This window comes from Corvus cornix, chromosome 3 (genome assembly GCF_000738735.6).
Source record: "Corvus cornix cornix isolate S_Up_H32 chromosome 3, ASM73873v5, whole genome shotgun sequence".
NCBI classification, from domain to species: Eukaryota; Metazoa; Chordata; class Aves; order Passeriformes; family Corvidae; genus Corvus; species Corvus cornix.
The window spans coordinates 12,065,636-12,205,822 of NC_047056.1; the positions used below are offsets into that span (position 1 = coordinate 12,065,636).

Here is a 140,187-nt window from a genome sequence, read left to right on the forward strand (position 1 = left end):
GGGAGATGCGCTGAGGGTCCCCCAGCGCCCACCGTGCGCCCCCGGCCCCGGAGCCTTTTTCTTGCCTACCACCGCCTCCGGCCGTCCCGGCCGCCTTTGTCTCCTTCCCGGAGCCACCCACGGCTGATGGGACGGCGGGGCACGCGGACCCCGGCGCTGCGGGCCGCCAGGAGCGGCGCGGCCGGTGCGTCCCGGCTGCGAGGGCCACGGCGGCCGTGAGTTACCAAGGTCACAGAGGCCTCGGTGAGCCGTGAGACTGCTCCTCACCACTCACACCTGGCCCGCGGTCCCTAGCAAGAAGTTGATGCTGGCTCACGTGGGCCGATGTCCACCGCGTGAGAAACAGCAGCGCCCTTAGTGTGGTGCGGGCGAGCTCGATGAGCTGCAGACCTGCCTGGACAGCTGGCACTGTATCGCGTGCAGGTCTGCTTGCTGGCAAATGGTGGGGCTGCTCAGGTTCCTTCTTCAGGGCGAGGTTGCTGAAGATGGCTATAGGAGCCCATGCCTGTCTGCATAGAATCACAGAACCATCGAACAGCCCAGGCTGGAAGGGAACTGGAAAGATCATTGGTCCAACTTTTGTGGGAGGGAGCCTGGATGAGATTATCGAGCACCCAGTTCAGTGGCAGCTTGAAAACCTTCTGTGACAGGGACCCTACCACCACATCCCTGTGTTTCAGTCATTGGTTGTTCTCACCATAACAAAATCCCTGTTGTGCCTTGTCTTCTCCATGCTGTCCTTTTTGAGGAGAGCCTCCATCCTTTTTGTAGCACTCTGGCATATTGAGATTAGCCCTCTGTCTCCAAGCCTTCTCTCCTCCAGGCAGAGAAGATGTAACTCCTTCGGTCTTTCCTCACAGGGCAGGTTGTCCTCATCACCCATTTTAGTGGTATCAGCAACCTGGGTGAAGGTGCTTTCAAATCCATCATTCAAATCCTTGTGAAGATGGACAGTATGGAGCCCAGTGCCAGTCTCAGGGAGACCCCACTTGTGACAGGCTGCCACCCTGAGTCAAAACCATCGATCACGACTCTCTGAGCGCAGCCTGTTGGCCAGTTTTCTCCCCATCTTGCAAACCACCTAACCAAGTCTGTGTCTTGCCAGTTAGTCCAGGAGAAGGCTTCCTCATGGGTGGAAGCACAGTGAGAAGACTTCCAATGTTATAAGTGGCTTACAGGACTTTCTAGCTGAATTAGTTTCTGTGGCTGCCAAACCCAGAGGGATGTGGAGTGGAACCCTGCTGGAAGCAGATCAATGGGGAATGGGTATAGGATTGCTTTTTCAGTTGAGCAGCCAAATAAGAGGGAGGGAAATAATTCAGAAGACAGCCAAAATAAATATTATTTTCTTCTTCCTTTGCCCTGTGTGTGTGGGGGAAAACTCAACCCCCCACACTTGTATCTGATAAAACCTTGTTCAATCTGAAATGGTACTTGTAAGCTTTGTACACTAAAAAGGAAAGCAAATGGTGTGCTGTTTACTCATTTTCTGTTATCCTGAAGCACAGTAGTAAAGGCACTCCTCCAAGAAGTTGGAGGAGGTTCAGTTTCCCATTCTGCCTGGTATGATTTGAATTTGCATCTCTCAGATAGCTCATCTCATCATCTCGTCTGCAAGCACAGACATCTGATTTAACTTAACTTGCTGTGTTTCTCACCTTCTTGTTCTCTCTTTGCTCTTTGTTTCTTAGCTATGTTTTCCTTTCAGCATTTCTTGTACCTATTTTTATTTTTAACAAAAAAACCCTTGCAACTCTGAGAGTACACATCCCACAGGGCTGAAGCTGTGCATGCACCTCTTGTGGTTGAAACAGTCAATGAGGAACATGTCCTCTGTGAACATGAAGCTTTCTTTTCTTGGCACTTCTTTCCAAATACACCACCTAAATTTCTGCTGTGGACATAAATGTGGCTTACGTGCCAGATGACGTTTCTAGTAAATTTGTTTTGTGTGATAGGGCTGTGGGATTTTAGCAGACATTTCCACCATAGCACTGCAAAAAATAACAGCCTGAGAAATCACAGAACGTACCAGAGTCAGAAAATGGCATTGGAACACTGCAATAATCAGATTGTCTTTAATAATTAAATTTTCTTTCCTGCATGTTTTTAGAACGACTTTTCTGAAAATGAGGAAATGACTTACTGTTTGACCAAATTCTTATTTACTCAGTGTTCCCTGAAACAGAAGAGTTTCAGCCTGCTTCTGTGCAGCATATGGGCTCCAGTGTCACTGGGCTGCAGACCTTGCTTTGCTGACTTAGTGCAGTATTTAATTATCCTGCTGTGGAGATGTTAAGATATTTTATATATTTAAGTTGCAACATTGAGGCTTCCACACTCAGCTACTGTGAGCAGCCTTGGAACAGACATTCCCTCTGTCTGTGCCTCGTGCATAGGAAAGGAGGGAAGGAATATGGAAATACACCCCAATTATGTAAGTTTGAAACTGAGTGTCTGACTCAGCAGAAGGATTTCACTGTCATGTTGCATGTCAGACCTGCTTCTTTTGTATAAAAAGAGAGAGAGAAGAAAGATGCTAAAACTGCCTGAAATAGTTCTTTTCATACAATTTTTATTACCTGGAGCTGATAAAGAGAAGTCATGGTTTCAGTCCACTACCCTCCAATAAGAATTGGAATTAGTGTTATTTTCTTACCACCACACAGTCAAGTACAACCACTTAATTACATAAAGAGGAGAACAATGACATGAAAAAAATTCCCCAAATCTGGTAGAAATTTAAATCACATAATTATGCTCATAGTTTGGAAGAACATATTGTTACTAGGACAATTTTGTCTTGTCTCCTCTTCCTTTTGTGCCTTGTCTTTCTTACATCCTTTACTGTAATTTAAATTACATTATTAGTTCATTGTGGCAAGGGATGTGTTTTACAATGCTAAAGCATTACACTTGCAAGGTTTTTGTTCCTTGTTTGAAATTTAGTCTTTGTAGTTTAAGAAAGCAGTGCTCTGATCACCCTCCCGTTGGAAGGTAACACTACCTTGGTTGCAGAGGGATGGTGAAAACACCAGCATACCTGGACAAACTGAACTAGAAATTTCTTCTCAGTTTATTTTTTATTATTTTCTTTTCAATTTGTCGCTGTTCTCCTCTAGGCTGGAAGGCACTTACTGCTCCTTGTTCCTTGCTCCTTGCTACTCTGAATCAGACTCCAAATGATTCTATGTTTAGTTCTCTAAGTAAACTTGTCTAGTGAATACATCTGAAAAAAAATTAATTCCTCTGATTGCTACTGAAAAAGATTATTTTTAAATGCTCCCATGCCAGGGGAAACCCAACTGCAGTAGGTCCAAGTACACAATCCATAAAATCCCAAAACCAGAACTGAGTGCCAAATAAAATTGCATTATCTGTGAAATCAGGTCATAAGCATTCCAAATGGTCCCTAAAAAAGTGTACAGCCAGAACATATCTGGCCAAAAGCTGTCTACATATCGCTCTTCTGCCCCTGCAGCAGAGTACAGCAGCTGCTCACCTCACATGGCAGCGCCCCACTTCCCTGAGGCAGTGAAAAATACTCTGAAGAAAACAAGGCAGCTTTACCAGCGGAAGGGCTGAGGAGCCGCTCCGGGCACGGCCTGGGCTCCCTGGCTGAGTGGGAGGAAAGCAAAGCGTGAGCACCTCTTTGCAACCTGGGCACAGCCTGCTCAGTGCACCAAGTGAGGCTGAGGCCCCACGAGAAAATGAATCAAAGGCTGTAAAATAAAAGTCCTTATCACAACAAGTGAGGCACAAGGGGACAAAATCAGTCTGCATTTGCAGCGTTCATCTTGGCATTTTCCATTATGTATATTTTTGACGTTGCATGCTTTGTTCTTTTTCTTTGTTATATACAGGGTGTGTGATTACCCTCTGCTGAAAGGATAAAAAGGCAACCTGACGGGTTATCCTGTGGGATTTTTCAGATTTGAATACAGCAGAGATACAGCAGCAGACAAGAGCCACTACACTTGTTTGCACTACTGCAGCCACAGGAAAGATAAAAGTCCCAGTGTCAGAGCTCTTACCCAGGTATGGGGCCCCTCGGTGGGTGGTGGTTATTTTTTTGCCTTTATGGTTTGTTTGGTTACCAGCATTCCTGCTTGGATGGACGGTGTAACCAGACAGTCTAGTCACAACTTCCTCTCTAGTTCATACCTCTTTTCTCTGTATAAACACTAGACACCATTTGTTGCTCAAGACACTGTAACAGCACTTTCACATCCCCCTCCAGGGATGCCTTTGCTTCTTTGGAGCTGTAGAATCAAATTAATGCAGTTCCAAAATGTCTTCGTTTTGCTGGCAGGTTGCTCAATTGTTGGTGTATTCAGAAGAGATGGATGCCTCCAGTGACATATGAATGTGCTACACACATTGCCTGTGCCCTGTGCAAGGTCACGTGCTCTGAAAGAAGCCCAGACAGCTTCCTTGTCCTGCCTGGCTCAGGAAATGTGGACACAGAACCATGAGGAGTGAGCAGGACACTGGGGTGTGCAGGGAGAAAAGAGGACTGATCAACGTGGCGTGCCAAGGGTAAGAGGCCCTGGCTACCTGTCAGTGTAGGGCTCTCAGGACTGCTCACACAAAATAATCCTGGGGCAGCCTGTCTTGCTGAGGAAGCCAAAAGCTTTCCTGTCCCATCGACACAAACCATGCCCTTAGCCAGCTCTGACCTTTGCTTACACCTTGAACTGCCATCTGCGGGGACAGTTGTATCCAGATACCCAGACTGTTCTCCCAGTCATAAAATAGCTGCTCCATTTTAAAGAGATTTTGAAGCATTTTTATGTTCCTGAGTGTTGCATCCCCAAAGGAGGAAGGGGTCACACTTCTGTACTTATATTAGGCAACAGTTCCTAAAAATTATCAGTGCTCAATTAGTGAAGCAGGGGTTTCTTCTCAGAATCACCATTTGGTAAGAACCTGGGAAGAAGAGCTACCAGAGCTACCAGAAAGGATGTGATTGACTAAGATAGTGATTTAATTGATGTCTGGTGGTTTGCATTTTGCTCTTTGATGGTGAAAATTTAACTGAAGCATAAAGCTCAGTGTCAAAGCAAGAGAATTTCTGAGAGCCAGGTGCTTTCCTATGAGTTTTGTATTCTATTTCTAATCTTGATCTCCTTTGTCTCTTACCATTCAGGATGGAACAGCAGCACTGGACTACTTTGCTTGCTGTGGCAGGAATGCAAACTGGTGCTGGATTTTGATCTGACTGGTAAGCAAGGACGTCTACGAGGTGAGGCTGGGTGCAGTACAGAGGTTTCCTCACTTTTGTGCTGGCTGGAGACACACCACCCCAGAGAACCCCAATTCCCAGAGTGGTTTAATGCACATTACACAGCATGAATACTTTGTAAGACCAAAGCAGTTCTGCTTACTGATGTCATTGTGCTGGATGTGGTACATGAGGATTGGTTCTATTGATTAGTACTAAAATGTTGTCTCTGCTTATTTTTGCCTATTCCAAAGAAGGTTCTGCTGGCTAAAACCAAATAAAACATTTTGTACCATTCCACCCAGTTAGCTGCAACAGCTTCGATGTAAATCCCCCGTGATTTCCCTGTGGCATTACTTTTGCCACCTTCCTGGACTCCCCAAGCCTGACACTAAGCACAAGGATTTTGACTGTTAACAAATGGGATGAGTTCACCAAGTAGTGCTTCACAGGGAGCAAAAATAAAATAAAATAAAATAAAATAAAATAAAATAAAATAATTCCCACTTGTGCTTTGCCCTGACTGACAGCATCTAAACCTGTGATAATGACGTGGCTGTTGCTGGCAGCCACAGCTGACAGTGCTGTGGTGGGGGTGGAGGATCAGGCTCAGTGAATTCATGGTAGGTATCTCTGTGCACTCAGCTTTCTCTTGTGCAGTTGCAATACAATTCACTACCTGAGCTACTGCAGGACTACTCATTCAGCTGGCACAACCTCCCTGCCTGAGGAAGTGCTGCTTATACAAATAAGGTCTGCGGATCATCTTTGCTGCCCCTTCAGAGCTCCAGTGACTTGGCTAGGAAACTGCACTCGATGAAGCATGTCCCTAAGGTGCCATTGACACGCTGACTTGGGTGACACTTCAGCTTTTCACACTCCAGGAGCATTCATGCATTGTCCAGCTGTTGCCACACATTTAGACAGGCTACCTGCCATATGGTGATGTAAGATAAGTCGTTTTAATGACGTATTGGAGAGCAAAATTTGAGGGTTTTGTTTCATCTTATGATGTCTTTGCTGGAGAAGAGTTGCTGCTGAGAAGAAATCATTATTATGCCAGCAAGAATACTTGTCTAGCACAAACTGTTTCTGCAGTAGAGAAAGGTTTTTGTGGCCTCCCCAAATTTTTAACGTAGCTGCAGTTTTTGCTCTTAATATAACAAGGCTTCCTAAAGTACATGTTCTAAGTCACTAGCAGCTCACTGCAAATGTCAAATACCAAATAATTAATAACAAAGCTGACTCCCAAATTAACTCAAAGAAAAATCTAGTGGTCCAGAAATATTCTCATTAATTGTTCTGTAGACCAGTAGAAATCAAAAGTCATCAATTAGCCCTGTCCTCTTCCTCCCCTAAGCCATGGCTTAAAAATCAGGTGTCATATTTTTGTGGTTAAATCAGTCTGAATTATTTTGTTTGCCTTGTGGTAACTTGAGTCTGTATCTCATAGCTGGATCATGTTTTCAATTATGATTTAAAGTCCCCACAACAGCTGCAGATTTCCTGTTTAAGGAAAGCCAAGATTCTCCCACACCTGACCCATTGTGGGTAAAGAAATGAATTTTGTTACCCTGCTAAAAGTGCAGGTGCTGGCCACTGTGAATACAAGTCGTATGTTTCAAAGACAGACAATAATCTACAGAATCAAGTAATACATTGGACTGATTGTGAAATTTTATCTTCATGTGCCTTTGAGTTACTTTTTTGTTTCCTGAAGCATCCTGCCAGATAAAAAGTCTTTTTGCCCCCTTTGCGTTTAGGATTTTGCATCTTAAATATTGTTTCTCCTGGTGTGCTTCAGGGACTATTTTAAGTTCTTGGTATGCCACAATCCACCAGGACTAAAAACAAAGCTAAAATTTCTGATACAAAAGAAGAAAACAGCCTGAGAGGTTTATAAAGAGGCCATAGGAAACCCAGCTTTAGTTGCACCAGTATTGTTAAATTCAAGCCTCAAACAGAAGAAACAGGTGGGCAAGGGTCCTTTATCCAGCATTGCCTGGGGAGAATGAGGATGCTCATGCAACTCCCAGCTGCTTGAGCTCTGTTGGTACAGCACTGTACTTCAGCTGCAGAGCTGCGCAGGCACAAAACCTGTGTGTGTGCTATGCCTAAATTGGGGAGGGGGTGGGGGGGTAGATCAGCACATCTACACATGGGAAGTAAGTTCTTTTCACCTGCTGCCTGCAAGCCAAGCACATCCCCCTCACACATGAAGGCCCAGTTTTGCCCTGTGGTTTCCCCAAACACCTCCCTGCCTGCATCTCTGTGTAGCTGTTGCTCAAACAGGAACTGTTTTGCCTTCGCAGCCTTTAGCAGATGATGCTCTATCTCCCTTTGGCATCTCTCTGCCAGTTGCCAATGCAGCCATGTGCATATCTGAGAGCAAATTTTCTAGGACAGCACTGGGAGGTAAAATGCTTTCCCTATTTGTTTTCTCTCTGCTTTCATCCTAACTCCTCCTGCCCCCCTCTCTGATCCCTTTTTTATATTCTCCTCCCCTTTTGCTGTCCTCTGACTGCAAAACCAAGCTGGTACTTGTTGGTGATGCTGGGACCCTTATGTAGGTCAGCCCCTGTGAGTCAAGAGTCTGAGCTGCAGTCAACTTGCAGCTGTTTCATGATGCAGGAGGGTAGCGGGGCTTATCACTTCTTGTGCCACTTGCCCCTGCCTCTCTTGCTTCCTTGGGAGATCCAGAAGTGCTATGCTGTGCCAGCCCACCTGGCTGCAAGCTGGACAGAAATCCCTGTTTGTCAGTCCAGGAGCCCAAAGCAACTTAGAGACCTTCCCAGAGCCATGTGCACGGGGCTTGTCCTACTGCTGGGAAATGCTTCTGCACAGTGTCCTTTCAAGCAGAAGTCCAGAGCTGCAGTTTAAAATGTCACCCAGAAGTGTTCTGTGCCTGCAGATGGAAGGGGGGAGGTGGCATCTGCCAGCTGTTGGGTTGCTCTGAAAGGCTGCCTTGTCCACAGTGAGACCCCCTTGCCCTCTCCAGAGGTGCAGGTCCATACAGTAGTTACCTCACCAGGGAGAAAAATGTTGAACGATGCAGAGCTGCCCTCCTTGTCACATTCCTGCTTGGCTTGCTTAGGCATTTTTGAAACCCCTCTGAGCCCCCCAACAGTGTTTTGTAGCATCCTTTGCACTGAAAATCAGTCTCAGCATGAGCCCCAGTCCCTCTCCTACCAGCGTTCAGAAACGGTAAATGGAAAGCAAATCCGAATCTTTACCCCATCAGAAACCACAGCTGCAAAGCTGTCCTATTGTTTCATAAGCTACTTTTATTTTTGAGCCTTCAGACCTGTAGCACATCCTCTGCAAAGGTTAAATTCAAAATGAGCTGCACAAGCATAGGAAGGAAAGTCTGTCTCTCAGCATACTTCAGAGTCCCCAGCCCCCTCCAAAACAAAATGGAAGTGTCTCTGGCTCAAGGCAGCCTACACAGCAGCGAGCTGCAGGAGCTGTAAGCTATTATTTTAGTTCCCAAGAAAAGTAATTACTATAGCAACCAATACATCCGAATGGCTCTTTGGCTGCTGCCGAGACGCAAACAACTTGCACACAAAGGCACAGCAGAAACGTGCTGTGTAAAGTGTTCTCGGGCAGCTCTGTGTTTTCAAGAGCTCTATAAAATGTGCGTAACAGGCTTCTGAGAAATGACTGCCAGAATAACAGCAAGCAATTGTGCCGTGCCACGATCCCAAAATAACCTAATCAATAGCTCAGTATATTTGCCCCTGAAGAGATGAAGCAAAAAAAAGCAGAGGCTCCATTTTAAGCCTATGTGCCAGGAAGTTCCCAGCAGAGCTGAAGATATATTCAATAAACAGACAATAAAATGGTGGGGGAATGTCTCCTCTTTTGTTCTGCGCGCCGATTCCAGCTCCCTGCAGGCTTCACGTGCCAGCTCGTCCCCTCGGGCTTACACAGAGTGTGTTGGAAAAAGGGATTTAATTACAGCCTTGTAGTGCTGGAGGGTGTAAGAAGCGATGTCTGCGTTCTTTTCTGTGTCTGTGCAGCAACCAGCCCCACACACCACATCTCCAGCCGCAGTGCTGGGCACATCACTGCTGCTGTTACTGAACAAGGAAGCTTCTTGAGCAACAGCAAACTGTAATCATTGGCCATTGCTTAAGTATTACAGCGTTTGGAGTGCCTCTGTCACGTTCAAATCAAAATGCCACTGGTGTGATAACAGCTTAACAGCTCCTGGCCTCTGCCTGCAAAGCGGCACCACGAGGCAAACACCCTGGGTTCCCCAAAACAAGAGATCTGGTGCAAGCAACCTGGCCCCGGAGTATTGTCCAAAGTTTCCCCACAGGACACACAAAGACATGTCACCTGTCTCAAGGATGGTGAACAGCATTAACATCACTTTCCTGCTCCATTGCAGAAGGCAGCTCTGATGAAAGTGGAGGTTATGGATCTGGGTAACTCAGAACAGAGTTGGATCTTGTAAGTGAGCACAACGCATCCCTTCAGAAACCTGAACTGCACTTTAAAATTATTTTCTTAATCAGTTGAGTCCTCAAGTTTTGCTCTGTGTCCAGAATAAACTGAAAATCACAGCTGGATTTAACATAAAGACAAAATTAAGGAAGGAAATGTAATGATGTAATTTATTGCAGAAGTGCCTTATGACCAAATGAAAAAAGATCTCACAGAGACAGAGTTTTGGTCGACTGTAGCCTTTTAAGAAAAAATCCTTTATTTTGGATTAAAGAAAAACACCTGGAAAAAAAAAAGCAAAGTATTTTGAAAAATATATTGAAAAAACAAAGTATTCCTACAAAAATAGCAGAAGCATGTATAAAATCCAGTGTTTCACTTCTGTCTTGCAGAATGGTAGCTGCCCTGCAGGCATCTGGAATTTCCAAACTTCTGATCCCAGGGAAATAAATTCTCTGTAATTTTTCTCCTAAAATCTTTATTTTGTGATAGGAGTTGACTGTGTGTTAAGTGGCTCCCTCTCAAACAAAACAAAACAAAACAAAACAAAACAAAAAGACAAACCACAAAAAAACCCCCCAAATTAAAAAAACCAACCAACCAACAAAAACCAGTTCTTTTTCACAGTGTGCCTTTTTACCAGCTCTGTGGTGGGGGAAAGGCAAGACCACTCACAGGCTGACTTCCCAGTTTGTCTTTGCCAATAAACAGAAATGTCTTGCCTGGTGTAGAGGAGCTGGGACCAGTGGGAGCAGGCACACTTCTGTACCTTCAGGGTCACTGGCTGTGATAGGGCACATAAATCCTTGCTCGTCACAAACATTTTGCATTTTGGCTTGGAAAAGGCTGCTGCATTTTCAGTGAGAGAGGGGGCAGATAAGGAGTAGAGAGCTGGTGCACTGCCCAGCTGCTTGTGCAGAGCTGCAAGGCAGAGAAGTGAAACCAAAATCTCAGAGATGAATAGCGAGCTCTTCTGAGCACTCCCTGGCTGTGGAGGTGCCCTGCTGCCAATGCCAGGTGTGTTCAGGCCCAGTACTGCAGTTTTCTGCTGGAAAGAAGGAAGAGAAAATGAAAGGAGCTTGCACTTGACCATCAGTGTAAGCAAAACTCAGTGCCACAGTGAACAATGCCCCAAAACCCCACTTTCTTAAAAATAGGAATGACTAAAAAGAAAATCCAATGTGGTGAGATGTTGAACATAACTTGCTTGTATCTTGCCCCTCCCCCTTGTCCACCTTCCCCATTCACCAGAGGCAGAGGGGCAGGATGCATGCAAAGGTGAGCCATGAGAAATCCTCAAGGTCATGAAGCAGAACTCCTGGAATACCTTGCTCAGATCCTGAAGCTATCATTGCTCCTTTCCTGCAGGATCCAGGCTTGTGCAAGCTGCTTTCTTCTCTAGTTTATCTGCCAGCTTGAAAATCGTGTGGCTGGTTCATGAACAGATTTGTCTCTGGTATTGCTTTTGCAGCCACACAGCCTTAGATGGCCGCTGGGGTTTGAGTGGTCTTGCATCTGCGAAGGGAGGTGAGAAAATCAGTGTTCATGACTGTTACATCAGACAAAGAGTTGGATCTGGACCTTCTCTGGTGTGAATCAGAGAAATAAATCAAAATGGCAGCTCCTCTTGTGTTAAAAACCCCACAGCTTAATGAGATCTCTGCAGAACAAAAATGCTTCCTGTGTCTGGAGAAGCACGTTAAGAGAGAGGTGTTGAGGGAGCCGAGGTGCTAAGGATCGAACTTCTGGGAATGCTCCGCACATGAAAACACTCCATGAATCCATTATAAATGAGGCTGTTCTCTCATCCATCCATCAGGAGTGTTTCTGCTCCTAAGTTTGGGCTGCTCCCTATCCTATCTGACATGGAAGGTGATATTGATGAGCAGAAAAATGTATGTTTGCTTCAAATGTTGTTTTTGGATAGAGAGCATGGGTTGTGAAGGTGCAGAAGGAAACAGAGGAACAGCCATCACTAACAAAGAAGTGCAGGTTTCCAAACCATCTCTGCTAAGCCCCAGGTGGGAGGTTTCGTTTCTGTCTTGGCTTGGAATTTGTAGTTGGTCTTGTTAAAAGATGATGGCTATGTTGGAAATTAATATTTAGCAACTACTGGTTAACCGATGGAGGTTTTTTGGTGGGAGTTACTGGTTCTTTGAACAAATTTTGAGAATGGGCCCTCATAGAAATACAACCATATCCAATTGTAGTGAGGTGCTCTTGCCTTGCACTTGAGCCTTGCCAAGAGAGGTCAAAGCTGTGCACACACATTACTTGAATGTTGCCAGGGCATTTCCCTCAAATGCCTGCAAATACAGGCAGAACTCGGTATTTCAAAAGATGATGATTTTTAATGGAGTCTGGGTCAGAGCCACAGCTTTGATAATAACAACGCCCTGGCCAGCAAATGCCCAGAGCCTGATTTACAGCACCATCAGCAGGTGCTGCCTGGTGCCTCTTGTGGAGGGGCTAAGGGAGGGTACAGGGGGAGAAAGCAGCATTTTGTCACGACACGCTGTGCACGGGCCGTGAAAGTCGTGTCGGTGTGATGGAAGGCGGGGAGAGGAGCTGGGGGCGGCGATGCTTCGGCCCCCGAACTTGCGAGCTGGCGGCTGCGCTGCCCGGCCCAGCAGCGCCCGCAGCCTCGCTCCCTCCCCTCGGCATCCTTCCCACTGCCCGCGGCCACCTCCAGGAGGCTGCTGCCCCTCGGTGACAGCCCCGGGATGCCCCGAGCTCCGCTCCGCCGGGCACGGCGCGGCCCCGCCCCGCGCGGGAGGCGGCCGAAGGTTGTCCTGGCTGCCCTTTGGAGCTGGGAGTGCTCCGCTCCCGCCGCCATTGCTTCTTCCTGCTCAGCGTCCTTCCCGGGCCGGGCTGCGGCTCCCGCCGGAGGTGCCGGTGGCCGGGTTTTTGGGAGCGATGACAACGGTGCGGAGAGAGGCGTTCGGGCGGATGCCCCCGGAGGAGGGAGGCGGAGAGGTGGAGAAGTTCGTCTTACAGTCGGACAGCGCGAGAGTGGAGATCCTGTCTTTTGGGTGCATCATCACCACTCTGGAGACAAAAGACAGGGATGGGCAGTTTTCAGATGTTGTCCTAGGATTTGACACTTTAGAAGGTGGGTCTTAATATGTTTCTTTGAAAAAAAAATTTAAAAACCCACGATCAGGCATTTTAACCAGCACTTACTGGTTTATTGGCACACTGCGTGACCTACCTGTAAGGCCGCCCCATCCCCCTAAATCATGGGCTGAAGAGATACAGTTCCTGCTGCCTCTCCTGGGCTCTGTGGTGGGTGTGGAATAGGGATGCTGGTGGCAGTGCGCCGCTCTGCTGGGGCAGCTCTGAGTCCCTTCTTGCCTGGCAATGACAGAGGGCTTTTCTGCCAATCTGCAAAGAATACAAGATCCCATCAGGCTGTTTTAATCAAGGATGCGCATGACTAATGAGCTGTGTGTCCTGTGAAACCCTGGGACTGCAGTAACGTCCTGGAGGGAAGCAGAGAGAGACACCTCTGAGTCCCTAAGCACTCCTGGAGACCACCCATCCTGTTCCAATGGTTCTGTTTAAACGTGTGCTGTTTCTCCGCCCAGGTTACACGAGGAAGCACCCGTTCTTCGGTGCTGTCGTAGGCCGTGTTGCCAACAGGATTGCGAATGGGAGGTTCACCCTGGACGGGAAGGAGTATCAGCTGTTCCTCAACAACGGGCCCAACAGCCTGCATGGAGGAGCCAAGGGATTTGACAAGGTGAAAATCCCAGTGTCCTGCCAGCGTACAGCCTGTGGGGTTGTGGCAAGGAGGTGTGATATCTACACCCCTGAACTCTGTAGCATTTTCTGGTGGTTACTGAGTTGAATCAGCTCAGAAAGTGCTGTGAGTGCAGGAGTGGGGGGAAGTGAGACAGATCCTGCGAGCTGCTGGGTTGGCTTGTCTTTGTGTGAGCTTGCAGGGCTCATGTCATCCTTGGATGCCGAGCAGATGGTTGCTGTGCTTCCTCTGTGTGACTGCAGCCCTGAGCCTCATGAGCCCAGTTCTGACAGGGTTGTTCCTGGCAAGGTGCTGCTTCTGCAGAGCATGGCTTGGGACACGGCAGTGAGGACCCAGGAGCCTCAGGAGCAATGGAGGCTCCCTGGGCACCGGCTGCACCACCCTGGAGTGCACCATGGAGTTGTGCCAGTGCCCAAAGAAAGTTTCCTGGGGAACAGTAGTCTGTCCATGCAGATTCATTTCCACCTGCAGTTTCAAGGTTGTTGCCTGCCCATAGCTCCTCCCAGAGTCAGAAGGATGTGAGTTTGCAGAAACTTATCAGTGTTGCTTGCTTGTGACAGCACTCCCAAGTAAGGGGAGAGCAGGGTAGTGCTGCAGGTTCAGTCATTGCATTGCCCCCTTGGTGCCAGTTTCATCCTGTGACAGCATCCCTCAGGCTCTCAGTCTGACTCCCAGCAGTGGGGGATTAGATCAGGCCTGCAAAACACCCCAGGATCCAGGATCACTGTCTCTCCTTCCCAGCCTTCCCCTATGACCTCCTGAGATGAAACAACCTTTCCCTGGCCCCAGGGCACTCAACCTTTTCTATCTTCTCCCAAGAGCTGCTGCTCAAGTCAGATATTTGTGGTACAGGTGGTAAGAGCAGCGGAGGATCTCTTCTCTTGAAAGCCTTGCTGATAACCCTGCTCGACTGCAGAGCAGGCTCAGAAGTCTCTGCTTTCCTGAAGCCTTGGGCTTTGTCGGATCAAGTGCATTTGTAACCAGCAAGTAGCTGATCCACCATTTCCCCCCAAGAACACGAGTGTGCTGGTGCAGCTGCTGTCATGGGGTTAATGGGGGTTTTTTTGTGAAACGAATCCAGGCTGATGGGACAAAAGCCAGGGTGCCTGGAAAAAAAAGCACAGTGTGAACTGGCATCAGGTTGGGATGAAATGCTCCTCAGTAGCCTTAGAAAAAAAGGAGTACTGGGGATGGCTTGGCTGTTGTACCCCTAGAGAAGACAATTTGGTTGGTTTAAAGTTTCTTTATACACCCTGACCCCTGTGATCTGGAGCTGAAAACATGCATTTTTTTGCAGCCAGGGCTTCCAGGCTGTCTTCTGCAGGCAGGGGATGTGGTCTCTTCTTCTGCTTCTTCACCTTGCTTGCTGAAGGCTCACCAGCTTGCTTGGGGACGAGGCAGTGACATCTCCCAGCCAGAGCTTTGTGTCCTCTGGCCCACAGGGCACACTTGAACACCTGCCCAAGACCCCCTCCAGCCAGGAAACAGTCACTGTTCAGAGACAGTGAGCCCTAACTGGTCAGCCCTAACACAAAAAACACACACTGGCATTTGGCTGTGATTATCTTGGTCATCTTCTGAGTTCTTCCTGATCTTGCAGACATCAGTGCTGTGGTCAGCGTGTGGCCTGATGAGAGCAGGTTACAGCTGCACTTACAGGGCAGCAGTATGTGACCACACTGCTGGGGGACTTCAGAAAATAACTCTCTTATCTTAAAAAATATAGTGATACCTGTATGCTTCCTGGACTTTAATAGCTTTTTCTTCAAAGAACTTAAATAGAAACTCGTATTCAAAAACCGCAGCATCCTTACAGCCGTGGGAGCCGCAGTCAAACTGCACACTGTGCAGGAGAGCCTACTCTGCAGCCAGGTATATTTAGCACCCTCAGCTTCAGTGTTTGGTGAAAATGCTGGCTTTTGACCATGCCCCATGTTGGTGATCTCTGGGTAGGACGTGAGAGGGATCAACTCAACAGTGTTATCCAGCCCCTGTTCCTAAATCTGTCCACTTTGATTAGACCGTAACTATTCCTTAGGGAAATGTAAAACTCTAGAGAGCCTCTTGTTGCACATCAATCCTCTCAGCATGAGGCCCATGGCCAGGGCCAAACAGGCTGTCTGGGCAGCTGTGTACAGCGTGCTGCCTTGCTTCCCTTGCCAACATGTTTGGCTCCAAGCAGAGCACTGGTGCTGGTCTCTGGCAGGGAGAACAACCAGAGAGGTCCCAGCTCTCTGCATGTGTCTGACAACACATCTGGTACCATTTAACCCAACCCCAGCCCCTGGGCGGGAGCTCCCAGTGTGTTCTTACACTGTCTGAGAAGCCAGCGCCTGGTGAGCGGAGGGAAGGGTGGCAGCTTGTTGAAGTGGTGTTGCACATGAGAAGATCCATGGAAAGGGGGATAAGTCCATCTGCAGGGCAAAAATCAAACGTGTGGACTCTTCAGGCATGGAGTAACACAGGCTGGAACAGGCCCCCCATCAGACTGCCAAATTGTCTCATTTGTTTGGCTGCTCAGTGGAAAGCTTGTTCCCTGCTGGTGGCCCTGGCTGACCAAGAGCAGGCTGGTGCTTGTGTTTTCTTTGGAAATCTGATTGGAAAAGCCTTTGTTTCAGTGCAACATCCCTTCAGTGCCTTCTGTCCCTGTTTTTAGCCCAGCCTGGGGCAGGAGGGAAGGGCACCATGTTCCCATTCCTGTCCTACTAACGCCACACTCCTTGCAGGTTCTCTGGAGCCCCCAGGTGCTCCCAAATGGCGTCCGCTTCTTCCGGCTCAGCCCCGACGGTGAGGAGGGGTACCCTGGTGACCTGAAAGTCTGGGTGACCTACACCCTTAGTGGCAGGGAGCTGGCCATCAACTACCAGGCCCAGACCAGCAAGACAACCCCCATCAGCCTGACAAACCACTCATACTTCAACCTGGCAGGGCAGGTAAGTGTGGGGAGATGGACCCCATGGAGACACTGTGCGGGGGAGGAAAGCCTGGGGACCCATGGAATGATCACTGGCACCAGCATGCTGGTCTGGGGACACATCATGGTTTTGGGGGCACAGTGATGAAGGTTGTCTCTGTGCATCATGGGCTGCGTGCAGGAACAGGACTGAATCACATGGACCTCAGCTGAGGACATGTTGTCTCCGTGCTTCTTGAACAGAGACATCCAGCAGAGAATGTTGGCTCTCCTTTTGTGTGTAACTGCGGAGTTTTGGTTTCTCCAGGTCCCCTGGAAAGATTACAGAGGAGGTGCAGAGCTGGCACCAGGCTAGTGGTAGCCTGGCATTTCTTAGCTGTATTCTGTTGGCATTTCTGAGAGGGTGATGCAGTTGAGGTCAGGGCCTGGAGCGGCAGCACCAAAATACCCAGGTCAAAAATGGGCAGAAGAAACATCATGGAAAGGGAATGTGAGCTGGCCAGGATTGCGGAGTAGCAAGGTTGCAGCAGCAGGATGCAGAGGGCTCCCACACACCCATACAGGGTCCTGTCAACCACACAGACAGTGAATTGCAGCTGTGTTTTAGTCTCACACTGTTTATAAATGGGCTTGGAAGAAAAGGATCTGAGAAATAAAGTGTTGCTGGGCAGAGCAATAGGATAATACAGTGCAGTCACACTTGGATGTGAGAGAAAGGCCCTTAAAATGGTTAGTGAGAGACAACCCAGCCCCTCTGAACAGGAGCTGTGCCCAGGCTGCTGCCCTGATAATGGCTGTGCCGTTGTTGGTGTACCCTCTGCTGGTACTCCCAGAGGTGCAGTAATACCAACACCTGCAGCGTGCAACTCAGGCGTGTTCCAGAGGAACAGGAGACCTTTGGGCACGAAATTGCTGCTCAGATTAGATGGTGACCTGAAGGCTCAGCTTTGGGTCTGCTCCCCTTGCAGCCCAGCAGGTTCCCTGCCAGCGTTCCTGAGGCTGTGGAAAAGGAGGAGGTTCACACCCCCGCAGTGATGCAGATGAGACTGGAGGATGGGTTGTGTTTTCCCTCGCTTGCTTCCTTCCCCTTTTCCCTGCTGCTATGTGCTCAGCACCCAGCATGTTTTGGCTAGTTAGTGTGCAGGGTGGTAGTGCTTGGTGAGGAACAAGTACAGACTGATGGTCTCATCCCTGTGGGATTTACAGCTCCTAGGGCCTATGTGGGTTTTTATCTGTGCCAGTACCTTTGTCCTGTGCCCAAGGTCAAGGTGGAATGAGGGCCGGGAGGTGCTCCAGGCACTGCCAGATCAGCTGGGGCACCACTGTGGACAACCACTTCACAACTGTGCTTAGGGCTGCTTGAACAGTGCCTGCAACAGGAATCTCAGCATTTCCCATCCTCCTGCAGGGCTCCTGCGATATCTATGACCACGAGATCTCCATTGAAGCAGATTCCTACCTGCCTGTGGATGACACCAAAATCCCTACTGGTGGGTGGTGCAGTGCCTGTGGCACAAGGTGGAAGTGCTCTTTCTGAGCAATGTTTGTGGGTTTGGGGGGAGCAGCACTGCCCGGCAAGAGGGACACACCAGCACCCAGGGGACCCCAGGCACAGTGGGGCCCTCACCTTTGGGCACAGTCCTGCTGCACCTGAGCAGGGTGGGCAGAGCCAAGTGCTGGTAACCCAGTTCATCACCAGCCCCAGGGAGCAGTCAGGAGCAGCAGGAAATGGGACCAGAGGCATATGGGATATGAGGCTGCAATGTGGGTCCATCCAGGAGACAAGCTTCCTGTGGCCCCTGAAGGACTGGATTCCTTGGTCCAGGTGGCTTCTGCTCAGCTTGGTGTGCCATGCTTGTGCACAAGCAGGGAAAGAGCTCAAAGCCATACCCACCCCAGTGCCCTGCTTCTCCCTGCTCCTTTCACCATGGAGCTGTTTCACATCTCAGTTGTGGCCAGCTTGCTACCCCTGGCTTTTGCAGTTCCTTCTTGTGTGGGTAGTCTTAGTCCTGGGGTGAAGATAAGATGTGTGCAATTATTAAAGACCCCCTGTGTACAATGCCTGCTGTATTTTATGTAAGTGCTTGAACTGGAATGGTTTCATTTTTCTTTCAAGGTGTTTTTCTGCCCCCCTGCAAAACCCCTCACCTTTGGGTTGGGGTGACTGTGTTTTGCACTGTGCTTAGTATGTCCTAGGGTTGTTCTTGCTGCTTCATCACAGGACACTGTATTTCCACAGCAGGTCTTAACAAGGACAAGAGAGAAAAGGCTGGGTTTGTACATATACAAACTTCTTGCATTTTCTTGCTCCTTGTCTGTCCTTTGAAGAAGAGCAGTGTCCCCAGGGGCTGCCAGTTGTGCTGGGGGACAAGGTAGGGTTTGCTGGCATGTGGTGAGTGGCTGAGCCTGCTGTTCTTCTTGCTTAGGGGAGGTGGCTGCCGTGCAAGGCACTGGATTCGATCTCCGGCAGCCTGTGGAGCTGGGCAAGCACTTGCAGAAGTTTCATCTGGATGGCTTCGACCACAACTTCTGCCTCCATCAGGGGCAGGATCGCCGCCTTGTAGCCAGGTAGGCTGGGACCTTGGCAGGAGTCCCCAGCCCTGGAGCCATGGGGTGTCCATTCAGCCAGTCCCCTGTCATCCTTCCCTGGCATCTCCACAGGGTTTTCCACCCGCCCACCGGCAGGACCATGGAGGTTCACACCACCCAGCCTGGCATCCAGTTTTACACCGGGAACAACCTGGATGGCTCCCTGAAGGGCAAAGGTGCTGCCACGTACCCCAAGCACTCGGCTTTCTGCCTGGAAACCCAGAACTGGCCCGATGCCGTTAACAAGGTCAGCTGTCCATTCCCCTCCCAGGGGCTGCTTGGGTCCTGTGGCAGGGGACCGTACCCCCAGCACCTTCCATGTCTCTGGGGTATTAAATGTAGCAACAGAGTCTGCTTGTCAAGGGGACACTAGACACCAGAAGTGAGGCAGGCACAGGTCACAGTGGCTTTAGACAGGGGTCAGTCAGCTCCCCAAAGGTGTGGGGTCTAGAGCAGATGACCCCACTGGGGCCTTGCCACATCCTCTTAAGTTTGGATCATTCATCATGGCCTGAATTTAGCCAGTGGTAGGACTGACCCACTCAGCCCTCCGGCAAGTGGTGGGTGGTTACACACTGCTGCTGGAAATGGCTGGGGGGAGCTGCAGGAATATGCCTTGGGAAGACCAAATGGATGCAGCCATGCTTTCTGGTCCCACGGAATGTGCTCAGAGTCACTGATGTGCTGCTGCCTCTCCCAGCCTCACTTCCCCAATGTCCTGCTCCATCCGGGTGAGGAGTACAATCACACCACGTGGCTCGTGTTCAACACTGCTTGAGGAAAAGGCCTGCTGACTCCCACCACTGAGAGGGGTAAGTGCCTCCAGCAGCTGAGCCAGAAATCCTTCCAGGTGCCAAACAGAGCTTTCCAGCTACCCTGGGTGATGCATCTGATCTGGGAGCTTTTTTTCTGCTCTGTGGTTTTCACCTGTGGTTTCTGCTGGCTTTAACTCCTGTCACCATCTCTGCTGCTGTCTGGTCTGTTCAAAGCTCTCACGCTCTGTCCAGACTCTCACCCTGGGCATTGGGGTTTGTTTCCCCAGTAAAAATGCACTGAAAGCACCTTGTTTAGGGGCACGGCCTGTCACAGCTCCAACTACACCAGTGGAATATCTGGTGGAGCATGTGGGAAGGCTGCTGCAGTTGTGGTTGTTTGTTACGACATCTGTTATTTCCATCAAAGTGCTCTCTCTAAATGGTGTGCAGTGCTCATAGCTTTGTGGAGGACAGTGTGCTGGGATTATCCCACCTGGCTGCCCTGGATCCTCTGATTAAAATCCTATGCTCTGCCTTGGTTGCTGAAGTGAAGTGGGCACACCCATTTAGTCCTGAATATACAACTGCAGGAGAAAACCCATCATCCTAACACTGTATTTCCACATGAAATCTCCAAAACCCTGTACTGGGTACCAACTGTCTGATGAAAACCTCCATGTTTCTGAGGCTTCAGAAAAACTGGCACAAGCCAGGGGCAGACACCACCACCCTGTTAGGGAGCTGATAGCCCACTTCCCAGGGAAAGAGGTCGACAGTCCATGTGCCTGGCACTGCAGCCTGAGTCCCACCTTCTCCTGCCATGCTGCTGCTCCCAGGGCCTGCAGCACTCCACCATGCTTCCCCAGCTGCAGAGATGCAGGAGTGTCCTTGCCCCCAGTGGAAGTGCCTGGCCACTGGGCTTGCAAATGTGGCAGACCTGTCACAGTCAGTTCTCCCACCCTGACACCAAAAGAAGTGCCCTGCTACTCTCCTGCCATGCACAGTAGTGGTCATATGGTCTGTGAGGGCTGGATCTCTTGGAGAACAAAGCCCACCAACAGGCAACACCAGGTTGCAAACCAGGGGAACCCCATTTTCCCCATAAGAGTGGGGTTTGCCCACCACACTGGAGACCTCAGATACACCTCCCCTTGCCCCACCCCCAGCCAGCCCTGTGTGGGGTGTGCACACCCTTGCCCAGAGGCACAGGGTCACAGCAGCACCACTCACACAACACACCCCTGTGTCAGGGAATCTCCTCCAACTGCTCACAAACACTCTATGGAATTTGTGGTGAAATCCTCTCAAACTCAGGCGAGAGCTGCAGCTGCATAGTCTCCAAGGGCAATGACAAGCTGAGGGAGGTAGCACAGCCACCCTCAATTTTGGACAGCACAGCTGCACAGAATGCCAGCTTTGCCACTGCTCCCCCTCTGCACCTTACAAATGCTGGTTGTCCTTCAGAGTGGCTGTCCCCACCAGCACAGCCCTGCTCCTTGCTCAGGTTCTCACTGCTACCTCTGGGTTTAGAGGAACCCCAGCCCCCGCCTAGAGAAACTCTGGGGTCTTCTGCTCAGTCTTCCAGTGTCTCTGGGTACTGAAAAACAGGTACCAGTAGAGCTGTCGTGTCAGGCTGCAGGTTTATTGTGGAGCAGGTTTGCCTTGAGGGTACAGAAAAGAAAAGGTGATGAAATTCCAGAGCAGCGGCGTACATGTGCCTCTCACCAGGTACACAATGCACAACCAGTAAAATATTCCAAACACGTATCACAGGCTTCAGGCATTTGGGCTAAATCACTGCAGGGTAACGTTTGTGTCAGCCCTGCTCTCCCACTGTGGCAGCAGTGGGATTTGGTGAGTGTGGCCAGAATCCACCTGGAACACCAATGGCCATGGTGAGCCCCAGCGAGGATCCAGGAACAGCAAGGACCACAGCAGTGAGGACCAGGCATAAAGGCCAGAGGATGCTGCAGCAGAACGGCACCTTCAGGATCTGGACTGTTGACTCATTGACTGGAAAAGCTCCATGCAGTCATTGTTAACAGGAACCCTGTTCCTTGAAAACCATGGGTTACCCCAGGTGTAACCGAAGTTCATCTTGTAACTTTATTTAAGCTGTTCTGCTGTGGTTACACAGTGGAAGCAAACTGCCAGGGTAGATTTAATTTGAAGCCCAAACAGGCCTGGCTTTCCATTTCAGTGCTTATTTACTGCTGAAACTGGCCTTTATTTCTGCTAGATAGCCAATCCCAGCAAAAAGAAAATACACTTTTCTCCCCTCTGCCTACCAGTTTGCTTGTTCACAGTCCACCACTGTTGCCAGTCCCTTGCTGTGATCTGTGTCGAAGTGCCTCATCATGCAATTCTTTCACACAGAACGAGGACAAACAGAGTCTGACACACCTATACACAAATAATGAATCCTGCAGGTTGTATATTTGCTGTAAGAAATTGGCATCATTCAACAAAGCCATCTCCAGGATATGGGCTGCTTTACAACCATACCAGTTTCTGTGAAGCAGGTCAGAACTCCTGAGGTCAGCTGAGAATCTTTCACTTTAAGGATCTTCCCTCAAAAAAGGAAAACCCACCTTGAGATACTTTAAATAGAAAGTTTTCTTTGTATCAACAGCCTAAGGAACTAAAAAATGCAACAAGTGAAAGTAGCAACTGTCAAGTTAATAATGATTTCTATTACCTTTAGAAGTTTCTGCAGGTGTTACTTGCTTAAAAGATGTGTTTTGGAGGAAAGTTTATCCTTAGATTTTTGGGGCATCCGGTATCAACAGTCAATCACCAGAGAACGAGCTTTGCAGAATAAGCAGATCAGGCAGAAAAATGAATGCCCACTAAATATCAAGGATCGAAAAGGGCATATGCAAATTTTTATCCATCTGCAGGCAGAGATGGATTTTAAATTCCATTTCAAGGAAAGCAGGAACTGATCCTTTTCACCAAAGACCATTCAACAGTAAATGTGAAAAGTGACTACCTTGAGAAGACACCAGCTGGGATTAGTGATTCCCATTTTAGACATTTTTCATCCACGTTACATGGCACACAGCTAAAATTACCCAAACGTTAACAGAAGCAGCAGGGTTACTACGGAGAAGTTTTAGTTAAAAATACACATTTTATTTCAATGTGCCAATAAAAAAGTCCCACATTTTCATATCACAGGAAGTTAATTCATACAATAAAAAGAGACCTGTGCTAGTCTATTGGTGTGACTAACTCAGAAGACCCAGATCATGCCAAATTTTGGTTGATATACTCTTCTATCTACATTCTTACATTTACAAAGACACCACAAAATCCCTTATAATAATGTAAGCAAAATAATTTTCTTCCTAAAAGATTAACTTCATAACTTTAATCCATTCTTTCAGGACTTGCACTTCGTTGAGGGCTTCCTGATGGTGAGCGGCTGAAAGGGAAAGAATCCACAATTAACATTTCAGTAGTTGTTTGGGAATCACAAATACAGGACAAAGCAACAGGAGTATACCCAGACTCTGGTTCCCTTTAAGTACTGTTTTTTAATAAAATAACCAATCACTGTTGACAAAAGTTAACGGGTTGGTGATCTGGAGATTATACTTTTTTCTTTACTGTTATTTTTAAAATGAGATCACTGTAAGGCCATCTAAAGGGTATTACTTATAGTGACCTCCAAAAGGGCAAGATACTTCTTCACTGTTCTGATACAGCAGCTTGTCAAAACCTATCATGGTGATTGCTCAGCATTTATGAGCATTTATTCATGTCCTTGTGATTGTTTGACACTAAAGTTGTAAAAATGAACTATTAAAGAATTCTAATTAGGGAAAAATGCTGCTGATTCTGTCACTACACATATTCTACACATTACTCTTTGTGCAAACACATACACACAAAGAAAACTATTTACTGACTTATTGGGAAAGAAAAAAATCATCTAACGGCAGTGAACGTAACAGGTTTGATTTTCCACTCCTGACTGCTGTGCCAGCTTACTCCACTCTACCTTTCCCAGTGCCACTGTAGCTTCCTCATGAGGCTGAAAGCTGACTCCCTACATTTATTCTATGCTTTAAGCTCATCACTCTCCGTGCAATAAAACTGTCAGTGAACCAAAAGGAATAGGGGAGCAGAGAAAGACAAGACACTGCTACATAACCCTGAGGATTTATTGCCACATATAAGTATTACCATATAAAAAGCCACAACCACAACATTATTGCTGTTAAAGAGATCTCAGCAAAATACCTTTCCAGTATTTTCCTACAAGCAGCAGTCAAACTCCTCAGCAGAGATCAGTGCAGATACTAAAATGCCAGCTCTACGGAGTCTATGCTATTAGTAGGGAGACCAACGTACCTTCTCTTTGGAGATGGTGACCGGGACTTTGACCGGCTGTCAAAACAGAACATCATCAATGCAGCTTAAATGTCAAATGCAACTTCCATATTAAAAACAATAAAAGCCTATCAGAAAGCAATGGAATTGAGCCAGAAGCAGAAGGTCTTTCCAATGGTAAAGTTTTCAGATCAGCTTTTACTCTGACAGGGATTCTCCCTTCATCTAGTGTGGAGATGCATTTTAAGCAACTTTCTTCAGCAGACAAACAGAAAAATGAGGGGTGGTACTGAGGTGAGGCTTTGAGAAAAGCAACATCACCAAATTGCTGCTGTTTTATGAAAAGCATTAACAAAGCTCAAGCTCTTTATCTGATGGATAGAAAAATTTAACAGAACTCAGCACAAAGGCACAAAAGATTAGTACTATGTTGGAAACTACAAAGAGTTAATGAAAACAAAGAGACAGGTAAGGAACGCATTCCAAAGAGCTGCAGAGGAAATGTTACCATTTCTGTCATACCACAAAGAGATTAGCTGGAGACCCATGTTTGGGGCATATTTTTCTAAAGGACCAGGCTCTGTTAATCATGCAAACCTAAATTTGAGATACTACTGCAGGCTCTATCTGTGTGTGCTCACCTCTTAGCCGGCGAGCCAGACTTGGATCTGCCATGAGACCTAGACCTGCAACAAGAATAAACACAGCTGAGCAGGGAAACTGAGAGCATGTGGGTTCCCATGTTTGGGACAGCAGGATTCACACTCAGTGCATGAGAGCTGTCCTGCTGAATGCACAGAATCCTGCAAGTTTCCAGGGCTTTGCCTGTTAAGTTTTGGAAGAAATCTTTTACATGGATGCTGCACATGTTGTTTAGCCCCTGGCTGATGACCACTGTTCGCTGATGTGGGTGGCAGGAACACAAGAACAACCCAAATCCTAGCCAGTATTTTCACAGAGCTAATAAAAAGCCATGCTCTAAACTTGCAGGTTTTATTAGGCCTGAGCAACATCTGCCACTGCAGTTGGAGACAGCTCATTCCTACAGGTATCTTCTCTGTCAAGTTCATCTTACGTATCCCTTCCTTCAAGTTTTTTTTTTAATGTTTGAATTTAACCATGTGAAAAAAAATCTTTGAGACTGCTACACCATAAGAACACTAATACTGCCTCAAAGCCTCACTGAAATTTTTAGGTCCGCAAAGGAAGCGTTCTACATTCCACATCCAAGGTTTTCCACAACAACTTCCACATGTGTGTTGTAACACTGTCAAACCAGCAAATGTCATGTAGTACTCATTTAGTCTGTGTTCCTCATGATCCCAGAGCCTGTCTCTGAGTGCAGTGCATTCCTTGGACTCTTCTGTACAGAAATAATCTTTCAGTTGCTTAAACACAGTTATTTTGCCGCTTCTGTCTAGCTGTGTATCTGTAACTTCCTCTGCCTCAGTCACTTTAATCCCTACTTATAATGGAGAAGTGTCACTCAATAGTCTAGAAATGTCACTACAAGTATCCCTTACCTTGCACAAAACCAGCCTGGTACCAAAAAGAGAAAACAATGGTAAAATCAAGATGTTTTTCTCTTTGAGAGTCTGTTTCCTGCTCATCACTGGCAGTGAACAGTGATAAACCATGACTAAGTCATGTTGGAACAACCAGTACTAAGATTCAACATGGTTTAGCCACAGGTGTCCCCAGTCAGTGAAAGGCACTGCTCTACTGCCTTGGGGAACTTCCTCTCTTTACCAGCTTCTGGACTATTTGTGTGAGTTTCTGCTCTTAATTAAGCCATCCAGTCTTTCTCTCTCCTTTCCCTTAGCACTCCCATCATTGCTTGCTGTTCCATCCTCAGAAAGTGCCACCCCTCAGCTGTGGGCTTTTCCACTTGCTCCCTTTAGCTAAAGCTATCCTGTATTTTCTGTGTTTCTCCATGGTTGACTGTTAGCTGTTTCAAAGAGCAGCCATTAAAACAGCACAGCAGGCACAGGGACAGGCTAGGCCATAAGCAATTCCATATCCAGAGCAGAATTTCCATTTACTCTTGTTCTTGTTGAGGACATCAGTCAGCTCTGCTGCCAGGACAAGGCTCCATGAAGCACAGGCTGCATTTACTTACTATTAAATAAAATTTAAGAGAACAAATGGCATCCTGTGATCCCTTAAAATCTGCTTGTTACTCTTGTGACACATTTATTGTTACAAAATAATTCTGACAGGTGTTTATCTCAAATTAAAATCAGCTCCTGCAGATTGACACTGATATTCAAAAGAGCTGGAACTGCAGCTGTAACACTCAGGGCACCAGCAAGCCCTTCAAGACTTGCCTGGCTGCAGACAATAAAGCATTAACACACTACTGGAAGGGCACCCTGCTTTCTCTGAAAAATAATGGGAAGAATCCACTACACAAAGAAAGAGAAACTTTTGAGATTAATTCTACATTTGTCAGGTGTTAATGCAACCCGATCAAACCAGTATTTGTGATGGCTATGGGGACCTGGATGTTAGTGATGTGCAAAAGAACAAAGAGGAAGAACAAGCTTCTGCACTGCTTTTTGAAACTATAGACCCCTAAGTTACTGGAGGGAAAACACACCTTTTTCTGGGAAAAAACACTAACAGTTGTTAGAAAGTCTAAACAGACTTTTAAGCAACTTTTACCAGCTATTGAGAGTCACATACCTGCTTCGGGGCCATGTAACAGATCTGGATCTAGATCTGGATCTTGATCTAGACCTAAAATTAAAAAATAAATTAAAAGGAAGTCAACTCAAGCAGAAGTGATGACAATTACAGCACTATATAAATTAGTGTCTATATGTTGAACTTAAAACCTACATAATCATAGACCTACATGATCATTAGACATTTCAGACAAAAAAATTAATCGTGGCAGATGCCACTGTCTCAAAGTAAGGTCTCAAAACTCATTATCAGAAACTTTTTAAAGCATGCTGACTTCCAGAGGTCAGCACTTTTTGAAGTCTGCTATCCAATACCTTTTGGAATCTCCTAATTAAAACAAGAAAACTCCAACAAAAATAAAGCACACAACCATTTAAAAATTAGTACTAATCACCTTGATCTCTTCAAGGAACCCGACCGGGACCGGCGAGGAGACACGGACCTAGACCTACGAGGAGACACGGACCTGGACCTGCGGTAGGAAGCTGACCTGGACCTGCAAAGAAAGCAATTCAAGAGTTGTTCAAGTGTAGCTTTTTCTGAGCAACAGAAGGCAACAGGAATAAAAGACAAACTCAAAACACACCTCCTACCACGGCTGCGACTGCGTGACCGGGAATACCTTCTTCCTCGGGACCTCGAGCGGGATCTAGACCGGGACCTGGGTTTAGGTTAGAGAAAACAGGTATCAGCAGACAGCTGCAACAACCAGTGCATGTGAGGCCCTGCTGAAGTCAAAACTTCTTTAAGACAACTAAAGAACTAGCATCTGTCAGTTGGAAAAATGTCTGGGCCTACTTGTCTTGAGCATTTTTACTACCTAGAAAAATGTTAAAAGCTGAATTACATTGCAGAATTACATTAGAATAGAAAACACTGTAATGCGTATTTAAAATAAACCTTGCAAGTTTGCAGGTCGACCCTCTTTGGCCCAAGGTCTAGCAGATCTAGACGATCTAGAAGTATCTATAGGCGAGCGCTGCATCTAGGTAGGTGTTCTCTTCAATCTAACGACGATCAAACTGACAGCCCAATGAGCCAGGGTGAGGCTTGATTGACGCAAGAAGATTTTTCTAGGTGGGAATGTGGTCAATCTGGTGTTCCTCTTTCTAAACCGGAGGGGGGCCCCAATTGAAAGCCAAATTTACTGTTACGGCGGTCACCGTCTCAAATTTTCTGCCCTTAAAGAATAAGGTGAAGCTACGTGTAGATGGCTCGAGGGGATCTGGCCTCTTATGCTGATCACCTCAAGGTCTAGGAGGATCTTAAGTGTCGGATTTGCAAGGCGCCTCAGCATGAAATCTTAAGGCTCGTGACATTCTGAATCAAGGCGACTGACTCAAACGAAGAAACCTGAAAGGTTTTGACCAGGTTGATTATTAAGATATTAACATTTGATAGAAATAGCAACAAATTGTAATATATACCTATACATTTATTCTAGCGTTAAAGTTTAAAGAAAACTGGTGTAACATTCTGTTCTTTGCTAACAAGAACTACACAAAAGCGAGCTGGCGAAGCAACGCGGCCGCCCCGGCCCCGCACGTACCTGCTCCTCCTTCGCCGGCTATAGCGGTGACAGTCATAGGCATAGTGGCCTTTCTCACCACACTCGTAGCATCTGTCGTTGGGGTCGAAAGGGCGCCGGGCAGGGGGGCCGGTCGTAGCGGGAGCGGCGCGGCATCCCTGTGGATACTTCCACTCTGACTCTGGAGCCGCAGATCACCCTGCAGCGAGTCCATGAAAGCTCTGTGTTAAACCTTACAGTCTGTGACAGAACTACAGAAGCACAAGACCGAGAGAGAAAACCCCGATTCTTTCAGTAGCCTCGGTAAACGCGCCTAATGGACACGTACTTGCCGTCAAGTCCACGGACAGCATCTTCAGCATCCCGGGGGTCTTCGAACTCCACGAAGGCGAACCCCGGCGGGTTCCTGGCGATCCACACGGTTCTCAGCGGTCCATAGTAGCTGAAGGCTCTCTCCAGCTCGCCTTTGCCGGCGCCCGTGCCCAGATTCCCCACGTACACCTTGGTCTCTGCGGGAGCGGACGGGGTGTCAGCGCGGGACCGGGAGCGGGACCGGGCTCGGGCTCAGTCCCCGCCCCGCCCTCCCCCGGCCCGCCGCCATCTTGTCCGCGCGGCCCCTTCCCGCCTTCACCGCGAGCGCCGCGCGCCCGACCGCGCCCCCCCCCCCCCCACGGCCGCTGACGCAAAATGGCGGCGGCAACAACGGCGGCGGCGGCCACATCGCCTTCCCCCCTTCCCCACCGCTGCCCGCCGGCCGCCCAGCTCCCCACGGTAATCGCCTCTCTCCCAGACCCGCCTCGGCTCCCACCCCGCGCAGCCGCCCGCCGCCCGCGGCTCCCAGGAGCTCTCACCGCCTCCATAGCGGCCGTAACGCGACATCCCGACGGCTCCGCCGCCCGCGCGCACGCGCCGCCGCACGCGCCTGCCCCCTGCCCCGCTCCCCCGCCTCCCCCGCGCCGAGCGGAGGCGCGCATGCGCGCGGGCGGTGGCGCGCGCGGCGGGGGGGGGTGGCTCTTGAAAGGGAATTGGGGCCTGAACAGGAACTGGAGGTGTGAGTGGGAATTGGAGTACTTGTCCCTGAGAAGGCGAACTCCTAGGCCTGGTGCTGCAGGTGATTATCTGCTCAGTGGAAGTAAAGCCAGCAAGGCCTTTTTGTCCTGGCAGCTCCTGGGTGGGAGCTATCCTTGGACGCATCCAGTGTTGGAGGTGATATCCTCATCAGCTGATGCGAAGCCGCCTCTGGAGCGCAGGCCAGTGCTTGTTCTTAGGGTGAAAACAATTAGATTTGCTCTCCCTGCTTTCTGATAAACGAGCTGTGACTGAAAGGAAGCAGTAGCTGAAGAGAGTGGCACAACCCATTCGTACATAATTCCTGTAAGTACTGTAGAAGCTGAACTAAGACTCACAAAAAGAAAAAGCAAAAAGGAAATCGCCTCTTTAAGCCTGCAAAATATGACTATCTCATTTCATACCCTTTATATTTTTTCTGCTAACACGAAACCATTGCATGCTGGCTTTCGCAAATTACTGACAAATTACTGAATTAATGACTGGCAGCTTGTTTGGTTCATCCATAGGAAGCTTTCCATGAGCACTGCTGAGATAGAGCAGTTGGGGGGTGGGTGTTGGCGAGTTTCTCACCTTCACGGTGGCATAGGAAAGCTTGCTAAAAGCAACTCAAAAACCAGGGAGCAAAAATAACTTATTCCTATATAGCAGACGCGCATCTATCCCTACTAATGCACACGGACGAGGCACGGCTTGGCCTGTGGAAGCTGCAATGTCACTGCGCCAGCAGGAGCACCCAGGAGCAAATGCAGCTCCAGAGGGGCAGAAGGCAGCGGGATTGAAGTGCCACACGCCCCGACTCCTTGTTTTACAACCTGGCCTGATAGGTGCAAACCTCTGTGTCATTCATGTGCACCCCCGAAGCCGCAAAACTCCGTATCGGAGCATTTGGAGTGCAACCCGTGCCGGGGGAAGGCGCTCGGCGGCGGCGCCAGGAAGCGGCGGTGCCGCCCGGGGGCAGCTCCCAGGGGCCCTCGGCGGGAACGGGAACGGGAATCGGGCCTGGTGAGCGGGATAAGCGGGATGGGGCCCGGGGGGCCCGGGCTCCTGCCCCCGCCCAGCTTGGCTGTGCAGGCTCTCCCTCTGCCGGGAAGGCATTCCCGGGGAGCCTGCCGAGAACAAAGCGGCCTCCCGCCCTTCCTGCTCCCCCAGCCGCGCTGCACCCACCGCGCTGCGGCCCTGCTCGTGGAGCAATGCTGGAATGGGAATGCTGGGCCGGGGGAAAAGAGTGGAACAGCACTTGCTGGTGCTCCACCGTAGGGGGGAGGAGAGAGCCGGGAGCCGGGTGGACAACGCTTATCCAGAGGCAGTGGAAGGGCTCGGGCACCAGTGATGCGCCAGTGCACGGAAAAAAGGCAGTGAACTTTTACCTCCAAGGTTTTGTAAGAAGGCAGAGCAATAGATGGAGTGTTGAATGCAACGGGAAAGCGTAAGGTTACCAGAACAGTGGGGTTCGAGGCTTTGCTGTGTGCCTTTAAAAACAAGGGAACTGTCTGGGGAATTACAGAACTGCAGCTCTATGCAAACCACTTGTGCGAATGTCTGCTTTTAAAAGAAAAGGCAAATCTTGCTTAAGACAAATCTTTACCTGGAGGCAAATCCAGTTCTGGCATGAAGAGGAAAGCAAAAAGATTGACTGCATCTGCTGATTTGCTCTGGTTGTTTTTTAGGTCCTGGATGTAGGAAATATGAATGACTGGCAGAGGAAAAGCCCTCTAGACTGGGAAACGTATGTAAACAAATTGGTGAAAGTTGTTGCAGTTGAGAAACATGAATATGAAGGATGGGTTTTAACAGTTGACCCAGTTTCTGCCTGGTAAGTACTGAAGTTTTTATTTCTGTAAAACTAATAAAAAGCAAGATTTTTAGGAGGAGGAAAGACCCTAAGGCTGAAGCAAACTTATTTGGAGCAAAAATGGCATGTTATCTTGTCAAGTTGCAGCTTCTGCTGATGGCTGCAGCCTCCTTATCTTCTAGTTTGTACTTCCTGTGCACCTCATCACTGGCTGAGCATGGGAAACTAAAAAGTCCTTGATTTAGAATAAGCACTGCTGAGCAACAACCAAAATATCAGTGTGCTATGAACGTTATTCTCACAGTAAATTCAAAACTCAGCACTGTGCCAGCTTCTAGGAAAATTGCTAAGAAAATCGACTCTATACCAGCTGAATGCCTATGTTCAAGGTGAAAGTTCACAGCTTGTGGCTTAAGGCTTCAGCAAATCCAGCTGCTCATGCTAAGCAAGTACAGCTAAGGGAACAGCATATTAAATCACACAGTATTATAATTCCAAGTAAATTACTCTTATTTAAAACTTACATGTTAAACTATACTATTACCTCTTAACAATCCATGTGTTAAGGATTGCTTTTAACAATATACCAAACCCTGCTTTATGAAGAGCAGGAATGCAGGAGTGTTTTCCATGCTTTAGGTGTTGAAATCCTTACCCTCTGTCCAGAGTTCTTGCATGGATGCCTGGCTTTCCACTCCAGCCAGACACCCGTGAAGGTGTAGAGGCTTCTTTGGAGAGCAAGAAGGGAAAATCAGGGGTACTGGACAGAAAGTGGTACCACACACTCTGGTATCCCAAGGGAGTAACTTGAAAACACGGTTTGAAAGGCAAAATGCACCAGGGAATGGGCAGAAATTTGTCTCCTTGCTGCCAGAGCTCTTTGATACCTTATTTGTTGTGAGCTTGTCCCACATGAACACAGGTTGGAGGCTGGAAACTAAAACATTCAGCTTCTGATGTGCTTCAGAAGAAGTGGTTCTTGCTTCAGCTCTGGAGTAGCTCCAATAATCTCCTGAATTTTCTTATCATTTTGGTAAGAAAGGTGCATGCAACTGTGAGTGATTCTGGAGGGTCCAGGCTGAAATCAGGGCAGATCTCACTGGACACATCCCAAGAAGTCATTCCACTAATGCTGGCAATAATAGGCTCGTGAAGTGCTGGCATCAAGTTCTGGAATTTTGCTTCCCATGGAAGGAAGAAAATGGTTTCTGATGCTCTTTGTTGATACGTGAGGGAGACATCCTAGAAATAGAACAAGCTGCCTTCCTACCTGCATTTTAGAACTTCTGGGATGCAGGTGCCCTTGGGAAAAGACCAGGCTTCTACAGTGTAAGCCTGAGCCTTCTGTAGTGTGTTCCTGTTGTGTTTTCATTTCACAAACTGGCAACAGTCATTAAAAAACTTACTTTTTAGCAATGATGAATAAATATGAATATTTTTTCATTAAAAGTTTGTAGTGTTGTTAGCTGCCTTCAGCATTCAAAGTGCTGTATGTATGAAGGTATCACTGTTTCTGAATGTTGAAATGCTTTAGGTTCTTCAGCAGTGTTGGGAAAGCTGCACAAAAATATTTAGATTCCTAGACTTGACTTTATTGTTTTAAAGCAAAGTGTATGTTAATGTTCTGCTTGATAGTGTCTAGAGAAGTTTCAAGCTCAAGACCAGCAATTGCCTACAGAGCCCCACGTTTTTAGTACTTTAAGGGTATAGCAGCATGCTTTTCAAAGGAAAATACTGGGTACTGGATATTGCCTCAATACCTGGGTTAGGCTGATGCTAATGAGCTCTTACCTCGAAAACCTTGGAGGCTGCTTCTCAGTCTTCAGTTAAGAACAGGAACTTACACAGTCTCCCTTCCTTGACAGCATTGTCCTTGCAACATTCTCAGAGAATGAAAAGGTGTCCATATCATTCATCATGGGTCACGCTGTCCAAGAGGTCAAAATACTGCAGGAGGGGGACAGCGACATGGAGCAGCGCCTTGCTCGCATCTTGGAGCCTGAGGAAAGCCAAGCTTTCAGCCCTGAGGAGCTGGAGAAGAGGAAGAACGCCTTGAAGACTTGGCTGGAGAGCAACCACATCCCCGTGGGCGAGCAGGGGGAGCAGGGCAGGACGCTGAGCGTGGCGGGGGTGCTGACCATCGACCCCCCGTACGGCCCCGAGCAGTGCAGCAGCACCAACGAGATCATCCTGTCCCGCGTGCAGGGCTTGCTGCAGGGCTACCTCGACAAACAGCAGCGAGCTCCTGCTGATGAAAGCAGCCCTCTCTAGGAACTCTCCCGCTTCAGGGACTCCCCTGGGCGTCAGCATTCACTGTTGGCAGAAAGGCTGCGTTTGGGTACTTTTTGTCTTGATTTTTTTGTGTGTAAAGGAAGGGATAAAACAAGAAGTCTGAACTCAAAGCACAAGCAGTATTTTTATTATCATATGATATATGATAAATTTAAACTGTTTTGCTCTACCTTTAAAACTAGTTTAATTATCTAGTGCTGAAGGCATGTTTATTTGAACTGCTTACCAGATTATTTTTTCTTTTTTTTTTTAGAAGGAGAATTATGACACCTGGACTTCCCAAACCAAATTAAAAAAAAAAAATTCAGAAAGCTGTTTTGTTTTGTTGTTTTCATGGCTGGTTGGTTGTTGTTTGTTTTCTCTATAACTGTTCTCCTGGCTTAAAATATGAATCACAAGGTATGTCCAAGTTTGTAAAATTATTGGGGAAGGTTAGCAGGCAAATAGCAGGCTTTAAAACCATTCCCTGTCTATATTTGTTATTTTAGAGCAGCAGTGCTTGGGAAACCAGTGTTCTGTAAAAGGAAAATTTGTTGCAATTCAGCAAGTTTGTGTTTCTTAATGCTTTTTCTAGTTTATGCCAACAAAAGATGCAGGAATCATTATGTGACTATTCCCGAGATTATTAATGCAGTGAGGAACATTTAGAGCCCTCATTTATCTCAGTGTATTTGTTCTGCCTTATTACGAGATCCCCAGTGGTGTGCTCAAATGCAGCTGGAAAGTCTGCCTAACCCTTGTTCAGAAAAGGCTCCCCTCATTCCTGCTGGGACTTGCCTAAAATGACCTTGAATCTGTCAGGTTTGTGTTGTTTTTTTTCTTTAAAAATGTCTACTGCACATCCTTTCCTGTGTGTGTCTCCCTGGAAAGGCTGGGAGATGCCAACACACATCATATCCAGCTGCGTGTCAGATATGAAAGGATAGACCAGTGTCTGATGGCTGGTTGGGACGGGCCCGAGCTGTGATCCAGCGTACGAGATTTGGAGCAGTTTGGAAATGCCTTGTTCCAAGGAAGGCGCCACTCCAGGCCGTGGAATAAGCACCATGGTGTCAGCTCCTTCCCCCTCAGCACGGGGAGAAGCTGTGGTGGGTCACGCATGAGGGGTGCAAAGCGCAACGAGTGGCTCCCTACTCATCTGCTCCCTCAGACGCGGACAGGAGCTCTCACCGGGGGCCGCTGGGGGAAGCCTGTGCCCAGAAGGAGTCCGGGGCCGGCCCGTGGCTCCCGTAGCTCCCGTCCCCCCCCGGCCACCGCGGGGCCGCCATGGCCGCCGCCCGCCCCTTCGCCGCGCGGGAACCGCCTCTCGCGAGAGCCGCGCGCGCCCAGGCGCGGGCCCGCCCCGCCCCGCCCCCGCGCGGCGCGCAGGCGCAGCCGCCCTTCCTCTATATAAGGGTCGCGCCTGCCTGGGCTCGCGCTGTCGTCGGGAGAATGTCGCGATACGGGCGATACGGTGGGCACGGCGGGGAGCCCGGGGCGCCGACAGTGGCGTGGGGGCTTCCGCTGCGGGCAGCGGGGCGAGGGGAAGGTGGAGGGAACGGCGGCGTGGGTGCCGCTGTGGCGGTGCGAGAAGGCGGCCGTTCCGTCAGGGGGCCGCTGAGAGGGACGGGGGCGGCGGGGAGGGGGGCGCCGCGGGGCGGCCGCCGGGGCCGCGGCGTCTGTGGAGGGCGGGCGCGGCCCGGCGGGAGCGCCCTAAGATGGACGCGGTGTCAAAGATGGCGGCGGGGCGGGGGAGGGGTGGCCGCGTGCCCGGCGCCGCGCGCGGCACTGACATGGCGGCCGCGTGTCCCCGCAGAGACCAAGGTGTACGTGGGGAATCTGGGCACGGGCGCCGGCAAAGGCGAGCTGGAGAGAGCCTTCAGCTACTATGGACCGCTGAGAACCGTGTGGATCGCCAGGAACCCGCCGGGGTTCGCCTTCGTGGAGTTCGAAGACCCCCGGGATGCTGAAGATGCTGTGCTTGGCCTCGATGGGAAGTACGTGCATGCCTGGAGTTTCTTTGAGGGCCGCAGTCCCCGATCTCCCTACCCCACCCAGTCATGGATTTCTCATGTTCGTTGCTTGAGCGCATCAGAGAAAAATACTCCTTTGGCTAATACCTGCTGTGTCTCGCAGGATAATATGCGGCTCCAGAGTCAGAGTGGAAGTATCCACAGGGATGCCGCGCCGCTCCCGCTACGACCGGCCCCCTGCCCGGCGCCCTTTCGACCCCAACGACAGATGCTACGAGTGTGGTGAGAAAGGCCACTATGCCTATGACTGTCACCGCTATAGCCGGCGAAGGAGGAGCAGGTACGTGCGGGGCCGGGGCGGCCGCGTTGCTTCGCCAGCTCGCTTTTGTGTAGTTCTTGTTAGCAAAGAACAGAATGTTACACCAGTTTTAACTCTTAATGTCGTAAGTCAACAGGTGTATATCACAATTTTTTTTTTTTGCTAATACATATAAAATGTTAATATCTTAATAATCAACCTGGTCAAAACCTTTCAGGTTTCTTCGTTTGAGTCAGTCGCCTTGATTCAGAATGTCACGAGCCTTAAGATTTCATGCTGAGGCGCCTTGCAAATCCGACACTTAAGATCCTCCTAGACCTTGAGGTGATCAGCATAAGAGGCCAGATCCCCTCGAGCCATCTACACGTAGCTTCACCTTATTCTTTAAGGGCAGAAAATTTGAGACGGTGACCGCCGTAACAGTAAATTTGGCTTTCAATTGGGGCCCCCCTCCGGTTTAGAAAGAGGAACACCAGATTGACCACATTCCCACCTAGAAAAATCTTCTTGCGTCAATCAAGCCTCACCCTGGCTCATTGGGCTGTCAGTTTGATCGTCGTTAGATTGAAGAGAACACCTACCTAGATGCAGCGCTCGCCTATAGATACTTCTAGATCGTCTAGATCTGCTAGACCTTGGGCCAAAGAGGGTCGACCTGCAAACTTGCAAGGTTTATTTTAAATACGCATTACAGTGTTTTCTATTCTAATGTAATTCTGCAATGTAATTCAGCTTTTAACATTTTTCTAGGTAGTAAAAATGCTCAAGACAAGTAGGCCCAGACATTTTTCCAACTGACAGATGCTAGTGGTGTGTTTTTGTTGTTTTGATTTCGTTTTTGGTTTTTTCTTTTTTTTGTTTTATTAAATTCTCTTTTTAGTTGTCTTAAAGAAGTTTTGACTTCAGCAGGGCTTCACATGCACTGGTTGTTGCAGCTGTCTGCTGATACCTGTTTTCTCTAACCTAAACCCAGGTCCCGGTCTAGATCCCGCTCGAGGTCCCGAGGAAGAAGGTATTCCCGGTCACGCAGTCGCAGCCGTGGTAGGAGGTAGGGCTCTGCCTTCTGTGTTCCATTCTTATTCCTCCCTCTGGGGGCCTCTCCTTCGTTTTCTGTAGTTACTGTGAAAAGTACCTTGCCCTGATTGGGTTGGTTTTCCTTTGCCTTGTAGATCCAGGTCAGCTTCCTACCGCAGGTCCAGGTCGATCTCTCCTCGTCGATACAGGTCATTCTCACCCCGCAGGTCCCGCTCTGGTTCTCTAAGAAGGTCAAGGTATGTGGTTGCTGTTGAACCCACAGCATTGCTGAAGGGCACTTAACTTGGAGCTGAAATATCAAGTGTGGATATATAGCACCTATAATGTGAACAGTAAGCTTGTTTTGCAGTCCATATGCTGGTAGGAACCTTTGTGGTGTTACATGCCTAAGAGCTACTCTGAATACTTTGTTAAAAATTTAAGCATATAATTTTGGAACTGCTGTTTCTAAGATTTTATTTTTTCTTTCTAACACTGTGTCAAAGTTACTATGGTAAAGGTTTCCAAATTCGGTTTCAAGTGTACAGGGTTTAATTGCTTAATCAAGTAAGGCAGTGGGATTCATTTTATGTGGATGGCAGTACTGACCAAAGGTGCTCCAGCCTTCTAATAATAAGAGTTACTTCTGCAAAACTAACTGCCCAACAAAATTCCCAGTCTTCTGAGACATTTACAGTAACTGATCTCTATCTCACCTGTATGAAGAATGTGATAGTAGAGCTTTCATTGCTTTTTCCCAGATCTAGGTCCAGATCACGCTCTAGGTCCCGTTCTGTTGTATGGCCTCGAAGCAGGTGAGACATTAGTTTTAATTCAGACCAGTAATAGTTTTGGTGTGGTGTTTGGTTGTGGTGCTGTGTTGTTTCTTTTTTTTTTTTTTTTCTTCCCTGGGGGAATTTTATCTGGAAGGAGTTGGAAGACTGTCCAGCAGAGCAGTATTTGCCCTTAATAATTTATGCCTTTTCACAGACAAAAGTAGTGATGTGCAATTAAAGGTCTGTGGAGAGAATTTTTAAAAACAAGTTAATTCTTAGGTGTGTAGTAAATTGAGGATGGTCTTGAGTGCTGCCTTACTGTTACTTAAGCCGTGCTACTGAGTACCAGTTCTAGGTGGTTGTGAGCAACCCCATCCTCTGTAACTGTGATCCAATAAAGTTCCTAGTTACGGGGGGGGAATGGGACAGACAGTGGCTCAGGATAGTGACCAGGAAGGTTTCAAAGCAGTGGCACGTTAACATTTTGTTTAACGTGTGCCAGCAGTGTCCATGTAGTATTTCCACGAGTTACTAGGCCCAGTAAAGGTGAATCTTGATAACCGTTCAGAAACAGTTCTGAGCAGAAACAGAGTAAAAGTATATCTCACTTGTTTGGCCAAGGCTATTGAACTGAGCATTCTTATGTTGAGTGATAGCCTGAATTCTGACGCTCCAAGAAGACAAATATTTTTTAAGTAACAGCAAATATTTGAGCTGGTAAAGTAACATTAATGAATGTGGGAGAAAAGTCTCACTGTTTAAGTAGATTTTAATTCCTGAGATGAACTGGGAATAGTTAACTCATTAGTAGCCAGATACTGGTACAAAATCTGAATTATGCTTGAATAAAATTGCCACCAGCTCTTCAGCACACATGTGGCTGATTCCAGGCTCTTAATGTGCTGTTAAAGTCTTTTCTGAGATGACACTTAAACTATTCTTCCCTTTATAGAAGGGATACTTGCAGGTAGGAAGAAAGTGTGGGAGTGTGGTCTGGTGTCTTGTGGAACTGGCAGCTGAAGCTTTGCTGGGGAGCTTCCTGTGCTTGCACTCGTGTCTTCTGATGAGTGGGGTCTCTGCAATAAGAGCTAAAGGATTCCCTTGAAATGTCCCAGGGAAGGCCTGCAGCACCAGAGCCTTCCCTCTCTGGTTGGTGCTGCTGCGTGGGGTGAATTTGCTGTTGCTGGTGTAGCTAACTCGATGTGTTTGCATGCCCACTGGCTGCTTTGCTGAGCTTTATTTTTCTCCTGTTGTAGGTCTGAGTCTCATGGTAGATCTAAATCTGGCTTACCTGCTAAAAGGTGAGCGTTCAAATACAAGTACCACTCAGTTGGTTTTTGTTTTGGTTGGTGGGTTTTTTTCTGGGGTTCTTTGGTTTTTTTCCCTCATGATTCAAGGACCAGTTTGGACCAGTATTTCAGTTGCATGTGGAAGAAGGTTTTCTGTTGCAGGGTTGGTTTTTTTCTTTCCATAGCTGATTTCAAAAACACTTTTCATACATTATTTTATGGGTTTTTTTTAACAGCTGATGTTTTGTGGGACAGTAGGCAATTCTTCCAGGATTTTGCATACAGATGTTTTTCACTCATTATCACAAAAAAAAAATTTTGACAGGACTTGGGGCATATTTTCTCCTACCTTTCTTCTCAAATGTCTGTAGTTCTCCCTCTCCCTAACTCTGCTCGATTCACTGCTCCTGCTTTGCAGGGTTACTGTGATTTACAGCAGCTTTTAAGCTGTGTGTTGCTCTTTTCCTGAGGGCTCCAGCTTCCAGCATTTTTCCTTCTCACCTGCAGCTTCTTGCTTAAAGTAACTGGGTACACTTGCTACCAGCAGTGTCAATGAATTTAACACCATCAGACTGTTCTGGTTTTAAATGGTCAGAAGTGGTTTCTGAGAGTAGCCAAGTGTACCAACCCCACTGATTGTTTTGTTTGTTTGTTTTTAAACAGCCGCTCAAAGTCCAGATCACCATCTCCAAAGAGAAGGTAGGAATGTCTTAAAACTGGAGTCTGTCCTATGGTTAAACAGCACTAGAGCTGGAGCAGTTCCAAGAGAAGTTAACTTGGGCAAGGCTAAAAGCTCAGGTTTTTTACTTGCCTCAATCTGTGACCTGTGAGAAGATGAATTGTTTACGGGCATTTCCTGCTGCTGGTAGTCAGAATGTCATGATAATAACTCTTCAGGAAATGTACTTTAATGAAATGTTCCTGAGGAATTCAGAATGTAGGAACAAGTGAGTAATGTAAGGTGTGGAGCAAGCCATAAAAGTGTTGTAGGATTAAATTCCTGCTGGTGACTCCTGCAGGGTCAGGAGTTGCACAGCTGCCAAGCTGTGCTATGCTCCATGAAGTAAGTTTTCCTATGTTACCGGAGAAGTATGTGCTGGAATTGAGATTTCTGAGCAGGCTTGGTATCTCAGCTCTCTTAAGTAGTCTTCAGCTTTCAAGCTTAAAGCAGTTTTTAAGTTAAAGTGTTAAAATACAACACTTCTTTCATTATTTGAGAACTGTAAATGAAGATGGGGGTGGAACTCCAGAGGAAGCCTGGGAGAGCATACAGTTTCTGTTGGTTTTGCTGTAGGAGTTGTTCTTAACAGTTTGTTGTTTTTTTTTTTCCCTTCAGTCACTCACCATCAGGAAGCCCTTGAAGGAATGAAAGTTCTAAAAGAATGGGTTAAAATTTAAGAAGTTTAGTAAAAAAATTATTTTGTTTACATTATAAGGGATTTTGTGATGCAAGGGCTTAGTCCTAGAAGGCTGTTTCTATTGACTAGCAATTGGCATGAATTTCTATCTTCTAAAAGTCGTATTAGCAGACTAATACAAAACTCTTCTGTTGTGTTCATGTTCTGTGATCTGAAAATGTTGGGCTTTTTTTTTTTATTATTGGTGCGTTGAAATAAACTGCATTTCTAACTAAGAAATACATTGTGATAAGCGTGCTGTTCATATTTGGGATGGGGAAGCAGGCTGTGTCCCCCTGGGGTGAAAAGCAGCAGGCAGGCTGGGATAGGCACGTGTTTCTTCTTCTATCCCTACAGAGCACCAGTTAGAGGGCAAAGTTACCAGTGCCAGGTGTCATTCCTGCTGTTGAAGCTGGAATGTTGTGGTGATCCTTACCTTGTGCACCCCCCTCAAAGCTTGGGGAGGCAGAAAACCTCTCTGCGGGTACTCATCTGCCCAGTGACTTACAGAAATGTCTACAAACCATTAATAGATTGGAAAAAACAATGTGTGAATGCTGGCCTGTCATGACCATTAAAGGACCAGGGAACTTCTCACCTGAAGGTATTTTAAATACTTCTGGCATGTGAGCTATTGAAGTAAATATTTTTGGAAGTCTTGTTTTAGATGATGGTTGTCCAAGTACTTTGTGATACTCAGCTAGGGTCACAGTTGTGGTGCAAACGATAATATATTTGCATGCTCTTTCTAGGAAATTGTAGGGGTTTTGTGGAGATGACAGGTCCTCAGCATAACCTGCAGGTCATGGTCAAGTGGCAAGATCTGTGGGGAAGTGAGAGCTCAAGTTCCTCCTGTCTGACCCTGGCTGCCTGGTTCCATCCTGGCAGTGAAGTGTGCCCACGGAAGGGCCTTGCTGCTGTCCTGATTGGTGGTTGCTTTGGGAAACCAGAGTGCCCCCATCTCTCATGGATAGGTTACTGAGAGATTTAATAAAATTTGCCAATTTGATTTATCTTTGCAGCTGATAATGGCTGTTATCAGAGTAGCAAGGAAAGCGGAGTGCCAGGTACTTTTGACTTCAAAGCCTTCAGCCTTCTGCAGTTGTGCTGGTTTTGGCTGGGACACAGTTCTTTTTCTTCATGATAGCCAAGAGAAGGCTGGGTGCTGGAAATTTGGTAATTGGGGCTGTTTTCATTATTGCTGAGCAGTGCTCACAGAGTCAAGGCTTTCCTGCTGCTCACCCGATGCCCTGAGAGGGGACACAGCTGGGAGAGCTGATCCCAAGGGAGCAAAGGACATCATGGCAGCATCTACAGCTGGGGGAAGGGATGGGCAGTGAGAGGGCTTGTCTTCCCAAGTCAGTGTTAGGAAGGATAGCACCCTGCTTTCCTGGTGTGGCTTAACACCTGCCTGCCCACAGGAAGTGGGGAATGAATTCCTCACTTTGCTGTGCCTGTGTGTGTGGCTTTTGCTTTTGTTTTCTTAAACTGGCTCTATTTGAGCCTGTGAATTTTCTCACATCCCTCCCCCTCCCAGTGCCAGGTTCTGGAGGTGGAATGGAGGAGGGAGTGGCCCTGTGGTGCTTAGGAGCCAGCTGGGGCTAATCCATCCCAGCAGAGCTGCAGTGGCCTTTCTCTGCCTGGGGATGTTGGGTCTTGGTACTCCTGTCATCTTCCTCACAGGAGGGGGTGCTGATGTGAAACTACAACCATTCCTGTGTATTTTTTTAAAAAATCAAAGTGTTGCCCAAACAATGGCCCTCCCTCCACTCATCATTCCTCAGGCTGAAGGTTGTGCCGCAGACTGGTGCTGGAGGCAATGCTCACTCTGGTTTTACTACGAAAGGCGACAGCCCAGTCCTGTCACTTCAGGCACTGGGTATTTAAGCAGCTTGGCTGCAGCACTGCTCAGCGCTGCAATTAAGCAAGGCCAAAGGGAGGAAATAATAGTTCATTATTACTACAGCATTTTACCACACACTAGAGCAGCTCAGTCCCCAGAGCAGGAGTTTGGCTAAAAGCTTCCAAAAGTGGGACTTGGTTCCAGCTGTGCAGGGTGGCAGCAGGACTACCCCATACCACAACAGGTTAACAATTAGCAGTGGCACCTGCCCAAGAATTCATTCTAATGCACTACAGCAGTCCCATCTTAGCTGTTTTACTTCTTCCCAGTGCAGGAAGGGCTGGAACAGCGTCTCTTTGCAGGAAAATGTCCACATTGTCCTGCAGTTCTACCCTGTCACCAGAGCAACCTGCACTGATCCAACTGCACACTCTGATCCAGTACAGTCTCCTCAGCACAGGACCATGTCTGAATTTCAGAACCTCTTGACACAAATCAAAAGGTGCTCACCTGTATAAGGCCTTTGGGTTGAACTGTAAACAGAGGATCCCTGGTCAGCCAAAACTGCCTGCCTCAATAAAGCCTTGGTCAAAATGTAGAAGTGAGTTTAAACCAATTTGGGAGCAGCTCACTATGTCACATGCTGCCTCCAGACATGACTGTTACAAGAAACAGCTGGCTAGTAGGTGTCTTTGTGACTAGAAAACATGACTGCCAGGGTACAGTCCCATGAAAAAACACTCTTACTTGGAGGTTTCTATGCCTTCTGGAAGATTTGCCATTTTCCCAAAATCTACTGTAAGCCACCTTAATTTCAACAAGCAAGCAAACTAAAGAAAAAAACCCCCAGAACTGTCAACTGTACAGCTGCCAGCTTGTTCTTTCAGAGGTCAATGCCACCTTTTGGACCAATAAATACATTGAGACACTGCTGTTACTTGGTCTGTTCTCAGGCAGTGGTGATGGGTGATTCTCTGCAGAAAGCTGTTCTGATGTCACTGCGTGGTCACAAGCTTGACAATCATCCCGATGATCCGAGAGCCACGGGGGCACATGCACAAATCCATGCTGGGATTCTTGATTTTATCCTGCAGCAGCTGGTCCAGCTCACAGCGCAGCTCTTTCACCAGCTCGGCCACCTAACACACGTGGTCAAACACAAAGGGAAGGGTAAGGCTCAGCTCCAGCACAGCTCTGCAGCTCTCCCAGGCCAGCCCCTCCTTTTCCTCACCTGGTGAGAGGCAGCCACAAACCGTATCCAGCCGTCATCCAGGGAGATGACAAAGTCCCCCTTGAGCAGCTGCATGTGCACCTGGCCGCCCCCGAGCAGCACCAGCGGGTACACGGACACCATGCTGCAGTCCCGGATGAACACGCGGCTCGTCTTGATCTTCTCGTGGTACACCAGGTACGGGCTCTCAAAATGCCTGGTCTGGGACAGGGACACAACAGCCTCGTCAGAGAGACACAGCTCTTCCTGTCTCTGCCCCACAGGCCTCCTCTGCCTCTTCTACAGCTGCAAAGAGCAGCAAATGTGCCTAAAGTGCACCTGCATCACTAACAGACCCTCTGTGACCCATAAGAGCTGCCAACAACTTTGCCAGTTATCCCTTGCTCCTTCCTGCTTCACATGTGAGAAATCAGCTAATTCTCCAGTGCTGACTCAAGCAAGGAAACAAACCAGGGTATGTCCCTGAAGTATCTGTCAACAAATCATGAATACTGAGGAGAAACCAGGGGAGCATTGCAACTGAAACTTTACTTTGCAGGTGTAGCTTAAGAAAACACAAATACGGAGGTTATTGAAGCCACTAGTTCCACCCCAGAGGCTGGAGTTTGTGCCCAAGAGGACACTCCTAACTCAGGAATGCACCATTATTTACAATCCTATCACAGGACTGTTCAATCATTAAGACTTTTTATTTTAAACATCAATAGGGATCCTCACTGTAATTTTAAATACTCAAGCAAAGGTGATTTCTTTTATAAAAAAAGAGCATGCTTTGCAGAAAAAAAAAATCCTGACCTGATAATTTACAGACGAAGGATGAATATGAACATAACCATCATTTTTAGTAACAAACTTCAGCTCTTCTGCTTTTGGTTGCATTTTGACTGCTCCTGTACTGGTCTTCTGGTATTTACCCTCTGGCTTTTTCACCTGTATGGTAAGAAAAAAGGTTATAAAAATCTGCTGCACCAGAAAACCTTTTAACTTTATGTTTTAAATTTTTCACGAACAGAAATTCTGTAGTAACATGTCAAGTCACTGGAGACAGGTACTACACTCCAGGTGCTGTCTAAGCCTGACTTCCTTTGTAACCTCAGCCTTCTAAAAAGGTGTAATTTTAAGTGGCTTCCTAATATTTGCTGCTGGCTTGTGTGTGACACTGCCATCAGCCTGCAGGAACAGCAGCAGTCTCAAGCAATACAAACTGGAGCTCTGCTCATCTTTGACAGTATAAGCAGCAATCTTTGGCAACCTAAGCCAGGCTCAAGACTGCCACACTGAGCCCAAATGAAAGCAGCCTGTGTGGATATGCTAGACAGAAGAAGGAAAAATGAAAAAGCATTCTTTTACCTGGACAACATTGGGATACAGTGCAGCACACAACATAGCTGAGATCAGCTTGATGTTCTCTGCATTCGAATTTGCCTGTGAAATCAATAGGGCAGCATTAGGGATCCTACAGTTCAGTGTGTAAAGGTAAAGCCCTGCTCCAGGAATGACTGAATTCCTGAAACTGGTTCACTTTTATAGTTGCACTCCTGTACTTTATAGAGGAGGACAAGTCACTGCTCCTGAGGCCTCAGGCTGGACCTGGGCTGTGTTTCCCCCAGCTGTGAATGGAACAAACTGGCCACCATGTCCTGGTGCAGTTAGTGCCCAGCTGAATTGTTCTTTGACATCTGGCTACAAAGTGGCTTGCACCCGAGAGAAAGCAAGCACAAGTCGGCCAATGCACAGGAAAATCCTACAACTACCAAACCCTCATCACCCTGATCATCACACAACCCCAGGAGATCTCTGGCCCCAGTCTTTCTGAAGACATGAAAAACTGCAGCAGCATTTGGAAGCACTGATGAAATGCAGTGAATTACCTCCTCTCCTGTGGCATCCAACACACCATCGCCTCCTTGGGACCACTTCTTCTCAATATCCCTGGCTCTCAATCCCTCCTTCACAAAGCCAATGTCAGAAAGCAGCTCTGCAAACTGCCTCTTCAGACTGGCAATCTCCTACAAACAGACAGAGGGTGGTGATGGCTGCCACACCCAGTGGGACCAGTCTGCCCCAGTGGCTTATTTCCCTCACTGGGACTGCCAGACCCTGTGCCAGGCCACAAACACTGACTTACCTGAAGAACTCTTCCTGACAGAAAGTTCTCCCTGCAGTAGTTGTAGCTTGCTTGAGAGCCCTCTTTGATACTTAAACGCCATCCCTGATTGAGAGGATGGGAGGAAGCCTTTAATAAAACATTTCCACTTGAATTTCAAACACATCCCAAAACCCTGAGAGAGGCTACTGAGTTTTAACTCACCTTATAGGCCTGGAGAAGAGCCAGGTAGTCACTGTTTCCTACTGCAAACTCCAGCTTCTTTTTGTTTGCTTCTTCCCTTTTATCCCATGGTGACACCTAGACAGGCAGTAACAGGTTAGTGTGTTCTTCCCCTCACCACTTGGACAAGCCATTCTAGAGCCACATGGCACATTCTCTTTGGTATTTTCACAGCAGCTCACAGCTCAGAACGGGAGTTTTCCCTATGGACAACAGAAAATATGAGGTATTCAAAGAAGCACTTGATTTAAAAAGCCAAAGTGACAGTGGAGACACAAACTGAGATCCAAAGTGACCTCTGCATTCACAGCTCAGACGTGTCAGCTCCATCATTATCTCTGTTTCACAATTTATTTTACCACTAATTTTCACACCGAATTCAGACAAAATGTCTGCACTTCTTAGCTAAAAATTGAAAATAATATTCAGTTTCTACTGTACATAAACACCATTCTTGCTGCTGCCACATGGTTTTGAACTTCTGCTTGTAACTGGACTGTTTTAACAAGCTCTGCATTAACACATAAAAAATGTAGGCTAAAAAGAATTAAAATACTCAAGTGTAGCATGCTGCAAGTCTCAACAGCATTTTGCTGCTGCACAAAAACACAGCCCTTGGGTTAAGAATACTTACAAAAGGTGACTTAAAGGCCAGGCTGGCTGCTATGGTCAATGCAGGATCCAGGCAGCGGAAAATGGTGCCAAACAGCATGAGTTTGCCAATCCTGACATCCACAGGCAGTGAAGCCAAGTGGTATCCCAGAGGGGTGAGCTTTTCATCCGGAGTTAGCGCTCCCAGGTCCTGCAGTCGCACCTTCGATGCCTGCAAAGACTCAGTCCTAGGGGGCTCGATCAGTCGTGATAAGACAGAGTGAAGACTCTGCTCAGAAAACATCTCCAGAATCTTAATTCTTAAGAGAGGGGGAGGGAACGTGAAAAAGAAAAAACAAAGAAAAAAAGCAGCTTAGTTCCATATACAGGATTAAAAAAGCAAGGTTTTGTAGAAACAAAGAAAAAACCCAACAGAAAACATGCTTTGAAGAGCACACTCCCTAGAAGGGGGCTTATATGGCAAAGCTGAAGTCAGGGAGCAATGTGGAACAGTGAGTCTGTAAGAACAGACTTGTATTTAGCCATGCTATGGTTTGAAATAAAGTTTTTACTGCAAAAATATAATTTGTGCTGCTTTGTTTCCTTTCAGTACAAAGTGTGCAGCAGGGATAGGAAGGCCTCTTGCTTTAACGTTTGCATGATGGTGGTGCTTGATGCAGGTTGTGGCAGGAGCTCCCTGCAGCAAAGGAACAACATCCTGCACGCAGGCTTCTTCAAGAAACACAACAGCTCACCTTAGACACAGCTGCTCCAAGGGCACTCTCTGTATTTCTGGCAGCTGTTGTTTTACAAGCTGATGGTTGTAGTGGTGGCTGCTGAAGAGATGGAAGCAGACGCCCGAGGCCACACGTCCTGCCCGCCCTTTCCTTTGCAGAGCATTGGCCTTGGACACAAAGGTGTCCTCCAGACTTTCCATTCCTTTGCCTGGGTCATACCTACAGGAGAGCAAGAGACAGGCTTGTATTCACAGAGCCACAGAATGGTTTGGGTTGGAAGGGACTGTGAAGATCATCCAATTCCAACTTCCCCCTGCAACATGCAGGGACAGTTTCCACTAGAGCAAGTTGCTCAGAGCCCTGTCCAACCTGGCCTTGAACCCTTCCAGGGATGGGGCAGCCACAGCTTCTCTGGGCAACCTGTGCCAGTGCCTCACCACAATAAAGAATTTCTTAATATCCAATCTAAACCTGCCCTCTTTCAATCTGAAGCCATTTTACCCCCTGTCCTATCACCTGCCCTTGTAAAAAGTGAGTATTCATGAGTGCACAGAGAACAGGCTGGAGGCTGAGCAGGCAGATGCTGCCGATTTCTGAATGGATACAATTCCCACCCCTGCACTTGGATCTGAGTTTAGACTGGCTTTCTCCACCTTGTAGCAGCTTTCTACAGACCAAGTTTCCTTCCAGTTTTTCCCAGCTCTTTGGAAATCTCAAGGCATAAAACAGTTTCCCAGCCTACAAAACCCAGAGGAAAGAATGCCAGTACCTTTTCTCTTTCATTTTTCCAGAGTCAATCACATAGACCACGTCATCGATGGTGACAGATGTCTCTGCAATGTTGGTAGAGATGATGATTTTGGTAACTCCTGCAGGGGGCCTGAGGAACACAGACTGCTGTTCTTCACTGGACAGTGAGGAATGAAGTGGATACACCACACACCTGCAAGGACAATAGGACAACATGTCAGGGCATCTCCAGCCTATTCCCTCTTGGGAACAATCTGCCTGCACACACTTGCGCCTCACTAGACACTGTCCAGAGTGTTATTTCTCCTTGTAACAATCCAAGGCCAAATGCAACCACAGCTGAATGTAACTCAGCAAACATTCTGATACAAATCAAGGGCTGAGATTTCAGCAGCCTGGATCATGCAGAGCACAAAATGGAAAGAAAGCACTCCTCACTACAGTCTCGGAGAACTTCAACAACTGACCTTCCTGAGCTGAGGAGGAAAAACAAAAGGAGCAAGACAGTAAGACAGTAGAAAAGGAATTACCCTGACTGGAGTCAGCTCACACATTCAATAAAGCTTATTTATCCCTGGACAAAGGCAGGCTTTGTGCAGGAAACGACTCTTTATTTATGGGTAAAGACTGACACTTTTGGAGCTTTTCTGCCTTACCTCTTGCTGTGCCTGTTATTAAAAAGAGCATTAGACTGAAGCTGTTCATAAAGCATCTTGATTTCTGCTAGGCCAGGCAAAAATATCAACACAGCACCTACATATGTAGATTAAAAAAAAAAAATTAAAACATCACTCAACAGAAAGGATAGCACAATATTTTATTAATGTGCAATTATTGTACCAAAAAAAGCACACAGGCTGTAACAGTCCTTCACAGAAGACTTTCCAAAGTAGACAATTTCTCACCTTCCCTTTCCAATGCATATCACAAGCTTTGTAAGTCAACCAGAAATTTGTTTTTTCAAACATAGTCAGAAACTCTGCATGCAAATCATTAGTTTTGGGCTGTAAAAGAAGCTTCCAAGAATCTTCTTTCATTTATCTCCCAAGGACAATGAAATTACCTGGGGGGTATGAATGTCTGCCAGCAACTATCCATTCCAGCAAGGCTTCAATTAATTCCAGATTAACTTTGTCCAAGTCCATGACAGACATTGTTTTCAACACTGCCTTGCTAACCCCTGGGAAAAGAGAAATAAAACACACAGTAAATCCATGTCTTGTAAAAAACATCTGTGGATGTATGGAACCAGTGTGGCTGCACAACCAGTCACAGCTTAGTTTAAAGAGCACCTGGCTTAGACCTGAAGAGGGCAGATCCATGCTGTGCCTCAAGCAAAGCTGCTCCAGCAAGAACAGATACAGAGAGGAAAGTGGAACTAGCAAGGCCTCTGAAAAGGGATGGAAAGAGACAGTAGCTGAAAATTGTCCATTTTCAGATGCTAAGAACTGGTTTCAGCCAAAGTGTTTGCTGTAGTTTAACAGAACAATGGGTTCTCTTTATTTTTTTTTTTTAAACTGGCAGGAAGTTTCTCATCTAGAACTTCACAAGTGCAAAACTCTGAATTACAGACAAGCATTCAGCTTACAGTAGTATGTGCTAATATCCCATGTTCTCTGTGTGCCAATTTACAGAATTTAAGAAGGAGCTCACCTTTATATCGTGTAAGGAGCTGCTTCAGAGTTAATTTCTGGTCTGGGTCTGAATCTCTGACCACAGTGTCAGTGGTTTCCAGAAGGCCAGCACGTCTCAGGTCCTCCTCTACTTCTTCAAATGCAGTTCTCTTGTGTCTCCCATTCTGTTCTTGCTTCACCTTCCGCCTGTAGGGACTGCTGTCCTCTAAAACATACCTGGACAGCAGAAGAACATTTGGTGGTGTGGAAAGAAGCCCAACAGTCTCCTTCTAATAATTAACCACAGAGATAGGCTATCAAAAATATTTTTTTGTAAGTCTGAGAGGAACTTTGTATAAACCATTGATAATATGAAGGTCAATGTGCTTTAGAGCTCCAAGAGCGCAGGTGATGGGGGAGATCTGAGAGGATTTACTTTTTAAATACATGCACAGAACTACTGCAGTCTCAAGGTCAAAACTGCAACCTCAACCTCACCACCCAAATACATCTGAGAATATATCATTTCACACCTTGTCATTGCAATCACATCTTCCAGAAAAAACTGGTCCACAGGAAACGTTCGACCTGCAAGGAAACACGAGAATAAATCTATCTACACATGCCACAACAGCATGGAGAAAAGAGGAAAAAGACCAACGATTATTGTAATTTCATACAGGTTATTATGACACACACTGGCTTCACAGCTCTCATCTACACTGCACTCTTCAACACAATTTCTGCTAGGACAAACAGTGGGTGTCTTCCAAGCATGGAGTGTTCAAGGTTAGGATGGGGCTTTGAGCAGGGGGTGAAATTAGATGACCTCTAAGGTCCCTTCCATCCCAAACCAATCTAGGATTCTATGGTAAATGCACAATGCACTCACACAGGCAGAGAAGGGCTGATACACTCATGGGAACACATCCATGTTCCTCTCCTGCTCCATGGCGTAACTCAGCAATTTAAAAGGCACATTTGGCTAAACATGTACACATCCAGCTGGATCCTCTCACTGATCCTTTTCTCACAAGGATACAGGAGAGCCTTCAGCTGTGATGAAACTAACCCAGGGAACCATGTCATGTATACCATATAATGATTGCCTTCTGAGGAGGAAAATTCTGCTGGTATACAGACAGCACAAAAAATCAGCATTTCCAAGTCCTTTCTCTCCTAAATCTCATTAGTCTCTTCCTCTGAGTCCTCAGAATCGTATTTCTTGTACACATCCTCATATTGAATTGAGAAACACTTTGCAAGAAGAAATATTGAAAACAATTCTCAGAAACAATGAATGGTAATAAAAATGAATGGTTTTCACCTGGTATGTTAATGATTGGACAGGAGTGGAAGTACTGAGAGAAAAGCTCTGCATTCAGGGTGGCACTCATCAGTATAATGCGCAGGTCTGGCCTCTGAGCCATTATATCCTTCAAAACCAGCAGCAGGAAGTCACTGGAGAAAACAAGCAAAAGAACATTTGAATGTCTTCAGTGTTAACTTTCAGAGTCTCTGTTTTTCTCCCCATTCTGTCCACCCTCCTGGTGTCCTCCAGTAACACAGCAACACCATCACAGAAGCATGAGCTTCTCAGAATGGCCTAAGGGAAGGCAATCTGCAAATCTGATTATTTTCTGGTTGTCCCTTACTGGAGTGTCAGGATTACTTAGCAAAACCATTTAAACAACAAAAAGTTTTACAAATTGCTTATATTAATGACAACGCAAGAATGTTAGATAAGAAATTAAAGTAACAGATGATTCCTTTTTGCTCCTCCTCTTCACTGGAAGAGTTACTCAAACTTACCCCCTCTTCCCTGCTCACTGTACTTTTCCCTATACATTTACAACTTTTGTGGCATGACTAAAAGATGGGCCTGAAGTGATTTTAAATGAGAAGGAAGAGGAATCCTTGAGAGACACAAGCCTTTTTAAAAGGCTAAAACACCACCTGAGCTGCAGAATATTGGGTAACAGATAAAGCCTCCTGGAAACCCACTGCACTGCAGTGTTTGACTCACCACTTAATTTACAGGGATACTGACAGACATTATCTTTTGTCTGTCATCAGGAGGTAAGTAGGGTAAAACTGCAGGAGGCTAGAGCAGGATAGGATGAGACTGCCTAGAACCCGTAAAATCTACAGACTGGAAGGAAATGTGAGCACTTGTCCCTTGCTCTGCTGAAGCCTGCACCAGGAGAAAAAAATTCCCCAGAAGGCATGTGAAGAATTATGGTATTTGATAAAAGCTGAAACAAGGGAAGTGTAAGAACCAAACAGCTCTGGTTAAAAAGTTACTTAACGCTCCAGCCCCATCCAAAACCTCTTTGCAACACCGCTGCAATGTGAGGGCACACTGGAGGCACAGCAATTTATGAGAGATGTGCTTTCTCACAAGCTGCTGCAGCACAATTTCCTACTGCCCAAAGACAAGAACCCAAACCCAGACTCCTTCCACCATCCCATCTTACTGCCACAGGATCAGTTACTTGCACCTCAGCCACCTTTATCTTTCTGACTACGTTTCTTCATTTTGCTTACAGGGTAGGAGATTATTTACCTTTCTTCTGTTCTTTCGTGAACTTCATCAACAATAACATGAGTGACTCCCTGCAAAGTCAGATCTCCTTCCAGCCTTCTCAGCAGCACACCAGTGGTGCAGTACAAGAGCCTGGTAGCTGAGGACTTGAAGGGGAAGACAAAGCATTCAGTTTACTCTGGGCAAATTAACATAGTGCAAAGAGAATATGTGCTGCTGTAAAGCATTTGGTTTCAGCTCAGTGCCAGGTTTGACAGAGAGGGACCAAGCAAGCCCTGCTGGAGATGGGCTGTTGGACTTTAATTTCTTGTCTGAAACTGAGAACACCTGCTTCTTACCAAGGGGCATTGCTAAATATCAAAAAATCTGTATTGCTTTTCCTGTGGATATTGTTTTCTGACAAACAACTCAGATCTCTCTTCCCAGAAAGATTTGGTGAGTCTCTTTTTTAGCATACTTCTTGGAAAAAGCAATCAGCTGCAACACAGACAAAAGTTCACTTCCAACACAGCAGTTTGGATTCAAGCCCCCATTTCTGTCTGACTGTAGCTGTACCCTTCAGTCTCCACTTGGGAGACACATGGGAATGGCAACAGGCAGAAAAGCAGCCAGTAGCCTTCCAAAGGACAGCAGGATTACTCACACTCTCAAACCCCTTCACCTTGGTCAACAGAAAGCAAACCCACAAGACACAACACTGCACTCCCATTCTGCAAAGTGAACTGTGCAACTTGAGATGAAATAAAATATAGAACGTGGTTCGTAATATTTTATAAAATACAGATTATACACACTTGCTTATCACACTGCATGGCAGGTAGAGGGCAGGGATTCTGTACACTAGAGAAGCACTAAGCAGATTTTAACAGGAGTAAATGAAAACCAGCAAGCAATGCATATGTACCTTTACACTTTCCAGACGGATCTGATATCCAACAGTGAGTCCAATCCTTTCTGTTCTCTCCTTGGCTACACGTTCAGCCACAGAAATGGCAGAGATCCTGCGAGGCTGAGTGCAGATGATGTTTGCAACTCTGCTTGGAGACCCTTGCAATGAAGCATCCAAGATAAACTGAGGAATCTGAGTGGTTTTCCCACATCTGCGCAACAAAATCAGGAATTAATTAAAAACCCCACAAATCCAACATCTTCCAGCCACATAAATTGACTGCATTCCACTGGAAATTTGTTTCATTAGTGTGATCCTTCACATGAAGTTCACCTAGGACTGCTGTTACTGGTCACAGATGAGCCACCACCCCAACCTTTCCGGAACATGGATCATATTTCACATTTGTCTGTGTATACTTTGATACATAAAGTCTGTACGTGCAATCACACTCTTACCCTGTCATGCCACTCACAACAAGAACTTGGTGACTCTCAAGCAAACCCAGAATGTTTTCTCTCTCTTGCCATGCAGGGAGCTTCTGTCTTTCGTACAGCATGGACTGGAAGTGCCTGGAAGACTGATGCACAGAAACAGACAGCACAGCAGTAAGAACACCACTGGGATGGAATAGAACCATCTGAAACAACAGCTTGTCTCTTAAATACTTATTTCTCTGAAGTAAGCAAGAAAAAAGATACTACACTGTGCACATTGTACCTTTCTCTGCCTAAACTGTGCGCAGATTTTAACATTTTCGTTATACAGAGACTTCGCCTGCACATCATACTTTTTGGAAAGCTTCTTCTTCAAGTTCACATAACTCTCATTCTCCACAACAACTTGTTCAGGCTCTTCATCCTCCTCCTCCACTTCTGCCACCACCTCTTCTTCCTGAGGCTCGGACACTGTTGAGGCTTGAGACAGAGAGTGTAAAGTTTTGTTATTAGTAAGGAACGGGCAATGCAGGAAAGAGAGACGTGGTCCAGCAGCAATCCCAACAAAGAACCTTGTCAGACTGGGCCTGAGGGTCTGCAGGACTGTTTCTGAGATGCACTTAGCTCAATGCTACCAGCAAACCTGCCCTCACCTCACCAAACCAACCACAGCTTCTCCAGCCCCATCCCACTTGTCCCTACCCCTGCACTGTGGTCTGGGTGGCCACACAGTGAGCCAGGATGGTTAAGTGGTTTGCCTTCCTGAATGTTTTCCATGTGCCTCAGCTCAACTCTCCAATATACCACACGACCACTTCTATGCAGCACAAAACTTTGATGGTAGCACCAGCTAAAAAGTTAGTGTAGTTTTAATTGTTAAGTCACTGCCAAGTACTTTTAAACCAAAGCTGAAACTGGAGGTACTTTGGTGCCTCTGCCTGTCAACTGAAGCAGGATTTGCTCAGACTGTCAGCCAGCCCTTGAAAGTTTTAAGGCTACTTTCATCTAAATATGGTATTTTATAGCATAAGGAATATTTTATAACTCAAGAAAATTATTTGGAATCTCAGTTTCTGGAACAAAGCTGTCTTTCTGCAGAGCTGTTTAAAGAATGGAATACTTTGTCTTACTGTAGCAAAAACACAATTTGTCACATATTTACATGCTCTACAGCTCAATGCAGTTGTTCTTGAAAACTGTCCTGAAAAAAGCTTGCCTTAGATAAAAGTAGTTTTGGAACTGAGAGCTCGAAAGTCACCTTGCCACAAGTGATGCAGCCTCAGCTCTCCCCCTGTGAAATCAACTTGTCTGCTCCAGCATAAATAAAAATACCTTGAACAACATTCTACAACCACTTGTCACATTTGCTTAGCCTTAAATCCACCTTTTTAAGTTAATTTTGAGGAGCTGTTGGTAATTTAAAGTAATCTAAAAAAAGAGGTTTCTGAATTGATGAGTAGCAGATGCAGCAGAGCTTGCAAATAACCTTCCCTGTTCCCTTCCAAGCACACTTCTCTGGTCCATTCTGGTGAGCTCACATCTCTCAATGCTTTCATTGATTGTGTGGCAATGGGCATCACTCACTCTGCCAAACCAAACTCTGTGCTCCTTGAACTCAGTTCTGGCCAGCACAAAACCTCTCTGCTGCAGCTTGATTAGAGAAGAAACTTCCTGAGGCACAGACAGATCATGGATCGGGCTCACCATATGACTTTAATCTCCAGAAACAGATTTGGAATAGATGGCTGACCTGGGGGCTCTGCCTTGTCTCTCTCTCTTTTTCTTTTAAATCTGACTGTTCTTAGCCCAGAAACCATAAAGGAGATTTGGTGTACCTTCAGGTTGTTGATTTGAAGCAGGTGCACTCTCTGTCTGTGGCTTTACCGGAGGTGCTGCCGGCAGGCACACAGGAGGAACACTGAACTTGTGCTGAGTATTGCTCAGTAACTCACTGACCTCGTGTTCATCTTCCAAGCAAGTCACCAAGGTGTACACCACTGGCTCATGAGACTCTGCAGCTGCCAAGGCCTTTCCAAAGAGGAATTCAGCAATGTGCAGACGACAAGCAAGAGGCAGGCTCTCATCAGTGGAGTAAAATGCCACAAGAGGTGCCTGAAGAGGATACTTGTTTTCGTCAGGAAATCTTACTTCAAGTTCGTATATGGGACCATCACTGTGTCTGAGATGAGCATCATCTACAGAGTTCTTGGATGCGTTTAGTGGATGGTCTGGAGGGAATTCATGTCTAAATCTGCATTTTGAACCAAACCTGCAGCCTCCTTGGAGATAAAATTTACATATTTCCTTTGAAGTCTGTTTTGCTGTGTCCCTTGTACCTTTTTGTTTAGATTTGCTGAGCCTGTGTGCTAGGTAGTCCAATTCCAAACTAAAAGTCCAAACACGATTTTTAATCCTTTCTACAAATTTTTCTCCATAGATTGACCGGAGAACAAAAGCTTCTTCTTGCCTCTGTTCTAAACATTCCTCCTGACTGGCTTCAGCAGCTGCTGCAGAAACCTGCATCTTCTCTCCATACCTTTCAGAGAAGCACTGCAACAGCAAATACTCCAATGATGCCCCAATATTACCATTGCAGGATCTGAGCACTGCCCTGCAGCGCTCACAGTCAAAACCATACCTGCACCAAAACAGAGAAAACAGGGCAACAACTGAGTGAGAGGTTCATATGAAGCAAAATAATCACAGATCTGCTTGATTAGGCTCACAGTAAGGGAGCGTGTATGGCACTGCCTCACATCTCAGAATGTAGCATGTAATAGTTACAGGGTTAGATTTCCCCACTCAACTACAGAAATTAAACTCTTCAGAAAAAGCTGTCACATATAAAATGCTCCCAAACAAAGCAAAAGTATTGAATAAATATTCACATCTGAGTAAAATGGATGAAGAACACTTATGAGGTTTTGAAATATTACCTACTTGGGAGAAACATACATATAGCAGCAATGCTCCCTGAGCTTTCCTAATATCTGTTTCACTGTATAAAAGAAAGAATGGAAAACCTCACTGGAAAAGACTGGAGAGATTTATTTTCATAAAATCATTATTTTAAATTCACCTAGTTGAGCATTAAATTTGTAGGAGATACCAGCTCGTCAATTCTGAACACAGAACCTCCCCAGGGTCAAGAGGAAGTCCAGGCCCTGAGGGCTTACAGAGTATCAAGACCAGTGATCTACCTCTTCAGGATACAAATTATTCATTAAAATCACCTGGAGAGTTTGTGCACAGCAAATGAAGACACTTCACTGTCTACAATTCCATGCTCAGCTGGCTCAGCAGACAACCTTGGCACTACATCAGAAGATTCCTGTTCCGTTGACCAGCACTGTTCATCATCGAGGTAATCAGGCTCATCATCATCTTCTCCAGCTACACTGATAAATAGAGTTATCAAGTTAAAATGAAACAAAATTAAACTGTTGAGTAGGCATAAAACTCTGCCTTTGGCATTTTAAATCCTTCATTTAAAAGGAAGACTTGGCTGTCCCTTCCCCAGAGTTAATAACAAAACAGAATAACAGAACAAAGCAGAGTCAAAACCATAGGATTTGAAATATAATTTAAAGTTAAGGGAAAAAATACTGTTCTCATTTATAACAGTATGCCTGCTAAAGCATGCTCATCTAGAAGAGCTGGAGTAGTGCCTCCATTTAAACTAACTCTGATTCAGGAGCCAGCTCCTGCCCTTGCAGCTCTTGAAGAAGTTCTTTCACTCTTCTCTGATTCTCTGATGTCATGTGTATGGTCTGCAGAGGCATTCTTGCTTCAGCTCTCTGTTTCATTTGCCCTCCTCTTCTGGCAGGGGCACTTGATCTAAAAATTAAAACAGGATATAGCCATGAGTTATTTGCCTGGCTCAAATGATCTTGATTGAATTGGGATGTTAAGGCCCAAATTTGTAATTCAAAACAGGAAAATCAAAATAAGAGAAATCCATCAACTACAGATTATTCAGCTGGATTTACTCTTATGTGACCAGGATTTGTGTGTCTTTATCTGCACACACTATGCATATATGTATTGCATCCTATGTCAAATCCAGAATTATTTACTAAACACTTTGCTAGGTAAAGCTGTCCTCAGACCACAATACAACCACATATTCCTAAGCTAGATGGGGCAGAACACACACAGGATACTAAATTAATTCTAAACTGCTCATTTTCCATGCCCCAGCTTCTGTTTTGTAATACACAAAAATTAATATCCTGCGTTTGTGTGTTCTGACCAAAAGTGTCCTGAAATTGCTTTATGACCAAAGAAGATAATCAGAGGTTCTAATCTTTAAAAAATAAAACACTTTCCTACATATAAAATGTATAAAACATTAATCAAAAGAGATATGTAAAAACTGCTTCATACTGAAACACATTCATCACCCTTTCACTCTTCTCTATATTCAAACACGTCCAAAAACCAGCCCCAAATGTCTACAATCCAACAAATGCCAACATCCAAAAGAGTATCCCAAATGCCCCAGAGTACCCCAAACATCTCTATGCCAATCCCCCCCAAATTAACAGAAATACCTGGATTCTAGCCTTGGTTCCTCAAAGAGACAAAAATCATCTCCATCGTCCCAAATTTTGGTCGAACATTTCCTACTTCCACCAAGTTGAGGCTTATTTGAATGGCCACTGCTGCCTCCTCGTCTTCCACTGCCTCCTCTCCCTCTTCCTCCTCCTCTGTTGGGTTTTCCTCTTTTCCTCCCTAACCAACTCATGTTCTCCTGCTGAAGAAGGAGAAAAAATAGCCCTCAGTTGTGAAGGTGATTAAGCACATTGTGTATGTCTGAGCACACATTATTTGTTTTTCTGTGTGACAAGAGAAGTCACCCTCTCAAACCAGTGTTGATTATCTGCATGTTGGTGCGTCTGTATGCACCTGCAACAAAGAATATTCTTCTAGAACATTGTTTAGTAAGTTCTGTGGCTTGAGAAAATATAAGTAATATTCCTGAGCCAAAAGTTGCAAGTTTGACAAAACTCTGGCTTTTCATGACCCTACCAGCAGTGCTGCTTAACCTGGCGGCCCCAGTTCTGCCACTCTGATGGAATTTTCTTGAACATGAAAGCCCACAGGACAAACCTTCAAGGGAAATTTCACAGAAGAGGGCAGCCTCTGCCCTGTTGCTTTTTAACTCAGCAGCTTGCAGGGCTGAGAGTAAAAGGTGGAAAGGGAGCTGAAGCTACAATGCTTTTTCACATTATCTTACAGTGATGCCTTTTCCTGGTATTAAAAATTAAGAGCCAGACACAGTTAAGAGAAAAAGGGTTTTTACTTCAGTATTTAGTAAGGATCCTTATGGTGCACCACTTCATCAAGGTGGAATGCACCAAAATGCACCCACATGATATATCGCGTATGCCATTTTATAGACCTTGCAAATTAGCATATCTAACAAAGATTCCTCAATGAGAGGCTTGAATGAATAGCGTGATATCACCCCATCCTGAGGAATTCCCCCCTGGATGGGCCTAATCTTAGTTTACAGGATGTGTTCTAGAAAGGACCTTGGTTTCTCAGGATAGCGTAGGGCTTTCTGGCCCCCAACTGTGAGGCCTCCAGGATGTTTGGTCTCTGGGCTTAACAGAATATTAGAACTATGCTAAGTTATTGGACTTAAGGAATTACAAGTATGCATGCTAAGAGGGCTGAGGATACATAAAAGCTATATAAAAAGCATATATATAAGGTATATAAAAGAAAAGGCAAAAAATCATCATGGCATCAACATTAAGCTCCCTTCTGCAGGGAGCTGCCCAGGCTGCTGAGCGCTCTGTGGAGCCTGCTGAGGGGAGTGACTGGACTTGTGTTGGGAAACAGAAGGCCACCTCTCCTTCTCACAGCAGGATCTTTCCCAGTGCTGACAGGAGCCCATTAGGACTGAGCAGTTGTCAGGGAACAGAATGGCCCAACATTAACACATTCTCCTACTGCACCTCCTGCTAATGGGAAGCTATTGCAGGGACAGGTCAGCAGCTGTGGGCAGTCCACAGCTTATCCCCTGGATCTCTGCACTGGCACCTCCACAGCCAGGACAAGAACTGATGTGGCCGTACACAAGTAACAGCCCAAACAAGGGCTTGGAAAGAAGTTCCCCTTTTTGTGGCCGCTCTCCGCACTGGAGCTCCACCGGGGCTGGACAGGAGCTCACAGCCAAGCTGACCCAGCTCGGGACAGACTGCGGGAGGGAGGAAGGCGAGCATGGCAGGCGCCCCCGAGGCCGCTGTCACACAGGGTTACGTCTCCTTCCTCTCATTTCAGAGCACAGAGCCCCGGGCACGGAGCAGCTCCGCCGGCTTCTCCCGCACTTGCCCACGGCACCCTCCCCGCACACCTTCCACGGATGCCTGGGACCCTTAATCCTCTCCCTGCCCTGCGTTCCCGGGACTCCATCCCCTGCCCGCCCACCTCCCCTCAGCGCCCCTCGCAGAGCCCCCGCGCACCCCCCTCCTCTCCGCGGAACCGTGACGCCCTCCGGGGGCTCCACCACCCCTTTTCCCCAGCGTTCCCACCTCTCTGCCCGGTACCTCCCGGACTCCCCAACCCGGATCCGCGGCGTTTCCCTTCCGGGCCACGGCACCTCCGCCCGCCCCGCCCCGCTCCCCTCACGCAGCGCCCGGCGCTGAGAATTACGTGTGGCTGTAAGCTGCTGTGCGTTTGAATATCTGTATGTGTGTGGCTGTAAGAGTGACACCGGGTGTCTGTTTCTCAACAGGCATGCTGGTTTTTAAAGTATCTCTCGTATTCCCAAGTGAAGACAATGACGATGGTTGAAAATCTTGTCGGTGCTTGCTACACCAACCCACAAGTTACTGAGGGAGCTGGGAGGGCTCGGCCTGGAGAAAAGGAGGCGGAGGGGGATTTTACAGCTACAACTCCCCGACAGGAGTAGCCAGGTGGGGGTCAGCCTCTTCTCCCAGGTTACAAGTGACAGGACGAGAGCAAACGTCCTCAAGTTGTGCCAGGGAAAGTTTAGATTGGATATTAGGAAACGTGTTCATGGAAAGAGTGGCCAGGCATTGGGACAGGCAGTCCAGGGAATCACCATCCTTGGAAGTGTTAAGAAAACCCTGATGCGTAGCACTTGGGGACATGGGTTGTTTGTGGGCTTGACAGTGTTGGGTTAATGACTGAACTCAGTGGTCTTGGAGGTCTTCCCCAACCTTCACTACTGGGTGTCAGTCAAAACTGAATGTGTGTGATTAAAAGGGAGGAAGGCTATGCCAGTTTCAGAGTGAAGGTGACATAAGTGACAAGAGACCCCAAAGCTGCGTCACTGAGGTGGGGAGGCCCCTCTGCAGATCCCTGCACACACAGGGTCACCTATGACAGCTGCCCTGCAGCACATCTTGGCTGCTCTTGACTCCATGGATGGAGACTCCACAACCCCTCCAGGCAACCTGTACCGGGTTGGCGTTTAAAGCAGAAAACTACCATGAAAGAAAAAGAATAAATCTTTCACACTGGTTTGGCTGTATAAGAACTAACACAGTTCCCAACCCAAACAGACAACACCAGCCATGGGGGTGTTTCCTCAGGGTCCTTCTGCAGATGGTGGCCACGGCAACCACCTTGACGGTCCATTTGGGTCTACTCTGCCCCGTGCCAGCTCCCCACCACCCCCACAATGGGAAGAGTGGTTCATAGGACTGCTGTTGGCTCACACTCCGTGCCACCCAAAGGTGCCTGCTCCAGCAGGGCTTACATGCTCCACAGACTCACCTCTGGGAACAGCCTCCACAGGAGATGGAGAGTCAGCTCTGGGTGAAGTGGCTCTCTGCAGCAGAAGAAATGCATTGCATGATCTCATGGGGTTTTGCCTTCTTGTCTTGAAGTGAAAATACGTGTCCACTATTCTCATTTTCTAGAGGGGGACTGCAAAAGGACACCTGAGTTTGTGCTTGAGGGGAACAGTCAATTCTGTTCGATTTTCTTGTGTTTTGCTTCTGAAATAGTCAGCTCAAAAAAAAAAAAAAAAAAAAAAAAAGCTGTGTCCTCTGTCCCTAGTCCTTGACTCCAGAGGTAGCAGCATCTTCCAGAGAGCTTCTGTTAATTTAGGAGCCTGTCCTTTCAGCTCCTTTGCTAGGGCTCCGCATTTATCTGTGCTGCACAGCAATTATACTGATTTAGGCTGTGCAGTTTCACATTTCAGGTTTTCTGCCTAGAGGGTATCTTTGAAGCAGATCTTTGTCTTTCAGGGAGAAATTAGTCTGCCTTTTGTTACTGTGCCTTCTCCTTTATGTCTTCCTGTTCTTATGCTTCAGAGTACCTCAGTGGACTGGCCCACGCACTGCCCTGACAGCCCCGGCCTTGGGTTACTTGTATTCTCCACATGCTTCCTTGATGCTCTTTGGAGAAAAAAGCCTTCCAGTGAAGGGCTGATCCTCCTTAGGGAAGAAATGGAGCAGGTGTGGAGGGCTGCTGCTCCTCGCACTCCAAGCCCTTATTTATTTTTACTCAGAAGAAAATTTTTCGTCATCTAGCAAGAAACAGAAAATACTCAAGTGCTGGTGTTTGCTGCTCCCCTGCCCTGGCTACTTTGGCAACCTTGCCCTTGGCCCCTGCACCTTCTTGGCCCTGGCATCCGTAGGAAAGCCAGGGTGTCAGCAGGTAGGGAGGAGCTGGTCTCGTTTCCCTGTCCCCAACTGGAGGCTGTCTTTTTTGGGTGCCACAGGAGGTACTTAAGATCCTCTGAGCCTGGCAAAGCAGCACGGCCACACCAGCACATGGCCCCACATGGTCCCCACTGCCAGCACTTCCCAGGGCTCCTTGCCCTCCCTCCCCAGCCCTGTGCAATGCTAATTAAAAAGTCAGAAACTCTGCATCGCCTTCTTCCAAGTGCACAGTCCTGGTTTTTGCATGGGCATGCGAGGATGTGACCCGAAGATTATATAATTAGAAGGCTTTTGTTATGCTTGCGTTTCAAATCAGTGATTAGCATGTGACAGTCCCATCCTGGGAAATGTCAAGCCACCATTGCTCTCCTCTCTCTCTCTCTCTCTCTCCTTTCTTGCACAGTGCTAATTCCCAACTCTAGCAACTGCCAGTGCTGAAGGATCTTCAACCAGCCTGGGGTAAGTTTAAAATGTATTTGGCTTGGGATGAAGAGTGGGGTTAATTATGCCATTTTTCATATTATTGGAAAAAACTAGAGCCATAACTGATTAATATTGTGTGTGCAGCACAAAAAATGATATTTAAAGTGTTTTGCATCTTCAGTGCCCACAGTTATTTTCAGCTGATTTCTTCTAAGACTCTGAATGGACATCTAGCTTCTTAGGGTGCTGGACAATCTTGTTAGGCTGCATTTATAGTGAGATCTCTAAAATACCAGTTTAAAAGGACCTTTTTTGCTCTCACCATTTAAGAGCTAAATTGAAGTATCATGCTGAATTGACTTATTTGGATGACAAGTGCATTAGAGTTAGATGGAGACAAAGTACAAGAATGATGAGAGTAAATAACTGATTTTTTGTTCTCTTTAGAGGACTGGGGGTTGTTCTCCAAGTGGGATATTTAAAACAGCCAGCAATCTCAGCCAGCAGGATTGAGACAGTCACCAGGAAGATCCCAAACATTTATTTAGGAAAACTGTGGATGCTTAACAATTGAACCAGCAAAAGTGCACACGGATTTCCCTGCACTATTACCCATGTCATGATTTCAGAAGCAGAATGGGACAGGAAGCCAAATAGTAACTGCTGTGCACCAAGGCTGGGCTGTAAATGCTTTACTGAACCTTGCCTGTTTGCATGCTGAATCTTGGTGTAGTCCCTCAGTCTTTTTGATCTGTGATCCTCTGCACAGCTGATTCTCTCCCCCAGTTGTGCCATTCCATGTGGGGGGAGCACTGGAAGGGGGAGCATGGTCACACAGATGCAGTGCAGGCTGCTGGACCTGCCTCCCCTCTCTGCACCATGCATGGCTTTGTGCAGGAAGCCCACTCTGGTGCTGCCTCAGTGGCACAGCTCACTGCAACCTCCCCGTCCGTCCATCCATCCATCCATCCATCCATCCATCCCTTCTCCCTCGGGGATCTCACGGGAAGTGGGTGCTGGCCCAGGCTCTGTTAACAGCTTGGCTGCTGTGCTGGGCAGGAGGGGCTACAGTGCCAGCTGCTCATGCAAGGCCCTGGGGCAGGATTCTTTGCTGGTCACCAGTGGCCAGCAGCATGGCAATCACTAACAGCAGAGGTGGCTTTGGTTCTTAGGCTGAGCAGATTTGGCTGCTGGAGGGGAGGTAGAAACAAAAGGGGAAAATACATCCTTTTGCCATGATGGAGGAATCTGGTGGCTTTAAAACCTTCAAATTATTCTCTGGGCTTTGCTCTGGAGGTATTATTCTGACTAGATGAGAGCTGCAGGAGTGTAAATGAGTTTTAGTGCTCAGCTCTGAAGAAACAAACATGTCTTTGGCATTCCTTGTCCCTAAAGCAGGAGGGTCATGCGCTTGAAGGTAGGGCAAGACAACCTGGGAATGGCTCCATGTGACTGGGCACCGAGCATGTCAGGTGGGGAGCTTGCAGAGGAACAATAAGATCTCCTTGTTGATGAGGGAACTACCCTGTGGTGGGCTGGCACGCCTGGCAAACCTTGGATTTGCCACAGGTGGAGGCCTGGTAGTGGTTTAGGAAAGGAACTTCATGGAGGGCTTGCACTTGCTGCTGATGTGCACATGGATTCATGTATGTGCACACAGGGTGTGGGACTGCTCAGGACTGAGACAAAAACATGAAGGGGGAAATCCTCTCCAGCTTTTCACTGCCTCAAGGGGGCTGTAAAGAAGATGGAGTCCAGAATCTTCCCACCGGTGCACAGTGAAAGGTGATGCCTTAGGTTTTAACTTTTTATATTTTTCAAATCCTGTACTGCCTAGTGTATAACTCTGAAGTTTCTTGTGGCCTGTTAGCTGCTGTTCTCTCATGCTGGTTAGACATAACAAGCCTCTCCAAGCTTGCTCTCCAAGGACACCCAGATTGTCCTAGACCCCAAATGTATAAACTAAGAGGAGGGCAAACGTGGGGTAGTTACATCATTAACTGAAGTTTTAATTGGAAAATTAACCCTGATATGCAAATGAACCAAACTTAGGAAAGTGTGAAGAACTCGTGACTTGGGGTCCATCTTGGGAGTAGCCTCTGGACTCCCCAGGGTGTACCTTTGAAGGCCTTTCAAATAAATACCTACCTTTAGTCCCTTATTCTTGTCTAGTCTCTGGTTTTAGGTGGCCACTTCAAGCATCAAAGGGAGTGGGTACAAGCTGCAGCTAAGGGAAACCCTGACTGGGTGTAAGGAAAAATATTCCTCTTCAGGGTACTGGAGGGCCCAGAGTGGCTGTGAAGACTCCAGTATGGGAAATATCCAGACTTGAGCTGGACAGAGTCCTGAGGAAGTTGATCTAGTTTGACATTAATCTTGATTTGAGCAGGAAGTTGAACTAGAGCCATACAAGGGCTCCTGCTCACCTGGACTCTCTTGTGAGTTTAGGACTTGTCCTAAACTGCCAGCAGAGGTAGGATTTGACCAAGCACCCCACATCCAGGGTCTTAGGGCTAAACACCTATTCTATTTTCCAACCCCTTTTTGCACCCTTTAGGCACAAGCCAGAAACTGTTCAGCTGGCTCAGGCTGACCGAAATCCTGGTCCCTGGTGAGGACAGTGTTAACAGCTTCCCCACCCGCAGTCGGGGGGGAACAGAGAACAAACCTTGCCTCCAAACCAGGGCAACGTTCATGTTCTGTTCCAGTGATGAGGAAGGACTGATCAGTTTTGCTCCTTATATTCAGCAATTCAGAAGAACCAGGGGGAGAGAGGCGATGTTACATATTCTCCGAGTACAGCAGTGAGCCCTAAATGTGCAAAGTAGCCAATGTTAGTGCAATTATTTAATGGGACAAAGAACCAAGGGGTAACTCAGGAAATTGCAGGCTGCAGATAGAGGACACACAAAGACAGTTACTCTGGTAAAACAGGTAAGATTTTCTGGACCCACTTAACCAAGGTCAACCTACTTTGCAGTGCAGTCAGATAGCAAAACTCCTGGTTTGCCTGGAGCAGGAGGGGATGGCGGCATCCCCGGTGTCCCAGTTTCAAAGACTCACTCCTGAGCTCTGCACAGGACACAACCTGTGCTTAGACATGTCCTTAACAGAATAGGCAAAAACATGCTAAAAATAAATAAATAAATAAAAGTCCAGCAAAAAGCTGTTTTCATTGTTTTCAGGGAAAACAGAGGAAGTTCATGTTTCTTTCATATCTGTTTTGTCTTTCCTATTTGTTCCTCTTCTGCCAGCATTGCAAAAGCAATTCTGAATTTTAAAACCAGTTCTCTGTTAAGCACACTAGTCCTAGTTCAACAGCCCAATAACAAAAGCCTCAGGAATTTTCTATGGTGCTGACAAATTTAAATTGGAAGCAAAGTTTTAACAACTTTACTACTGAAGTTGAATTTATAAGTCTGTTTTGCTCAGAGACACACACTTAAGTACCTTTTCCTCAAAACTTCTAGAGAGGAGATTTAGCTGCTTTAAAAACAACTAACATTCTTGTCATTCTCTGGAATACCTAATACCAGAAAAAGAAATATCTCTTTTTTTTTTTTTTTTTTTTCTGCTGAAGAAGGCCGGAGCACAGCGCATAGAGGGAGAGGCTGAGTGAGTTGGGTTTGTCCAGCTTGGGGAAAGGAAGGCTGGGAGACTTCTGTAGCCACCTCAACTACTTAATAGGGGTTGTAGTCCTGACAGCCAGGCTTTTCTCACAGACACAGTGAAAGGATAAATGGCCATGGGCACAAACTCCAACAAAAGAAACCTTGATTGGCCATAAGGAAAAAATTCTTCCTCATAGGAGCAGTACAGCCCCGGGATGCAGGCGCAGAAAGGTTGAGAATTCCCTAGCCTGGGACATACTTAGTCCTTGACTAGATATGGCCCTGGGCAACCTGGTCTAGCTTTGAGTCAGATAACTCCAGAGGTCCCTGCCCATCTAAACTCTGTAATGACTCAAAGAGTCTTCAGAACAAAAAATATAACTGTTACACTATCAGCTGATTGAAAACAGATGTAACAAACTCTAAGATTTATCTCACTGTAACCAGGCATTCACCTGGAACCTTTCCCAGCCTATTTGTACAAAGCCCACTTCAAAGGTCCCTTCGCCTTTGCTCAGGTTTTCCACATGCCTCACCAAGGGATCCTCTGTCCTGAGAAGTCAGTGGATCTTCTTAGCAAGTGATCTTATAAACAGCTCTCTTACAGATAAGTTTATCTTTTCATTAACCCTCAATCTGAAGAAGATGCTTAAACCCACGTCCCTCCAGCACTGTGCTGGAAGCTTTTCAGTCCACACAACACCCTCAGCAAGAGGCCAACTGGGTATTCTGTGGCACTGATAGTGACACCACCCTCCTCCACTGGGAATTCCACACTCAAAAGCTCTCAGGTTTAATGTGTGGGGCCCAAAGCTACACTGCTGACTGCACCTGCTTCTGCTCTGATTTCCAGCAGCCACCCAGGACTCTTGCATATTTTGCACCTCTCCCATCTGTTTAACGCTATGTGCTTTTCTCTGTGCCTACTTCCCTGAAAGCATCACCCCAGACTTGTCTGAACCACCAGAGCCCTCTTGGCAGAGCTGTGCCAGCAGAGTTCTCTGCCATAATTACGCTGGCCACTCCAGTCCTGTTACCAAAGTTAAGGCTGACTCACATCAGCCTTTGGCATAGCTATGTCCAGCAGGAATGAAGGTAGGAGGTTATTCTAGAGTCTTAAATCACATTTAGTTTCCTAGTAAGGTTGGATGAAAGCAGACTTGAAGCAAACCCTGGGAAGGCGAAATGTGGATGTGGGGCAGGGCCCATGCTGATAAGAGAAGTGTGAGCTGGTACAATCCATTTTTCTGTGTCTCTGCCCATGTCATTAATCAGGCATCAAGGTCCTAATCCCAATACCAGGTGAGTGATGAGGGGCTTTACCTCAGGATTGGCACAGCATCATGCCCTGTTGTCCCTGGTTCTCAGAGAGGCCACACCTCCGCACATCGAGGTGCCTTGCAGCACTCCTGTGTCTCCCAGTCAGGAAGGCAATGGACAGAGAAAGCAGGCACAGCAGGACAAGTGCCTCCTAAAGTGCTGGCAGAATTGTGCAGGAGCATTCTGAAGGCAGTATCACTGTGGCCCAAACACAGGTCTGAAGCACATTTTGGGTGACTGGTTGCATAGCAAAAAGCTGGCTCTTTGATGCAGAACACCCATGCAAGATGTTCATGTGCTGTTCAAACTACAGCGTATTTTGAGTCAGTTCATACAGGAAGTATCTTGCTGAGAAAACAGTCTCTGTGGGATTACATAGAACCTTTTAGTCACCTGTCCATGGAAGCACAAATGGCCATGGGCTGGGAGGGAAGTGTTTGTACCAGCGTCCGCTCTGTGGAGGCACTGTGAACCCAAACAGATCTTTAGGATGCTTCATTCTCTCTTAAATCCCTCCTCCTTTCTCTGTTGTCTGAACTTCGAGCAGCTCTGCTCAATAAACCCTTTCTGCATCTTTTTGCACTCAGGGTTCAGATCAGCTGACCCCCCCCCAGGGCTCACATGTGGGCAGCTCTAAGCCATGGGATGTTCCCAGTGACCAGCCAGAGCCCTCCAGAGTGAGGACAGGAGTCCCTGCGAGGACGCACACCCCATAGCAGCCATGGACTCAAACAAACACGAAGGTAAAGCATCCTCTTATTTCACTTCTTGCTAGTATGAAAGACAGCAAGGGAGAAATGTGCTCTCATAGGACCTGTCTGCTGGCCAGCAGCCAGCCCCCTGAGAGCACCTCTCAGCCATGGCATGGCAGCTGTGGGCAAATGTTCAGTACTTTCAGTTTCTTAGAAATATCTGGGGGTTGACATTTTTATCTCTTATTTTAGAACCATCTCCCTCTCCTCTCTGGAAAATACTCCTGTAACATATGTGACGTCCACTGTGGGAAGTCATTCCTTTTCTTGCCTCTTGTGCCCCACTTCTGCCTTAGGATGTAGAGACTTCTAACTGTCCAAAGCTGTGTTTTACGTGAGGGTGCTGCGACGAGGATCTGCTTCTCTCCCCCATGTGCTTTGTAGTGAGGGGTTCTTGTTCGTGTCAGTGTCACAACCCAGATATCTGCACCTGTCCCAGTCTTGCAAGCACCAAGACGTATCCAGGCCACATTGCTTGCATGCAATCAGTCCTTGCTAAGGCTCGCTGCACTTCTAGAAAGTCTGCAAAGCTCAAATCCAGGGGTTTAGTGGTTACTGACTTCTTTCAGAGGAATGTGGTACTTGCTTTCCACCCCAAACCACTTGCACTGTGCTCTGCCTTGCCACCTCAGAGACACTGTGTCCATATGGTGAGGAACTCTTGAAACTATGAGCAGGGGGAGAAGCTGTAGGAGCGTCCACAGCTGTCAGCTCAGGAGAGAGACTGGACCACCTCTTTCCTTCTTAAAAGATGCTTGGTGGTGCCACTATTCATGGCATAGTTAACAGAAAAGTTAATTTCCCTATTATTATTATGATTATTCTAATTTAATGAAATTAGGTCTGTGTACCTAGGCCCTTGCACTACAGCAGGCTGAAAAGGAAATTAACTCAGGGATTTTTTCCAATTAATTGGTATGCCCTCATAGGCTGTAGATGTTCACTGCAGAAATTGGGAGATTACCACAAACTCCCTCGTTTCCCACAGTGAGACTGAGAGGAGCCTCCTCTGCTTCAGCTCTTTGCAGCAACTTTATAGAAAGGATCTGGGTTTTGACTGGGTACATTCAGAGAGTGCTCATGGCAAAGGTGGGAGGTAAAGTCACAGTAGCAGTGATCCTCTCCCCAGTTCTGGTCTTGCTCAAGAGCAGTTCCTTGCTGTGAGTATATCCAAGGACATTACAGACTGATCTGCAATCAAATCCACATGAAAGATCCCTACAGACTTTTGCAGGACATCGGTCAGGCCCTCTGTGTTATATATCAGATTGAAAGACACCCAAAGAAAATGTGAGGAGGCTCTTCCTTGTTCTGTTATGCTTCTACCTGACACCTCCAGTCCTTCACACAGCTCAGCATTCAATACACCCACCCATGTTGTAAAAACAGCATCTCCTTGTCCTGCCAGCACTGGGTTTGTGTTGTACTATTAATTCAGAAACATGTCCTCTTGCTCTTTTTGGGTCAGTCCTTACTATCCCACAGCAAGAGCCCAGCAGGACAGGCATGGGCCTCAGTTTCCATGATTCAGGAGGGTCACTGTACACACAGGCTGTCTTTTCAAGCCTCGGCTCCAGGCATCATGAGAAAGCTTCAGGCCAGTGGTCGGTTTCTAAATCTTGCGGTTGCAGAGAAAATCTGAAACAAAAGACACAGAAGGGCCAAAGCTGAAGATGAAAAACACCTGTAATTTAAAAGTTGAAATGTGGGACTTGGTGCAGGCTGGCTGATGAGCTCTGACCCCAAACAGCTGGCAGTTTGGAGTCACAGTTACTTCTCCCAATCAGCCTGCTGCTTCTTGTTTTCCCTAGGAGGAAGCATGAGAGGGTATTCCCCAGAGGGTCAGTGTCTAACCCAGCTACCCAACCCCACAGCTGAGAGAGCCACTAGCACAGGCAGGAAATGGCACATGGGCAGAGAGGAGCACACAGCCTCTCTGCCTCTCTCTTCTGCAAGTCATCAGGGAATTTGCTCAAGTTCCTCTGAATCAGGACAAATCCTAGAGACCAGAACAGGGCCATTTCATAGGTGTCCTTGCTGGTAACCCACATTCCCCCTCAGGGGTAAAGAAATCAGAATGGAGCTATGCCTTGTATAGCTCTGACTTCCAGGCTTCAACTTTCCACTGTCTGACTGCGCAGAGTCCTCCCTGCATGCTTTTCCAGCCTCTACAGGATTGAATTTCTGTGGTCCTAAAGGCCCGGGTTGGAAAGGCACCGAGCATCTGCAGCCAGCATGGAAAGAAGGAGCTTGGCTTCTCCTGGAGTTGGGTATGGGGTTACTGGCCATGTCTGTGACTTAACAGCAGAGATGAGTGAGGCAAATCCTTGGAGGCAAGAGAAAACCCATCTCATGAAGTGGCATTCCCAAGAGGAGGCAATCCAGACAAGGAACAGAGTAGCATGGTGTTTTCTGGGAGTGAGGTCCAGCCAGGGAGCCTGATGGAGGGAATAAAATGATGGCCATTGGACTGCAATTCCCTCAAAGTGTAATGGCAGCACAACCAGCAGTGATTTCTGTTGGACAGCTGAAGGTTTCTGCACAAGACAGTTGGACTACATGACCTTAAAAAGGTCCCTTCCAACTCAAATGATTCCATGATTCTAGGATTAATGCCTAGAAATAGTGTCCAAAATACTTCTGCAAAATAATATCATTTCCTCCATGAGCTAAGTCTGTTTCAGAAATGTTAAGCTGTAGAAGATCCAGTGGGATCACCATACCACAAACCCCCAGGAATGACGAAACCAATGAAAAGGTGTAATTTTGTGGGGTTAGAAAAGTCATGATTACTGCTCGGACTGCATTGTGACAAAATATAACTTAAAATATACAGATAAGGTATTTTGCCTTTTGTGGAGATAATAGAAATATGTACAGATATAGTAGAGGATAAAATTGACTGTTTCAGTAGAGAAACAGATCAATAATGCTTTAGGACAAAAAAAAATCTGTTACCTAAGGCTGGTACACAGAACTAAACTTCACAGGGAGCAATTTAATCCTAATTGCACATACAAGTTTTCTCACTTCCTTGCATGGATCAACTCTGGCCAGACACAGGACAGCAAATAAGGTGAATTTAACATCTGAATTTAGGTGAGTCATTCCTATTTTATAATTGCAGTTTATTTTACAAATGATACGGTGTTCAGACCTCCTAAAGTGAGACTTGAGTCCTTTAAAACTGATTTGTTCCTCAAGAGGGACTTCAAACCCTCTGCTCCAGTTATTTATAGCAGCCATTATAAGTCATTTTAATTGACTGAAGTTCTTTATTCCCACAGGAGGGACTGAAAGTGTGCCCGTGAGTACCCCTGCAACACAGATTTCCCAGGTAAAGATGAGAAAAATGCCCTAAATAACTCCAAGAGTTTAAAGAGTTACTAATATATAAACAGTAGTTAAAAAGCTAAATTAAGTTGAAGGAAAAATGTAGGCATTTACAAGGAACAAGGCAACCAAAATGTGCACACTGCATGGATAAATATCACACATCTTGGGCCTCATCTTAAAAGACCTTTCAGTAAAATTTCTCTTACAACCAGTTGTATTTAGATAGATGATTTGTGAGCTCAGCTAATTAAGCAACTGACATCATTAGCACCAATTAGAGAATGTCAATTCACTGGGCTGGAGGGAGATTTCATGACTGAGCTTTGATGAGCTTTCAGCAAACCTGATGAACTGTCCCAGGAGCAAGGATCTGTTGACTGACATGGGGCAGGGGTGTCTTCTGTGGGGCTTTGGGTTATCCTGGCAGCCTCCCAGCTCTTCAGACCATGGGGTGCTCTTGCCTGATAATCCAGACCAGCCAGAGTGTGAGTCTTTCTGCATGTCTTTGTGTGGCCTCCCAGCCAGAAGCTTGGAAACCCTGGTGATCAGTTCCTCCTGAGCTCTGCAGCCTGTCTTTGGGCTGACATTCTTGCTGCAATTGGATGCCACAGATGCTGTAAGGTTGTCTATTACCACAGCCCAGGGAGTATCCCTTCTGTAAGATGCAGTTTCAGCCTTTCCACATTGATGTTTCCTACGCATTTCCAGTCTGCAGGAAATGCGACAGCGTTTTAAGCACTTTAATCCCTGGTCTGGTTCAATATGGAACTGTAATCTGAAAGAGGAAACATACCCCTGAAGTGGAAATCCAGACTATTTGAGACCTCCCTTGTCACCATTGCAAAACTAATGTCCATAATGGCTTGCAAGTGCACCATGGCAAGTGGAGAAGGCACTGCTTTCCATGAACTACCCAGCACTTCTCTTGTCTCCTCCTCTTTTCCCATGCAGGCAGCTCTAAGCAGGAGCTGTGGCTGGGTTGCTGAAGGGCCCAGCACAGTGGATCCAACATGCATGTGGCACCGTGTGCTGGAAACACCATGCACACATGTTGCTTTCCAGCTGACACGTGGGTACCTTAATGAATCCTTAAATGTCAGTCACCTGCTGGCTCTTCCCTTCTGCTTCAGCAAAGGCACTATGGACAATGCAGTTACCAAAAGGGACTGCACAGATGTGGAACAAGGGCTGATAAGTACTTGCAGCCCCCTTTAAGTACCTTCATTGTTCTCTTGTGTACTTACTCTGCTGCTCTGACTGTATTCCTACCATCCTTGCCTAGGAATATATATGCTGGATATACTCCTAGGGACAGGTTCTTTACCACTGTAAATCACTGCAGCTCTGCTGCTTTCCTGCTACGAGGCACTGCAAGCCTTCCTAATGCTTGGCTGTAGAAATGCCGCCCTTAAATACAGGAGTTAGTAACTGTTCTAAAAATTAGTTGTTTCCTGGTAAAAGCATGCATCATGCAACTCAGAAAAATCAGATCCAGGGCTTGTGGCAAACACTGGACTTTGTGCCAGATTGGTTTCAAGCAGTGTCCTCAGGCAGCCCTCTTCTGAGAGACGCAATGTCTATTTACTTCTTCAGACCAGCCCCAAAATATGTGCAAAATAATGGACAGTAGATAAGCTGGGGGAAGTAACACAGACAGTACTTCATGGCCACAGGTGGTTTTACTCTTTTCAAGGATATATTTGTAATAGCAGAATTGTTTTGTGCAGTATTCCTTTATCATGAGCCTGTTTTCTACTGGTCTTGACAGGCTTCAGCTCAAGGTCCCAGACAGCAGGTCCTGTCCTAGTATAAGGACTTAGGCAGCTGCCAAGGGTGGCAGATGCAAATGGCCATCCCTGTGGAGACAGAGGCCTGGACAGCCTGGTCAGTGCTGGGGGAAACCTGTGGGGACACAGGTCCTCAGGAAAGCAAGGGCTCCCTCTCATCCTTTTAGTGGCAGCCAGGGCAGTGACCTAGCTCACCAAGGCTCTGCTGCCCTCTTTCCATCCCACTCCTTCCTTCCATAAACCATCTCCATCTGCTGGCCGCAACCATCTTCCCTAGGCTGCCTCAAAGCCTGAACAAAATTTAGGCTGCAAGAACAGTCGTTATCTTTTACAAATGTCTCAGATTGCTGACACCCGCCAAGAGATGGGGGAGACTGCAGTTTTGCTGCCTCTGATCCGGGAAGCAGCACCAGTCCTGTGCACCCTTTGTGAACAGCATGGTTTTTCCACACAGAGCTGAAAAACATCAGGGCAGCAGGTGAAATGGGAGTCGTGGGACCCAAGAAAGACATAACCTACCATAGGCACATGGCACTGGATGCCTCACTGCTTTGCTTTGTTGGGTTTGAGGGCCCCACTCCAAAGGCAGACAGGCACTGAAATCTGCATCTGGTACTAAATTATTTAGGTACCTAAATCCCTTTTATGAATAGTTCTTGGACAGGTTCTAAGGACTCCCTATGACTGTGCAGATTAATTTATCCTCTAGGCATTAGCTCAGTTTAAGTTGTTCTTTCTTAAATTCCACAACTTAAGTGTTAAGGTATATTTTTACTCCCATGAATAAGTGAGCCAGGGCAACACATTACAGTTTAACTGTTGCTGTATTATAAAATCTGTCTTTTTTGGTATGTGTTGCACTTAGAAACTTTAGAAACACAGAGTTGTCTTCAGAGGGTCACAAACCTGTGAAGTACCTCTCTGGTCCTGTAGGCATAAGCCATCCCTGTGCAGACAGAGCCCTGTCACTTGGGCAAGACATGGGCAGGGCCTGATACTTCAATGGCTTCCATCTGTTTTAACAGCTTATGGGATTTAAAGGATGGTTTTCTAAAGCTTGCTTTTAGAAATGAGCTCAAACTAAAATCCATAGCTACACTATGCTTGGCAAGACTTTAAAGATAACATGCTGTTCCTGCACCACTTCACTTGATTTTGGATCAACCCTGCATCCAATGCAACAAGAATGTATTTCCTTTCTATGCTAACCTTTACCTGCTCAGGGTTTCAGCACTTCTTGTTCAATCATCCGAGCCCTGTGGCTGGTTGTGTTTCTGGCTGCATTCATCCATCAAGCAGCAACACAAGGATGCATTTCAGTGTCTGAAATAGCCACTGCAAGCTGCATGGGGCTGAGGAAGGATATATGGGGCAGGACAGACTCAGGCCAGGCTCTGGAGCACTGAGATGGACACACAAAGAAACTAAGCTAGCACTGTCACTGCAAAAGCAGAGATTGGTCAGCAGCAAATCCCAAAATAACACTGTCTGCTCTTAGATGCAGAGGATATTTTGTCCAGCCTCTAATCCGAATCTTTCTTTTTGTTCTCTGAACTCTGCTTTCATAGAGCATTTCAGTGCACGTGGAGACCAAAGTCTCTGCAATGGTCCATTTTTGCTGATGCCTTGCAAGTTCTTAGTCTGAAACCTCAAGATCAGCAATGATTCCCATCCCCATACCCTTCAAAGGATCTGTGTAGTTTATCCCCTTTCTGGAAGCATCCAAGGAGGAGATGGCCATGCTTGTGGGCAGATTTTGGGCTTATTCTCCCCAGATATTGTTATCTCCAGGACCAGCTCCAGGACTGCTCCACTGCTAGCAGGACTTGGGGCTGTGATATCTCCATCATGAAGCAGATCTCTAAAATGGATAGCATAGGAGAGAATGGAATAGCACATTCCAGTTGGAAGGGACAGATCTGATGAATCAACCCTTTTTACCTGGAGGGCAGTGTGTGATGCCCAGCCCTGATGCAGCCTGGCAGACAGACTGTGCCTTGGTACCACGTCAGCTCAGGGGGAAGTGTGTCAAGCACCTGTGAGCAGGGATGGGAATATTATCATTTCGCACAGTCGCAGTACTTTATAACCCTCCCTCCCCCTTCTCCAGGCACGTATGTTAGGATGTCTGATGATGCCACGACCATCTGGGCTGAGGTATCAGAAGCAGTGTGGTCACTGTCTGCCCTAAGCAGCCCCTCTGACCCTTCAGGCTACACTCACAGGTCAGGGTGACAATGTGGCCAGGAGGGGTGGGGGAAAGGGTTGAGCCAAGGGGTCTGGAGCTCCAGCTGGCTTGGGGACTCAGGGTTGTCATCTTGATGAGGGAAGATGTCCTCAGCCTCCTGCTCCCATCTACCCTGTCCTAGTGCCTGTGGTTCCTGTCAGTCCCACTCCTCCTACCCAGGCACTCTGGAAATGTGTGTCCAGCCAGATCAGAGTGGGGGCTGTGGGGTGAGCGCTGGGGTAGGAGTGGGGATGGCAGGCAGACATCCTCTGTAAAGACACTGCCAGTGTCCACCAGAGGAGGCTGGTGCATGCCATTGCCCCGAGGTATCGGAAGCCATCTCTGCTCCATTTGCAGGACTCAAGCGCCTGAGTTCCCGGGGTGGCTCTCCGCTTACCACCAGTGCTCCCGTTTTGGACTCAGTTTATAACCAGATGTTAGGCCGAATTTCTGTTGTAAAGGTAAAAACCTCTGTACTGAAGCGCCTTGGGCCGCGAGCTCGCTGTGGGCTTTGTGCAGGCGGGACGAGCGCCTCGCTCACAGCGCTGGGGGCAGAGTTCAGGGTCACCAGCCCGAGCTGCTCCCAAGAGGGTATTCCCTGCTTAGCCCTCTGCCAGTCGCTGATCCCCCCTCACTGCCCACCTCCACACCTGCCTTGTCTGCTTGCTCTGCCAGCCTGGCTTGCCCCAGTCCATCTCCTGCTTCACCTGGCTATCACTGGCTGTCTCCAGCTTAGGTGGTGAGCTCTTCCAGCAGCACCAGGGCATCTAGGGACAGAAAAAAAAAAGAGTGGGCACAGCATCACTGTATGCCAGGGGAAAACTTCCTGTTCCCTCTCCAGCACAAGTTAGAGCTGCCTCCTTCCATGGAAAGGGCCCATGACAAAGGACAGAGCTTCTCCACAGCCCTTGGAGAGTGAGGGGTTAGACCTGTGTGGGCAAAGTGCCAGCCCCACGAGCACATGTGGGAGGAGGACTTGCTCAAAACCAGACACTTTCTTGATTCCTCAGCTGCTTTGGAGATTAATAATCTGGCTGCTGTTATTGCAAGCCTTCTTGGCATGTTTCAGGCTGTCCTCCTACTACAGGCTGACAGGCTGCAAACTGCCAGGGAGCCTGGAAAAACTCAAAAAAGTTTTTAAAAAAAGTCTAAAAAAGGGGCGCACTGATTGCCCAAGACAAACGCCTCCTACTCTGTACGGAGGCTGCAGCAGGGGCCAAACCTCTCCCCATGTTTCCCAGCCATGAAAGGAGGAGGAGAAAGAGGACAGCACCTTACAGGATGGGTTACATGCAGCCTTTGTGCCAGCTGAGAGACCCTCGGGGACACAAACACCTGAGCCTGGGAGGAGGGACTGAACCCACTGTGTTTGTGGTTGCTGTAGTTGCAGGCATTAGCCTCTGAGCTGAAGGCGGGTTTCACAGAAGCAATGCAGGAGCTGTCACGGATCCAGCATGGAGAGTATGCCCTGGAAGAGAAGGTCAAGAGCTGCCGCTGTGCCATGGAAGAGAAGGTGGCTGAGATGAAGAATTCCCTCAACACGTTCAAGGTAGGAGTGTGACCTGTGGGAAGGCTGCATACATTCCATGTGAGCTTGTGTGGCAGAGGGAAGCATTTCCCTGCCTCCATCAATACTTCCTGTTTGCAAAGAAAAGGAGCAGGCAATTGTTTTGGATACACCTGGGATACTTCCTTTGGCTTTGGGTCTCCCCTGACTGCTCCAGCCCGAAAGTAACCCATACTCTGGCCTATTGAGCCTTCTTGACTGGCCATGAGGCAGTGCTGGGAGCTAACCTGGGCACAAGCAGCCCTTGCTCTAGGCTGCACATGCCATGGGTTTATGGCCTGTTCAGGGGCTACTGCTGGGCCACTGTCCTGCACCTCTCCTGGGTCAGGTCTCCTGCGTTTCCTGCAGGAACCAGAGCCACTGGGGAGCAACAAATTAACACAAAACCCTAAAGCCTTTTGAAGTCGCATTTCCACATGGCTGGGAGGAAGTGCTGCCTGGTTTGATCTGGCCCAAGAGGATAAAGACAAAGGGCTAGAGAGACAGCCTAGCAAGAAGGCTTGATGCACACTTTGGTCCAGCCAGCATCTCCATGCAGAAACTGGATGACTGCCTGTGACGAGGCAGGCAGAGGAACTCTTTTATTGTTTTTCTTGCAAACTTTCCCCATGGGGTTTTGCTGAGTCAATAATACCTTGTGAAGTTAAAGAGGGCTGCTTACTGGAAAAGCCCATTACTAACCCTGTGACAGGGAGACAGATGGCACCAGGCAAAAGGAGCCCCTGGTGCCAGATGAGCAAGGGAGACAAACAGGGTGAGGGCATCATGGAAGAGGTCTCAGAGCAACCAGACACAGGGTTATCCAGGATATTGTCGTAGGGGAAAAGAGATTTAAAATACAGATGCAAAGAATTATGCAAGCAACAGAAGGGGCAAAGGCTGCTCTTCCTCTGCCCCATGCCCATGTTGGCTATTCAAATGCTGAGCTCCCAGTGAAGCCACCTCCTTGCTTGGGGGAAATCCCTTGGTTTACATGAAACTCTTGAGTATTTCTCCTCAACCCTGCTGCTCACGTTTATGAAACCTGCAGGAACTTCATGCATCAGAGCTCTACATCTGAGTAAGGCTTGTCTGAAAGTGCCTGAGGGAGGATGGACAGGGAGGATATGGAGGGCCTCATTTCCTTAGGAAACCAGGCTAAAAGGGCAGATCCAAGGCCTGATTGGCAAAATCTTATGCATGTGAGTGCTCACACTGGGATCTGAACCAAGTGCAACATGTGAATACACATGCTGGAAAACTGCAGAGGGAAATGTGATCCCTAAGGTCCACCTCCAAATGCCATTAAGGGCAGGAGTCCTCCCAGTGCTTTCAGCTGGTAGTGGATGAAGCTCTGAGTCTCTGATCTCCCATCAGTGCCTTGAGCATGTGGCACCACGCTGGCTCGGGTGAGTTGCCTGTAGAATTAAGGATCACCATGGCATGCCATGTTGTGCATGGCAGGTGTGACACATCCTGGACTTGCAAAGGAAGAGTGTCTGATCACAGAGCCACTCCCCAGAGCACCCTGAAGCACCTTTAGTGCACACCAGCCAGCATTCAGAGCTGTGCCACGAAAGCCTGATGGGCACCCTGGGAATGCTGTGCTTTTGCCTGTTTCTCAGGAGGAGCTCAGCGATGCAAAGTCAATGATTGAAGAAATCAGTGCCAAGCAGGAGGAAATGCAACAGAAAATTGAGCAGCTGCAGCAAGAGAAGCGCCGGGAATCACGGAAAATGAAAGCTAAGTAAGGGCCCAAACTCCAAGGTGCTGAAAATGCTAATTAGCAGTGGTGTCCATTTTGTTCATTTCTGTATAGCATAATTTCTTAATTGTTCTCCTGGCTGGACATGTGTATCAACCCTGATTATGACCAGAAATGCTTCAGTTCACCCTGGGCTTTTAGACACACACCCCACAGAGCAAAGACAGAAGAAAAATGCTAGCACCTCACTGTGATTCCAACAACAAAACAGCCCCCAGCAGCTCCCTGGAAAACCAGGGCCTGGTGGAACACACAGACCCACTAAAAGCATGTTGGGGCAGTAACACTGTTGAAAGTCAGAAGCCCCCACCATTCAGACAACAGCACTGCAATGTCCCCTTCCTTGCTTGCAGGACTCAGTGGGCTCCTGATGGTGCAGTCATGCTCTGTTTTCCTGTCACCAGCCTGTTCTTCTTTGAGCAGAGCCAGAGAATGTTTGCACACTGCTGGGCCACACTGATGCTGTGATGAAGCAGATGGTTGTCCAGCTTGGGCCTAATTAGCCTCCTTCTGAAAACAGAGTTTTGCTCATGAATCTATACAGCTGCCTTGATGCAAACACTTTGCAAATCTAGGCTAGCCCCTCAGCTAATTAAGCTATTTAATTAGATGAAACATGCTCTGCAAAAGAATTGATCTGAAATAACCTTCTCCTATAGCCAGTGGAAGTTATTTCCAGAACATTGTTCATGAACTGCCAATTCCATCAAAGTCTCTGCTAGAGTTGTCCTATTTCTGACAGTATTGGCCACAAATGTAGTGTAGGAGCTTCAACTGTAGCATTCAGACTTTCCAACCACCTCGTTCTTTGTGCTTGTACAGAAGAGCACAGAAGGATGATCACGGGTCACAGACAGTGCCAACACCTCTCCAGGGCAGCCCATTTCGATCCATCAACCTCCCAGAACCTGTGCTGATGAGTGAAGATTTTACGAGTCTTTTACACAACGTGACTTACGAAAAAGGTAGGAAACGGAACAGGCAAATGCAGTGCCTTCCTCCCTCAGGAAAAAAGTCAGGAAAAGCTCACTAGGGTGACTTGGGTTTGGGAAGTATCTGCTTTGCAAACATTGTGTCAACAGCCATTTCTTGCCTCCTCCACGGAGAGGGATGCAGGCTGGATCTTCGTTCTTGTAGTGCCACTGGCACAGATACAGAACCAAATGGGGGCTCTTGATAAAAGTCCTGGGTTTGTTTCTGTGTGAGGGAGTGGGGCACAGGAAGGAGGAACACACCTTGATGAGGAAAACACTTGAAAGCTGGAATCAAAGAAAAGGTGATGGACCAGAGCCTTTCATTCTATAACTAAGTTTGGGGGTCTAAGCTGGTCTGTCACTCTCTTGCTGTTCAGATAGGAAGATATTAAAAATATATTCATTTTAAATGTCAGCAAAGGCAGAGATCAGATTTCCTAGCAAAACTGTGAAAGACTGGAGGATTTAACCCTACTGACAGGGCTTGGCAGGAAGCAGCCTGCTCTACAGTTGTCTTCTCCTGTTAAAGTTCCCTTTGTTTTTCAACAGTGTCTGACACCAGGATCATGCCCATGGGAGAAGGAGGTGTGAAAGTCATAGCAGGCCCAGGTAAGAAAATATCAAACATCAAAAGACAGGACAACGATTCAAAGAGAGTGCTTGCTTTACTGCACTGAAAAAATGCTTTCAGGGAAGGCATTTCACAGGGATGTCTTTCAGTCTGTCATATATCTCCATTTTCATACTTCAGTTGAGATGTGAGGGCAAACCTGTGTCCCTGAAGTGTCCTTGATGGTCAATGCCAAGGATTTGGCAGAGAAAGCCTTTCTGCTTTGCTTTCTCAGATTCTAAGTGCTTTTGCAGAAAGGAAGAATTGATGCTTCCTGATGTGACAAAGAATAGCGAGAGCACCATTTTTCCCCCTTGGGAAGAGATGGTCTTTCTTCTTCTCTAACCTATGTCTAACTTTGGATCTTATTTGGCCTGAAAATAAATGCTGGAAGAGTGCAAACCTTGTTCTGCTGAAGAGCTCACCAACTACCCTTCCTTTGTAAATTAACTCTACAAGGCTACAGCCCTTGTGAAGCACAAGGAATGCTCCAAATCCACCTTCCAGTGCTTCAAATGGATGGAAACACAGCTTAACTGCCTGCTGCAGCATAATCAGTCAGCTGAGATGTCAGAGTCCATAGACCTGTTTGTCATTGCAGGAGCAGGCATAGAGACAGATGACAGCCTCAAGCCTCCCCTGGCAACAGAGGGGCAGTCAAAAATGCATTTGCCATCAACAGTATGGAAGCAGCCCAAGGACACCAAGGACTGGGGAGATGAGTACATTTCCAAAGAGCAACCGGAGAGAGGGAAAGACATGGGCCAGAGCAGATACAGCTCAGCAGACAACATAATATGTGAACCCTCTTTGGCTGGTAAGGAGTAGAAAACTCTGGCTAGAGAGGCTCAAAGCTGTATCCATGCCTGGTGTGAGCTGGCTGGTGCTCAGCATCCATGGAGGGAGACACAGACCAGTTTCTCCTGCTAGAGGGGAATCTCTCAGGGCCTCACACTCCAAGACCTCTGGCCTTTGTATTTGTTGGGCTGTGTGACTGACAGGACCACTCTGTACCCAGGACAGCCCTTCTCCTTCTCAAGACCTGTCAGGTTCAGAGTACTGAAGGGATTGCAGCAGTGTAGTTACTTAAGTGGGTGAAAAATACAACTTCTCATTCTGCAGGGATTCTTCAGGATGGGAAACCCTGATATGAGTTGTTTTGCCTTTGACTGCTTGTTTTGTTATTCTTAGAAAAATTCAGTATTCATAGGAAAAACACATTTGCTTTAGAGCTTTCTTAGCAAACTGTGGCTCTAGTCATGTCTGGGGCATGCTCTAGGATCAGGATGGGGTTTTACATTTTGGGGAAAGAAGACACAAAAAGATGAGACATTGATATCACTGTTAAACAAGTTTCTCCTTTCATGGTTCACTGTCAGTTCACCAGTCTAACATGCAGCTGTCCCTGAGGTCAGTATTTTCTTATTTTTAAACTTAACCATTATCTTCTGGAAGCCAAAAGGCAGAACATCGCTTTGGAGCTGCTGGAGTCAGAAAGGAAGTATGTCATCAACCTGTCCCTAATCCTGAAGATCAAGGCCACACTGCAAGGGCCAGATGTGAAAAGAAGCACCAAAGAGAGAAGGTATTTGATGTGCTCTCTGTCTTTTGGGGAGTTTTCTTCAGTCAATATTATTTCTGCATTATCCCCTCACACACTTTTCTTTCATCCACACAGAGATCTTTGAACACTTGGTTTATTTCTAGTTGAAAACTGGAGGCACTGGGAGGTTTTTGCAGTCATTAAAGACTTTCCTGCCTGTCCCTTGCATCTTGTCCACCATCTTCATTCTGATTCTGGGTGAAATCAACGTGAAGTGGCAGAAAGGCAGTAGCACATTTTGACCAGCTCTGCATCAGTGGATTGTCTCCTGAAAGGGCCTGACAAATGGGACAACACAGAAAGCTGGGGAGCTCTCCTTCAGGCTCTCAGTGGGATGGCTCAGGACCATGGTCCTGCATAATCAGCCACAGTAGCACTGCCTGGGGCTTTTTAGTGCTGCTAATTCTGCTCAGCTACTCAATGCATTGCAAAGCCAGCCTAAGAAGCCTTCAAAACACTTTATTAATAGCCAGCTGGAGAGGGTACTTGCAGCCAAAAAGACCCCCCGATGCAGCCAGTGCTCCAGCCACAGGAGTTAATAATACATGTGCAAGGCTGTGCTGACCACACAGGAATGCCCACCTAGCAGTATTCACTTGTTAGGGATGAGGTTTTGCTCTGTATAACCAGTCTGATCTGGTCTCCCTTCAGTTTTTTCCCCAACTCTTTGCGGTTCCTGGTCCAGCAGCACGTGGATTTACTGCACGCTCTCCAGGAGCGAGTCCTGAGCTGGCCACGACAAGGGATCCTAGGAGACATCTTCCTGAAGCTGACAAATGATGAGGTATGTTAAAGACCTCTCCAGAATCTTCTGTCATGATTCATGATGTTTTGTTGAGGCATAGGTGGGCCAAAACACCTTGCAAGAGAGGGGTTGGGCTGTGCAGTTGTGGCCTGAAGGGTAAGGCCTTCCAGCAAGCCCTCTTGGAGCACAGTCCTGGGGCATGGCAGTCCCTTTGTTGTTCAGGGACTCCACATGCCAGACCCATCTGTGGGCAGGCAGCCTCATAGCACAGCTCTATAACCAGTACATGAGACCCAGACCTGCTTGCAGGAGCCACACCTGAGCCTTGACAGCTTGAATGGCTGTATTTCCAGTGAGGGTGTGAAAAGAGAGTGTTTCTGATGCTCCCCTGCCCCAATACACCTTGTTCACAGTTCTGATAAGCAGGTGGGCAGGCCTCTTATCACACATGGTGTGTTGCACCCACTTCTGTTGCCCTGGTGAGCAGCAAGGATGTGTAAAAACTCATCTGACACTTTATAAATTTTAAGTCTTACACAAGAAAAGCTTCTTGCTGCCCAGCCTCTCTACCCCTCCCCACCTGCTGTAAAGCTTTACACACTGTGCTCAACAGCAGAACACATTCTGTAAAACAGACTTTCCTGAGAAGTTCCAAGCCCAGAAGGAGTCACACAGCACACACTGCTGCTCTGGTGACCTTCCAGCAGCGATGGTGGGGAATCAGCAGTTTGGCTGACTCTGTGACCAAAAATCCCTGTTAAGTTTGTTGGCTCTTTTCTCTTTCCCTTTCTTAAGAATAATTTTCTGGACTACTACGTTGCTTACCTGAGGGACCTGCCAGAATGCATCTCTCTGATCCACGTGGTGATCCTGAAGGAGGTAAACTTCCTGCCTGCTTCCCAGGCATGTAATGGCAACATGCAAGCCTGGATCTCTTCCTCTTATGCCTGCCCATGATAGGACTCTCCTGCCAATCCACTTGTTCTGTTGCCAAATGCCAGTTTCCTGGAGGTTGCCGTGGCTGACAGGCACTTACAAAAAGCAGCTTTAACACCTTCCTCACTGTTTGAAACCAAAGCTGTTTTTCTGCTGTGCCATGAAACAACGTCTCAGATTAAACCTCCCAAAAGCTTACCTATGCACATGCTATCCAGACTTTTTCCTGGCACTGTCTCCTGGAAAATGGAGGAGTCATCCAAACAGAGATCGAGTGAGGCTGTAAGTCCTTTATAGAGAAGAGTCTTCACTTTCAGCTTCAGGCATTTGGTCTCACACCCTTGATTCTGGGTTTAAACTAGGAAAGTTAAATATAAAGGTAGTTTAAAGTGCAATAACCAGGCCACATTTGCTTGCTTCCAAGATTTTTTAATTTAGAAGTCAGTCTCATTTTGTTCAGTTCATCTGAGCCTACACTAAGAACTTCATTCTGAACAACAGCATCTTCTTGGGGTTTCACTGAAACTTAACTAGTGCACTTTCAACACACTTAACCTACTTAATTAGGCTGAGTGTCCCTAGTAGATAATCCCCAACCTAAATGCCTGGTGTGCCCCTGTGAACTGTTGTAACTCCTTACAGCATAACTACTCATTAAAGCACAGAACTACCTGGAAGCAGATGTGTTTTATGGGTGGAAAAGACTCTTAAGTCGCTTTCTCTATTTCAGGTAGAAGAAGAAATCAAGTCTGATCTCTACATTCTGTTCTTTCATATAGTCCAGCGAATCCCTGAATACCTTATTCATCTACAGGTAGGGCCCCAGGATGGAAACTGTCTTGTTGAACTCTTATCACATCAGGCGACTTTTAACTCAGAGTTGGTATTTGGGCCTGTACAGGTACAGGGCTTCTGGCAAACCCAGTGGGTTCTTTGAAGAACAAAAAACTTTGAAAGGGAAAGCCAGCTAACAATAGCTTAAGTTTCCTCTTTTTCACATGAGGCTTGCTTATATTTGCCAGTTTCTCCATTTGACCTGACAGAAACAGCTTTTGTCTCCTGGGAAGCCAAAGGCTCTGCTGCCTGCTGCTCTGGGAAAACAGGAGGCCAGAGATGTGACACACCTGAGAGGGCTCCTAGGGCCCAACAACCTGCCCTACAGAGAGGTGGCTGATAAAAAGAGTTCTGGTTCACAGAAGGCTTATCTGAATCGTAGTGAAACATTTCAGACAAGGCAAATACACAGAAAGCAAGCCCTATAAAATCAAAACATTGGTTTATTCATCCAAAGCTAAACTCAACCAGTGCATCACCCACACATCCCATGATTACATTTACAGTGGTTCCTTGTGCATTTGCACTGGACTAGTGGGAGGCAGGCCCCATCCAAGTCCCTCAGAAACTCATGCTGCCTAGAAAAGCTGCCCCAGGGCAGTGCCATGAGCACTCCAGAGCCCTAATCCATGGTTCCAATAGTGCCTTCTCCCCAGAAAGGGTCAGGACAGCCTCCAAACAGCCTGCTCTCCTCTGTGCCTCAGAATGTCCTGAAGTTCACGGAGCAAGAGCACCCTGACTATTACCTGCTGCTGGTGTGTGTGCAGCGCCTCCGGGTTTTCATCTCCCACTATAGCCTCCTCTTCCAATGCAACGAAGACCTGCTGATACAGAAGAGGAAAAAGCTGAAGAAGTAAGCACAACATCAGCCCATTCTGTCACCAGGGAAGGGAGGTGTGGGGGAAGCCTGGCAAACACGGGGTTTGGGTCCAGGCAAGATCAACAGGCATATTGCTCTGTTGAAATAAAGCCCTTTGCATCTGAATGCTGGAGAAGAACCACTATTGGCATTTGCCCTCCAACTGAGGTCAGATTTGGGGTGGGTCCTTCTGCCTAACTCTGAGAGTGAAAGAAAGATCACTTCTAAATCCTTCTAAACATAGCAGCCGCATGTTTCATGTGGCTTGATTCTTTAAGCTGGTGGCAAAGTCACTCCCCAGTGGGAAAACAGACAGGGATTTAGCTCTGGCAGCTCCAGGCCCTGGTGAAGCTGAGGACTGTTTCCCTTATGGGCTGAGACTCCAAAAGAATGGTCTTATCTTATTTTACTGGGGGAGGAGGTGGGAGAAACAAAAGCCTCCCATAACCTGTTTGAGATGAACTGTGACAGAAATTACCCTGAATGTAGATTCTCAAGTTGCAGTTCAGAACAATTCCTTCAAATCAAGGCTTGTTACTAACATCAGAATCTGGTTGCCTTTGCTCCTTGTGATGACTTACCTGGGGTGTAGGACAAGATCAAATTTCAAGGGAAGCTTCCGAGTATGGAGGGTGGTGAAGGGCTGGAGCAGACTGCTGGGGAGGGACTGCTATGGGGAGAGGCATTAAGAACACCACAGAAAGCAGGATGCCCTGCTGAATGGAACAGACTAGGTGGAACAGGCTCTTCCTTGGGGTGGGCAGAGGTGAACGGGAATATTAAGGTCCCTCCCAGTCCTGTTTTCTGTGATTCTACACGCTCGTGCTCATTCCCTGCCTTATTTCTTAGCCCGACGATGGATTTCTCCTCCCTCAGGTCGTCCCTGGTGAAGCTGTACAAAGGTCTCACCTCCCAGTGTACAAGCCAGGAGGTTTCTCCAACACCCAGTGCAGCATCCATGCGGGACAGTGGGATCCACACTGAAGAGGCCATACAGTCATTCCCAGCAGCACCTTCCTCTGGCACAACCACCCCGTAAGCCTGTTGTCCTCATGGGCAGCCTTCAAAGTAGGCTGAATACTCTCTCCTCACACACACCATGCCAGTGACACCAGGCAGCTACAGGCTGTCATTTCCAAAACCATTCCCTGTATATGGATAGAGAGATGAAGGGCTGGCTCCATCCTGCTATCCCCTACCATGTGGTTTACCAGCAGGAAATGTTTCAGAGCTCTACCCAGGGCTGCCTTAATGGTATGTTAGGGAGGACATGCATTTGTTTAGGCCTGACAGTGGTGTGCACAGTAACACTCTGCATTATTCACTGTCAACATTACAAGAGCTGGGAAACAGGACCAAGGTCTCAGAGTAGGGAAAAAAAAAAAACTTTTCCACACAGCACATAATTGAGTGATGTGATTCACTATCACTAGACACAAGTACAAAATGGGTTCAAAACCACACAAGACTAATTCAAGACAGGCAGGGCTACTGGTAGCACCTGGCAATCTTCACAGAATCACAAAATATACTGAGTTGGAAAGGATCCACAAGGATCATCGAGTCCAACTCCTGGCCCTGCACAGGGCCATCCTCAAGGGTCACACCATGTGCCTGAGAGCATTGTCTGAACACCTCTTCAGCCCTGTCAGGCTTGGTGCTGTGACCACTGCCCTGGGGAGCCTGTTCCAGTGCCCAAGCACCCTCTGGGTGAAGAACCTTTTCCTGATATCCAACCTCAGCCTCCCCTGACACAACTCCAGGCCATTCCCTCGGGTCCTGTCACTGGTCACCAGAGAGAAGAGATCAGTGCCTGCCCCTCTGCTTTTACCTCGTGAGGAAGCTGCAGACTGCGATGGGGTCTCCCCTCAGTCTCCTCCAGGCTGAACAGACCAAGTGACCTCAGCCACTCCTTGTATGGTTCCCCCTTGGCCATTTCCAGCCTGACAGGTGCCAAATGAGATGATGATCAGAGAAGCACACTAGACTTAACTTTATTCTTATGCCAGCAGTTTGTGGCTATTGTGCTTTTTTATCTCATTTGATACTAACAAGAGTTTGGCTTCGTCATTCCCAGTCCCCCTCTGTTAGTAGTGTTACAGATCAGTCCTTGGCCTCCTTCTCCCCAGGCTGCCCAAGACAATCTCCCTCCTCTCACAGATAGGATGCTCCAGGCACACATCTTGGTAGCCTCAGCTGGCACCACCCCCACAACCACCCTGAACTGAAGACTCAGCTGGAACACAGGGAGGGTAGGAGCCCTCCAAGCACTCCTGACACATTTTGGGGACAAAGTCACCCTACCCAAGAGGTATCCACCTTATCCACCTGAAAAGACAACCAGACCACAGGAAAGTGAGGCATAGCTCCTACATTACAGAGAGAGAAGAAAAGTTAAAATCCAAAATGCAGATGAACAGGAGAGAGATGGAGCAGTTGGCTTCTCATCTCAGTTTCTATTCATTTCATGCTGTAGAGTACCAAAGTCAGCCAAAGCTACTGGATAAGCAGTTCTGTCTTTCCAAGTTTGGTCCTCCTAACCAGCCAGGCAATTTCTGTAAGTGATACCTCTGTTACTGTTCTCCAAGGCAGGAGAATACCTTTTGGCCATAAAATGAACACAATAGGGCTGGGGGAGTGACGGGGTGGGGGGGGGACTTGTCATGCTGTCTCTGTCATCCTTTAGTATTCCACTTCCGTCTGTTGTTTTGTTTTGTTTTGTTTATTTTTAAGGCATTTGATGCCACAGATGAAGAAACCCCAGCCAACGGTGATGGAGAACATCCAGGCTGTAAAGCCCCCTGACTGGGAGATGGAAAGCAGAAAACACGAGAGGCCAGAGAACATCCTTGCCTCCTCTCAGTTGACAGAGCAGGAACTCAAGGCCTTGACAGCCCCCTTGCAATCCATCCCTGAAATGGAGTACGAAGCGCCACCGGCTGACGCCGTGGGGAACACGGAGAGAGCCATCAGAACCTCTGTGGAGCTGCTGCAGGATGCGAGGAACTTTGCACCAAGCTACGAAGAGTTTGACTACCCTGGGGAGGTTTTCACCATGCCAGGCCCCTACGAAGATGACACCTTCCAAAACCTCGCTCTCTTTGAGAACTGCTCCCCAGCCTCTTCCGAGTCCAGCTTGGATATTTGCTTCCTTAGGCCTGTGAACTTCACCTCAGAACCCGAGAGGACAGACCATGCCTTGCAGCCACTGCCTAAGAGCTGCACTCCCGTGAGCAGCAGCACCTACAAGCGTGAGATGTTCCACAGCAAAGGGAAGCAGCTGAGCAGGTCCCTGAAGGAGCTGCCGCGGAGCGCAGAGGGCGTGAGCACCAGACTCTACAGCACACGGAGCAGCAGTGGGAGCCGTCTGCAGCAGAAGCAGGACAGGAATGTTCAGCCTCACTTGATCTCAGCTTCATCTCGAAGCTCCCAAAGGAGCTACTTCCCCCCACAGAGAGGAGCGGGTGAAAAACCGAGCTTTTTGGAAGTAAGGAGGCTTAAATAGGAGGAGAAAAAAAAAAGGCACATGGTGGTGCAGCAGCAGCAGGAGAAAGATCTGAGATACAGTTAGAGTAGAACACGCCAAAACAGCTTTCAAGCCCACACTTTCCAAGTCCTCAGCTGCATGTACATGCCCAAGGGAGGGACAAGATAGCTCCTTTTCACACACATCTTCCCCAGGGACAAGCACAGGGTTGAGGTGCACAGCTGGCTTGAGACAAGGTAGCACACCCTTGAGACAAGGTAGCCTCTTGTGTGTCTCCACCTGTCACTGAGGTTCCCCCCCAGGTTCATGTTCTGAGCAGGTCACAAAGTTTACACAAAGCTGTTCAAAATTAGTGCTGTGGTTGGCACCCAGTTGAACAGGTGCCTTTCCACCTGCTGTGAGGAGTGCTGGGTAAGTCATGCCAGTATAAACCAGCATGACTTGGCCAAGCTCAGCCCATTTACACCAGCAAGGATCTGGTACAGAGGTTTTGTTTCACCTGTATTTGTTGCCTGGATTGTACAGACCCATGCCAAAGTCTGTGTGAGAACAGTCAGAGCCCATTAACTGTGTCTCTCAGATGGGACATGGCAAACAGCACTCTAACCCTTCAGGGACACCAGGTCCTGCAGGAGCAATATTTCTATAGTTCACAGAGTCAACTTTGGGCTGTCACAGCCAAGGAGGTAGAGGCCAAGGGTGCTGTGAGATGCTCAGATAGGAGGCTGTAGATGCAGATGATGATGGGAGGTAGGTTCTGACAGCCTGACTGAAAAGGCAGCAAGGAAACTTCAAAAGAGAAGAAAGTAAAAGGCCTAGTGAGTAAAGGAGGTGGTGGATGGCTGAACAGGGGAGATGAGGTAGAGGGAGAAGAGTCAACAGCCACCCCAGAGGTGGAACACAGCCACCCCAGAGAAAGGGGCCTGTGAGCTCTTTGGCACTCACCTGCACAGAGCTATGGCCCACAGCAGGGTGCAGATGTGGAGCTTGTCCAGAAATGCAGGACATGTTCTCCCCCACGGAGCAAAGAACATCACCATGGCAGTGGTGGGCAGAATTGGAGAAAAGGGTCTTGTCCAGAGTCTGGCTGAGAGGAGCTTGGCACTCTCCTGAAAGAGGGAAAGATCTTTTAGTGGCACATTTACCACAAGGTGTGCCAATGAAGCCTTCTGCCCCACAGATATGAAACCATGCAGCAGCAGAGCCAGCAGAAGTCTTTCACACCTTATCACAGCTCAAGAAGCCTGATGCCTCCCTGTCCTAGGAGAGAAAGGAGAGGGTGGGAAGTTCTTCCAACTGCCCAAGCTGCCTTGCTCCCTCAGTGGCAAAAGAAGCTAGTGAGCTTCCCCTAAACAAAAAGTTTAGCAAGAAAGGCTCCAGTTCCCTCTAACAATGCTTATCCTCCTACTCCTCTGTCACTGCCTCAGCCTTAGAGCCAGCAACAAGCTCTCTGCAGAGGTACCAGTGTTGTTTCCCAGCCTTGTCAGCACCTCCTCACCCATCAGGTCCCTCCTAGCACAGAGAGAGAAATAGAGAGAAGGGAACAAGAATGTGAGGTTGCAAATGCTGGTTAAATTGTCTTTTCCCTTTTAGGAGCTCCATGCAGAAGACAACACCAGGTTCTGCCAGAAGGATGACAATGAGCAAACATCCTTCAGCGACCACAACCCGCGGCACGAGCCCAAGGGGGGGTTCCGGAGCTCCTTCCGCAAGCTCTTCAAAAAGAAATAAGCAGTCCCAAGAAAGGCAGGCCACAGCCAAAGCACAGCAGTGCTTCCCCAGGTCCCCGAGGGTGGAGACAGACAGCAAGGCCCCAGGATCCCCCTCACTAACACAGAGGGTGGAGGGTGGGGGAGAGGAGACTCACAACTGCCTTACAAATGCATCCTGCTCTTTCTAGCACAGGGCAGGGCCAGGCCTTGGGTTGCAGTGGAGCTCAACCAGCAGGTCCAATAAGCACAGGAACTTGCTAGCTTTCATTCCTATCTGACTGAACTTCCCTCAGTTTTGGAAAGCTTTGGCCGAATCCCACTATCTTCTCCTCCCCCTCATCCCCCAAAACTGCTTGATTTGCCATACATCTTTGCTCTTCTAAACTCAAGGCAGGTCTTATTTGGGCTCACCCACAATAGAAGGGTTACCTTTGCAGCCCTGGCATCCTGGCCAGAAGTCTAAAATTCCCTTCTTTCCTCTACTTTCCAAAAAACCACCATCAAAGATGTCTACCGGGAGGCCAGCTCGCATTACCCAGGTGGTTTGACAGCCAGGTCGAAGAAGCATCAGCTGAAGCACCTGCACTGCTTAATCAGCGACATCCTTTCTTTTGGACTTCTCTCACTCCCCAAAATCCTATTTCACCTTTTATGTGAATGCTGTTTCCTGAATTGCCTGCTGCTGTAGGAATCACTGCTTCTGCTCTCAGAATCACCTTTGCCTCCAGGCAGGTGATGCAGGCTGGGCCCAGGGCCTGCCACAAGAGACAGACTCTTCTCAACCTTATTCCCAGTGTGGATCAATGCAGACACTGGTAGTGCCCAAGAGTGTCCTGATTCCTGGTCTGTAACACACCTGGAATACACTTTGCCAGCTGTTTGGCCTGACACCCTCACAAGCCCCATCACGTGCATGGTTCCATTGGAATGGTTCTTCCAGCTGAAAATTGAGGCACCAGCACAGGAAAGTTGATGGTGCACCATGTTCACAGCCCTCCTTCTTGTGCAAGCACAGATCAAGGAGGCCACAAACAGGCCACCCCTCCTGGACATGACAAATCCTCAGTAACTCTGATCTCTGCAGAAGACTGAGAGAAGCTCTGCTGTGACACCCATGTCACACACCAGCTGCAAGAGCACCACTGGCACAGTGGTGTGACCAGTGCAGTACTGGTGAGCTCTGGTGTTACCTGAAGCTGGGATGTTCTGAGGGCAGTTTCAAGAGCAACTCTGGTTTTATCACCTCGTTTTGACAAGCCTGGGACACTGGTCTGTCTGAAGGACAGCTTCACCTTAAGAAGTTGTGAACTGTCTCCATGGGGCCAACAGCAATGCCTTGGGGGAAATACTGTGAGACTGGGGGCTTGGAACTCCCCGCATCAGTGCAAGGGTGGCTGAATTTGGGGCCAAGAGAAGAGCACCCACCACGCTGCATGGCTCTCCTGGCCATGGCAGCAGGACAGGGGAGGCCCAGAGCAGGTGTCTTTGGATGCAGTGGCCAGTCTCACTGCAGATACAGGGCCCAGAGCTCTCCAGTGTCGACTGACCTGCATCTACCGCCTGCTTTTCCTCCTCTGCTGGAGGGAAAAAGGTGTGTGTGAAAAGGGCTATCCATACAGACAAAACCCCTTCTTTAGTGCAATCAAGGTTTTCCCAACATTTCAAGAATGTGACCAAGCAAAACCACAGATTAAAATGTTTTAGTTGGTGCCTCTCCCATAGATTTTAATGAAACAAAAATTCACTTCTCCTCCTTACAAAAAGGAAAGAAGTATCATACTTTCCTCCCCTAGCTTTTGGAAACTACTCTGGGGAGATTTTTTTTAATGTAAGGCTTCTAATGGCAAAAACCCCAAACCCCTTCCATCTCCTTCCCTTTCCCTCACATCCTCATAAAAGTAAAAATTCCCTGGCCCTTTCCAGTCAGGACTGCCCCATGCTGACCAGCCACTGAATCACAAGACAATTCCTAGGACTTGGCAGCTTTTAGTCAGATTGTGCAGGGCCAGGATAGAAATTATGTAGGAAGAGCCAGATCCTTGTAACTGAAGCATCAGCAAAACCTGTTTGTTCTGCCCAGGAATCAGCCACCGACAGAAATATTTGTTTGTCCTTGGAACCAGAGTTGTATCATTATGGACAAGCGTCCACTGTAATGCACTGATGCTGTGAAGGGCTCTGATGCTTGTGGTTTTGGTCTCATGTATGTAATGACACTTTTATCCTTCATAGAACAAACCTGCTTTTCATATTTGCCAGGCAGATGCCAGGACAGAAACAGGACAAAGGAAAATAAACCTACCTGCTAACATCTCCTGGGTGAGGAAATCCTTCCAAAGTGGCAGACCCTTGCTTGTAAAATGCATGTGGATTTCAGCTGCTATTTAATGATTTAAGGCACAGTCAGAACTGATGGTTATTTTTCGATTCTGAGTTCTTACTTTCAGGCCTATACTTATCACTTGAGATGTCCTTGTACCTGCTCAGAATCTGCAAATGTAAATAATATGAATGAATGATGCTCAGCACCACACACACACAACCTGTTGCAGGATCCATTTCAAATCCATCTTTAGTGTACATGTGTACTCTGGATTATTTTTCTTCCTGTGCCAAATAAATGCTGCCTTTAAATAACGCTGTTGCCTCTTGCACTGAATCAGCCAGAAGGCTGCATCCATTAAAAGAAGAAACAGGTGCTGCTCTGGTCCCTTTCTGAGGCAACATTACTTACACAATCCTGTATCCCTACAAGTCCAGCCATGCAAGAAGACTGCTCCCTACACAAGGTTCTAAGACTCTTACTCAGAACTCAGCTGAGTCACTCTCCAGGCTTCTGGTCAAGATCCTGTTGTTGGTGTAGCTCACTGTGACAGATCTTCATCTCCTCAGACTCTTCTAGACCACACCTCTCCACGGCTACACTCCCTGTTTAAGTCAGCCATCCCAGACTCAAAACAAAAAAGGCTTATTCCGAAATAGATTCAACAAACTTTTCAAAGCAATTCCAACAACACGTGCCCTTGATCACCTACCTTTGTTTACCTCCTTTTTAAAAATACTACAGATGTTCTGCATATCTGGCAGCTAACTTGTCATGCATCTGGCAAAAGGGATTTGATCTGATTTGATTTTTCCCTTTCAACTTCTCAGCCACCCAGTACAGGATTTCACATTTGCTGGCTAGAAAGTAAAAAAACCTCCAAACTTACTCTTTACTTTGTTTCCCTCATAATGCACTATTTTCCACTGAACACAAAAGGTAAATTTGCTCTCAGTGGACAGAAAAATGCATTTAAGGGTGGTTTGTTTTTTTAATGGAAAATAAGGAATGGAATTTACAAAGTAAGTTAAGAACACTTTTGTTTTTACACCTATAATGGGCCACAGGTTTCTCTCCCGAAGAAAGACTTCACCTGTGCATTGTCTGGGTTTAGAAATGACAATTCAACAATCTTTTCCATGAAGCACAGTAATCTACTGCGTTCAACAGCAGTACCTCCAGTGATATCACTGGGAAAAATCTAATTTAAAATACACACAAAAGAAAAATAATTAAATATCCCACAATGTCACTCTAAAACTTGAAGGATCTAAATCCAGTGTACTAGCATGCTCTTACTGAGACAGACCTCTCCCTCCCTGATTTAAGAGAGGCATATTAGAGAAACAGGTTAGTCCACACTGGAAATGGCTTCTTGAGGATGGAGCACTCCAGTGCTTCCATGGTATCAACCCTGAAGGAGGATAACATTCTCCAGTAGCAGACAAGTTTGTTATAGACAAATGTTGCAGGGGCTGTTGAATGCCATGACAGTAACGTGTCACCCTGGGGTCACCAGGCAGCACAACAGCGACTTCCCACACAGCAGCTGAAGAGAAACAAATGCTCAGCACCCTCAAAATCACCACAGAATCATGGAACAGTCTGGGTTGGAAAGGAACCTTTAAAGGCCATCTAGTCCAACCCCCTGCAATGAGCAGGGACGTCTCCACCTAGAGCTGGTCGCTCAGAGCTCTTCCAGCCTGACCTTGAATGTTGCCAGGGATGGGGCATCTTTCACCTCTGGGCAACCTGTTCCAGTGGTTCACCACACTCACTGTAAAAAACTTCTTCCTTATACCTTGTCTAAATCTACCCTCCTTTAGTTTAAAGCCATTACTCTGTCCAATTGCAAGAGGCCCTGCCTAAAAAGGTTCTTTCTTATAAACCTATGAAGTTCTGCTACATAACCCTGCCTACACAGTTTGCAGTGGTTTAGGCTGACTTCAGCCACACATCAGCTCTCTACACTAATACAGCAGCTCTCCAGGCCTCCACACAAGCATGTTTCATTGTCCAGGTCACATCATCACCCCAGGCCACACCAGACCAATCAGGGTCATTTTACCAAGGAGACAGAGAGCATCATTAAAATGACGTAATTTTCTATGTGAAAAGTATTGTCACTAATGCAAATATGATCCAAAGAAGAAGCCATTCCAGATCAGAAATTATTAACACAAAGCTGTCCTGACACAAACCAGTGGCTTAGCAGTTGTATTCAACTCCTAAAAGCTACAGGTTTCTCAGTCCTTCCTGTTTGCAGCTGAGTTAACACCATGACTGGTGCACTGTGACTGACCCATGGGCTCCAAAGAATGTTTACTTCAGGTTCTTGCATGGTGACCATTGTCCCCTCTTGCCCAAGTATCTCACCAGGAAAGCACTTTTATCCTCAGCCACAAACAGGGAACAGCATTCCCCACTCCACAAAGGAAAGCAGAGACCTACTGACATTTCAGAAATCTGCTGATTAGCAGGAGCCATGTGAGGTCTCTCCTGACTGAGCAACCTGGCCACTGGGTGATTCCTCCTGCCTGCTCTGCCTTGGCTGCACAACAGCACAGACAAGAGGGTGCTGAAGAAGAAATACAGATCAGAAAGTCTCATTTTATGGAGTTTTCCTGCTAACCCACCGGGGAGCTAATAATTTAGGTAACACTGCCAATAGTATGTTCATCATGGTGTTTTTATCCAAAGAACCCATAACCTAAACTACACCTCCTGTGGCTTGAGCTTTTACAAAGCTGCCATATAACATTCTCCTCTGAAGCCAAGGTTTTGAGAACTTCACTTTGTTTTTCTTTTGCCAGAGAAAATGTTTCAAAACAACATTGTTAAAGACATCAAAGAAGGAATACAACTGACAACTTCAAGATTTGACTGTGCTGAAAACTACCATTCCTGTTGATGAAATGCTTTCCAAAATGAAATGACCACACTAAAGGGTCACAGGGCCCTGATCAATGGCATTGCTGAAAGCATTAAAAAAGGCGATTTCTGCCATTATTCAACCAACACCATCTTTAGGAGAGACAGCTTGCCAAGCTGCTGAAATGTGTTCTTCTTCCAAAGAGGAAATGTGAGGGAATTTTACTTGCCCCATAAGCCATATGAACTGAAGATGAGACACTTTATGCTTCATATACCTACTGCAGAGGAGATTAGGGAGCTCCTTTTCTTCAACAACTGTCATCCACCATTACTGTCCCAGTCTGGTCTGGAGTTGAAGAGCAGCATGCAGGGTTACGGATAAACCATGTCAGAATACTTACAACATACCTGTTTGTCATGTGTATTTTGGACAGAGAAAGCCACTGTAAAGATTAATGTAAGTTTGACTTTTTCTAACATGTCTCATACAGGATGTGTGAAACATTTCACAGGGTATAATAATTCACTTTGGGAGTAACCCAGCTTCTCAAATATTACGGAATTATTATTTTGCAACATGCCAAAACCACCTCTTTAGTCTCTTATAACTAAAATACATACATTGAAGTGGGAAAAATATGTACCACAAGATGGGCTTTTATCCCCTTCAGTGCTTAACTGAAAAACTAAGTTGAACATTTGTCCATGTAATAATTTAACATATGTCAGCCAAACATATCTTTATCTTTATTTCAATTAAATTAAAAACAATCTGCAAGTATATTTATGCAACATTCACTATATACACACGATTTATGCAACTGCAAGGCAATTCTATGTATGCTGATTAATCTATTGTTAGTAAAACATGACAATAGCTATGGAAGTTGACAAGTGACTGTTTTCATGGCATGACTGAAAAAGAATAGCTACTAGCCATGAAATGGATTATCAGTAAACCTTAAAAGGAACATGACATAACCTAGCAGAGATTAACAGTCTTCTAAATGTAGTATATTTGCTTCAGATGATAGTGCTGCTTTTTAAAAAAAAAATTCGCTGTCACCTTAATGATGTAAGACTTTCATCAGCTCTATCTAAAGAAAGCAATAATTAGACATTATGCTTCCTGGCAAAAATTTATTTTTGAACTGGCACCACAGTATTTCAGAAAATAATAATAAAGTACCTCTTTGGTGAAGCCTAGGTACCCCCTACTACTCATTGTAACAACTTGTAAACAGGACCGCAATACAGTGCTTTGCCTCAATTCTAGCTCGGTTAGGTACCACAGATCTTCCTCACAGTCCTTCTCATAATTTTAGGAAGGTATTTTAAAGCAGGGAGTAAGTAAAGCAAAGGAAAATTAAGAAGGATATAAAGTTCCCTGTTTGAGATTTAAAAAAAGTGCATAATGTTTTCATTCCAAAAACTGTGCCACTGTATGGAACTGATGGATACAAGACTGTTTTTCCTTCCTGTACTGGACATTATTGATCATTACACAAACACAGTCTCTGCTCATTGGCCAAAGAAGTCTCTCCAGACTGTTTTCTGGTACAATCAGCTGTCCAATTACTTTAGAACAATGTCCTGCATACTAAAACAAGAATAGCAAGTTAACCGGGTTTTCCACTAGAAAGTCTGTTTTTGCAATTCCATTTCTGTACACTACATTTCCAATGCATTGGAGAGTTCTTAGTGTTTGGCATACACATCCCAACTCCTTGACACCACCAGGTTCAGTGCATCCATTGCCAGCAACAGACATAGCACCAGGAAAATGCGACTCCCAGCGCGAGGGACAGTTCAGGAGGAGGGGGCATTCTCCAGCAAGGGTGGCCCATCCCGATGCATCGATGGGTGTGTGTGCTCCCTTTTGTAAGTTTTTGGAGGAAGCTTTGGGATATGTTGAGAAGTGCTTTGTCGTGGAGGAACGGGTGGTCCAGCAACAGAAGGGAGGTCCACATCCTGCGGTATCAAAGGCGGCGATGGCAGATGCCTCCGTGCTACATGTGGAGAAGGCGTCTGGGGGGGAGGAGGCGTGAACGGAGAGGGGCTGTTTGGGAAAAAGGTGTTACCAAGTTCGCTTTTTCTCCCCAGGGGTGGAGGCTGGAGGTGTAGTGGTGAGCTAGAGAAAACATCTGGAGTTCGCACAGGTTCCCGTGGCGGTAACTCGGGAGGGTTTGCAGTGGTAACACAGGAGTCAGAGATGCAGGTCCGATCAGGCACCGAGTACCTTGGAGAATACACTTTAGAGGTTGGTTGCCTAGGAGGGATTGCTGGTGGGTTGTCCAGGTGTGCAGAAGTAATCTGAGGTACACAAACATTTCATTCAGTAAAATTCCAGAGCGGCAGCAAAGCACAAGACCCTGCTGTGAAGCAGAAGGCCCCTCCCGCACTGCAGGTTGCTCTTAACAGGGGTGCACCAACACATGAGTTAACAGCCAAGGATGGAAGGAATGAAGATGCACAGAGAGGGACAAGGGCAAGGCAAAGAATGGTCAAAGCAACAATTTCCCTGCTAGTTCCAGGTCTGCTTGCTGGGGAGGTTTGGGTATCTTCAACTACCTCCCCAGCAACAAGCACTTGGAGTGGGTAAATGCACCAGATATTTGTTCAAGAATACAAGGAAAAGGGATGATGATGCCAAACAGGGAAAAAATAAACTGTGCTCAGAAGATGGAGTTCAGTAGTCAGAATTATGGAAGTGAACAGTTCCCAAGATGCAGACCATAACAACAGGATAACTGGTCTCCAACACCCTATCACGTACACAATGTTTTCAAATACAATTTGGTGATGTGTTAAATTCTGCTGACTGACAACACAGTTGCCCGTAGTCTGAAAATAACTGCTGAAGAGCCACTTAGAAGCTCTCTTCAAAGACATATATTTTGAGTGGGATTTTCAAATCTGAATTCACAAATGAGCTTCCACTGAAATCAAGTGAAATTTGACACTGTCTGCAACAAAGGCTGGATCAGATCCCAGCTGCCAGACAAATGCAAAAGGAAAATGTAGCAACGGTTTAAGCAGGCAGGCAGACAGGATGGGCAAGCAAGAGGGGAAAGCAAGCCCTTGAGCACCACAGCATCAGGGTCAAGTATTCTGGTGAAACTTTCCAGAGGACTGAATTGTGTACAGCACTTTCCATCATTACTGTTCATCAGTTCTTTACTCCCATTCATATATCCTAAAATGATACTCTGGAACAATTATCCCAGATGGAAACATCTGCCTGAAGCCTCAAGTTCTCAAAAGCAATGCAAGGGCCTGAGCATAGCTCACGAGTAGATGAGACATTTCTAACCCTAAATTTAGGTCCCATCTGTTTTCATTTGTTTGAGATCAAGACATAGCGAGGCAGAGGTGTGAAGGCTTCAAATACATAGCTGCTTACTCTTTCTCATACAGTTCTTCAAAAAATAAATGTACTGTCTTTAAGAGTTACTTTTCTATCATGCCCTGCCCCTCTTCTCCCAGAAAAACAAATGACCTTTTTTCTCCTTACTTACTTTTGATGGGGAGGATTCAGCTGGGGCAGATTCTGGTCTTCTTCGTGGAGGAACAGGAGGAGGGACAGGAGCATCATCTGAAGTTTTGGTAAAGTTTATGGATGACACAGAAGCAGATCCTAGTGGACATTAAAAAAAATGTTGCTAATGATGAACTTTCGGCTCAATATTGCTGCCAATAGAGGTGCCATAAATAATAAAGCTCATAAAAAGCATCATGAATCAAGGAGGTGGTAAATAAAGACAATGAAACAAGCCTCTAACTTGCAGCTGCCAGAGAAACTGCTTTTCTGAGCTGCAAAGATCTCTGTGACTATCAGTTCCTGAACATTCTTAAGTAATCCCCAAGACCAAAGCCACATCACAAACTTTTTCTTATGTCACAACAGCACTAAAACAATACCCTGAACCTGCAGTCAGTGGACCCAACAACAAAGAAATCCTTTGCGAAGGCTTTGCAAAGACCTGGCTTGAACACTCTGCAATGGCACTGCTCTGCTAAGGAACTTCTGCTTTTAACAAATCATTTCACCTCCTTGTGGCAACCAGCTGAATGCAGGAGTAACCTCTGCAAGCCCTCATATGTGAAAGGAGCCTATATTCATTATTAAATACTGAGAGCACACCATAAAATATGAGATCCCTTGTATGTTGGGAAAGACAGAAGAAAAAGAGGTGTGGATAGGTCCTGATGGATTTAAAGCAAGGAAACATGGATTTTAAGTTCTGCAGGAAAACCATCCATGTACACTGAAATCAGTTCTGAATTGCAGGCAGCAGAATAAGGCAGCCCCAAAAGATTAAGTTTTTATTCTCACTGTTCACCATCAGATACTCACCGAATACATTCACACATACACATATGGCAGCAAATCCCACAAGTTTGTTTGGGACATGTATGGGCCCTAGAGATTACGTCTGACTTCAGTATTGACAGCTCCTCCAAAGACTTGTAACAGTCCTTAAGTGACACCCCTAATTCTGTTCAGTTTCTCCTTTATAATAAAAACTTTTTAAAGAAAAAGGGCGTAAGAAATACTGAAAATATAAGGAGACAAAAGCAATTCTTTTTACAGTACTTTAGAAGGCTAAACCTGATTTCCCCTGCCTAACACCACAAAATGTGACTGGCACATGCCTGGCAGGCTGGCTGTGAGCACGTACTTGTATGAAAAGGACTGGAGGGATCCGAGTCGAACACGCTGCAGGCGTCCGTGGTGCTGGAAGTGGCAGAAGCAGGAGGAGGGGTCAGAGGGGTGCGGGGGGAGTTTGGGGCAGATGCTGTGGCTTCCGTCTCGGTCTCTGGGATGCGGCTGTAGCTGATTTTCCTTGGCTCCTGCTGCAGGGGTGTGGGATGTCTCATGGTACCTGGCCTTGGATTAGAGGGACGAACACCTGGGGACTTGAGGGGGTAGCTGTACTTCTTGGGCTGAAACGACAGAAGATATCAACCAAAATCAAAAGGCCGTGAGACCACTTAAATGGAGCTTTATATTTATGAAGTCAAAGATCTAAAATGACTTTTGCCATCTATAAAAGACAAATGTAAGCACTTTTTGAAAAAGCAAATTACCAAACTTGAATACTAACAAATCTTGGAGGAGGCTTGACATTCCGTGGCTCTATCTCCAGTGACTTGTTGAACAGATAATCTGTAAATTCTGTCTCAACGCTGTTTCCCATTGGATTCAGGTTTTCAAAAAATCTCTACAATACAAAAACGCAGACAACTTGTCAACTAAGACGCTTGTTAATACTGCTTGTTTCTACAGCACAAATGATCCCAACTGTTCAAGAGAACAGAGAAAATGCTGGAGTCAGAGGTAATGACAGACTTTTAAGTTATTAAATCTGTTTGTCACCAGCCCTTTTCTGGACATTGCTACTGCTATGCTTGGCCTGAAAACCAACTGTGCTACCAACCCTAAATGCTTTCTGCAGTGCAAAATCAGACCAGGTTTGCTCAAACACTTCCAGAAGAAGCTGCAAACAATCCATCTTTACACTGATGTAGGGAAGACTGCTCCCACAAAGCATTCTGTCAAAGCCTGAGGAGAACAAATAAAATAAAGCCTTGCAGAATCTCTTAGGATAACCTGTCCTATGACTCTCTGAAAGTATATAGCTCAAAAGATGGTAAGAAAAAAGGAAGAAAGGAAAGCAAGCAGAGAGAACACTGCTTAGACAACACCTCAGACCAAGGAAAACAAACACCAGGAGAAAGAAAAACGTGAGCATCACGACCATCAACACATGATGTAAACACAGTGCTATCAGATAAACCTGGAAACATAAAGGCAGTGTAACAGAGGAGGAAAACACAGCTGGGCTCACTGGACAAATAATTGCAACTGAGTGAAGGACAAGGAGAATCTGCCAGTTTCAGTTCCTGTTTAACACTGATCGATAAGATCAATGTCCCAACAGCTGAGAAAAAAATGAAACAAACCCAAGAAACTGCAAGCATTGAGCTTTCTGCCCTTTCTTATAGTGAGACCCAAGAGAGGTTTTATGACAGCTCTGCTCATCTCTGATTCAGTCAGACTGAATCTATGTGAATTCAGTCTGTCCTTATGGTCTGTCAGCTGACAGAATCACCACAGAAAGAAATCATGTCACTTACCCTGATGTCAAATTCCACTCTTAAACAATATGGCTGGTTCTGGTACTGCTGTATCTCCCCTGTTATCTCGGCTACCTTCCTTCTCTTGCTGAAGTTTATAAGGTCTTTCCCATGTCGCTTGAGAAATTCAGGATTGCCTTCTTCTGTTTTCAAAATGTTGGTTAAGTAAATCCCTAAAGGGCACACAGAAGAGGTTCTCAACACAGAGTACAAAACAAGGAGGAAGTCACAACTGGAATACAAGGAATTCTTAAAGAATTTAATTTGTGCACTGTAATTATTTAGAAAACTTCTCTGTTATGGTCAGTAAGAGAATTGCACTTCACTTTCCAATAAGGGCAACAATTTAAGTATTTTAACATGCCTTTTCCAGAAAGCTGCCTTTTTGCATCAAAGTCCCAAAGCCTGTGCATCTTTCTTGTGGTTAAGGAAGCTCACACAACTGAACACTAAAAGAGGACACTGAACAGGAGTGCTTTCTCTTAACTCCTCTATTCCATTAGACACCCCAGCTAAACTCCAAAAATTATTTTCAGGTTTTATCCTGGCTTCATAATTGCATCAAATAATTTGAAGATTAGAAAGCAAAAAGTGCTCTCCACTCCACAGATCATGTATCTGGAATTGTCATTATGACTCGACAGAAATAACTGAAGCTATTCACATGTGATCCTGCTAACCTCTACTCATCTCTGAAGCAGGACAGAAGGTTTCTTAGTTGATCTTATCTTTCTTTGCAGAGCTCTGGAGTATATCTTTCCCCAATCTGTAAAAGGCCAAAAAAGCCATCAACACTATTTTCTTTCAGTTTTGGCCCGAAGCCTATGTTGGACAAGTGCAATATCCAGACTTGGAACTGATCTGCAGCAAACATTTAAATGGATTGCTTAATAACAGGAATGAGATGTGCTTAACATCACAATTTGCTAAATGTCACCAATCTACTTCAAAGAAGAACTGTTCAGACTGATGATAAAGAGGAGGCTTTCTTCCCAAACTTTATTTTTACAGAAATAAGACTTTTTAATAGAAATGAGACTCTAGCTTTATTTCTTGGAACTCACGATGAGGAAGGCGATCCTTCTTTCTCTGCCAGTCAATGGCAATAATATTTCTAATGTGACCACCTTCTATTGAGAGTATTTCTGGTTGCAACAGTTCAAACCACACTCAAAGTAAAAATCAACAAATACGGAAATAGGATATTGCAGATATACTTATTTTTACTGCAAATAACATCTCCCGTGAATAGTTACTTTAGGGGTTTTTTTCACATATTTGCGCCTGGGCACCTGAAATTCCAACCCACCTGTCCTGTTAAAACTGACTTTTCTCTCTATTGCTCATACTCTGTTTAGTACCTTAGCTCAATACTTTCCAAATTCATATTAATGTGGGACACAGCTCATCCAAACCAAACGTACTCACCAAAAAAAGGCACACAAGGAGGATTAATGGACCTGAGTTTTGCCAAATATTTCTTATAATGGTCCTCACTCAGCTCATAAGCTTCTTCTAAGATCTTCTTCTGGCGACTTGGAATTTGCTTAAAAGAGAGACCAAACAGGTTGTTTGGAAAGAGAAGGTAAAGGCATGGCCCAACAACAGTACTGAGAGTAATGGACTCCCACAGGTGTTTGAACCAGGGACCACGAGGACAGTGCCCCATCATCCTGACATGCCTTTCTTAAGTGGGGACAGGTTTCTTTCTTCTGAAACCAAGGAAAAAACCCTCTCTCTTACACCCTGATTGATTAATTTCTTGGGGGATTTACTTTCCTTGCTCCTTGGAAGCACATGCTTACTGACAAGACAGGCTTTCAGTGCAGCCAAGGTACCCTGCATGACACTGCCATAGCAAAAGTGGAAAACATTTCACTGTACCTCAAACGTGTGATCCAACCTATAAACTGCTGCGGAGTTCATAGCACTGACAATCTCAAGGACACCATTAAAGTTGTTTAGCTCTTGAAAAACTTGCAGGATCTCAATTATCCGGCTCACTACAATTACTCTTTCCTCTAGGTTTTCTGTTTCTACAATGCATCTAAATACACAAGAACATTGGGGTTTGTATTAAAGTGCTGATGAGGTTTCCAAAATCAGATATTAAGTTGCAACACAAACAAATATGATTTTATCAAATTACTTGAGATAGTTCTGAAAATGTCTTAGAGATTCGAAAATATTCTAAGAATAAAAAGCTTGAGACCATTATGTTAAAATTCTCACAGGGACTGGTTTTAGCACCTAAACACCAAAACAGGAATTCTCTCAGAACAGGATTCTTCACAGTATACTTGTGAATGGACTGTAAGCATCCAGATATGGAGTAGGTGCAGATTCAGGAAAGTCACTTACTTTTCAAACCACAAAGTTAGGTTAGTTGTATGCCTTATCATTTTGAGAAGGTTGGGAGAATTAATTTCTTTATCTTCCTTTGTCCACACACTTCCAACTAGTTCAGATGGCTGCACAGCTCTAGAAAAGTAGATGCATTATCAAAAAATGTAATTAAAAGCAGGAAAGAAAATATTATTTCTCCAAACCCTCTTGATTTTCACTGAATTTGGAATTCATATTTAGAAATAAATTCTTAAGGTATCACTCCCATCATGACTAAATGACTGATATTTCTATGCTTCTTTTTTAGACTGTAGATATTTCTTAATCTATGTAACTCTTAACCACCTCTGTTCATCTAAATGAAGAAAGAAATCATCTCATTCACCATAACAAAATGTGAGCTTCCAATGCCTGAACAATTTCTTACAGACAGCTAATGAGACCTGACACGGTCCTTAATTTGCTTCACAAACCAGGATGTGAAGAAAACTGATTTAATAACTGTTCATACTTCTCAAAGTTTGATCTATTCAGAAAATATCAAGAGAAAGATGGAGCACAATACCACTAACAGTATGCAACAGTCACACATACTGCACATTAACTGGGGGAGGATGAAACAAATGTTGTACTTAAGAGGGCTTTTTCTGCAGAAACAGTAATTAATACACACCACTGGTAAAGTCCCTTGATTTCTGTGGGGCTTCACATCAGAGGCCCCCAGAAACAATTTCAGGCATGGAGAACGTTTTGATTTGTGCCACATGTTTCTCCGTGGAGGGAAGTTACCTGTAAAAATCCGACTCCAGTAAAGTGAGCTGCCGAGCGATTTCTATGGGATGCAAAGTGAGCAAGTCAAAAGTCTCTGTGTGGCCTGGTTTGCTTATGTGCCACTCAATTGCTGGAGGGGGACTCTCAAAAGTGATGTTGTGGCTCGGCCCAATGGCTTGTGCCTGCTTTTTCCTGTTGATTATCTTTGTGATGGATTCAACCCACTTCTTCATGGCTTTGCCTGGCACACAGAGAAAATTACTATTTCGATAATACTGTTTTTCCTAAGATATCAGTATGATTCAGAAATCTTTGGATTTAACCCCAAAACTTACTACATCAAAGGAATAATATATTCTGTAGGATTGGAGCTCTCACACAAGTGTGGAAGTGTTCAAAGATAGAAAGAATTCCTACACAGCCAACGACAAGTGCAATTTTGCCCAAGCACAAATTAGAACACCCAAATTAGGCTCCAGCTCTGATTTAGGTGCTTTTCTTTCTTTTCTGAGTTTACAGTGAGTTTTTTGGGAACAAACCTTCTTTTGCCCAAAATGCACTTCTGCAAACACCTTGAACTTAATAGTCTGGGCAAGAGCACATGATTACCTCAGATAACCTAGAAAGTCAAAATAACAAACAGGGAGAAGCTTCTTCCTGTACTGCATTTACCATCAAAGCTGAGAACAAAACTGAAAGGCCAAATGCCTTTTAAGCTCTGCACCATAAGAATTTCATGCACAAGTCCATTGAAAACCTACCAGTACCATCTATTGAACTAGCTGGCTCATTCTCCCCTCTTTTTAATGGCTAAATAACCATTAAATACTTCTCTGACACAGTATTCTCCGACAAACTGCTCCTGTGTCTGTCTTGGTTTTATTTAAAAGGAAACAGGAAAAGTCTGTACAATCACAACTGCAAGGTGTCCTACAGTTCCAATATGCACTGTGAAGCAGCTGGGAACTCTTGTTTCAAAGAAATAATGGTTTCCACCATCAACCTTTTACAAAAATTACCCCCTGTGTAAAGTTTAAAATGTCAATCAAAGCAATTATTCTGCCCTGATCATTACTCAGTTCTTATTATTTTGCATTATTTCAGTCCCTTTACAACAAACCCCGTAATTTATGTAAATAACAATCACTATTCTGAAAAGGAGCCAGATTTTTTAATAATAGTGTGTGTGTGTGTGTGTGTGTGGGCTTAATGAAAGTTTATTTCATGCTCTTTATGAAGTATTTAATAAGCAGTCAGTCCTGTTTTTCCTGAAAGCAGAATTGATCACATTCCATATCTTTGAAAAGGGATGTTTTAGGATAAATATCAGCACTTAGGAAACTGTAAATACCTCTTACTGTTCCAATGAACTCCTCCAAACGTTTCAGAAGATCAGCATCTCTTTCAAAGTCATAGAAGTGGTGCTCTACCCAGTGTCGACACACATTTAATACTCTGCAAAAATAAAGAATAAACAAACACTCTACACCTCAGTCTATCTTCCCTATCAAAGCAGCTGCAAGGAAGGTCACTGGAATCATGAAGAGCCAGTGCAGCCAGAAGGTGACACCTCAGAAGGAATTCAGAGGGGCTCACAGTGATGCAACACTCACCGTAGCTGCACAGGTTGAATGTACTCTTTCCTAAATCTTTTCAGCTCTGCACTAAGGGGCTGGTCTCCATTCTCCATGGCAATACGGTCGGCTTCCGTTGGCTCAGGCTCTGGAATTTCAAATCTAGCACAGAAGATGGGTGTAAGGCCATCTATTACACCAGTCTTGGGCACAAACTTTTGGATATAAACTTGTACATTTTACTGGCAATCCTTGAATTGGACAACTTTTTAAAAGGTGTTTGAAGTGAATCAAAACCAACTGGAAAGCCAGAATCTTACACGCTCCACGAAGAAAGAAACAAAATGCACTTCATAAGAACATATTTTTAACAGTGGCATACCTTTCTATTAGCAAACTCAGCAACTCTTGAGGTCTACAGAAGGATCTATATGTTGTGAGAAAAGTCCGAACAAAGTTGGGATCTAAGACAAAGAATAATTTTACACTTATGTCAGCAATTACCTGATTTTTTTTCCCTTTACAATAACTTCAATTATCCTTTAAAATTAAGGATGTCACCCTATCAATTTACAGAGAAGATTATGTAACCCAAAATGGCTTTGGTAACATCTCCTAAAACAATATGAAGCAGAACTTAAAAATAATTTTCATTCTGTTGGAGGTTCACAGCAACTTTTTTTCCCCCCTTCAATTGTTAAAAGACAGGATTCTTTTCCAATGACTTTGAAATTAATGAATACATGATTTTATTCACGAGTAAACAACTTTAGTTTTGACAGTGATTGGGACACGAGAACTCAAAAAACACATCAAATAACTTTGCATTGGGTAGAAATGGCCTCTTCCAGGGAAGAATGTTTCCCCTAAACTGGCACATTTGATAACCAGTCATGGTTAGGCAGCCTAGGTATTTTTTCATCTGACAGCTATGTTTGAGGTCATATTTATTTCACTTCAAGAAAATCAACCAATTTCATTTTAATTGACTAACTACGTATCAATTCATCTAAAATATGAAAATGTTTTTAAAAACAATCAAGTATTCAAAACAGAAAACCAAAGTGTCTCCCATAATTACAAAAGCAAACCCATTTCTCTACAAATATGAGGAAATGCAGTGACAGCTCACTGGCACTGCACAGAGCTGACTAGAAACAAGGTTAACACTGTTATACCTGAACAGAATTAATGAGCAAATGGCAACAGCAATTTGCATTTTTTTGCATATTAAAGCCCTATCCGGATTTTAAAACCAAACCCCAGTTGATAACTGTCCTAACACAGAGTGGCTGAAGAGGAGCTCACTTGAAGAAAGAATTCCTATAGGCTGTACTATGTAGGATAAAAAGGCTGCATTATTTGACTTAATGCTCTGTTGGATGTAAATGGAATATGGATTTTTAAGAGCTGCTTTAAAATCCTCCTTAACTCCTTACCAGCATCTTGTCCATTAGAAGGAACATTCTGCCTTTCTTAGATCTCCCTGAGTTGTTCATTTGGGCAACAGTTTCCTGTGATGTGTTGCACACCCTAACTATGCCGTGTAACACAGTATTTCCTTGCAATTCTGTTGCATGATAATTCTCATTTCTTAAACAAGTGGCTATTCTGCTTCTCCCATGTCCTTCGTTACTCCATTTCTCTAATCATAACCCCTCTCCCACCAGTCCTTGAAATTGTACAGTCCAAAATTATTTTCAAAGGCAGAACTCCAATACTTTTTGCACAAAGAAGGTCATCCTTGTTCACATCATCTTCATCATGGAAATACACCATTTCTGCTGTGCTAAAGAAGCACAGTAACTCACGCTCTCACAGTTTGCAATCTGTACACAGCATCTACTCTAAATAAGAGATTTTGTCTACATGAAAAAGAAAGCTTCCATAGCAATTAACATTTTTAGATCACTGCAAGCTCTGAGTCATAGCTATTGTTATTTTTACAGGTAGGGTCAGCATATAAATCCACAATACATATTGAATTCCAAATGAAGTCGATCAGAAAATCAAATCTAACTTTGTTATCTTACTAGCAACGACTGTGACTCAAAATAGTGTACAATATATGAGTAAGTGTTAAAAAAATACAGACAACACTAGTTAGCCAGGATGTCTGCTCATGTGATAATTCTCTCTTCAATGCAGCCAATTTGAAAGCTAAAAAAGAACAATAACTGTTCTACGAGGATTTATAAATAATCACCCTTGAATTCCTTACGAAAGGAAACAGACACTATGATGACGCACAAGCACTCTTAACATATCAAAGCTTTAAAAATAGAAGAGTGCTGCCCTATAGATAAAAAAAAAATGCCATGACTTTAAAATCTTGGTACCACCTAATCCAGCTGCTCTTAAGAATTGGGCAAGAGGAGATAAAGAATGCAGAAACACATTAAAACAAGGAAAACCCACCAGCATATGCAAATAGGGTCAGAACCTGAACTTCTAATTGCAGGGCAATTTCTCTCATGTAAAAATACATAGAAAGCTGCTTTTGCAAACGAGATTTCTCCCTGTTTTGCTGCTCCACCACAGGATAGTTTGGACAGTCTCACCCTGTGATCAGGCGGCCATCAGGGCTGTCTCCCTGTCTGAACTGTTGCAATGGCTGGACACCTCCCACCCCCAGCAGCATTGTTTCTTTAAAGCTGTCCCTGTTCCACAGCAAAGACATTTTGGCTGATAAAATGGTTTGTGCATTGTCAGGGGGGTGAGGGATGAAAAATAAAAGGTCCAACACCCATATCTACAAATGAGATGGACTGTGTGGATCTTCACATATGACAAAAAAGTTGAGATCTGATTTGACTACAACAACTAACTAAACTGCAACAAATTCATATGACCTCTGCAATTGTATCTGTAATTATTCCTTACACCACTTGACCTACAAAGATAAAAACCTAGAGAAAAGTCACAGCTATAGTAAATACTGTCTTTAGACTGCCAGATCAAAGGCTGCCATAACCAGTCACACTGAATTCCAGAACAATTGCCTCAGAAAAGTAAAGGCTTGCTGTTCTGGCATATGAATACAAAGCCAATAAAGACTTTTAAGATTACCATCACACATACACCATCCTGTGTGGGGCAAGAAAAGCATTTCTACAGTCTGTAGCTGTTTGATTACATACCACCACAGCACTCATCTTCCCAGGTCTTCAGAGAAGAAGCCTTGAACTCAGCAGATACATGTGTGAAACAGCTAACCTGTTACTCTGGAGGGTTGCTGCCCTACTCACTGCATCTCACAAGATGCAACAAAACCCTGAATGATTTGCATCACAAATGGACCATGTTTCCTGTACAACAGAGCATTTTTGGTTGAGTCACTTTATCTCTTATTTCTTTGCTGCCCTGGAAAAGACTGCACAGAATGGTGAGAACAATGATGTTTTTCCTCACAGATAACCAACTATAAAACAGAAGGTATAGAAGATAAGAGTGTTGAGAAATTATGCACAGTGTAACAACACAGCATCAGGTCCACTAAAGATCTTTAAGGCTACAAAGACAGGCTAAATACACTGTAAGACAACTATTTTTATCCTTTTGGTCAAAGTCTTTCAGGCCATCTCACGGTACTCACATTCTCAGTTTTCTCATACAACAGTTTTTGCTAATTCTTTGGCAAAGACAATGCTAGATTTAAAAATAATAATAGAAAGGTGTCTTCCTTTCTCTAAGGCCGAGTAGTTTGATTTTAACGTTCAAGACCATAAAATTATGTCATAAACCATGCCTAAAAAATTCAAAGCCAAGAGCTGGAAGTTTATAAAGTTACAAGAAAATGAAGGCAGATACAAAACTGCACAGGTAAAAACTGCCAGCACAATACTGCATTTGGCTTTCTAGTAAATGTTAGGAAAATTCAAGGAAATTAAAAAAAGAGCAAGAAAAGTAATGGAGCAAAGAGATGTAACTACAGGTATTTAAAAAAGTAAACAGAGTACTAAACTACAGAAATTATATTCTGCTTACTCCTCGCTTCTTTCAAACAAATATTCCTGATCTATGCAGGGTATCTAGGACTGAGCTGCAGAAGAGCAATCTACAGCAATTAAGAGTGTAAAGAGTAAAAAGGAAGGAAAAAAAGAAACTGCTGAATATGAAAAGCACTAATACCAAGATGCACGAAGTTTCAGAATAACTGACATACAAATAGAATCAGAAAAAATAAATCCAAACCCCAAACACAAGCCCATGCTTTGCAGCACAGCTTACAAAAATCCTGGGCTGCCATCAAGAACCCCACACACTGAGGTGAGCCTGGATAACCACGTAAATGTCTTGTTTAATGTGTCTTCAACACAAACAGAAACCCTAAGTCACAAGCCCTTAAATCAAATCCTCACTGAAGTTCTGATTAAGGCAAAGTTCTGAGGACAAAGTATTCGAGTGACTGCACCTATCAAGGCTGATATTGGTCTTTCCATGACAAGCTAGCACAGACATGGGTAATAGCTGATAGAGTACAACCCTTAACTGAAAACACTGGGCCCATAATCCTCTCCCACATGCTGGCCCTTCCTTGTGTCACCCAGCTTTAGAAGTCTGGAGGGAAGGCAGTTCTTGTAGCCTGGGGCACAAAGGAAAAAGTATTGTCTGGAGCTCAATTGCTGCAGGCTCCCACCCCCATTCCTTGCATGAGAACAACCTTATGCACATGCAATATCCCATGTGCACTGCCAAGCATATTCACTTTTTACTCACTTTATGTATTTGCTGCATGTATTTAACACAGGAAGAGAAGCATGAACAAGCGGCTACCTTGAGTTTTGGCTGCACAGACCAAGTGCCTCACCTGCATACATGTGGTAAGTCAGCCTCTCGATGAGCTTCACAACAGTTCCTGCCTTGATGATGGGGATTCCAGATTTGGGCTGCATGTTTTCTTCAAACACAATATTCTCTTCAGAGTCGGGTTCTGCAAATCTATAAAGCTCAGGATTTGGAAATCTCATCTGCTCCTCTTTTTCTTCCTGCAACATTGTTACATCCAACATCCTTTCCAGCGTGCTTCTATATTGCAAAGATATCAATGCTGCCATCCAGTTGTTTTTCTCTTCAGCTGATTTAGCAGCAAAAATAACACTGTTCTCATCTTTTAAGATGATTTCAAAAGCATGTCTATACTCATTAGTGTCATCTTTATCATTGATTTGTACCTTTCGCATGAAGAACTTCTCCTTCAGTCGATATTCTGCATTGCTAGCACCAGGAAGTCTTGGCTGGCCATGATTTGACTTACAGCAAATCATCAAGCCATCAAATAGGAATATGTGTCTCTCGTGCTTTGCTCCTACACGTGTGAGTGTTCCTTCCATGATGAACTCATTACAGCACTGTCCAATGTCTTTACCCTCCCAACCATCAATATTTTTCTGGATTTCATTCATTTTCTTAATTGCTAGCTGCTTCCCCTTCATCTGCTGAGTATAGAACCGGCATGCAGATTCACTTCAGTGGAGGATGGGAGAAAGGCAGCCTATTAGTACACATGTATTGAAAAAACACAACCACCACTAACACAAAAACACCAGATCATAATTCTGAGAAGGGAGGATTCCACTGAGAATGCAATTTCATCACTCAGTATCAGCACCATTGCAAAGGCTTGACTAAAGTATCTCATCTGATAAATTTTCTACTTCAGCAATAGATGTTTTACCTAAACACAAGCAACCAGAGGCAGGCAAGCTGTTAGTGCTTCTTAGACCAAGAAGCCACTCACTTCCATAACCAACAGAACAATTTTAGATTGCAATTATTTGAAGCGAGTACATTCAGAAAAAAATAAGCTGTTAAATGCATTCATTTTCAAGCCTAAAGGTTACTCTTGGCAGCACAAAACTTGTCTAGCAAAGAAAACATTGAAACAATTTTAAGAGTAGTTTCTAGTTCAGGAACATTCCCTTCTAACCACACAGAAAGATACTTTTACAATATTTTTAGGTGGATATTTATTATCTGAGCACAATTAACCCACAAATGCTGTAACTTTCTACTTACCAGTGAATTCTCAGAACGTCTCAACTACCAGTTTGCAAGGACACATAGAAATTAGAACTCTTTTAAAACAATAACAAATTATCTTGGCTTTGATGTCACTTCCTTTGAAAAAGCAGGCTTGTCACAAACTATTTTGTTCATTGTTTACTAAAAGAGGAAACCGGGAGCCCTGGATTTATAGCAAAGCATTAAGAGCAGAGAGCAGAAAAACCGGAAACGTTTACCTAAGCCTTCGTTTTGCAAGGCTTTTGGAGCATATCCGTTCCATACTGCTTTGAAGATTTAGCAGGGCAGTTATTGCTTGCTTCAAGCACTCCTTATCCTCTTCATCCTCACTTTTTTCTTCCAATTGCTGTGAACATTGAAAGTCAAAGACAGGAAGTGTTACAAGCATATTGGTACGTGCAAATCCAGAAGTTTGACCCAGGAAGAAGAAATCTAACCATTGGCTGATTTTCCATGCTCCTGCTTGTTATAAAAGTTAATGGAAATAACCAGGTGTGTTACTGACACGGGTGAGAGAGACAACTCTCTGCGAAGAGCTTAATCTCAGTAAAATATAGCACAGTCACTAAGGGCCCCCAGACACAAACACACTCAGACATGCAGTATTTATCTCAACCTGGTTTGATTTACCTTACAGCTCCTTAAAGGAACCCATTTCAGGTGTTAATTCTTAAGAACAACAAGCAAGGAAGATCTCTATACACACCATACTACAGGACAAGATCACATCAGTCTGTATGTGACACATGTAAACACCCCGGAACAGGCAAGCTGGACCCAAAGCTAAGCAAAACTCCTTCATCACATTTATAAACAGAAGATTACAAGGGCTCTCATCTCACTAATAACAGTTTAATTAATAAATCAGGTTGAAGGGGACCTTGGAGATTATCTCAGCCAACCTCCAGCACAACTGCAGAGCCAACAGAGATCAAGGTGCCCAGAGCCACAGTGAGTTTTGAATCTAAAAACTAAACTAGAACTGGACAAGACGGGTTAACACTAATGTTTTGTGTGTAACTATTGTTACGACAGGTAAATTTTATAAAACAAGATCTGCCATGTTTAAGACTGCTTAAACTGAAGATTTTCATCTCATATCTTCATTTAAGCATTAAAATGTTTCACATGAGTGAAAAAATAGCTGACTACAGCTGTGGCTTAGATGTAAAACTGAAATAACTTATTCAGAACTATTAACAGACAAGCATTTTAGACTATTACACACCAAGAATTAGCTCCACACAATTGAAGGATTTGTTTTGGTAGTAGAAATGAAGCAAAGGCCAGAATGAATCAGAATGAGACACCCTTCGAAAAAGTACAGTTGTGCTGTCCAGTGTGAAATGTAAGTATTGCCCTCCAAAATCCAACTGAGTACAACATAGACACGTCTGGTATTTGAATTGGTCAGAGAACAGCATTAATTTTTTCCCTAACCTGAGTTAATCATTCAGTGCAATAGCTGTCAATGCCAAAGACTACTTTATTTGTGTTTTCAGCCATAAGGATGACCACAAAGTTTTTTCTGGGCAGCTTTGGCTCAGGTAGTATCATCTGTCATACTCTCAATCTAAGCAGCATTAGGCGTGAGAGCTTACTCATGTAACAACCACTGAAACAGGTCTAAGAATGCACCACAACAAGCATTACTTCCCAAAAGTTCTTGGTGAGATGACATCATTCCAAGAAGGAACAGACTACCCTCTTCATATTCCTCTACTCTCTAGATTTAGTAGAGGTATCATCTCCCCTTGGCTTTGGTTTTGCAGATCTGGGTTCAGAGAGGATTTCAGAGCAATGAGGCAGGTACAGCACCACTGGCAGAAGTCTTGAAAGAAAGCTTTGAAAAACTACCTCTAAGATTTTGCATCTTTCCTGCACAAGCATTCAGAGAAGGCTCTTTGCCTTGTGTGCTGCCTTTTTGCAAACTTCTATCAAAATAGTCTGGCTGGATTTCCTATAATATCTGGGTTGCTAATCTTCAACAGTGGCAGAGATTGTTTTAGCCTTGAAAATAAGCCTTATCAAGTCCTACAATATTCTGTACATTCTATTCAGAAACAGACTAGTACAGATTAACATTCATTACTGCAAAGCATTCTGCTCTTACGTTACTTTTTACAGAAACCTCTCTCCAATTGCAAAAATGTGGGTGTTCATCACAGAACAGTCCATGTCCCAAAGCAAAATACCTATCCGCATATAGAGAAAGTGGTTAATACTTTCCCATCAGGATCCATTGGGACTAACCCTATTTCCAATGGCAAATAGAAACTAAATCAAAATCCAGTGAGTGTAATTATGCTCCAGGTTTAACATTTGGAAACTGCTGTACAGAAATGTGTGTCTTCTTCTGTGTAACACCAACACAAATGGCAAATCAGGTAGTACTCTGAACTACTATGAAGACACTTCTCTGGACACAGGAATTTGGAAGTTTATATTCCAGCATAGTACTGTATAATTACCAAAAACAGACTTAGAACTCAGTGTAAATCACAACAATGATTTCATCTTACACTGCCCTGGACAGTGTTTGGAAAAGGTGGAAAGTAAAACATCACTGGGAAGCACCCAGAAAGTTTCTCTGCAAATCCCACTCATTCTTCTACAGCTGTGCAGTGCCCCCTAATGAACAAACCAGGGAGATACTAAGCACGTGGTGGTGGGGTTTTTGTTGGGTTTGGGGTCGTTTATCTGCTTTTGGTTTTTTTTTTTTTTTTTTCAGAAAATGCACTACATACTATAAAGAATACTACAGTAGTATGTGAAGAAGTGCAGACTTCTGATTATCAGTAGTATTATAGATATTGTGGTTTTTAACAATCTTATGAGAAAATACTGGCTTATAGTTCACGAGATTCACAATACTACAGGCACAGGACCCTGTTCATTCCAGGAAAACAAACTTGGAAAACAGACTGCTAGGCAAGTCTCTAATAAAAAGAAAGTACTCTACATTCTAGGCCACAAGCTCTGAAGAGATAGCAAGAAGTGGAAGACAAGGTATTTTGTTCTACCTGTTGCATAACACAAGGATTAGACATTTATAAATTCCAAAGAGATAGAAAAGAAATCCTTCTCATGCAGTGCACAGTTAGACTATGGTAGTCAGAGAAGCATCTCTCTGGAAATATCATAGAGAACACATATGAGAACATGCAGATACAATCATACCCACAGGTGTCACGACGGATATAAAGTCTGTACTTCAGTGTTTGCATCACAACCTAGACTTGTGTCTTCCTAGAAGATTATTCTGAGTCTAACCACTGAAATTTGTGAACTGCAAGTTCCCCAATTCCTCTGGGAATCAAGACCACAGCTTCAATACAGAGAAGACAGAAGTATTTTGTAATCAAGAATAAAAATCAACAGGGTTTCTGCTCTGACAAAGGCAGGCAGATCTGCTGGCACTTTGCCATAAAACAATCCTGGCAGATGGGTCAATAGCATAGAGATACCTGAGAGCACACTCTGACTTTTTGTAATTCCTACAAATAATAAAAGAGTCAGCCCAAAGCAGCAGTATACTGGGGACAAAAGAAAGTTTTCTCATATCTAGAAACTTTAATTTTTAAAAAGCATCAGGAAATCATTTGGGATAGTAAATGGGGACAACTGCAGGGAACCCCTATGCACTAGCGAACTAAAAAGCACCTCACACTTGAACCTTGAAGGAAACTCCACATGCCATATTCCTGAACATACACACACAGCTTCAATGCACTGAAATTTGAAAAGCCATTTTGTTTTCATATAAATTCAAGACAATCTTGAGCACAGTGCAGTAAAAATATTCATACAGTTCTCTGTTTATTTAGATCTACATTACAGCAAGAGCATTAGTTGCATTGACAGTGGAACAGAACAATGTATTACTGAAGCAATGACAAAAACCTTTTCTCCACTCAAAGTTTAACTATGACTTCTCAGTTTAATTTTAAAATGTTACATAAAATTGCACACATCAAATATCAAACCCCAGATATCAGGTAATTAAGTGACAAAAAGCCTTCAGCATTCTCTCAGAAGTACATTTTAAAAGACATGGAAGATAAAAAGCCCTCATCTTTTATTTCACATTAAGTTTAACTCACAATATAAAAGATGATCAACCCATTGGGAAGCATATTGGACAAGTAAAGCCTTAAAACAGAGGAAAACAAGAAGCATTTCAACTTTTAGTACAAGATTCCTTGTTTTTTCACCTCTTTACTATGTGCCTTAAAATAGATCCTAAACATATGTTGAAAGGTCAACTACATCAAATGTCATCTGAGCCCAAAAATGTAAAAACATTTTGGCTTGAAAAACATGTGAATTTAAGGAACTGCTACTTTGATTGCTCAATGTGAATGCTCTTATTTGGGAAGGAGTGTGTGTGTGAGAGAGAAATGAAAGTAATTCTGTTTCAGAATTCAATTACACTACTCTGAAGTGCCATTTTGCAAATCAGGATGACACTGAGGAAAAGTCAGGAAGACCCATTCAGATACATATACACTACACAAGTCTGTCAGCTGATGTTTCACCAATTCAACAATTCAGTTTACTGTAACAGGTTTCTCATTTGGTCAATTTGCCATTAGCATTCCCATAAAGGGGTACAGCCTGTCAGGAGACCATATTCCAGATTAGGTTTGCTCAAGAGTTACTGCACCCTGCAAAGTGTTTCCCCTGGTGTCTGCTCAGCAGGAAGAGGTACAATTTTGCTCTCAGTTTCTGCAGCTGGGAAGGGATTAATGTGTGTGATCAATGTTAACTTACACACTCAGCATCTCCTTCACCAAGGAAGGGATAGAAAAGCAAATCCTTCTTTTCAAATGCCTTCTTTGATGTTCTCACAAAACTATTTCCTAAACATTCAGACTTTTTGTAGGCCACTAGCAGCCATTTATGCATTTTACATTCAATTACTGGGAATGGCTCTTTTGCCTATAGGAGGCCTTGACTTCTCCAACTACAGAAAACCCATTTGCTCTGTATTTTTCAGAAATATGGGGTTTGGGTTTTTTGCATATGCTGATGTCTCCTTCACAGCAGCATCATTACCTTTCTGCAACAAATGTACAAGTTCACACAGATCCTTCCAGAGCCTTCATGCTCTGAAACTCTCTTCTTTCTTACTGTCACTTTGGTTTGTCTCATCACTATTAGCAGACCTGCAGAATACATTAGAAATTTAAAACTCATAATTTAGTTCATAACATTTAGTTAGATCAGTATTTGAAATATCACAGAATATTTACCTATGTGCTTCCACACTTGTAACTGAGGTCTTCCATTGTCTTCCCCCAAATTTTCCATTAAAGTAAAGACAATGCAATTTGAAAACATCTTCCCTTCCTCTTTTGTAATTCCAAAGTGGGTTAAAATCCACTATTTTTGCTTTGACACAATTCAAGTCTGATCTTTGCCAGAAAATTTTGCAAGGCTGTAAGTAAAACTGGATAACACCTCTATGTTTGGATAGAAACGTATGAATTTTTGAACAGAAACTTATGAATGTTTGAACACTACATAAGGTAAATTCACAATTTCAGAGATCATTCTGGGAAGCAGGGGTAGAACCCTTTGATTTTAAGAGGAATCCTGGTGACTAAGTAAAAAACCAGCAAGTTAAATGAAGTGAAATGAAACAGACAGTGACAAGAAGAAACCATGAATGGAGTTTGTTGTTCCACTTGGGTTTGTTATTTCCTTCCTATTTCCATCAGTTTCCACTGAGTATCTCAAAGTATTGACCAAAAACATAAACCTCCACTGTTATAAGAGACACAGAGAAAGCTGGCAGTAGGACTAAATCCACAGCTCCACATCCAGAAGTATTTCCACTGAAGAAATCAAGCATATGGAAGTCTCAACCATAGCACTACCTCTCTCCAAGGATCTGCCTTTTGTACAGAAGGTGGCAGGACAAGAGGACAGGGAAATAAACTATTGTTTTTAAAAGACTATGCAGCAATACAAGTGTATCAGAGACTAATCATGACTGCCACAGTCACAAAAACTAGGAGTTGGAAATCCCAGCTAAAATAAGCTTCTTAACATTCAATCCTCGATGGATTGTGTCAAAACTTTTATTTAGTGGGAGAAAAAAGGACCAAAATTTGTGCAAGCTCCTGTAACAGCCATTCATTTTCATGACAGCTTGGCCTTGGGTGTTCAGCACAAGCTGCTGGCTATGGAAGCTAAAGAGCTCTCTACCATCATTAACAGCAGCCACTGAAAAGTGAGAACAGATCAGTTACAATACAGCTCCTCTAACTCCCACAGGACCATGGAGTGTTTGCCACGCGGGTGTTTCTAGAAAATTGATTGGGGAACAGGACTTTGGCACCCTACAGCTAAGTCTAAGTGAAGTCTAGGTCTGGAGTTCAGGATGTGCTTCATTTGACTTCCCAAAGAAGTCTGGCCCTGTGACATCGAAGTACAGCATTTGTTGTCACAGGTCCAGCAGCAGATTGATTGACACAGCTCAAGTGCCACTGAGGACTGTACGGCAAAGGGTCACAAGGAATATTTTATGCTCACTTTTGTTAGATTTTATCCAGTTTTTCAGAAAAGCAATTTTAGAGGGATAATAGAAAAAAAATATTCTCAGAGGTACCTATTTAGAAAGGAAAGGACATTATTAGAAATTACTAGAAAATTTCCTGGAAAGAGACATCTGCTTCTCAAAAGCCCAGATACATCCTGTGTATAAGGAAAAAAACCCTATAAAGCAAAACATGAAGCCCCATTACAACTCCACAGCAGATGACATAAATCACTGGCAAACTAAGTGATACTCATGTGCATAGATTCATCTGATACAAACACACAGGAAATACATCAAAGAGTGCCACAGCTAGAAAGAAAATTAAGGACCAATTAGTTCAATTAACAATAACCAAGTTTCTGGGAAAACTGCACACACACACACACACACACACACACACAAATGTGTGAAAAAGTTTTATTTTCCCCTATCAGCTTCTTCCTTTTGGCTGATGAACACAGCTGACTCAAGGCATAAACCCACTAGCACTTAAAGGAGAAAAGAAACAGAAATATTGTCAATGAAACCCCATGAGCAAGAAATAAATACAGAACCTCATTTAACCTGGCTGTATCAACTCCAGCTTCTACACATGACACAACTTCTGAACCTTTACAACATTCCAGCTGTAATGCAAGTCGTCTTAGATTAACAATATGAAGTTTCTTAAATTTTTCAACTACTGTCATATTCTAGGAAACTTCTTCTTAGACTTCAGACCAAATTTTACATCACCCCAGCTTTTCCTCCCAAGAAACACCCAAATACACTTTGTAGTCCTTATCACACACTAGCAACAGTTTGGTCAAGCTACGTTTCCTTCAACAGACAGACCTACATCTGTCACAGAAACCTAGAACTGCACATTATCTCCAGTGAATATAAGTCATCCACATCTGCAGTTACATATACAAAGATATGTAAAACAATAATACTGCTTTTTATTTTATTTCCAACTGTATTGTGCATACAAGTTACTGTCTTTGGAATGAAGCACTGAAGAAAATATGATTTCAGAAAGTAAAATCTTTTGCTGACATTAAGTGAATACTTTCTTAAAATAATTCACAGCTGGTTCAAATCCCTGATTTACTGGTTTCAACAGTAATTAAAGGATACTTTGAGAATTGACTAAAGCAACAGAACCTGTTAATCACAGTGCTGATACTGAAGATAAGCAGTCCAGACAGTATTGTGAGACAATGATCTATAATTGCAGATACTGTAAAAGCTTTGCAGACTGACAAAGTTCAACTAATTAAGACTTGGATGCTCCACCCTGGGCTGGGTTACACCACTTACACATGAGATTGCAAACCAAATTCACTCAATTTGTTACAGTCTGGAACACCACCCTGGGTGAAACAAGGCTGAGAATCAAAGTGAAGTCAAAGCCCAAAATAGTTTGGGATGTGCTGTCCAATACAACACATAGCAAGAAACTTAGGGGATAAGTTTAAGATACTCTAGTCCTGAACCAACATTTTACTGCTTTGTGCCTTCTTCAGCAACACGTAACAAATGTAATACCATCAGGTTAGGAAAAGGAGAGGTTATCATCTTGAAAGGCCTTGCCAAACCAGAATTATTATTTTTACCATTAGCATGGTGAAAGAGGAAAACAAATAGGTTTAACTGAGGGGTATTTCTACTTGAGCTGAACTGCCAGTCAGTAAAGCCTGAAAAGTTACCTATCATCTAAGAACATTTGAAAAAAAAGAAATAGAACTTAATACACACTGCTGTGAAATGAAAGCATCCTGAGATTTTTAGAACATTATCAATAGAATTCCAATTAAAATATATCGGCAGAGAGATTATAGGTTACCATTCATAAGTCATGGGACTCAAATCTGTGCTTGGTTTAATAAAATCCCAACCAACCAAAAACCCTATCAAGCTCTCCTGTTTCCCAGAATGCACTGTTTCATCTAAGCAAAGTTTATATATGCCTTGGAGCATTTCTACTTGGAATAAAAAGAATTTTAAAGTAATCTATTTACCCAATGAAAGAGTACCATACATGCATACAAATGTACAGCATTTGAAACAGTGCCCAATTCAATTCAAAGGTCTTGAAAACATCTTTCTTCAATTAATAAAGGCCATAGTTATGTTTCTATGATTTAGAAAAGTTCATTTATTATCTGAACATCTGCAGGAAAGTGCAGTTTCACATAAGGCTGCTATTTTAAATAGTTACTATATAAAAGTTTGGGGACTTTCAGGTTGGTTGAAGGAAAACACAGGTCTTAGTCCTATGCTAATTACTCAAAAATGTAACAGCAAGAAGCTTCAGCTAAAAATAGAATACGCATTTGTGCATTCCTGGTGCCCTGTCCAACTTCAGGAGGGCTTTAGTTTCTAAATGGGATAACCTTTGGTAAATAGAAATTTACCTTTTTTTTGTAGTCTGCATAGTTAGAAGGTAACTGAACTGCATTTTAAAGAATTACTTCAAAAAATGCAACATTATACAACACAGCTCAGAGATAAATGCTAACCTCCCTATCCTTAAGCATATCTATATTCAAGAGAAACCAAATGTTTTTTCCACATGCCACTTTGCCAACATTATATCTCTTCATAACAAGAGATCCAATTTCATAGCATTTTTAACTTGATTTATTCATAGACATGCCTGCAATCACTAAATCAGGCCTCTTACCATCTAAGAGATTTCAATACAACCTTGTATCAGAGGAACTGTCAGCATGATATGGCTAAATAATTGCACCAATATCCTTCTGTGCCAGATAAAAATCAAGCTGGAATCTGTTCAAAGATTCCAGATATAAGGAAGAAAATGTTACTGCTAGCAAAGACTACTTGAGGCACGGATTCATTTGCTGAGTGCACACTGATGTACACATTGACGGCTGAAGATGCTACCACGAGAAATAATATCCCTCTTCATGTGCACCTATTATCCATCACTGCCTATTTTGTGTACATAATATGTGTGTGCTGACAGACCACAGTGACAGGTGTCCAACTAAAATGTGACATGAGCACCATGGTGGGAAGAAAACCCGGGAGGTTATTACTACATGCAGAATAAAATCCAGCCCAATAGCAGACTGACACAGGGTAGAGGGGATCTGTGTCTCTGTGTGTGTGTGTGTGTGTGTGTGTGTGTGTGTGTGTGTAGAGCATGCACGTGAAAAGAAGAATTTTTCATAAAGCAGAGGTCACAAGTTGCAAAATGACTGATAAACTTCTGGAGTGGGGCTTATCTTAGACTCCAGTTTGCCCTAGAAAAGGTGAACACGAGCTGCTCCCCATTCCATAGGCACACATGGTTTCCTTTCCCCCCTAAAACTGCTAGGGGCAAGAAGCAAGGCAGGATGCCTGGGTGTCAGACAGCATTAATCCTTCATGCTTTGTCCATTAGGTAATACAGTGCCACGTTCACATGGAAGTATGCAAAGCCTTCAGTACTGCATTTTGAGACTGTGATAACAGCATGAGCAGAGAAACCTTATGTCTGTGCAGGTCTTTATCGTACAAAATGCAAACAAGCTGTGCCAAACCTCCCTTCCAGTGGACTGTCATGAAAGGAAATGCTTAATATTTTAAAGATGTCTGAAGTCAGACCAAACCCATGAGACAAACAGACCAAGCACACATCCCAAAATTTTTCAAGAAGCATGTTATATAAGACAAGCTATGTGCCAAAGGTGTACATGTAGATCTAAGTCAGTAAAAACAGAGATGAAACTGTAGACACTTAGGCTCAAAGATGAGCTACTGGCTTATCTAAAGATAGCCAACCAAACATTCAAGGAAACACACACAGTTTTCTTAAAAATTGTTATGGTTTTTGGTTTTCTTTTTTTTATTTCTGATCCAAATTTCCAAATATCCAATTTGTAAGTAGCTGTTTGGAACACTGCCTCATGAATTTCCATTAAGCCCAAAAGAAGATTCTACTGCAAAGTTTTCCTCAAAATGCTTTACACTCCTTAAAGTTCATTATTGAATACTGATAAGTGCCCCAGAAAAACATTCTGCAGCTATTATGTTTATATGTGTATGTTACTGTTGCCCTATCAATGCAAGGTCTAATTACAAATTGCCCAAGTACAAATATTAACCAAGCCTTCCCTTTGAAGGAAAGATATCACCTTTACAACCTCATGGGACATGCACTGCAAGAACCCTGAAGCTTTTATTAAAATGAAATGAAGTCTGAAGGGGAATCTTGCTGTGATTTCAAATTTATAAAGTAACAGCTTGAGAAAGGCTTGGACATTTTCTACAATACAGCCATGTGCCATCATCTCCTAGCACTGTTGAAACAACCATACCAAAAATACGAGTGTGTAGATCTCTATTGCTTTCTAGATTGACAGATTACTCAACAGAAATCATTATCAGCTGATATTCAGTTAATTACAGCATGCACCTGCAGAGCACATAGCCTGCTTTTCTTTCAACATAGCAGCTTTATTATTCACATTCTAGTAAGTGATTTTACACCTAACTGAGCACACAAAGCTCTGATACCTAACACTGAGAATTATGAAAAAGCCCAAACCAAAACCAAACACATCAGATTGACACAATATTCTTACTTTTAGCAGTTCAAAATAATGAAGACAGTGGTAAACAGGGGCAAGGAGCAGCCGGGGTAGAACATACTGAACAGCTTCTTTAAAGCCTTCACCTATTGACTAGAAACAAAATAAGTTTCAGTCTTAAAACAATACATGTACTGAAGCAACAATACAGTGTAATTAAAATAATAGTATCAACAGTATGTCTTATTTAAAGGCAAGTTACCTGTAAATAAAATGCTGCTCCTGGCTTTGATAATTGACTTAGAAAATGATCATGAAACCCAGGTCGCAAAATATCTTGTGCATATGATTCGTATGGATCAAATGCTAGCTCCTAAAAAGAGATACAGAATAATTTTACAATCACAGAATCATAGAATGGCTTGGGTTGGAAGGGACCTCAAAGATCTTGTAGTTCCAACTCCCCTGCCATGGGCAGGAATGCCATCAGTTCACAAAACTGATTTAACAGCTAAATTTCCACATTTCTCAAAAGAAAATATATATCCTATGCAGGAGAGACTCTTCTGCTTCTACTTTTTCCAAAACAGCTATAGAGAAGAATCAATATGTTCATGTGCACAGACTCGCAGATTAAATCAGTCTAAAAGACATCTCTGGAAGTCTGGTCCAACTCTTTGCTCAAAGCAGTGCCTACCTCAGGGCCAAAGACAGATCCATCATCCAAGCTGGCTGAGGATGCTTAGGGTCTCATCCTGTTGAGTTCTAACTCCAAGAACAGAGGCACCAAAACTTCTCCCTGGGCAGCCTATCCCAATGCTCAGTTGTTCTCATTGCAAATTCCGCCCCCATCTCCCGGTATCTGATCAGGATTAACCTTTTTACAATCCTCGTGTTCTCTCACTCATCTCACAGTCCTCAACTGAGAAGAGTCTGCCTCGGCCATCCTCATACCTTCCCTTCAGGTAACTAAAGACAGCAATAAGATCTCCTACTTCAGCCTTCTCAGGAGTCAACAAACCCAGCAGTTTCAACCCTTTTTGTGCATCGTGGGCCTCAACTCCTTAGTCATCATGACAACCTTCACTACAAGCCTATCTTGTACCAGAAAGCCCTAAACTGGACACAGTACACCAGATTTGGTCTCAAGTTCTACACAGAACGGCCAGCTACACATTCCCTCATGTAACTCAGGAGGCAGTTAACCTTCACATCCGATTCCCAAGGATCTCCCAGCCCTGGCAAGCAGTGCTGCTCCTCAGCCAGGCAGCTGAGACAGTGCATGGGGTTGTTTGCTCCCAGGTGCAGAGTTCCATGTTTGCCTTTACTCAACTCTAGGAGGTTCTCATAGGTCCATTTCTCCAGCCTGTGAGGTTCCACAAGAAGTAGTTCTGTCCTCCTGTGTGTCCCCCCATAATTTGGCAGCACCTACCAACTAGATGAAGCAGACCTCCTTCCACACCATCAATACAGACATTAAATAGTACCAAACCCTGAGGAATGCCACTAACCGTTGGCCTCCAGGTGCCCTTTGTACTGCTGATAACAGTCCTTCCAAAGCCTGACAGTTCAGCCAACTGCCCATGTTGTACAACTCAACCAGCTAGGCTGCATCTCACCAGGATGGCTGTACCCACACTACGACACTGCGCTGAAGGCCCTGCTTAGTTCAGATAAGAGATATTAACTGCTCCTCCCTTAGTCCACGGACACAGCCATCTCTCTGAAAGCAGCCAAGTTGGTCAGGTATAGTTTGTCCTTTGGAAACCTGTGCTGGCTTCTGCCAACCACCTTCTGGTCCTTCACATGGCTGGATGCAAAGTCCAGAAAGATTTACTAATCTTCTCAGGGACTGAGGAGAGATTGACCAGCTTCTAGTTTTACAGGAACCTCCTCATCAGTGTTGTTGAGTTTTTTCACCTCTGCTCTCTAAACAGCCACCCTAAAAGCTGAGATTTAGAGACTAAAAAGATAAGAGCACGCTCAAAAATGGACAGTCCCTTCATCATAGGGGGGTTGGAAAGAAGAGATCTCAAGAAGAGATCTCAGCTGGAACAGAGGTCTAACTGCAAGTATTAAAATACATATGAATAGCAAAAAAAACCCCCAAACAAACCCCCCAATCCCATACTCTTACCTCTGCCATATCTTCAAAACAGCTGCCTACAAGTGGGTGAGGACTACCTTCATCTGTCATTTCAACAGTGTCCTCTATATGACCCAGTAACTTCACACTAAGTTCATGGATGTCTGATATACGACTAAATATGTTTTCCACATCCTGCAAAGAGCAACAAAACAAGACAAAAGTCAAATGTGCAAAGCTACTCTGTTATGATGTGAAAGTCAAGAACTGCCTTAAACACAACAAGATTTTACAATCATTTTATAATACACTTTTTCTGTGATTTATGTAAGAACATAAAACGAATTTTAAAAGTAATTCACATATATAAATATATAAAATGTACATTATTCAAACATGGCAAAGAACAGTGACAGATCTTAAAAATTACAGGCCTGTAAACGAATGTAAGTAAATGGGAAGGTTTCTCCCACAGTCCTACAAAACCTGCCAGTGCTCTTTTACTATTTCCATTTCAGAACTCAAGAAAAGTGCTTTCTCTACTCCTGATACATGAAACTCAACAACAAGTAAGTTCCAGAAATATCCATCTATATTTATAGATATTGTAGTAGGAACTTTTTGTGTTTGTGGTTTGTACAATACTTACATGAGATGAAAACAGCTTGGAGTTGGAGGCATATGGCTCTCTAAAAACTCTGATAATGAGATTCAGTTCCCTTATATATTGTCGAACTTCTGCCATAAATGACTTCACTAGATCATAATAGGTTTGCTCCCCTGAGGTGGAGGGTTCTTCATCAGATAAAGTTAGTGCACTTAAATCTTCTACATCTTGATGGAACATATCCATTAATACCTAGACAGCAAAGAGAGGGAAATCCACAAAGTGAGAACCCCTTTTCAAGATTGACCGGTGAGCTCCCAATAAAGAAAACCTATTATTCCCATGAAATCAGACTTAGCAGCAGTAAGATTTATGTATTTTCATTCTGCAATCAGCTGAGCATTACAAAAGCAATATCCATTGCTATGAATTTGCAAGTCATTATTTGCAGTGGCAATTTCTGAAGACTCCCAGTCACTTAGACCAATCCAGGCATCTCTCCAAGAACGTGGTCCTAAAATCAATTACAATTTTAGAAGGTGAAGTACACAAAAACAATTAGCATTTAGCTGTGCTCTATTGCTCTGAATCAGCAGTGCACTAAGTTTCTGAAGACACTATACTATCTGAAATCAAAAGGTGTGTGCATCTTGGCTTTTCAGCTTTAGCTTTATCAGGAAGTCACACATGATCATGCTCAGAACCCTGTGATCTACCTGCAATGAACACTGGCCTGTCCACAGACTGTACATGGCCCAGTTTCTGTCCTTAACTACTGAGCTCTCTTCTTAAAATGAACTCTTGAGGAAGGGCACCAGCTTCAGAAAGCCCTCACATTACACAGACAACAGGAACTCTAAACACTTTGACTACCAGAGGTCCCAATTCATCCCCAAGCAGGTTTTACCAAACACAAGCAATCAATAATTTAAAGTTCTCAACAAAAGTGCATCACTGAACACTTCTTCCAAATGTGGTATGTGAGCCAGGAGTCATTACAATGACTCTCTAAAAGAAGAGCAATGCAGGACATTTTGCATTAAGCCTCACTTCTGAAGCTCTAAGAACAGAAGGTGATTCATGTTTCAGAGTCAGTGACGGTACATGGAACTCAGGTTAAAATGAGAATCCTAACTAATTCTGGGGAATGGGACATTACAGCATCACTACTGTAGGAAATTACAAGGAATAATCCAAGTATTCAAGGAAACCCCCCAATTTCTAACTTTCCTTCACAGATACAGCTCTAGCACATTGCTAGGAGATTCCAGGCTCTATTCACCAGGCTCATGTCTCACCACTAAGGAAGATTGGGCTGAGATGCTAAGGAGATGAGTGTTTTGTTTGACCCACTGAAACACTACTTTTTACACGCAATACAGTCTTAAGTTAGTGGTGCTTCACAGTAATTTTTAGAGTATTCACATGTTGCTGACATTAGGCAGGTGCAACCAAGAAGAAGAGACACTTAAGTATTAATAAGTACAAGCAAGAGCTTTGTAAGCTCATTTAGCTTTCTGGTAGTTTTGTTCCATTACTGGAGCCATATTTTATGACACTAATTTCTTCTTAGAAGGTAGAACATTCCATATACACACCAAGAAAAAGACATTGTCCTCTCAAAATTTAACTACAGCTTTAGCTGTTTGTTAACATGACAAACCAGAGTTGGGCTTACCTTATCAGCACACATTGCTACTTTAATATCTTGTTTTGTAATCTCATAATGTCTTATATTGCGCACATAATTCCCAACCAGTTTTAAGATGTCTGCAGAAATGTACTCTAATACTGCTACTATGTAAACAGACACTTGGTGGTCAATTTTGTAGCCTAGAACTTCCTGAAAAGGAAAGAAAAAAGAAAAAAAAAAAAAGCGTTCCACTGTTACTCAGCTGATGAACCAAGACACTGTCAATTATAACTCAAACCAGTAAACAAGCTCAAGGCCCTACTCAATAAAGATTCACCACATATCCACAGCCTATTTTAGGAATAGAAACACAGGAGTGTGTAGGCCTAGGGAAGATGCAGCGCCACTGGAGATGCTGCTGTATTAACTGTGGAAGTGCCAAGAGCCAACTAACTGTCCCAAAACCCTCACTTAAACATTTAGGGCTATTTCCACAAGTTTCTTGAGTGTTTTCTTCGTCATGCAAAATGAAACATGAACAATCAAATTTATACATGGCCTTGTATACAAGGTTCTTGGCCTTGTTTGTCCAAAAGAGAATTGACCGATTTTTAACTGAAAAATGAACATATTCCATTGATTGGAACACTTAGAACTACGCAACAAACAGATACTCTTAATTCTTCTAGTTCACAGTTAAGGCAGCACACAGAAATTACACAAAACAAAGGGGTTGACCTCTAAATGCATTCTAAACGCAAGATTCCATCACTGCTTACCTTTAACAAGGGATGGATTTTTTCTACCGGAAGAGATAACGGATTCCTTCGTTTCCTCTTCTCAATAGCAGACTGGGCATCAGCTATTGCCCACTTATCAATAGGATGGGGGAAACTTTTTTGAACACGATCCTTAAGACAAAAAAACATGACCAAAGGGTAAATGCACCATCTGAATGATCTCAGCAATGTAACTATGTTATAAAATTGCCTTCTACTATTCAACAAAGAAATGGTTGCTGATCTTTGTATTTCAACTATAAAAGCTTATACAAAATGTGAAAATGTTATCATTTTGGTACATGCTGCGCACTACATTCAGAAGGATATTTCAGGGTATCATTATCAGAGAACTATATAATGCTCACAATTTAAGAAATGCCAGAATTAAGCTGCCATTGAAGGCACAGTTTGCTTCCCTTGTGCACATGCCTGGTAATTCAGTGTTTAAATACCTGACTACATTTTCTCCTAGCGCTTTATTCCCTGCACAGGATGGTCACTGAATGAAATGGTAACAGGCTTCCTGTTTTACCTCTACTGATCAGCACATGGTCTAGCCTGTACACATGCAAAATGCTCTGATGATGACAATGAACATAACAGAAGAAGAAAATCTCCAACAGCACCCACATATTCTAAACCAGTTTCAGTCTACAGGTGGATCAGATATTCCCCCGTTTATTTCCTCCTTCCAGCAGTCAGAGTGCCTGAGGACACCTGCACACCCCCATGCACTGAACAACTCTCCTGCTGGAACTCACACACAGGTCTATGGAGGTTCAAAAGCTTCACCATTTTTTTGTAGCCCTGGTATTCAGAGATGCCAGAAATTCATTTTCTCACATAACTTCACATTTTATTTTTTCAGACCACAGCTCCCACTGACTGTTTCAGTTGCAAGTGCTCACTTACGTAAATATGGCTCCTGTTTGAGTAACCATGAAATGAGGAAGATGAAGTTAATGACCACTTACAGAGAGCTGGTACAGGAAAAAGTACACAAACAGAAACTTTCTAGCAAAAAAAAAAAAAAAAGACAGAAGACTATTCTGTAAAGGTAATACCCAACTTTTCAAAGTGCAGGCTTTTTTTTTCCCCCCTCATAACTCAGCAGAGGTCCTACCAAAAAAAACCTCTGATCCACTAACAACAATTCACACCCCTAAAAGGGTCTAGTCTGTTGACTGAACAATGAAGGTGTCCCAGGGGAAAAATGAATGTGTCTGACCATATAATTAGAGACAGCATCATTGTGCATGAACACCAAGGGGGTAAATGGCAGTTGCTTGATCATCTCTATTTCTTGCATTTCTTCTATCTTCAGAGCCATAAAACTCATAATATACAACACTTTGTGTCGAGTTTTTTGTCAGCGTTGTTTAAAACAGCATTAAACAACCTTCCCCAGACCTCTTGTCTCTTGAGCTGCCAGACCAGAATGATGTTGCAAAACAGGTCAGCCATTAAAGGGGACACTGGAACACCACTGGGGGTGTCAGTGTTCAAAACGGAAGGGGAGGGATGAAATTCATGAATCTTGAGCTCTAAGACAGCCACATTTTTAAGGGTTTTTTGTTAGTGAGGTTTTATTTGCCATTAGTCCACTTTCTTCTGAATGCGAAGAAGTCACTTGGCACAGGCCCTGGCCCCAAGCACTGGAAACCAACAGCCACTCAGCACACAGAGTCTGTAGTTTGGCACCAAAGTCTTTAAATCATGGTTAAGCACAAAGTGCTACCAAGGTATTCGTGGTCCTACAAACTTAAGTGATACACCTTCACTAATTTGTTCATCAGACAGAAAAACTCTTCAGCTCAGCCTCTCTTCTTACACATTAAGCTGCTCTGATGAGCAGTAGAGGTTGTAGATCTTTGAAAAGGCAATGGTAAGAGACCAGGTCTCTGTAAGGAGGAATGGAGTGTTTCCAAACTCATTCTGAAAAAGTGACTGAACTATTTTTGTTTTAATTTCTGGGACAGCAGGGGGTATATCAGACTAAATTACCACGCTGAGAAAGCAGCACAGAGCTTCAGACTAAGCAGCTGTAGTTTACATACAGTATCAGTGGGGGGAAAAAAGGTCTTTTGAAAGGAACCAGTCAGCTTTATATACAAAATTTACACTCACCATCTATTAAAAAGTAAACCAGCTCAGATACTTTTGCTGTGCACTGAACAACAAATTCAATTGATAGGAAAATGAGCTATTAGGGAACTCATAAATCAGTCAGATTTATGCAGAAGGCTCTGCTACATAAAGATACATTAATTACTGCTTTCCTTTTTGCATTGTGAAATAATTAATATAGAAGCTTTCGTGTAATAGTTCAAATTATTTGTAATAAGATTTGTAGTAAGTGTTCTCTATACCTCTACATCCAGAAAACTTCTTGGTTGAGCTTGACACAACATATTTAACAACTGAAGAATCAACTCCTCCACATACTGCAATGCATCTTCAGTAGAGGAAAGTTTAGGATGGACTTGCACCTGAACCTATAGGAAAGAGAAGAATTCAAGCTTTGAGTTTTGTTCTTCCCCAGAACACACGCTTTACTCGCAAAAAGAAGATGACAAAACCCAAGCCAAACAGCCCAGAAAAATCCCATCCAAAATGTAGCTTTCTTAAGGCCCATCAGAAAAACCTGGGTGAAACACTCACACCTGACAGAAATATCAATCTCAAATGCTTTACGTACTCAAATCACTATAAATTATGTTTAATGTCAAGAAAATGGTTAATTAGTAACTGTGCTTAGTAGTGCAATTAGGAAAACTTTTAAAGCCCTTGAATATACTTATCTCTCCACTAGCTCTTAAATCACTGTTTTTACAAGAGGTTTCAGCAGTGGGGGGTGTTTCCTCCTTTGAAAAGCCATTGTTCACCACAATCTATAATAATGAAATACAGAACATTTTTCACAGAGCACACTACAGAAACAACAACGTTTTCAGCAGCATTTATTGTTTCAAATTATTTAAACCATTCTCAGTTAGCACTCGTAAGATTGGCTTAGAAGTTTGTTTCCATTGTGTTTTTTTAAAATATGTCAGCCTCTGTAGTAAAAAAACCACTTCAAAAAAGGCCACAGTGTTGTCCTGGCATTAAGAGGCAGCTGAGAGGTTTTGAAAATTCGGTCCCCATATGTTTACTTGTATGTCATAAGTGTGTCTAATTTCTTACTGGTGCAAATTCAACAAGGAACAATCCCCCTTGCTCCTCCCATTTTTTTTTTCCAGACTGTCACTTAACTTCTGCAACCTCAAGTATACTTTTCCTTTGCACTTCTGTAGTTCACAAAATAGCACAGTTTTAACCATCCTAAATTTCAGGTACACAAAGCTCAGTGCTTCAGAACTTAAACAGTTTAATCTCAGTCCTACACCGATGGCAAATATTATGCCAGAGCAAGCGGACTGCTGACTTTCGCAATGCATCTGTCAAGCCCCAATTTCATCATTTTACTGTTCCCCTGCACACAACTCAAAATGCCTCCAGTTCTCTCAATCACTAACACGAGAGCCTAACAACTGAAGCAAACCCCAACAATCTGCCTCATCCAAATGTTAAACCCATGTCTATATGCAAATAATGCTGCCATAATTATTTAATTTCACACCTGAGTTTTAATTCCTGTTTGCAGTTATAGCAAGAACTGAATGTTATGAAGTTCAAACACACAACAGCCTCAAACAGAAATCCACCTGCCTGCTAAGGCACTCATTAGTCTGAAAGCTTCATGTCTGGGCATACTCCTGGTGCTCACTTAACTGCTGCTGAGATTCAAATACGCTGGATCACGCGTTTGGCTTCTTGCAGATTGCACACCCTTATTCAGCAGGTCTTAAAAAACACCTCCAGAAGTCACTGCTTTTTAAACTTAAAAGCAGTCTGGCAAAAATAGAACAGAAGAACTTCTCTCCATTTGACTAGCTAACACAAATATTTTGATTATGCCAACAGTTTCACTTTTCCTAAGAACTTCGCTACGCACAGCTACAGAGTGTATTTGTGGAGCTACACAAATAACAGCATGCCAGGCAGTCCCAAACATTATTTACAATTCAAACACTGACATCTGAAATACTGTACCAGCTTGGAACACCTGAACACCAGAAATTACAGACTTGCCAAAGTGTTCTCTTAAAGAGCAGAGCTGATCTGAGCCGTCTGGAAGATGCTGCCTTTCATGTTTGGTTTTTTTAGAGTAGAACTGAACAAATTTGTGTTACAGTCTCCCTATATCATACTCCAGCACTCTGTATTTCAAGAAGTGTTAAATTACCAAGTCAATTCAACAGTAAAAATACAGAGCACGATGAACTGGAGTGATGAAGAGCAGCTCTATTTTCTCCTTTACTTAGAAAACAGACCAGATTTTAATAACCTCATTACAACTCCTTTGGTCTGTAACACAGAGCCTATAGGAATAAGAACAAACAAACAAAAATACCACATCAGGCCATAACCTGAAACATTATCCACAGTCAGCCAAAACAGAGTCAACAATGATAACCTACTCTGAGTTCAGGAGATAAAGGTTTCAGACATTTTCCCTAAGCACTTCTCTTTGGGACAGTGACGCCATCCTTCTCAAAGGCCACTGCTGAGCTCCACTTTAACAGAACATCCACCTTGGCAGAAGAAAACATCATGAGGTGCCACTGGCTTGCCAGCACAGCTTATCTATATTAGGTAGATGGTAAATAACCTTCATTGCTACGTGACACTTAGTGTCAGTCAGGGTTCAAAGTCATACAAGTGAACAAAAGAAAACAACCAGACTAACAAGGAAAAGTACAGCACAGTTCGGCGCACAATTGTCAGAGAAATGTGTAATTTCAGTATCTGCACTTCTCTAGTACCCAAAGGCTCAGACTGAGAATGACAGAGTGTTACTTGAGGGTACTCAGTTCAAGTCCCAAGTTCATTATCTGAGACATGATGCAAGGCTGGGTAAGATGCAAGATTTAGTAAGAGAAGACAAGAAATGGGAACATCTGTTAGCATAAACCGTCACATGATCAGTTTCAAAAAAAAAAGAGAAGATCAAATTACCAGGGGCTTTCCATCTTTCTCATAAAGTCATCTCAGATTTTAAATTAAAAAATGTGGGCCACCCTGCCTTACCACCCTTGAAAAAGGGGAGTATGGCTTGAATCCCACCAGATCCTTCAATACTACTTAGGAATACACATGATAAAAACAGACTAACAACTTCTGAAGTGTTGTGATGTTTAGATCAGATTCTTATCTAAACATTTAACCTCTCCCATAAATAATGACAGAACCATTCCCTTCCCTCCTACACACACAATAAAATGTCTATCTTATGATAAGAGAAATTACTAAAAAAGCAGCTTAAAAACTTTTAAAAGAAGCTTAGATTCTTCAAAATACCCCAACCAATTCTAATGGGCAAATGCAATCTACATCAGCTACAAATCTCTGCCACCATGGCTGTTTCCACTCAACTCATGTATTCACTTTTTTGAATATCCAATCTTCTCAATCTTTGCTAATTCTCAGAAGAGAAATGACCAGGGTTTTCTTTATTTAAAGATAAGCAGAGCCAGCATTTCTTGAACAGCTTTTCAGGATCTGCTTAAGAACACGAGCAGAGACAAATAGTGCCTGCTTGAAAAAAAAAAGACTTGTAACACTTAAAGAAAATCCTACAATATGAACACTTGGCTTTTTTTTTCCCCCCTGCCTATTTGTCCTCTTCCCTTAAAATGCACAAAAGCAAAGAATTTCTGTCAGGAACAGCAAGAGCTTAAAAATTAGGCAGCCATAAATCTAAACTGGCAGAAAAAGTCACTGACACCAACAACAAAGAAGAAAGTGATTAATGTATAATACAAAGATAAATATGGCTGATCTTATTTTATAACCCATAGCAGCTTATTTTACATAAAGTCTTCTCAAACCATTTTTTTCCCCAAACTCTACATAATAAATTAGAATATAAACATTCCCACAAGCCTCATGGGAAGCAGTAGGAACTTAGACCAAACCCTGAGAAACGTTTCATTTAAAGGACAGCAGATCAAACAGCTTCAGGTTACACAGAAAGCTTGGTCTCCAGCAGGTCCAGCACAACTCATAGGCTGGTCACAAGATGACCCCAACTCCAGTCTAGACTGACACTCAGCAGCTTGTTCTGCATTAGAAAGAGGTGTTTGATAATAGATAAGAAAGGAAGACACAGTGAATTTAACAATCTGATTGATACTAAACCTCACATCCTCAGCAACAGTTTTCAGTTACCTCTTCCTCAGTGGCCATGAGAAAAAGCCTAACAGGTTGCTTACAAGCTGAAAAATTTCAATTCAGGATGAAAAAACCTGGCTCCAGACACTTCTTAAAGCAACTTCACGTTACATAAACACCAGCTTTATGTTCCTAAAGCATCATTAACAATCAACACAATCAGGTTCACAGTTGTTCTCTTAAGTACAGAACACACCAGACAAATCCTGAGGCTTTGAGAGAACAATAACTGACCTGAGTCCATCAGGAGCAACAGAAGCTCCAGCAGCTTCAGAAAACAGTATAACAAAGGAAACAGTATAACAAAAGGAAACGAATCTAAAGGAATTCTAAAGGAAACAATTCTAAAGCTATGTAACAAACTGAAATAAAAATGAAGCATCAACTGCGAGTTACAGATAGACTACCCCTGTACCAGGATTCTGGCAAGAACTCACAGTATGATCCAAAAAACAGCTCCTGCTAAAGAACAACTGTGCTTCACTGCTGAGCACGGGCTATGCTGCCAGTCTGCCCCGGTGGCAGCTGAAGGGCTTGTAAAAAAGGGTCTAAAGGGAAAAAAGCATCGTATTTACCACATCATATTGATCATGGAAGGAGTTTTGTAATGATACAACAGGCCAAGCCACCCTCCAAAGCACTATCAGAGAGAATAAAACTTGACTGATTGTAAGTAGTTTTCTAAACCGAAAATTTTCTAAACCTTTGCAGTTTATTCAATGGATTATTAGTAGAAATTATTTGGCAACAGAGGAGATCATTCGGTAGAATTTTCTTCAATTCAGCACCTTCAAAAGTCTTCACTAATGCTGTAACTCTTATTTTTACTCAACATATCTTTTCTTTATTTTCCCTCAGTAACTAAAAAAACACTGACAAGCTTATCACTAAACACTCCAGGACAAACACCTTGTTATACCTTGCATGGATGAGCATTCTTATAGTCAGCACTCCTTAAAAAGCTTTTTCTTCTATCCTTGTACATCTCTGCTGATATTTGGTAACCCTGACCATGTTTTGTTACCTTGATCAATTAAAAATACAGTAAATTAAATCAAATACAAATGTCCTGGATGCACACTTCAGCAACAATTCACCAAGGAGGCAGGAGTCGGATTTTTGGTAACATTCTGCTGATGTCTCAGAATGGCAGCAGTACCACACTGCTCCACTGAGCAGGTGAAAAAAATCATGCAGTGAAGACTTGAACTGCTGAACTGGGATGTTCTTAGCTTTATCCTCCACAGCCATCAGAGGAACTGAAGACCCAAAGTGATCAGAAATTAAGAAAGCTCTACATCTTGTATGAAGCAATGCTAAGAGTAAGAAGTGACATTCCAAGTAGCAAGAGGCAACTGGTTTGTCATCACTTGGAAGTGCCAGGTAACTAAAAATCAGGTAGAAATATCTTTGTCAGCAACAGCTTCCTGAGAACTCTGTAGTCACTGAAGCAGCTTTTCCCATGTCTTTTGCTCCACAAAAGGTCTGGATGACTGACTAGACAACACATGGAGTTCCTGGAAGCACACTGTCTGGAACAGTTTCCTTAACTGATGAAGCAAATCCCTTCAGTTGCCAAGCCATACCAGTCCAATCATTCTGACCACAACAAATTCCAGCAGTACCCCGGGTTAATTGCTCAACTGATTCAAAACAACTTGAGGTATGCAAACAGCAGGACATTCTTTTTTCTCCATCATCAAATGGTTTAAGGTATCCATCAGTAAGGATGACATGCTTCCTTCCTACTGCAAAAACCAATGGATCAGGGAACAAGAGCATCATACACATGCAGAGAAATTCTGACTCCAAGAACAAGTTACGCCAACGAGATAAGTCGTAAGGAATGATGTTCAAGAAAAACTATCCAAAAGGTTATGACCAGAATAAAGTGTAGAAATTCACTAGCAGAGGAACACCAGTGCTGGAAGTGGCATCACTTGGCAGGTGTCCCTTCTGAGTCTGTTTTCCAAGGTGCATTAAAAGCTGTGTACCTCCATCTCTGGGTATCCGAGACCTCTGGTGTTTCGCATGTCTTGAATCCTTCATCTTCAGCCCCAGCATCTCACCTTCTGTCCATCCTTGCAACTACAATTTCAGACACCTGTTGTTATTCTTTCTTCCTTTTCTTGTACCTCATCACCATGATTACTGCCTTTAGCCAGCAAACAAAGATCTCTGCAACACTCCTCTTTTGCAGCTTCAAAATAACTGTGACCAGGCAGAGAAGAATCTCAGTTGACATCATTTTCTTCCTAATTGAGTGCACTGGAGCCTGTCTTGACAGCATCTGAAGAAGAATCAGAAGAAAAGGGATTGCATTATGATCTCAGTGGTACAAGAGCTGCTTTTTGCAAATGCAGCTGTTCAAAGCAAATACAGCTCTACTGCTAAGGTTCGTGTCTAATGAAACACAAGGCATGGTCTCCTAAGAATTGCCTAATGTAGGAAGAGATTTATTCTTACTCTATATTCTTGGGATTGCTGCTTGATAAAAAAAAGAATCAAAATAATTCACTGGAAAAAGAAAACTATTTGCAATGATTCAACAACACCTACTTTTTAAGAAAGCAATCCCAAGGCTGTAGTTTGAGCTCTGCATTAGAAGCCAACTCACAGTTACAAAAGGGCAATGGCATTTTAATGATTCAGTCCACGTGTGGCAGCCTTCCCCAAGAGCTGCAAACACTCCATCCTGGTATATGTGCTTCTACAATGTTAACTGAAATGCCACTCTCCTCACTGGACCTATTAATTCAACACAGGTCTCCACAAACTATTAAGTCTAATTCCAGCTGTGCAGGAAATCATCACAATTCTGCCTCTACATCCACCTGGTTTCAGGTTGCATTCAGCTGCTGTCACTATCTGAGAATGAGTGTCAGCATCTGGTCAGCTAAGGGAGAAGTGAAGGAAAGGTTCTCCTCTAGCAACAATAGGATGTACGTGAGCTTCCAAAAATGTGACTCCTACTGAGACAGCAATGCTCTGGCAATTCAGCAAAGTCACAAGGCACCAGTTTCCCTCCAGGACAGTCCTGCCCTTTGACCCCACTGGGATGTGCTGCCACCCTCTCCACTTTATCAGTCCCACGTGCTGGCCTGTGGGTACAGCTCGGGTCTTGGTGAGCTACCCAAGGGGTCACTGACTGCAGTGCTGCACCTGCCTTGTGAACCATGACAGACAATTATCGAGGCAAGTGCAGTGTGCTGTTCATGGGTTAACCCACCACCCGTGACAGGTTTCATTACTTTAGGGGCCTTTATCAGGGCAAAACACCCTACCCAAAACTATTTGTACCTCTATCAAGTTAGGAAAATACATTATATGGTTTCTCTATTATTGAAGAAGCCAATAAGATAGTAATTTAACAATTTCATCTGCCATTTAGTTTTCCTGTAACTCAAGTATTTGGCTCTTCAGTAAAGCTGGTGACAATTTGGACAGATTCTTTACTTCCATCTTTACAGAAACAGCAGTAGTAAGCAGCAACAGCCTGAGCGAAGGTAGGAAACAGGTGGGGATCTCATGAAAAGCTGAGGTCAAAAGAGTCAACATTTGCCAGACAGTTACAAGTTTCAGTGTGAAGCCTTCAGAACTAACTCCCCTTGACTCCTGTCAACCCTCTACCCACAATGAGAAACAGAGCAGAGGACATCAAAACCAGGACAACCATACCTCGCAGGGCCAGTTCGTCATCTTTGGTAGCTTGTCCTCATTGGCCTTCTCTGTTGACCTCAGATTCCAGAATTCCTTTTCCCACTGCAGTATTCATCCAACTCCTTCAGGAAGCATCTTTAATGCAGGGTGACTTCACGAATGGCTTGTCCACTGGGAAGAAATCTGGCATGTCAGATGTCACAAGTTATTCCAAAGTTTTAAGGCTTGCTTGCTTTGAATCCTCACTCTCTGTACTCCAGTCGTCAGCACTGAGACTTCTTCCAAATCTGACAAACATTCGCTCCATCATGGAATAAACCATCCTCCAAAGGAAAAAGCTCTCTGTGGTTGGGACCTTGGGTAGCTCCAGCTTCCAAGCAGGCTTCAGGTGGATGGGTGTCCAAGTGCTTACAAGCACCACAAGTGAGTCGTGTGGTTAGTGAAGTTTCAAGGAAGCAACTATCCAGGGATAAGACATTAACAGCACGTGCTATGGATGAGACAAGCAAAAGACTTCCAAGAACCGGACAAAGTCACACAGTGCTGGAGACCTCAAAGAGCATCTCCAGAGAAGAGAGGCAATACATTGCAAGAGGAAATTAGAAAGAAATACTGCAATGTGTACAACTGCAGCACCTGAGACCTCTCAACCAGCCCTAGGAAGGAGCCTTTCACGAAGGCGTTGCAGTTAATCACTGTAACTAGACAGTAACTCAGAAAGTGTTGCTGTGCAGGACTAAACCGCGTGAAGTTCTGCAATCTGAAGCCAGTTCAAGTAACAGTGTCAGAAAACTTGTTTCTTACGCATTCTATTTTCTGGGCTCAGGCTGAAAAAGTGGAAGAGGAGCCCTCACTATTTTGTCCTCTCTTCCGAATAAATTCTTTCCACGCCACAGGCACAAGCCTCACCATCCTGAGGGAGCAAGACTTGCTAGTTTGTCCTGATTAAGCCTTCTCAGCAAAAAGGTATTTAAACTAAGAGAAGGTTAACGAAAAGCCATTAGACACGAACACTAATTAACCAAAATTCTCGCAGGAGTTGCTCATAACAATCCCCCCCCTATTCCCAGTCGTGTCACCAAGGAAGACCAGCAGAAACCCGCAGCAGCACCACCCGCTTCCCTCCAGGCCGAGGGGGGACAGCACCCGCGTGTCCATCACACTGTTTTTATGTGCACGGCTCCGTCTGTCAGAGCATCGCCCCAGCGCGGCTGCCGGGCCCCTCCGCGCCGGGGCACCCACAGAAGCAGCCGCCTGCCCTGCGGGACGGCGCCGACCGACCCCCGGCAGGCAGCCCCGCAGCCGCTTTCGGAGCGCGGGGAGCCCTGTGCGGCCCCGTGGCCCGCCCGATCCCGCGGCCGGGCCCCCGGGGTGCGGGCACCCGGCCGCCCCTCACCTTCTTGAGGGCGGGCACCAGCAGCCCCCGCCACTTGGGCGCGTTCTCCTCGCTGAAGAACTCGTAGAGCAGCGGCTGCGCCTGCATGGTGCCGCCGGGGCGGGCCGGGCGGGCCGGGAGCCGCGCGGGAGGGCCGGCGGCGCTCAGCGGGAGCCCCGGCGCTCCCCCGCCGCCGGCGGGGGCGGCAGGCCCGCAGCGGCGGGGGGGGGCGGCGGCTGCCGCATTCCCCGCCCCGGCTCGCGGGGGTGGCCGCGGGGGCGGCGGGGGGGGCGCGCGGCGGGACGGGGGTCGCGCGGGCCGCGAGGGGCGGGGTCGGAGCGCGAGCGCCGCCGCCTCC

At 45.0% G+C, this 140,187-nt stretch overlaps 7 protein-coding genes and 1 long non-coding RNA gene across 23 annotated transcripts; 5 read left to right on the plus strand and 3 right to left on the minus strand.

The window, feature by feature from the left end:
• The first annotated feature begins 3,871 nt into the window (after positions 1-3,871).
• On the plus strand, positions 3,872-5,724 carry LOC104696636. Its single transcript, XR_753065.4, has 3 exons — positions 3,872-4,038; positions 4,313-4,539; positions 5,150-5,724. It is a non-coding gene; the product is annotated as an uncharacterized LOC104696636 (long non-coding RNA).
• A 6,682-nt stretch (positions 5,725-12,406) lies between these two features.
• GALM (galactose mutarotase) lies at positions 12,407-27,783 on the plus strand. Of its 2 annotated transcripts, none has more exons than XM_010411050.4 (8): positions 12,407-12,788; positions 13,264-13,418; positions 16,166-16,372; positions 17,762-17,843; positions 18,780-18,921; positions 19,015-19,189; positions 19,643-19,754; positions 27,133-27,783. In XM_010411050.4, exons 1-7 carry the CDS (start codon positions 12,593-12,595, stop codon positions 19,718-19,720), a joined length of 1,035 nt encoding a protein of 344 aa, XP_010409352.2. In that variant the 5' UTR covers positions 12,407-12,592; the 3' UTR covers positions 19,721-19,754; positions 27,133-27,783. The 2 variants fall into 2 exon arrangements, with proteins under 2 accessions (XP_010409352.2, XP_010409351.2); XM_010411049.4 differs by lacking the exon at positions 27,133-27,783 and adding an exon at positions 23,087-23,294 and having other exon boundaries at positions 12,408-12,788.
• Positions 21,319-29,189, minus strand: LOC104696661 (serine/arginine-rich splicing factor 7). Its single transcript, XM_039568770.1, is given in 10 exon segments — positions 21,319-23,124; positions 24,057-24,092; positions 24,677-24,721; positions 26,721-26,774; positions 27,118-27,219; positions 27,310-27,384; positions 28,273-28,379; positions 28,381-28,450; positions 28,580-28,760; positions 29,103-29,189. Coding segments are annotated over 10 exon segments (753 nt in total). The 5' UTR covers positions 29,131-29,189; the 3' UTR covers positions 21,319-23,069.
• Positions 29,190-29,253: 64 nt separating this feature from the next.
• Positions 29,254-33,717, plus strand: GEMIN6 (gem nuclear organelle associated protein 6). 5 transcript variants are annotated; one of them, XM_039568771.1, is made up of 3 exons: positions 29,254-29,625; positions 30,990-31,135; positions 32,980-33,717. In XM_039568771.1, exons 2-3 carry the CDS (start codon positions 31,008-31,010, stop codon positions 33,383-33,385), a joined length of 534 nt encoding a protein of 177 aa, XP_039424705.1. In that variant the 5' UTR covers positions 29,254-29,625; positions 30,990-31,007; the 3' UTR covers positions 33,386-33,717. The 5 variants fall into 5 exon arrangements, with proteins under 5 accessions (XP_039424705.1, XP_039424707.1, XP_039424706.1 ...); XM_039568773.1 differs by having other exon boundaries at positions 29,258-29,362; XM_039568772.1 differs by lacking the exon at positions 29,254-29,625 and adding an exon at positions 29,709-30,324.
• Positions 33,718-34,750: 1,033 nt separating this feature from the next.
• On the plus strand, positions 34,751-40,395 carry LOC104696662 (serine/arginine-rich splicing factor 7-like). Of its 2 annotated transcripts, XM_039568668.1 has the most exons (9): positions 34,751-34,859; positions 35,202-35,382; positions 35,522-35,698; positions 36,651-36,725; positions 36,847-36,948; positions 37,453-37,506; positions 38,724-38,768; positions 39,420-39,455; positions 40,093-40,395. In XM_039568668.1, exons 1-9 carry the CDS (start codon positions 34,838-34,840, stop codon positions 40,115-40,117), a joined length of 717 nt encoding a protein of 238 aa, XP_039424602.1. In that variant the 5' UTR covers positions 34,751-34,837; the 3' UTR covers positions 40,118-40,395. The 2 variants fall into 2 exon arrangements, with proteins under 2 accessions (XP_039424602.1, XP_039424603.1); XM_039568669.1 differs by lacking the exon at positions 38,724-38,768.
• A 1,693-nt stretch (positions 40,396-42,088) lies between these two features.
• Positions 42,089-59,706, minus strand: DHX57 (DExH-box helicase 57). 2 transcript variants are annotated; one of them, XM_010411055.4, is made up of 24 exons: positions 59,661-59,706; positions 57,672-57,874; positions 56,803-56,955; positions 56,352-56,516; positions 54,954-55,756; positions 53,402-53,598; positions 53,140-53,261; positions 52,697-52,892; positions 51,814-51,938; positions 50,575-50,708; positions 49,781-49,835; positions 49,288-49,484; positions 48,698-48,814; positions 48,291-48,387; positions 47,654-47,827; positions 46,903-47,103; positions 46,191-46,467; positions 45,539-45,634; positions 45,356-45,439; positions 45,099-45,236; positions 44,578-44,652; positions 44,023-44,157; positions 43,228-43,428; positions 42,089-43,135 (listed from the first exon to the last, which is right to left on the minus strand). In XM_010411055.4, exons 2-24 carry the CDS (start codon positions 57,863-57,865, stop codon positions 42,992-42,994), a joined length of 4,080 nt encoding a protein of 1,359 aa, XP_010409357.2. In that variant the 5' UTR covers positions 57,866-57,874; positions 59,661-59,706; the 3' UTR covers positions 42,089-42,991. The 2 variants fall into 2 exon arrangements, with proteins under 2 accessions (XP_010409357.2, XP_010409359.2); XM_010411057.4 differs by having other exon boundaries at positions 57,672-57,871; positions 59,661-59,691.
• A 2,169-nt stretch (positions 59,707-61,875) lies between these two features.
• On the plus strand, positions 61,876-92,921 carry ARHGEF33 (Rho guanine nucleotide exchange factor 33). 7 transcript variants are annotated; one of them, XM_039570080.1, is made up of 16 exons: positions 61,876-62,222; positions 67,705-67,860; positions 71,157-71,206; positions 76,604-76,768; positions 78,391-78,512; positions 79,353-79,495; positions 80,054-80,113; positions 80,716-80,931; positions 81,570-81,699; positions 82,369-82,501; positions 83,258-83,341; positions 84,129-84,212; positions 84,937-85,085; positions 85,941-86,126; positions 87,825-88,578; positions 90,172-92,921. In XM_039570080.1, the coding sequence occupies exons 2-16, from the start codon at positions 67,839-67,841 to the stop codon at positions 90,307-90,309; spliced, it is 2,436 nt and encodes an 811-aa protein (XP_039426014.1). In that variant the 5' UTR covers positions 61,876-62,222; positions 67,705-67,838; the 3' UTR covers positions 90,310-92,921. The 7 variants fall into 7 exon arrangements, with proteins under 7 accessions (XP_039426014.1, XP_019148355.2, XP_039426016.1 ...); XM_019292810.3 differs by having other exon boundaries at positions 85,968-86,126; XM_039570082.1 differs by lacking the exon at positions 67,705-67,860 and adding an exon at positions 75,577-75,680.
• Positions 92,922-96,212: 3,291 nt separating this feature from the next.
• On the minus strand, positions 96,213-139,961 carry SOS1 (SOS Ras/Rac guanine nucleotide exchange factor 1). 3 transcript variants are annotated; one of them, XM_010411060.4, is made up of 23 exons: positions 138,473-139,155; positions 136,789-137,084; positions 130,891-131,016; positions 128,519-128,650; positions 127,785-127,949; positions 126,149-126,358; positions 125,551-125,694; positions 123,676-123,786; positions 123,468-123,566; positions 112,562-112,689; positions 111,130-111,785; positions 106,702-106,783; positions 106,359-106,481; positions 106,097-106,200; positions 104,764-104,986; positions 103,990-104,109; positions 103,513-103,675; positions 103,057-103,174; positions 101,629-101,801; positions 100,596-100,712; positions 100,170-100,434; positions 99,006-99,124; positions 96,213-97,800 (listed from the first exon to the last, which is right to left on the minus strand). In XM_010411060.4, the coding sequence occupies exons 2-23, from the start codon at positions 136,825-136,827 to the stop codon at positions 97,297-97,299; spliced, it is 3,921 nt and encodes a 1,306-aa protein (XP_010409362.2). In that variant the 5' UTR covers positions 136,828-137,084; positions 138,473-139,155; the 3' UTR covers positions 96,213-97,296. The 3 variants fall into 3 exon arrangements, with proteins under 3 accessions (XP_010409362.2, XP_039424681.1, XP_010409361.2); XM_039568747.1 differs by lacking the exons at positions 136,789-137,084; positions 138,473-139,155 and adding an exon at positions 139,851-139,961; XM_010411059.3 differs by lacking the exons at positions 136,789-137,084; positions 138,473-139,155 and adding an exon at positions 135,714-135,794.
• Positions 139,962-140,187: the final 226 nt, after the last annotated feature.

Excerpts from the sequence above, each read along its gene's own strand:
- ARHGEF33 (XM_039570080.1), top strand. The coding sequence starts at position 67,839 with ATGGACTCAAACAAACACGAAG. Across the intron at positions 83,342-84,128 it reads ACGTGGTGATCCTGAAGGAG|GTAGAAGAAGAAATCAAGTC; the intron begins GTAAACTTCCTG and ends TCTCTATTTCAG. Across the intron at positions 85,086-85,940 it reads AAGAGGAAAAAGCTGAAGAA|CCCGACGATGGATTTCTCCT; the intron begins GTAAGCACAACA and ends CTTATTTCTTAG.
- SOS1 (XM_039568747.1), bottom strand. The coding sequence starts at position 139,937 with ATGCAGGCGCAGCCGCTGCTCTACGAGTTCTTCAGCGAGGAGAACGCG. Across the intron at positions 128,651-130,890 it reads GAAGTTTTCTGGATGTAGAG|GATCGTGTTCAAAAAAGTTT; the intron begins GTATAGAGAACA and ends TTTTGTCTTAAG. Across the intron at positions 101,802-103,056 it reads TCCTTGTGTGCCTTTTTTTG|GGATTTACTTAACCAACATT; the intron begins GTGAGTACGTTT and ends TGTGCCCTTTAG.
- LOC104696662 (XM_039568668.1), top strand. The coding sequence starts at position 34,838 with ATGTCGCGATACGGGCGATACG. Across the intron at positions 37,507-38,723 it reads GTTGTATGGCCTCGAAGCAG|GTCTGAGTCTCATGGTAGAT; the intron begins GTGAGACATTAG and ends CTCCTGTTGTAG. Across the intron at positions 38,769-39,419 it reads TCTGGCTTACCTGCTAAAAG|CCGCTCAAAGTCCAGATCAC; the intron begins GTGAGCGTTCAA and ends GTTTTTAAACAG.
- GALM (XM_010411050.4), top strand. The coding sequence starts at position 12,593 with ATGACAACGGTGCGGAGAGAGGCGTTCGGGCGGATGCCCCCGGAGGAG. Across the intron at positions 13,419-16,165 it reads GAGCCAAGGGATTTGACAAG|GTTCTCTGGAGCCCCCAGGT; the intron begins GTGAAAATCCCA and ends CACTCCTTGCAG. Across the intron at positions 17,844-18,779 it reads TGACACCAAAATCCCTACTG|GGGAGGTGGCTGCCGTGCAA; the intron begins GTGGGTGGTGCA and ends CTTCTTGCTTAG.
- GEMIN6 (XM_039568771.1), top strand. The coding sequence starts at position 31,008 with ATGAATGACTGGCAGAGGAAAAGCCCTCTAGACTGGGAAACGTATGTA. Across the intron at positions 31,136-32,979 it reads GTTGACCCAGTTTCTGCCTG|CATTGTCCTTGCAACATTCT; the intron begins GTAAGTACTGAA and ends CTTCCTTGACAG.
- DHX57 (XM_010411055.4), bottom strand. The coding sequence starts at position 57,865 with ATGAGTTGGTTAGGGAGGAAAAGAGGAAAACCCAACAGAGGAGGAGGA. Across the intron at positions 49,485-49,780 it reads GATGTGATTGCAATGACAAG|GTATGTTTTAGAGGACAGCA; the intron begins GTGTGAAATGAT and ends TCTGCTGTCCAG. Across the intron at positions 48,815-49,287 it reads GCTCCTTACACGATATAAAG|GGGTTAGCAAGGCAGTGTTG; the intron begins GTGAGCTCCTTC and ends CTCTTTTCCCAG.